The 144,179-nt window shown below is 38.4% G+C and overlaps 3 protein-coding genes, 1 long non-coding RNA gene, 1 other non-coding gene and 1 pseudogene across 9 annotated transcripts in view; 2 read left to right on the forward strand and 4 right to left on the reverse strand.

Annotated features, from left to right (window-relative positions):
- Nucleotides 1-27,706: 27,706 nt before the first annotated feature.
- Nucleotides 27,707-30,736, reverse strand: Sat1 (spermidine/spermine N1-acetyltransferase 1). The gene is made up of 6 exons (XM_046425286.2): nt 30,451-30,736; nt 30,183-30,234; nt 30,011-30,094; nt 28,488-28,589; nt 28,355-28,395; nt 27,707-28,228 (listed from the first exon to the last, which is right to left on the reverse strand). Exons 1-6 carry the CDS (start codon nt 30,514-30,516, stop codon nt 28,058-28,060), a joined length of 516 nt encoding a protein of 171 aa, XP_046281242.1. The 5' UTR covers nt 30,517-30,736; the 3' UTR covers nt 27,707-28,057.
- Nucleotides 30,737-30,913: 177 nt separating this feature from the next.
- On the forward strand, nt 30,914-117,385 carry Acot9 (acyl-CoA thioesterase 9). Of its 5 annotated transcripts, none has more exons than XM_046425285.2 (16): nt 30,914-31,046; nt 85,924-86,021; nt 87,054-87,080; nt 87,745-87,790; nt 89,398-89,568; nt 89,785-89,822; nt 102,044-102,127; nt 102,503-102,606; nt 107,741-107,814; nt 112,696-112,763; nt 113,401-113,512; nt 113,670-113,760; nt 113,938-114,023; nt 116,189-116,276; nt 116,420-116,570; nt 117,082-117,385. In XM_046425285.2, the coding sequence occupies exons 5-16, from the start codon at nt 89,414-89,416 to the stop codon at nt 117,168-117,170; spliced, it is 1,140 nt and encodes a 379-aa protein (XP_046281241.1). In that variant the 5' UTR covers nt 30,914-31,046; nt 85,924-86,021; nt 87,054-87,080; nt 87,745-87,790; nt 89,398-89,413; the 3' UTR covers nt 117,171-117,385. The 5 variants fall into 5 exon arrangements, with proteins under 5 accessions (XP_046281241.1, XP_058428899.1, XP_046281240.1 ...); XM_046425282.2 differs by lacking the exon at nt 30,914-31,046 and adding an exon at nt 77,077-77,284; XM_058572916.1 differs by lacking the exon at nt 87,054-87,080.
- On the forward strand, nt 57,629-57,700 carry Trnat-ugu (transfer RNA threonine (anticodon UGU)). The gene has a single exon. It is a non-coding gene; the product is annotated as a tRNA-Thr (tRNA).
- LOC124079642 (protein phosphatase 1B-like) lies at nt 91,171-91,732 on the reverse strand (annotated as a pseudogene).
- A 4,033-nt stretch (nt 117,386-121,418) lies between the features above and the next one.
- On the reverse strand, nt 121,419-122,867 carry LOC124079658 (E3 ubiquitin-protein ligase RNF168-like). The gene has a single exon (XM_046425333.1). The coding sequence runs from the start codon at nt 122,865-122,867 to the stop codon at nt 121,419-121,421; it is 1,449 nt and encodes a 482-aa protein (XP_046281289.1).
- A 19,332-nt stretch (nt 122,868-142,199) lies between these two features.
- LOC124079631 (uncharacterized) overlaps nt 142,200-144,179 on the reverse strand; it is a 3,046-nt gene continuing 1,066 nt past the window's right edge. Inside the window, exon 2 of the long non-coding RNA XR_006847418.2 lies at nt 142,200-142,312. This is a non-coding gene — a long non-coding RNA (uncharacterized LOC124079631). The remainder of the gene's footprint in view (nt 142,313-144,179) is intronic.

A 144,179-nucleotide genomic window follows, 5' to 3' on the forward strand; every position in this document is an offset into this window, starting at 1 on the left:
TAAAGGTATAAAAATGTTGTATCTGTTTAAAAAAAAAGAAATTATTTTGTGTGAATCTAGATGATGCTCAATAGATGTTAGCTCCTTTCTTTCCTACTCAGAATTTTGAATTCCCAGGCACACAGGCATTCTCCTCACCCCACCCTTCTCCATTTATCTGTTTTATTTCCCAGGAGTTCTTCTTCTTCTCAGATTGTAATACTCCAGAAACTTCTCTTGGTCTTGAATGTCCATTTGTACTTGTCTCAACTTGGGAGAGGGTGCTACTGCTACTGGTATCTTGTGGGTAGAAGCCAGGGATGCTGCCAAACATCCTACAATGCTCAGGACACACCCATAACAAAGAATTATCCATCTTGAAATGTCAATGGGGGTGTGGGGAGGAGTGAGCCCTGGACCTTTGCAAGGCTAGTTCCTTGTCATCTAGGTCTTGACCTAAACTGACCTTTTGCTGGGTGGGTTCTGAACAGCATAAAATACTTTTATTTTTCTGGTAGTGCTTTCACTATATATTTTATTTATTTGTCTATTTTTAAAAAATGTTTCTGTTAGTACATTATGTTGCACACAATGGAGGGATTCATTTTTACATATTTGTACATACATATAATATAATTTGCTGCATTTTAATCCACAGTATTTCCACTTTCTCTTTCCTACTACCTCCCCCTGTTCTCTTTCCTCTAATTGGTCTTCCTTCTATTTATTGTTTTTGTTCTTTGTTTTTTTTATTTTTTTAAATTTAATTTTATTTTTTTTTTCATTTTTTTATTAGTTGTTCAAAACATTACAAAGCTCTTGACATATCATATTTCATACATTTGATTCAAGCAGATTATGAACTCCCATTTTTACCCTGTATACATATTGCATTGAACCCAGGAACTTAACCACTGAGCCACATCCCCAGCCCTTTTTAAGTTTTATTTAGAGTCAGGGTCTTGCTAAGTTGCTTAGGGCCTCATTAAGTTGCTGAGGCTGGCTTTGAACTCATGATCCTCCTGCCTCAGCTTCTCAAGTCACTGGGATCACAGGTGTGTGCCACCACACCCCGCTTATTTATTGTTTTTTAATTGTCACTTTATAGATACTCATAAAGGTGAAATTCACTGTGGTATATTCATATATGTACATAGCATAATTTGGTCAATTTCTGTGCACAGTTCATCCCTTTCCCTGCCCCTCCTCCTTCCTCCTTAATCCCTTTTCTCTACTCCACTGCTCTTCTATTTTCATGGGATTCCCCTTTTTTTAATTTTCTTATTTCTCTCTAGTTCCACATATGAGAAAATATTTGACCTTTGACTTTCTGAGTCTAGCTTATTTCACTCAGCATGTGTTCTCCCATTTCCATCTATTTACCAGCAAATGTCTTAATTTCATTCTTCTTTATGGTTGAGTAACCCTGTTGTATATATTACCACATATTCTTTATCCATTCACCTATTGACAGGCTCCTAGGCTGGTTCCATTACTTTGCTGTTGTGAATTGTGCTGCTATGAACATTGACATGCCTGTATGTCTATAGTATTCTATCTTTTATGTATACCAACTCCCCCTACACTGTGTACAATACACTATTGAGTAATAAAAATTCCCAAAGTTAGGGCTGGGGTTGTGGCTCAGTGGTAAGAGTGCTTGCCTAGCATGTGTGAGGCCCTGGGTTCGGTCCTCAGCACCACATAAAAATAAGTAAATAAAATAAAGGTGTTGTGTTCATCTACAACTAAAAAATATTTAAAAGAAAAAAAATCCCCAAAGTCTGCAAAGATTAGAGACCTTGTTCCTCATTGCCACATCCCCAGGTTCTTGAATAGAGCTTGGGACCTAGTGAGATGACATAAAGATCTGATGGATCAATGAATGAAAAGGAGTTAACTTCCTGTAGCAATTCAGCCTCCTACCTGCCCCCAGGCTATGCCAGCTTCTCATTTCCCTCTCAGTCCCAGAAGCCTCTGGCTCTTCCCTGCCTCCCCAGCTCCTCCAGAGAGAGGAGTAGAATGAATCCTTTGGGGGATCCATTGAGGGAAGCAGACCTGCAGGACTGAGATAAGACTTGGAAGTGAAGGAGAGGAAGAAATCTTGGGAAATAAAAAAAGCTAAATAGAGAATGGTGGGCTGGGAAAAGTCCACGTTCCTGGGAATCCAATATTTTGAGTGGGAAAGAAAAGAACTAACATCTATTAAGAATCATCTAGAGGGGCTGGGGTTATGGCTACAGTGGTAGAGTGCTCATCTAGCACCTGTGAGGCCCTGGGTTCAATCCTCAGCACCACATAAAAATAAATAAAATAAAGGTACTGTGTCCAACTACTTCTAAAACATAAATATTAAAAAATAGAATCATCTAGAGGGCTCAGCGGTAGAGCGCTTGCTTAGCACATGTGAGGTGCTGGGTTCGATCCTCAGCACCACATAAAAATAATAAAATAAAGGCATTGTGTCCAACTACAACTAAAATAAAAGAATCATCTGGACGTGGGGCAAAGTAATTTCATTTAATCCTATTAATAACTCTGAGGTGAAGATACTAAAGTCTGGCAAGATTTAGTGCCTTATCTAAGGCCACACAACTGGGAAGTGCCAGAGTTGAGATTAAATGTGTGATTCCAAAGCCCAAGCTTTTCCCAGTGAGCCAACTGGCTTGTTTTTCCCATGTTGCTAAATCTTTTGGAGAAGACTGAATAAGGTAGTCCCTGTCCTCAAAACAGTATCTAATCTGGTGTGAGGGGAGGCGGGGAGGCAGACAAGCACACAAATTAACACATTAAAGTTGTAGTTTGTGTGACCCCTTTACCAGATTGGAGGTACAAGTATCAGTTTCCTGTAATCAAACTAATTGCTCAATATGCACATACTCAAATTAGTAGGCAGTCTAGTATTATGCTTGCTTTCTCTCTCAGCTCCCCAACCCAATTGTATTTAAAAACCCTTGTGGTTTACTAGGTCTGAATCAGTTCTAAATGAAAGATAGCCACATAACCATTACCACCTGGCACTACTGAACATTAATCATTGCAAGGGCTGGAGTAGTGGCCCAAGGTTACCATTTTTATACTCCTATAGCTGTATTCTCATGGACTCAGCCATTATCCTAAAGGGGATCCCAATGCACACTCAGATGGTTCCAGTCACAGGCACATGTTACCAAATGTGCTGGGACCTAAAATGGCCACAGCAACATTTCTGGTTCCATTGTTCTTACAGAACCTTCCTACCAAAAAGTGGGGTCTAATTCCACTCCCTTTATATACAGGCAGACCTTGGTGACTTCCTTTGAATTGATTATATGGAGCAAAAGTGACATTGCGAGTTGGGGATATAGCTCAGTTGGTAGAGTGTTTGCCTCACATGCACAAGGCCCTGGGTTCAATCCCTAGCACCACACACACACACACACACACACACACAAAGTGACATTGCCTGCTTTTTGAGGTAAAGTCATAATCTTTCACCTGTTTGTGTGTGTGGTGCCTGCCCCTCTCCCCCCTCTTAATATACTCATGCTCAAAACCCAGCCTCCATGTGGTGAGGAAAGCCAGGCCACACAGGAGGCTATATGCAGACATTCCACCCGCAGCTGGAATTGCCCATTGGACATGTGACTGAGCCTTCCAGCAATTGTAGCCCCCAGCCTTCAGGTCTTCTAGCTGAGGCATTGTGAGAATTGAGAACTGTCCCTGCCACACCATAATGAAATTGATGGCTCACAGAATCCTTGAGCATAATAAGTGGTTGTTTGTATGCCTCCAGGTTTGGGGATAATTTGTTGTTATCCTTTCAGCTGTGAGAGTTTGGGCTCCGCTATCGAGATTACAAGCTCAGGTACCCCTAGCTTCATTGTTTTTCAAGACCTGATCAAAGATCAACCTTTGTACATCATTCTGATGATTCCTAGGGAGACTTTATCTGCTTCTCTGTTTTATTATAGCATTTGTCACCTTGTATTAAAATTACTTTTATCTGCCTCCCAGATCAGCTATGAACTCTTAGAGGACAGCACACATTATATTACCTCATTACCTCTCTTGATGTGTGACAAGACTAATAGCTCCTTAGGTACAAACCACAGAATCAAAATTCAACACCCCCTACAGTATACTTTCAGTAGCTTCATTTATGTGTGTGTCTGTATGTATACAGACACACACACACATATTTAGAATACTCAAATTCAGAGACAGAAAGTGAAATGGTGATTTTCAGGGGTTGAGAGTAAAGGGGGATGGAGAATTGTTGAATGGGTTCAGAATTTTGGTTTGGGAAGATGAAAAGTTTCTGGAGGTGAATGGTGGTGATGTGAATATACTTAGTATCATAGAACTGTACTCTTAAAAGTGGTTAATATAGTAAATTTTATGTGAATTTTATCATGTTAAAAAAACCAAACCAGGGGCTGGGATTGTGGCTCAGCAGTAGCGTGCTCGCCTAGCACGTGCGGGTCGCTGGGTTCAATCCTTGGCACCACATAAAAATAAAATAAAGGTATTGTATCCAACTATAACTAAAACATAATATTTTTTAAAAACAAACCAAATGTATAATGAAAGAGAAAATAAAATATGTGTTATAGAGTTAAAATGAAAAAAAAAGCCTCGCTAGTCACAGTGGTGCACACCTGTAATCCCAGTGACTCAGGAGGCTGAGACAGGAGGATCACAGGTTCGAGGTCAACCTCAGCAATTTAGTGACACCCTAAGCAACCTGGGGATAACCTGTCTCAAAATAAAGGGCTCAGGGTATAGCTCAGTTGTAAAATAATACCCTTGGGTTCAATCCCCAGTGTCAAAAAAAAAAAAAAGTTTCTCTTTTACTTTTGCCTTTGTGTTTTCTGGTGCTAGGGAATTAATCCAGGGCCTTGCCTATGCTAGGCATACCCTCTAACACTGAGCTATATCTTTAGCCCCTCAATTCATTTTTTTTTTTGGTACTGGGGATCAAACTGAGGGGTGCCTTGCCACATAGCCACATTCCCAACCCTTTGAATTTCTATTTTGAGACAGGGTCTCACTAAGTTGCCCAAGCTGCCCTTGAATTTGCAATCCTCCTACCTCATCCTCCCAAGTTACTGAGATTATAGGCATGTGCCACCATACTTAATATCCCAATTCTTATATTGTCATTTCTGAAATCACCAAGAAGTTGTGAGAATGTTGGGGGATCTCATGAAAATTTGAAGAGAATTAATCAGAGTAGCAGAAAGGGACTAAGGGAACGGAGGAGGAGAGGAAAAGGGAGGTAGTGGGGAATGAAATTGACCAAATTATATTGTTATATGCATGTACAAATATGTGAGAACAAATTCCACTACTATGTATAATTAAAATGCACTAACAAAAAACAGGGGAAAAAAGAAGCTATAAGACCCATAACAAACTCAGTCCTGGAACAAAGTATAAAGATGCCTTCTAGGTGCTAGGGTTGTGGCTCAGCGATAGATCACTAGCCTAGCACATGAAAGTTGCTGGGTTCAAGCCTCAGCACTACATAAAAATATAAGATATTTTTAAAAAAGATGCCTTCTAGATGGTTTCATTTCTTCCTTGGGAGACTTCTGTGAAAATAAGAGAAGACACATGCACAGGACGTGAACCAACATCATGTGCTGCTGCTCACAGCCTTCATGTTGAAAGTTCAGCCCATGATCCTCCCCCCATGCCCCTCTCTGTGGCTTCCTGAAGCCTTGGCTCTGCCAGCACATTCCAACTCAGCAGAACTCATGAGACACAAGTCTCACTCTCAACATGCTTTTCATGATAATCCTGGATTTAGTAACACCTGTTCTGAAATGCAATGCCAAAGGTGCCTGACCATCTGGTTTGAAGGAAAGAATGCTGAAGCAGAGCTGGAAGACCTGGATTCATGTCCCAGGTCTGCACTTCACTGACTCTGTGGCCTTGACAAATTATTTTACTTCTATGTTCCATTGTCACACACACCCAAAATACCCCCATGTATTCCATCTCTTACAAATGCATTCTGAATTGTACACTTGGAGAATGCCTGCATGCCTACCTTTCCACCCAGGTTAAGACTATTATTCATTCTCTTACTATTAATTAATTCAATTGGATTACAAGGGAGTGTTGGACAATTTTGCCATATGGAAAATTCAGGCTTAGATGAGTTTGAAAGTGAGAAGTAGACAGGGCAAGAGTAATCTTTGGCAAGCACCATAGCACTACACTGGCTTCTAGAATCAGAGGAGAAGAGTCAGGAGCCAGGAGACTGCCAGTTGGGTTAAACTCCCTAAACAATTATCCAGGAAAATATCAAGAAAGCAGCCCAAGCTGGAATGCCTGGTAGATAGAGGACTGGTTTACCCTTTATACAGTTTAGGCTGGTTTGAATTATTTTCTATCACTTGGCACCACTGGTCCTGATTAGGTATTTCCCACAAGATGGAAGTTACTGCTCATAGGAATATAGGGTGTTTTCTTTGCCTTCCATTGTCACCAGTTCCCATTTTAATCTGCAAGTGAATTAAAACAGCAAGACAATTTTTGCAGATTTTAACTGCAAAATTTACCAAATTTGGGCCTTCCTTCACTTGTTCAGTACTGCTTCTGATGTAAGGCATATTTGTAACACTTATCCTATCTGCTGATGTCCTTAAAAGAGCTGTGACCCCCTCACAGAGGGGAAATCTCGGTCATATCTTATGGGGAAAGAAAGGAGGTCATGACATTTTAGGCAACACTGAGAATCCAGAAAAATGGAATGCAGTATGAGTATCTATTGTTTCAAACTGAAGGGAGCTGTTTCCCTGAAAGGGAAAAAGTTTGCTTTACTACTAAGAATAGCATAAAAGAAACATCAGCCCAGTGCCTTTAGCTGAGAAATGAATTTTCATTAGAGTCACAGTTATTGTCTATTGTTCCCATTGGTTGTTCTAGTTGGGCTGAGATCTGATTTTCACTTCAATTCTCACAGTTGTCATTATTACTTCCCTTTGTGTAACTTTTGGGAAAAAGTTCAATGTGAATCAGATTTTGTTTTTAGCTCCCACCAAAGAGAGACTTTTTTTTTAATACAATGAAAGCAAATACAATTAGATCAAAATACTTACGTCACAATGGAGTAACTTTTAGGAGTGTTGGTGAGTCCTCTGCCTTTCATTGTTTCATAATTTGCAATTACATGACTCTTCCCGTCCCTAACTTAGATGGGGTGCACCTGCTGCCCAAACCCTTTGACTTCCTTTAATGCAGGCTTCCTCTTTTTTCCATGATATTTGCAAACCTGAAATTTATTACTGGATGTTTCCCAGTAAAGGGAGCGTGCAAACCTCTCAAACATCAAAGGAACACCACTTCACCACTCCCAGTTTTTTGTTTTGTCCTTAGAGGCTAAGTTTGGAACTTCAACTTTTCTCAGAGATTCCAAGTGACCAAATAGCCTTCCCAAATTTTCACTCTTAAATTCCCCAGATTCTATTTCTGATGTTTAAAACCAATATATATATTACTGTGGTTAATCACATAACAAAAAATTTACCTTTTTTGGTACTGGAGATTTATTTTTAATTTTTTTTTTTTTTAGTTTTCAATGGACCTTTATTTGAGTTATTTATATGCAGTGCTGAGAATCGAACCCAGTGCCTCACATGCTAGGTAAGCACTCTACCACTGAGCTACACCCTCAGCCATTTTTATTTTTTGTTTTGAGTCAGGTCTCACTTAGGGCCTAGTTGCTGAGGCTGACTTTGAACTTGAGATCCTCCTTCCTCAGCCTCCCAAGTGGCAGGGATTACAGGCATTTGCCACTGTACCTGGCCCATCTATACACTTTTTTTGGAGGGGGGGTACCAGCAATTGAACCCAGGGGTGCTTAACCACTAAGCTACATCCCCAGCCCTTTTAAAAAATATTATTTAGAGACAGTATCTCGCTGAGTTGCTTAGGGCCTTGCTAAATTCCTGAGGCTGGGTTTGAACTCATGATCCTCCTGCCTGAGCCTCCCCAGCAGCTGAGATTACAGGTGTACACCACTATGCCCAGCTCTATCTATACATTTTTTAAGTGTATAGTTCAGTATTGTTCAGGCAGTATTTGTCTTTTTCATCTGGCATATTTTATTTAACATCATATTCTCAAGGTTCACTCATGTTGTAGCATGGGTTAGGAATTCCTTCCTTTTTAAAGCAGCATAACATTCATAGTACAGATATACCACATTGTGTTTATCCATTCATACAGCAATGGACATTTGGGGTTGTTTCCTCCTCTTGGCTTGTAAATTGTGCCACTATGAACATTGCTGTGCAGATGTCTCTTTGAGACTCTGCTTTCAACTCTTCTGGCTACATACCTAGAAGTGGAATTTCTAGATAATATGGTAGTTGTATTTTTATTTTTTTTGAGGAACCCCTATGCTATTTTCTTCTTTCAGTTTTAACCTAGATATGTAAATTATAATATTTACAGATTAAGAAGCGTATGTCAAGGAACCAGTAATGTTTTGGGCAGACAAGTAGAAACCAAGTGTGGAGCAGAATCTAAATTTAAAAATGAAGTTAGAGCAATGTTACAGCAGTGAGGCTTTTATTTTGAGATTTGGGCTCTTCAAAATTTAACTTCATTTTCAATCTGTGATTCTCACTTCCTTATAGTGTGTTTGGCCTCTTCTCATTAAGCTTCATTTCCTCCACTAGAATGAATTTTCAGAGATAATGAGGAGTCAGAGATCCACTTTTTCCTTTCTCCAAGCTTTCTTTACTTATTAGGCAGGTAAAATAAAACTAGATAGAAATCAAAGTCCTGAATGCTCACCTTACATTGTTTTTTGTTTTTTGGTGGTGGTTGTTGTTTTGAGGGGTTGCTGAGGATTGAATCTAGTGTCTCTTGCATGCTAAGCACTTTACCCCTGAGCTACACCCCAGTCAACATCATTTTCTGGGAGGGATTCTTGAGCTGAAACCTAGAGCCTCATGCATACTAGACAAGTGCTTTACTCACTCAGCTACATCTTCATCCTAACATATTTTTATGGCTGAAATTATGTGCAATTTTTTCCAGATCTTGCTATCAAAAAGTTTCACATCAAGCAGCGTTATGCTACATCATTTTTTAAAATTTTGTAGTTGTAGATGGACAGAATGCCTTTATTTTATTTATTTTTTTGTAGTGCTAAGGATCAAATCCAGTGCCTCACACATGCTAGACAAGCTACAGCCCCAGCCCACTGTGCTACATCTTCACACCAAAATACTCTGATTATTTGTCAGAACACACAAAGGGGGTCCAATTTCTTAAAGTATATTTTTGAACATTTTCTTTGTCCAAATGCTTAGCCTAAATGATGGAGGTGAGCAAACCCAGCACGTCGGATATCAGCCATGGACATTTCCTATGTACCACTTTTCCCAAACATCTGAAAGAATGGGAAGATTAAACAGTGTTATTTGATACCCACATTTCTGGAATTTCTGAGGATACATCTGTGGTAGAGGAAAGGTACTAGACTAAAGAGGATAGAATAAGGGCTGTGAACACTGCCTACCTCAAGAAATTCCTGGTCAACATGGTGGCACACACCTGTAATCCCAGCTACTTTGGAGACTGAGGCAGGAAGATGGAAACTTTGAGGCCAGACTCAGTAACTTAACGAGACTGTCTCAAAATAAAAAAATATAAGGGGCTGGGGATGTTGCTCAGTGGTAAAGCACTCCTGGGTTCCACGAAAAGGTGGATGGGGGTGGTAGGGATGTAGCTCTCAGTGATAGAGTGCTTGACTAGCGAGTGTGAAGCCCTGGGTTCAATCTCCAGCACTGCCCCCCCCCCCCAAAAAAAATCCTTTTTCCAAGCACTTGCTTTTCTTTTGTAGCAATCCAGAATACAATGGTTCTTAGCATAACTGCACAAGCAAATCACTTGGGGTGATATTTTTTTCTAATTCCTGTATCCAGGTAGCACCCCAAAAGCAATGACATGAGCATTGTTAGGAAGTGGGACCCAGGCATCAGTATATTTGGAAAGTACCCCAAGGTTAAGAATAGCTATGCCTCAGATTAAAAGATTGCTACTGATTTCTGTACCCTATCATAACGATTTTAAATTTACCATTTTTATTAAAGAACAATACATAAACTTTGATTTCAAAGGTGAAGTGTCACATAATCCATGTCATTTATGCTCCAATAAGCATAAGAGAAAAGATTCCTCAAGTATCATTCTCTCTACAAGAAATAAACAAATAGATAAAAATATGCACTACAGGGCTGGGGCTGTAGTTCAGTGGTAGAGTGTTCACCTCATATGTGGAAGGCACTGGGTTTGATCCTCAGCACCACATAAAAATAAAAATAAAAGTATTGTGTCCATCTACAACTAAATATACACACACACACACACACACACACACACACTACAGGGCTGGGGCTGTGGCTCAGTGGTAGAGCGCTTGCCTTGCACGCATGAGGCACTGAATTCGATCCTCAGCATCACATAAAAAATTAATAAAAATAAAGATATTGTGTCCATCTATAACTAAGAAGATATTTTAAAAATATGCACTACAAATCAGTGTGTCCCCAAATTAATTTCCATGAACAAAATCATTTTTCCATTTTATGACTGTTTGATACCACTGTGGCTTATGTATTTTTTACTATTTTATAGAACTCTATACTTTTCAAAGAGCTGCAGGTTTGCTCTTCCTTGGGGTATCTGTTTATTGGTTCCCACGCAGTTTTGTTTCTAGTGGTTCTACTGAGTATTGAATGCTTGTGACTCATTGGAATGTTTACCTTTTAATTCTTTTTAACAGTCTACCTCCTGGTCTCCTTCTACCTTTGATGTTAACTGGCTAATGTTGTAGTTCATTTCCTGTTGTTTGCAACTTTGGAATTAAATGCACACATGAAGTCAAAGCAAATGAAAGGCCCAGGTCAGTTGTCCTGTTTAGGGCTGCAGCTGTGGTTTTGGAAGGTCCCAGTTCAACAACTGGCTTGTCCTCTCTCCTCTTACCTCCCCCATCCTCCCCACCTCCACCCTGCAATAGAGGCGTATCCTTCGAAGTCAGGGTTATTAAGGTTGGCCTAGTGTTGTCTGTGCCAGTAGTTAGCTTTTCCTGGGCTGAATCATGTATTTTGCTTGGAAAATGTATTTGACAAAATTCAAGTGGAGAATTTGTCTCCATTTATGTAGCATGTAAGGTCCTATCCTTGAATGTCCTTTAACTCCTGAGATTTCAGATATAATAATATGGTACAAGTTTGCTTGTTGATTGCTGGGGGTGGAATGAACAGGAGGTATTATGGGCAATTGTTTTCTTATGTGGCATTTGGAGTCAGAGATACTTGGTTTCAATTTATAACTTAGTTCAAACATCCAAGATCATAAAGTTGAACCTTACAAGTTGGTTGTACAGATTGAATAAGATAAAGTTAAGTTATGCAAGTAAATATTTGTTCCTTAATTAGCCACCTATGTAATCACAAATTAGAAAAACATTCTGGTTTTATTAGACTTTTCAGCATTATAAAATAATAGAATTGACCAAGTTTCACCTGATACCCTACTACGTGCCAGGCTTGTGCTATACAAGTTATGAGAAAGGAAAAAAAAAAAAAAACATCTGCTAGCAAGCTGTTTAGGACTCAGACAGGAAGAAAGTTACACCCATGTGATCTATTGAGTAATATGAGGCAATCTATAAGCAGGGGCTACATTCTGAACTGGAATGTTCCCTTTGCCTGGGGTGGAGCCTTGAGTTGATGGTTAAAGGACTGAGAACACAGTAGGAATTTGTGGAGTGAGAAATATCACAAACTGCTCAGTGCTTGTCTCTGATTCTCACAGGTCTTGGCTGTGCAGGGAAATCACAACTCTCTTTCCCTTTTTTAGGGTTCCAGCTTGGTCTGAGAATTGAGTTGACATAAAATAGATTAACAGGAGAAGAGTATAGAAGACACAAGGTTTTTTTTTTTTTTTTAATCTACAAATTCAATAGAAGTTTTACTTGACACAGAAGCCCTCATAAGGAAACAAAGCCCCAAAGAAATTGCAAAAATGTATGTATTTTTGTATTAGGTTGAACAAAGGCAATTGTAGAAAAGTAATTAAATTATGTGGGAATGCTAAAGAAAGGTAATTATTTTAACAAAGTCTGTTTGTACAGATTTTTCCCAGCTTTGACTCCCAGAGGAAGAATGTTTTTTTTCTCCTGATACAGAGGGTGTTTTCATGTGGGTGGTCTATCTCCTGTGTTCAAAAAGAAAAAGGGAGGTTAGAATGTTCTTCTTTCATCTGCTGTTTTTCAGGTGCCTTTAGCTCAAAGTAATCCTTATATCAAAATGGCATATAAAGGGGTGTTATATTCTTCCAAGCATTTTACATCAGGGGTACCCTCCAGGCAAGGAAGATGGCAGCCAATGGCCCCAGGCTATAGCTTCTAGCTGAGCTGTGGTGGTCCAGTGCACCCATCCCTGACCCAAGTCTGCGGGTTGTGGGGGTCACTGAGTGACAGAGAACATTATTATTGCTCATCTTATTAGAACACCAGGCTGATGGTACAGGAGTTCTACAAATCAACAAAAGAAAGGAAAAGGAAGAGTGGGCTAGGCAAAGGTTCTAGCCACTACATGTCATGATACTTGGAATTTTATTTGCTTTCCAGGCAGGAAACTAGAAATCCAAAATGTCCCAGAAAAACAAAACAAAATACAGGAACCAAGCAACCCATAATATAGTCCCCCTGTATTACCTACAGGATTCTGCATTAATGTTACTGTCACACCAACCCCTATATAGATACTTCAAAAAAATGTTCATTATGTTGCTCATCTTTTTCCCCTTGTGCTCAGGGCATTTTCTCTATAATTTCTTATGACACATTTTGTTTTTTTCCTGCTTTTTCTCCTTGCCTTGTCTGTAAGTCATGCGATTCTATTTTGAAATATTCTCTTTTTCTCCTCATCTTCCTTATCTGTTAGACTTTTTACAATGTCTTGTTTTGGACTTTTCTTTTTTGCAGTACTGAGAAGTGAACCCAGGGACACTGAGATACATCCACAGTCCCTTTTTATTTTATTTTATTTTATTTTTATTTTGAGAAAGGGTCTTGCTAAGTTGCTGAGGCTGGCCTTGAACTTGTAATCCTTGTCTCAGCCTTCCCAATAGCTGGAATTACAGATGTGTGTCACTGTGCCTAGCTTGTTTTGGACTTTTTCTAAAAGAAGTCACTAATAATGAATAACTCTTCTGAAAGTTGTTAGGATGTTGTATGCAATGTATGCTGAGAAAAATAGGGCCATCACCCTGATAGTTACACCAGACTTCACTGTTGGAGTACAGTGGGGAGTGCAATAATGATATGATTCCATTTTACAAATAGGAAAAAGTTAGGTATGAATCCAATAGCATCACCAGAACAGCTTTAAAAAGAAGACTTCTATATAAACTTATTAAAAGATAAGTTTTTAGTCAGAAGAAATAATCCCATTCTCAACATTTAAATGATCCTGAAAAATATACAATTCCTTGAATATACATGTGTATATTTTATATTCTGTTTATTTTCAGTATCAAACAGTAAAGGCAAAGGTTTATCTAAGTTCTGACAATACTTCCTTAACAGGAAATGAAACTGCCGATGTTTCATAAAGCAGACAAAGTACCTAATTTGATGAAGACATCATGCTGATTCACCATACAAAAACTGTCTTAAATGTCATCAACTGAATATTTATGTATACTTTTAAAATTAAATTACTTTCAAAAATCAAATTGCTTTATAGACAAAGTAATGTAATGGTGTAATCCACATTCAAAATGTATTTTAAGAATTTCTGACTTACATCCTGATTATAAAATATGCAAGTAACAATCATTTGATATTTTTGAGCTGGGGCAGTTGGAGTGGGAAGTGGAAAGAGAAGCACTGGAAAATTTTGACAACAAAGTAATGTCTGGCTATATGTACTACTTTTTACTTTTTGAGAGTTGGCATTTTTAACTGTTTTTTTTTCTTTAATTCAAATAGAAAGTTGCATGCTTTACCCAGTGTCAACGGTTTGGGTGGTATTTGTTTTGTTTTTAAAATAAGTACTTGGTGGGGGCTGGGGTTGTGACTCAGTGGTAGAGTGCTTGCCTAGCATGTATGAGGCACTGGGTTCCATGCTCAGCACCACATAAAAAGATTTAAAAAATATTGTGTCCATCTATGACTGAAAATAAATAAATAGGTACTTGGTTAGCTGATTATTTGGTTTACCTCATAGTCTTAAATTGTAGTTTATAATTCTTGCAATGTATGCTTTATCACTTTGCTCACTTTATACTGCTGACTCTCTCTATTAGAGAAACTGGAAAATATTAGAATACCCAGACTCCCTCATAATCAAATTATGTCTCCTGATGCATTTCAGCTAACCATCAATGTAGGTGGAAATGCTTGGAGATTACTTTCTTCAGAATTTTTTTTTTTTTAAAAAAGGTCAAACTATTTGAGGAAAAGCTTTTTATTTTATTTTATTTATTTTTTTAAACTCTGTGCTTTCCACTTTTCCCCATGTAGAAAATTGACACAATGGGGCTGAGGGTGTGGCTAAGTTGTAGAACACTTGCCTGGCGCATCCAAGTCCCCTTGATTCAATGTCCACCAAAAAGCAAGAAGAGATGAAGGAATGAAGAAATGAAGGAAGGAAGGAAGGAAGGAAGGATAGAAGAAAGGAAGGAAGGAAGAAAGGAACAAAGAAAGAAAGGAAGGAAGGAAGGAAGGGAAAGGAAAGAGAAGGAAGGGAGGGAGGGAGGGAGGGAGGGGGAAAGAAAAGAAAATGGATGCATTGCTTGTAGGTGCAGGAAGTGACATTAAGCTCAGAGTTGAGGAAGAGTAGGAGTTAATTAAGTGCAGAGAATTGAGATCTTCAAAGAGGAGTGTTGCTGTCCCAAGAAATTATACCTAATAAAGAATGATTGAAGGGCTAGATATCTGATGTGTTTTATCTTTGAGTCATCAAAAGCTGTTCCGTGGATGAGGGGGTATTCCATCTCCAGCAGGCAGAATTAAGGACACAATTGTGTGAATGGAAACAACAGGGACAGCTTTCAACTCTAAGCTTGCTGAACTTTTTAACAAATACAGCTTTCAAACAATGCTTTGAGCTACTGTGTAGATAGTAATTTCCCCACCACTGAATGTGTCCAAGCAGATTCAGACTGATGCCTGCCTGCCCAGGAACAATAGAAATTGGAATCTTATGTTAATGTAGTAATCGTTCTATTTCAGTTTCACTCAACTAGTTTTGCTCACGTATGCCATAAAAGAATTTTGAGCAACTTTGTACCCTCTCATATATTTTGTCTACTTAAAAGTTCATTTTGAGCCGAGTATAGTGGCACATACCTCTAATCCCAGAGGCTCAGGAGGCCGAGACAGGAGAATCTCTAGTTCAAAGCCAGCCTCAGCAACAGGTGAGGCACTAAGCAACTCAGTGAGATCCTGTCTCTAAATAAAATACAAAATAGGGCTGGGGATGTTGCTCAGTGGTTGAGTACCCCTGAGCTCAATCCTCAGTACCAAACAACAACAAAAAAGTTAATTTTGGAGTTTGGGGTATAGCTCAGTGGTAGGGTACATGTTTAGTATGCATGTGAGGCCCTGGGTTTAATCCTTAGCACAAAAACAAGCAAACAAATAAAAACATCTCATTTTAAAGTTTTTCCCTCGCATATTTCAAATTGACATTTATAAAATTATAGGTTAAATGGGTGCAAAGAATATAATTTCTGGAGTACTGTATATTATACAGATATTTTGGGACACTTAGGGATTGAACCCAGGACCTTGCACATGCCTAGGCAAGAGCTACACCCTCGCTCCATTAAAATGTTTTTTAAGGTTTTTGAGACAGGGTCTCAGTAAATTTCCCAGGCAGGCCTTGAACTTATGATCCTACTGCCTCATCCTTTTGAGTAGCTGGGGTTACAGGCCACCACACTAGCTAAATATATTCATTTTTTAAAAAATATTTTAAATTATACATGGGCACAAAATCTTTATTTTGTTTATTTAATTATTTATTTTTTTAGAGAGAGTGAGAGACAGAGAGAGAACTTTTTTTTTAATATTTATTTTTTAGTTTTCGGCGGACACAACATCTTTGTTTGTATGTGGTGCTGAGGATCGAACCCGAGACGCACGCATGCCAGGCGACTGCGCTACCGCTTGAGCCACATCCCCAGCCCCAATGTTTATTTATTTTTATGTGGTGCTGAGGATTAAACCCAGGGTCTCACATGTGCGAGGTGAGCACTCTACCGTTTTTCCACAACCCCAGTCCCTAAATATATTCTTATTGCTTCAAAATCTTGGCCCAGCTTATTTATCTCATTCTGTTCCTGGAAAATGCCTACTGTATAACCTAATGAGAAACCCAGTTTCCACTATCAGACCAATCAACCAGGAGCTGCTGGGCATAGTGATAGAATTCCTGCTTAGCATACATGGCCCCGGGTTTGATCACCAGCAAAACACACACACACACACACACAAAAGGGTTGGGGACATAGCTCAGTGGTAGGATGGTTACCTGGCATGCATGAGGCCCTAGGTTCAATCCCTAACACACCCTTCCAAATAAACAACAACAAAAATAAACCAAACCAATCAACCAAATCAAACTAACTTTAAAAAAGAAATTGTGCAAAATATTAGCCCTCTTCCTACTCGTCAAAGAATGGTGAGCCTAAAAGTAACATGATTCCTGCCTTCCTGGATCTTGTGCTCTAGTGGGAAAGATTGATCTTAATCAAATAATTTTACAAGTAAACAGGAAGCCACAACTGGGAAAAGTGCAATGAAGGAGGTATTAGTAGAAGGTACAATAGGAAAAGGTGGATGGGTGGTCTGGGATGTCTCCCTGAGAAAGTAGTGTTTAAGCAGAGAGCCATGAGGAGGGTTGAGGAAGAGTAAGCATTATTTAGGTGAAGGGGAATGAAAATATTCAAAGAAAATCAGACTTTGTTTTTCAATTCAAATAAATCTCACTCCTAGATAAAGCAGTTTGTCACTTGGATAAAATAAGTTGCTATTCCCTTCAAAAAAAATTTTTTTTTAACCAGAGCTCTCTTTTCAGATCTTGAGAAAGAAGTGTCCCAAATCTAGGCCAGGATAGAACTTCTGTATCTAATGTAATTTGTAGTCTCTCTAGGGAGGTAATCAACAAATCCTGATAAAACACTTGAGTAACATTTTTCTGCAAAGTTATGGTTACCTCCCAGCTGACTGACTGCTGACATCCTGTACCAATAGTTCACTTATTGTAATCCTTGTATCTCCAGCAGGACAGAGATCTTTGAATTGGCCTGTTCAGGAGCCACTTTGTGGAGTTTGAAAAAAAACCTTGAACCCTGTGTGGTAGCATACCTGTAATCCCAGCTACTCAGGAGATTGAGACAGGAGAATTGCTTAAGCCTAGGAGTTAGAGACCAGCCTGGAGAATATCAGGAGACCCTGTCTCGAAACATAAACAAACCCTGGTTCATGCTCCTGTGCAATCTCGTTAAAGTCTAGGAGAACTCTTCCCTAGGAACTGTACACTCCTGACATATTCTTAGGTTTAGTTCCTGTGGATTTTTACACCTTGAGGTAGCACACTATGCTAAGATTCAGGGTGGGCAAGAGGTCCACTTTTCTTTAGTCAAGTGACAGAAGGTGAGAAGACAAGAGGAATTGAGCATGACTTCTTCACCTCAGGAGCATTTTCAGGCAAATTGTTCCCAAAAAGAATAGATATGGAAGGAAGTTGAGGTTTAGAACCCGAGTCCCTTAGAACTTAATTCTAAGTTGAAAATTTTGTATACCTCAAGTGGCAAATATTTCCCAGTTTGACTTTGCTGAACTAGATGGCTTCTACATACTGGGGCAGAGACTTATATAAATGACTCTAAAGTGATTTAGAAATCATGTCAAATGATTACTCTGAGGGCTATTGGATTCTACATTCCCTGGGGGCAGCCTCCTACCTCTTTTTGTGTTTCCCTTGTTGGGGCTCAGAAAACAATTCGCCAAAGTAAGGCACTTTGGCATGCTGAGTTGTTTGAACTGAAGGACCTTAGAAGGGCTTCAAGCAAAAATCTCTTTCTGCGCCCTTCTTGCCCTTCTTTCTCACGCTGCTCCCCTTTCTCCCTTAAGACAGGCCACAGAAGCTAGAAATCCCCCTCCCCAGGGTGGGTCATAGAAACCAGAACCTCCATCCCCCAAATCTAGCCAGAAACCTAGAAATATTGCTCTAAATTTTTCCCACCTTTCTGTGTTAGAGCTGGCCATGAAAACATTCTCTGACCTATGTTGTCTGCTGGTAAATCACAAGACTCATTCCAGAAGGGATCTTGCTCTATACTCAGGAGGAAAGAATGCTACAAGGAAAGGTCGAGAAACAATAAGAACAAACAGGGCTTGCTGGGTTCCCGGTCTCACTCTATTACCATTATTTCATTCTCTTTTTGTCCATTCACTGTTCTACGTGGCTATTCTTGCTTCATCAAATCTAAGCCTAAAAATAGGCAGTTTTCCCTGGGTCTTTAGGTCTTTAGTTTTTCAAGGCTCATGTACATGTAAAACTGATTAAATAAATTGGTTATGCTTTTCTCTTGTTAACCTGTCTCCTATTATAGGGGTATCAGCTGTGATCCTAATGATGGATGAGGAAAGGTGAAACCCCAAGACCACTCTTCTCAATGGCTCCTTTGAGGAAGATAGGGTAATTATTATTCAGTGGTTATTGTTCCAGAAAGATCATATGGTGCTCATTAAAAATAGAATCTTAAAAGGCAGGTCTTGATGCAGTAGATCAGAAAGAAACAAACTGTTCTGAATTTGCCCCTCCCCCAAGGGTTTGTTTTAAAAGGAAAATCTCAAATAATTATTGCCTAAACCAAAAGATTATATATATATATTTCATTGGAAGGAAGGCATATTCTTTAAAACAATACTTTTTATTTTGTCTTTTTATCACTTGCAAATGTCAACTTCATATTTTCACTTCCTCTCTTGGACCAAATCTTAGGAAGATATCATTCTTTCCTACAAGTAATTGGCAGGAAATACCTAGGGTTTAAAAGGTACACTCTGCTTTTTCCCACCGAGTTGCAGTTGGAAAGAATAATAAACTGCATGAAATTCAAACCTAGGACAATACACCCAGAAAAATACTAACACAATAACCTGGGTTGCAAAACTTGTTTAGCAAGTTTCAGCTGGGGGTTAATTAAAACCTGCTTAGAAACCTCTTAAAAGACAGCCTGGAATGTAAACCACATATATGCCACCTAGATTCTTCCTTCAGGAGCTTTCTTCTCCCCACTTTCCTGGATTTTGGTGGGAACTTTCCCCCAGAATTCCATGTGGTCTGACTGAGACCATAGTGTCTGTGACTGTGACACAACCCTTTGCCTCCCATCTCAGGAAAGAAAGGAGCAAGAGTACAGTGGGTAGAGCCTCTCAGTACTTGAAAACAACTGCGTTCCTTTTACCTCCTTAAGTGATTTGGCCCCCCTGGGAGGTGGGGTGGGTTTGGGGTGAGAATAGGGGAGTGAAGAGTTGTAAAAAGTTTCCCCAGTAGTTCAAGTTTTAAGTCTCTATGTTTTTTTTTTTAAAGTTTTTTTAGTTGTAGATGGACACAATACCTTTATTTTTAAGTGATGCCAAGAATCGAACTCAGCGCCTCACATGTGCTAAGCAGGCACTCTACCACTGAGCTATAGCCCCAGCCCCTCTATGTTCTTTTTTGTTTGTTTGTTTTAGTTTGCTGCTGAGGATTGAACCCAAGATCTTGTACATAGTCCACCACTGAGCTACACCCCAGTATCTAACTTTCCATGTTTTAAGATAAAGAGGAGTTAAGTGACATTGTTTTGCACAGGACAAGAGACCAAAGTGAGATCAAAGGCAAAACAGGAAAAGGTAGAAATGCAGCCTGACATTTGACATGCCTGTAAAAGAATATTGAACTGGTGAAATATTCTCTAACCTTAGCTGTACATTCCCTCAGAAGTTCCTCAGGTTACCGCTATTATTTCTTTTGTCCAGGCTTGTTCAGAGTGATTGTCAGTTAACACCCCGTTGGTGGATAAGAATCTGCGAGATGTGCAGGAAACAAGGCCTGGTATAATTATAACATAATGCCATAACAACATTGCTCAAGACTACCTCAGTACAACATGCCAGAGTACATAATGACCATCACGCTGACAGGCATTTGGATGACGATTAGTGCTGGATCTCATCTGGGAATCAGGCTGCAAGCCAGAGAAACTGGAAAATGATTTTTGTTTTTTAACTCCTTGGAGGCTCATGTGGAAAATTTAGGAGAGCAAAATTTTTGTTTCTAGTAAGTGAACTCAGGTATAGTTAAAGGAAGAGAAAATGAAATGGGATAGTTCCTGAGCCATTTGCCTTGCCTTGAAGCTGGTCTTTCATGGAAAAGCTGAATTTTTCCTGCAGAGCTGGCTGAGAAGTGTTGTGGTAGGGAGCTAACACTAGGAAGCCCACATTCCTCCTTGGTTCCTCTAAGTTCATCTAAGTGCAGGCAAAACCTTTTCAGGTTTCAAAGAAATAGTCTCAGTCCTAAAGTGTCAGTATTTTTTAATGACAAAAGGCCACTAAGTAAGGGCTGGGGTTGTGGCTCAGTGGTAGAGCTCTCACCTAGCATGTGCAAGGTGCTGGGTTCGATCCTCAGCACCACATAAATAAATAAAATAAAGCTATTGTGTCTAACTACAACTTAAAAAACATATATATATTTAATATATAATATATATTATATATACTATATATTACATAAAATATATAATATATAATATTTCTAATAAGTAAATAAAATAAAGCTATTGTGTCTAACTACAACTTAAAACACACACACACACACACACATATATATATATATATATATATATATATATATATATTTTTTTTTTAAAAGGCCACTAAGTATGGTTAAACTAGACAGTGAAATGTGGTTTGTGAGGTGTATGTGGAGCCCCACTGTCCCATTCATAAAATTAATTGCCTCACTCCCTACATGCTACTTTCCCTATATACAACAGAAAGGCTTTATTTTAAGGATTAAATGACATAATCCATGTATACCACGTGGGAAGTAGAAAGTGCCCTATAATTATTAGATTTTGTTTTCCAATTAAATTGTGGCTTTCAAAATGGGTGTCTATTACAAATAAACAATGCTATTGGAGTTGATTTCTAGTTTTCAGTTCTCCCCCTAAAACTGGGGCTGCTTTATTCCATTTATTTAATGAATGTTTATTAAGAAGCCACTGTGTGTCATACAAAGAACAAGGCCCTGAGGATACCAAGTTTATGGGATATAGTCCTTGCTCCTGGGATGTTTATAGTCAGGGGAGGTAAATATTTTTGCTTACACTTTTGCCAAAAGCATTATTAAATAATTCAGTCTGAGATCAAATATAGATCAACCATTTAGAGAAGTGGCAGTAGGGTGATAGAAAAGCACACTTTGTTGAGACCACACCTGGTTGATAGCCCAGACTTATACCCCCTGCAGTGGATCCAGGTTGATTAGTTTCCAAGCTTCTACTTACTTATCTTCAAAATGGGCCAGATTCAGTGGTGCTCTGAAGCTAGTTCCTATTAGCTTGAGACAGTCTTCAGGAATTTTGCAATGATTATTAAAACCATTGGTACAGCTGGGGATGTGGCTCAGTGGCTCAGTGGCAGAGCACTTGCCTAGCATGTGTGAGGCTCTGGGTTCAATCCCCAGCACCACACAAAAAACTAAACAAATAAAGGCATGCTGTCCATCTACAACTATAAAAAATTTAAAAAAAAACTATTGGTACAAACTTGGTAGAAGTATTTAGGCTGTAAAAATCAGCAAATTCTACAAATCGAGGCTATTCCCATCCCTAACTGGTTTGCCAGCACACCACTGGAACATCCTACATATCATTATGGGCATTAATGAAATAAAATCAGTGTCTGACACACAGTAGATGTTCAATCTAGTGTTACCATAAATATGTCATAAAATATATTTATAATGTACATTTTGCAATTCATATTCATAATCTCAGTCATCACAGCTCTGAAGTAGTTTATTTTTAGTCCCAAAAATGAAGTTTATTTTTATTTTCATCAACAAAAGAGAGCCAGGATCTAATTCAAGTTTCCTTTGACTTCAAGTCAAATGTTCACTAGATCCAAACTGCCTCTAGACCATGTCTCTCTACTGACAAAGCATTGTTGTTATTGATTTAGCTGTTTTGAAACTACTTTTTTGTTGTTATTGATTTTCTGGATGAAAGAAAGCAGTTAAAAAACGAGGTGGAAGAGAGCTCTGACCCACAGCTGGTGGAACCCTCCCTCAGCAAAGCCTGAAGTGAGCACTACCACTCGGGCCCCATTTAAAAGGATCTCCCTGCTGTGCCCATGTCATTATCAAAACAGAGAGCTGTGAACACCACCTGCTCTCAATAAATGTTGTTTCCCTTGGGAACCTCTGAGGCTCAGAATTACCTAGTCATTGATGTCAGGTCTGAGGAAGGAAATGTACAAGATGAATCTGGAACAATTTAACAGCAGGAAGCTAACAAAGGCTTCTGGGGTCGCATCCAAAGGACTCTGAAGCCAACTTGAAGAAGTTCTCACTGGACCATTAGGGAAATCTGAGCTTCAATAAGAAAAATAATGGCAATGAATTAAGACACAAGAAATGTTAAAAGTCCGTATGTTAATAATGATACTTGAAAGGGGAAAAAAAGCCTCATTGGAAGATGCTGAGGAACCCAATTCATTTTTTGAAAACTAGTAAATAAAAGGGAAGAATAAATCATGTCTTTTCTGGGTGAGCTGTACCTCAGGGTAAAAAAATATAAGATGAGGGAAAGTTCTCTTTATACAAGTATCCTAGATCATTAATGACAAAGGCTAGAAACAGAATATCACCATTTTGCAACTTCTAATGAATAAATGGACCTAGAAAGAGATGCCAGCCATCATCTCTTGGTGGAAAAAAATCACCTTTCAAATATTTTTTTTTGCCAAAAAATCAAATCTGAATCTGATCAAGTCTTACTTCTGATAAACTTAGGCACTTTTTTTCAGTGCTAGAAATCAAACATAGGGTGTTGTTCATTCTAAGCATTCACTCTATTATTGAGGTACATCTGCATCCCCTGGCACTTTTTAAAAAATTCAATATTTTTTAGTTGTAGATGGACATAATACCTTTATTTTATTCATTTATTTTTATGTGGTACTGAGGATTGAACTCAGCACTCTACCTGAGCTACAACCCCAGCCCATACCTTTTTAAAAACAAATAAACAAACAGAAGCAGGCAGTATTGCAAAATGGTTATGACAATGTTTCTCAAACTTGAGTAACTTGAATTAAAATAATTAGAATTCCCAGAGACCCCAGTAGTGATTGAAATTATATTACTATAAACATATAACTAAGCTGGGTGTGGTGACACACCTGTAATCCCAGCCACTTGGGAGGCTGAGGCAGGAGAATCACAATTTCTAAGCCAGTCTCAGCAACTCAGTAAGACCATAAGCAACTGAATTCGACCCTGTCTCAAAATAAAAAGGGCTGGGGATGTAGCTCAGTGGCTAAAGTGCACCCTGGGTTAAATCCCCAGTACTCTGTTCCCTAAGAAAAGCATCCAAGTAGATAAGAATATATTACGCTTACTGCTGATATAATATAAAGCCAATATTTATTTACAAATCAAATACAAACAAAATTACCAAACTAATAAAATTCAAATGAACAACAATGATTTGATGGGAAGGGAATGGTTTTATTAAAATGAACTTGCTGGTTACCAAGAAACGTGGTACTGAAAGCTGGGGTCAATGTTTTTGGTTTTAGCATGGTATGGTGTGGAATAACACAATTCTCCCAGACATTTTTCTCCAAAAACTCTTCAGAAGGCTCTCCTTCATGAAGTGTGCTGGGACTCACTTGGTCTTTGCTTAGCAAGAGTTCACCGTTAACTGCGGGTTGCCAAGGTGATCAGTTTGAACACAAACTGAAATGGTTATATTTCATTTGTGACTAGGGTTCAGTTACAAGCTAATTGTCCAGATCAGTGAGTCTCAATCCCGGATTCAATTTGGTATGTACAGGAAACTATAAGTAAATTTGAAGTCTCTCAGGGTGGGGCATTGGCATTTTTTTAAAGCTTTTTAATGTTCAGCCAATGCTGAGAACCACTGACTTTGATGATCCAGAAAATAATTATACTGATTATTGTTCAGTTTGTAATCCAAAAGAAACACCAAATTCAATCATTCTTGTAGAGACTGTGAAGGCCTCAGAGAATATGGCAGGAACCCCCAGAGGATTGAGAAATTGGTTTGGAGCCTGGTTCCCTGGCCTAGTTGTGTGGCTTTGGACAACTTAAATTCCCTGAGGTTTAGTTTCTCAATATAAAAAGAAACTAATAAACTGGGTGTGGTGGTACATGCCTCTAGGCCCAGCTACTTGGGAAGCTGAGGCAAGAACATTGCTTGAGCCCAGGAGTTTGAGATTAGTCAGGTCAATGTAGTGAGACCCTATCTCAAAAAAAAAAAAAAAAGAAAAGAAAGAAAAAATGATAATAGTTATAGCAGTATCTACCTCATAGGGTGGTTGTAAGACTTAGATGAGATAATAATGTATATAAAGAGTTGAACTTAATGCCTGGTTCCTGGTAAGTACTTAATAAACATTAGCTATCATCGTTAGCTATTATGTTGATAACCATCTGGAAACTACTGAAACATTTTTTCTGGGCAGATGTGAACCACAAAAAAGAAAGAGCTGATGGGGAAATAGGGTGCTGGGAGAATATTATGAGGAAGGGCATTTGATGGCCTTTGATAGGTGGGACAACAACGGCAATGAAGATGGGAATGGGTTCCATAACAGTGTGGGCTGTCTGTCAGTCTGAACTGTGGGTAACAGCTGACTGGCTTGAAGCCCAGGCTGGAAACACAAAGGAAAGGGGTGGGAATGAAGCACAAGGTCACCTGAGGTGACAACTCACAGAAAGAGACATGAAAGCAAGAAAACAAACATGGCCCCAGTCAAGCAAACAGGATTCTAGGAGCAGACAAAGCCATCTGCAGATTCTGATAGAGAAGCCATGCCTATCCTAGTCAGGGAGGAAGCTGCTTCATTTCTAGCAGGAGGTGGTGGTTGGTTTCCCAGGGTACCATCAGCGCTATTAGTAGATGCTGAGCAGCCACTTGCCTCAAGGAGCAGTGATAAGTGTCATCTGTTCTAAGCCCTGCTGGGTACCCAGTGAAAAGGAGACTCCTAAGAAAAGGTAGCATGGGTCTAAGGTGTGAATAAATCATTAGGTTGATCAGGATTGTTTCTTCTATATTTCTGTGAAAAGGACTCTACTTTCTTTCTCTAGAAAAGATTACCTCATGGAATCTATGCAATTGATAATTGATGGTCCTGGACTCTAGTTGGACAATGACAGGCCATGGCTGTACTTTCAACCCTGTAATCAGATAAGTAGCAGATGTCTTAAGTCTGTGTGGACAAACTCAGCTATTTCTTGCTTTTATAGCATCAGAACTTGACTTTTTAAGTCTTTTAGGGGCATCATAAACTTAGCAAATAACAGTTGTTTTAAAAAACAAACCCAGAAATATCCTGATGTTAATAATTGACAAGTCCTTAGGCCTGAAATACTATTCCTCCCAAATGATGGTCAGGTATAATGTTTTAGTAAATTACTAATTTTTAAGTTACTTTTACAGGGGCGTTGCTTACATGGACTTTTTTTTTTTTTAATTTTCCAGGTCTATCGTTGTTTGTTATTTTATTTTCAATAATTTCCCCATGTTTTCTTACTTGTCTGGTGATTTCAAGTTGTACACTTTTGCTTTATAGTTCAGTTTTTAAAGAGGCGTCTTTGTAAATGAGTTGAACCTTCTTTGGACTGATGTGGGGTTTCAGCATTTAAATTTTTTTTTTCAAAATATTTATTGTTTAGTTATTGGCAGACACAACATCTTTGTTTGTATGTGGTGCTGAGGATCGAACCCGGGCCGCACACATGCCAGTCGAGCGCGCTACCGCTTGAGCCACAACCCCAGCCCTCAGCATTTAAATTTTACACTCAGGGGATTTCTCTGAAATGGATACAAAAGCCTCATAAAAGCTTTCCTCCTGATAACACTGGGCCTTAAAGGTTAAGCTCTAAGATGGATGAGAAAACAAAGAATTATATTGTAAATAGCTTGGTTAACTTATTCATATAGTTAACCAAAGTCAGCATGTAGTTGTTTTCCTCTGAGAGTCCCAGTTTCCAAAACAAAATCTTCAAAATATCTTACAAGGCTCTTTATGTTAGTTACCTTTTTATTTTTGCCAGCATTTCCCTCATAGTTACTTGCTATCTTAGCAGGCTCCTGGTAGAGAATTGACTTTGTAACCCTATTTTCATGGCATGGTTTTTGAGCCACCAACAAATCCCAAAGCTGTATTAAATGCCACCCAGGGTTACCCTTTTACATATGACTGCCTTCTAATTTAGGAAGCCATAAGAGATACTGATATAAAGGAATGCAAGACAAAATCCCTTTCCACTGGAGAGCCCAGGATTTATTTCAAAGAGAACACAGAAATAGAGTATTGTTTTTCAGGTTTCCTACAACTTCTTTTGGAAAACTATAATCTTGAGTATTATTCTACAGTGGTTCTTATCAACTATCATTTTCATTATTGTGGGGTTTCATTATAGTGGGTTTGGGAATGTATGTCAATGTAATGACTAATAAAAGGAGTCCACATGTCTAAGGAGAAAACTTTTTGCCTTTTATTTCATTTTCAGTTCTTGAGAAAGCATTTGTTTACTTCATTTTCCTGGTAACTTGAAAGGCTCCTATTGTTTCTCTAGTATAGAAGCCCATTATGTTAACACAGTACCACAAACTTACCCTCCAAATAAGATGCTAATTTATCTGATTTGTCCAAGTCCAGCTTTGCAAATTTTCATTCGCAAACTTCCTGTAGAAATGTTAAAATTTTTGCTCATAACAAAGTGACCTAGTTGCTTTACCTTCACAAGTTATCTTTTTTTTTAAAAAAATTAATACCTTTATTTTATTTATTTATGTGGTGCTGAGGATCAAACCTAGTGACCCATGCATGCAAGGCAAGCACTCTACCACTAAGCCACAACCCCAGCCCACAAAGTGTTTTGTTAGGAGTTGGGGCTATAGCTAGGTGGTAGAGTCCTTCCCTAGCACACAGAACCCTGGGTTTAATCCCAGCGTCTTATTGGTAGGTAGGGAATGGTGTTGGTATTTTTTCTTATTTTCAGTGTTTCATAATATCAAATCCATGTTTTCCTTGTGTAACAGTGGCCTGACTGATTATGGGCTTCAGTTTTTAACCTGGTTTCTCAGCTCTTAAAAATTTTGTCAGATGAAGTATATGGTGTCATCAACATAGTAAAATATTGTTACATGCTTTGGAATTCAACTAGCTTCATTCCAGACTTTGATGTTGGTCATTTAAAAAAATTATAGTTGTAGATGGACAGAATGCCTATGTTTGTTTATTTTTATGTGGTGCTAAGGATTGAACCCAGTGCCCCCCACATGCTAGGCTAGTGTTCTTCCACTGAGCCACAACCCCAGTCCCGGCCATTTTTATTTCACACTTTATAGCAACAAAAAATGTATAAGGATTAGTAAAAGTGCTTACACCAAGCAATTAAATCAAAGAGTAGTTTATTAAAAAAGAATCAAAACAGAAACTCTAAGTACCAGTGTGTACATTGTACACATTTAAATGACTCACAAGAATGAAGTTTTTTTCATATATATTAAGATCACACCACCTCACTGTTTATCAAAAGATGTTCAAGGAGAAATCTGACTCCGAACTGCAGATGATTGCCATTTTAAACAGACCACATTTCAAACATGCAACAACGCCACTGGTAATAAAGCTTTGGAATGGTGCTCATTCTATTATTTTACTACAAATAGGATAGAAAGCAAGATAAGTTGAGAATTTATTCTAAAATAGAATGGAGGTTGTCATCATCTACACCAGCACTCCTCACTCCTCTGCTGCCATTTTTATCAAGTACTCCTTGTCAATCTTAAAGAGTCTCCATCCTTCTTCACTGGACAGATCAGAAGCACCTCTTCTTTTGTAGAAGTTGATAGATGGTTCATTCCATTCTGCTACCAAGAAGTGCATGCTGCTGCAGCGACGCTTCATGGCAACCTATTATAAGGGAGAGAAAACACAAACTCCGTGACATCTCACCTGCTATCCAAAACTTGATTTTGATTCAGTCACTACAACAATCTTGTAACCCTTACAAATTGGAAACCCCAAACTAGGACATACCTGGCTTAGATTCTTCAAAATTTCTGATCCTATACCAAAGCCTAAAAGAAAGAGAAGAATAATTTTAAAAGTCATTGTAAGGACTTACTGCCCTAATTTCTCCTTAGACACTTTCCCCTAAATTCAACCTTACCTCTATAATCACTCATCACGAAGAAGTCTTCAAGATACAGTAATTTTCCAATCCATGGGTCATAGGTAAAATAGTACATGGCAAAACCAACGATGCTGTGTCCTGTAATAAGAATATCACATGAGATGTGGAGAAGAAAAATAATCCATTAAAGCTGTAGTGGCAGAATCAGAAGCCTATCATAGGTTTCAAAGAAATATACATGCATGTACTATGGAAACAAGTAGCCACTGAACTGGACTGTCTCCTGACTTTTATGCTAGCGCAGTCCAGGCCACTGTTGGATGATCTCACTGTTCTCAGACATGTATTTGCAAAAAGCACACATTATGAAAGCTAGTTGAAGCCAGTCTACAACCAGATTGGCTACTCTGCAGTCTGATGCACCTCACTCAGGAAGTGAGAATGCTTTCATTACTTGCCAGAGCAAAAGTGCTATGGTCTTAAACTAAACACACACATTATTCACATCCTAATGATATACTGGTATGTGACTTGGGAATAAGTTGGGTTTACACGGCAGTTCAGAATAGTAAATATTTGTAGTTTACCAACTCTTGCTTCCTTGTCAGAACATCAGGCCAAAAGTATGATGTTTAATTTCAGAACTTGCCTTCCAATTTATATATTTTCAATTTGCTCTCCCCAGTTTTTAAGCCAGAAGAAGCAGCAGTGCCCAGAAACAGGTATTATGTAATATTCCTATGCCTCTTAAAAAAAACAAAACCAAAACCAAAAAATACCTTGTCCCTTATGTTTTCTGCTCATTTCTTCTGGCTTGGGGAACGGATGCCAGGAAAAAAAAAAAAAACAACTTGAGAAAGCACCCACCCACCCAACTTCCCCTTTCAGCTGTCTTCTGACCAGTCAACAGGGGCCAGCAAAAAAAAAAAAAAAGCTTGTGACTCCCTCATAAGGGGTGTCTATAATTCCAAATGGAGGCAAAGGTTTCAAATTAAACTTTCTAGCCATTTTATATTTCTTTGCAAACAGACAGGAAGCGAGTAAAGAGCTTCTGATCTACCGTGTTTTAAGTGTGTGATAATAGGACCTTACCTCATTTATCATGATCATCTAGTTTATTGTGTAAAGGATCTTTTAGTTACCTCCCCGCCCATCCATGTACACGGAAGGGCCATGTACATGGCGAAGCTAGAGACTGTAACCTGAAGATTGGGACAAATTAAAGAAAAAAATGTGATTTAACACAATTATAAAAAAGGTTATATTAGGGTCAAACAAGAACCATTTTATGAAACTGAATTACAACAAATGACATTATACCTAACTCTTCCGGGTCTCCACAGCACTTTGATACTTACTTAAACAGCTCCTTTAACCTGCCCTATTATAAAGTACAGCACATCAATTTTCTTTCCTCAGTAATTTGAATACTGGCTGGCTATTATTTCCGGTCAACTTCTCAGTACTTTCAGCCTGTGTAGTCAAGGGTTCTACACAACAGACACTACATTTCATGCAACACTTGGTCTCTCTGGCTTCTGGATTGGGTGAGGGGTTACCTTCCGGAGTCCAGTGTTCCTTGGGCACTTCTGCAACCAGGCAGTGGTAGAAGGGGTGCTCTCCGAAACCATCCTCTAGCAGATCTGCAAGAAGGGTCAGCAGAGACAGTGTGGGCCTCTGGAGGTGACAGGTACCGAACGCTTGTCCCATCCCCCGCCACTGTTGCATTACCTTTTTCAGTTAATATTACTTGGTCTTCCATGTATTCATATTTAGCCAGTTCCTGGGGTGATGTACATAGAAGAAAGAGAAACAGAAAGGAAAATAAGGCCCCAGTACCACCAGCTCAGAGGGAAGGAACGGGCAGGCACAGCTAAGTGGTTGCGGGAATCCTGCCCCGCTCAAGAAGCCGAAGGGGAAAGGGGAACCGGCGCCGACTTCCCCAGAAACGGAGCTGTTCCAACCCACTGCCCCAGGACGAACTCAGGCCTCCCACTACCTTGATCAGCCGCAGGATGTCACTACAGTCGGCAGCGGTGGCAGGGCGGATCACGAATTTAGCCATTTTCGTCTTTTGCTTTTCTTCCCTTTGCGGACTAGGCCCCTGTACTTGAACAGCAGGAGGAGGTGGTTCCTCATTCGTCTCCCGGGAGCGTCCTCTTTTCAGTCAGGCTGGCACCATGACCCGACGAACCTCGACAAGTGATAAAAATCCTTCAGCACAGTTGCAACTGCAAGCAGCGCAACGGAGCAGTGGTGAGACCCTACTTTTTAGAGCGAAGAAGCCCCGCCCCGGTCTGTGAGACAGAGGCAGCTCATCCAATGAAGTCGCGACCCCTCGGCGCACCGCCCTCATATCCGGACACCGCCCTTTTCCGGCGCCCGTGAGAATCGGAAGCGCGAGCACGGGTGGGGGTGGTGAGGTCCGCGCTGGGATTCTCTAGTAGCGCCTTCTAGTGGCGCTTCTCGGAGCCTTCCCGGAAACCCAAGCTGGTTGTTCGGGAGACCCCGAGTGACCATTGTAAAATGTAAAGGAGAATTCCCTTTGTGGCATGCCCTGGCCTCTTTGTTGGTGGGAGAAGAATCCGAGCAGCTGTGAGTCCCGAAGTCACTTGTTTTTTTCCACTTTTTCTGGAATTTTCCAGAGGTAACCTAAAGTGTGATGATGTCATCTCGCTGGTGACTAAAGGAATGTGTGCTTGTGTATGGTGTTTTCTAAAATTACATAAGGTAATCTCTTTGGCTTTCTCAATAATTTCTTTCCCTTATACTTGTAATTTTTAGAGTTGAAATGTTTTCTTTGGGGCTGGGGCTGTAGCTCAGTGGTAGAGTGCTCGCTTAGCATGTGCGAGGCACTGGGTTCGACCCTCAGCACCACATAAAAATAAATAAATAAAGGTATTGGGTCCATCTACAACTAAATTTAAAAAATAAACAAATTAAAGGTATTGTGTCCATCTACAACTAAAAAAGAAATCTTTAAAAAATATTTTCTTTATCTTTTTTCCTTCTTATTTCCTTAAATTTCTCATCCTCCTGTGGCAACACTGCCCTCTGGCTCAGGTACATTCTCCATAATTTTCTTTAGAGATGGTCTGCTTTTTTTGTTTTGTTTTGTTTTTCTCCTAGGGACTGAACCCAGAGGCACTCAACTACTTAGCTACATCTCAGCCCTTTTTTAATTTTTATTTTGAGACAGGGTCTTGATAAGTTGCTTAGGGCCTTGCTAAATTGCTAAGGCTGGCCTTGAACTTTCCATCCTCCTGTTTCAGCCTCCCAAGCTGCTGGGATTATAGGGGTGTACCACTGTGCCAGGTCCAAAGGTTTGCTTTGTTAAACTGTTTCAGTTTGCTTATCTAAGTGAGTTTTTAATTCATCTTAAAATTTTTTGAAGGATTTATTTTATTGCTTATAGGTCTTTGGGGTTTGGAAGGTTTTTTTTCTTCATAATATGTGACCATCTCCTGGCTTCCATTGCCAGTTATAGTCCCATCCTCCGTGTTTCTCTTATTTCCTTTAACCTTCTGCTTTTGAAATAATGATATATTTACAGGATGTGTGATGATGTTATCACTCTGATGACTAAAAGAATACATGCTTGTGTATTATATTTCCTAGGATTTTTGAAGGTAAGCTCTTTGAATTCCTCAATATTTTTTAAATGCCCTGAGATAGAAATATTTGGCAACAGTTGGATTAGAGTATAGTCTGGATTATACATGCTGGAACAAGTATTCAAGCCTATGAGGAATGACATTTATTTTACACCCACTTTTCCATACAGATCCTGCTGAGGGCCTGCTTTGATGTCCTACCTGGGTTCCTTGATAGATCAAATGATGATTTTTGCTGTGAGAGAAAACATAACAGGGGCCTGGAGCATTTGCATTCTGTAGAAGGAAGGGTTGAACTATCACCAAATGACCACCCCTAATATTGAATGAGTGACTCTGCCTTTGCTCGCAATATCTTGCATGTAGAAAAGAAAGTAGAAGTATATTCTTTGTTACCCTCCCTACCCTCCTGGGATTCCATGCACAGTGGGTCAACATGGAAGTTTATGAAATATCTTTTTCAAATATCTTTAAAAATAGCATTGGTTCTCATCTACCTGTGTTACTCCTGACACCATGGGCTACATACACCTCAGACTATACCTCGTGTGTGACTATAAGCCCTTTCCTCCTCTGCTTCTGTCTAAAATGCCAGAGCACTTAAGAGAGTTTGTTGTATTTACTGATAGCAGTAAATCAGACCTCCATGAATAAGCACTAACTAATGATAGCTGCCTAGTTGAAGCAAAAACAGAAGCATTTTTAATTTGAGTTGCTTAATTTTTTAGAATAGTGATTATAGCTAGCATTTGAAAAACTTTTATTTGATTAAAGGGTCAACAGATCAACAAGTATTTGTTGAGTCTTGTGTGAGGTACTTGGGTGTTATAAAGGATTACCAAGCTTTGCCACCAGCCCTCAAGGTATAAAGTTTACTTTTAGAGATGTGTTTATAGTTTACTACAACAGAATTTAATCTTTGTGAGAAAGAGAACAGAATAGGGGGAGAATAGGAGTAAGAAAAATTGCTGAGGCAGTGTGGCCTATGTGTTTTGCATTAATTGTCTCATTTGATCCTTACAACTGTCTTCTTGTGGGTAATGGTAGTTCTGTCTTTACAGTTGGGAAAAACTGAGACCCACAGGGGTTACAAAATTGTCAAAGCTAGGAAGTGATAGAATGATAAATATTGATGACTTAAGACTGGTTTTATTGGCCAATGCTCAGAGAGCCATTGCTCTCTATTATGAACACTTTTTATTTCAAGGTTCCACAAAGGTCAAGGCCCAAAAGGTTCTTCTCACTAAGACTATGCCATTAGAAGTCAGTTATTTGAAAACAGATTGGTTTATACAATCTCTTTTATATTGATTATTTACTGCCACATTACATATTATCATGAATTCAGTGGCTTAAAATAACACACCCTTATCTTAGTCTTTGTGGGTCAGGAGTCCAGTCATGACTGAGTGGCTCTTCTACTCAATGTGTCAGCTCTTCTATGTTATTATGAGGAGAACTCTTACTTCCAAATTCACTCAAGTTGTTGATATTGACAGAATTCACTTTTTTTCCAGTACTGGGGATTTAATCCAGAGTTTGGTACATGCTAGGCAAGAACTCTATCACTGAGATACATGCCCTGCACTTTATATTTTTTTATTTTGAGACAGGGTCTTGCTAAGTTACCCAGGCTAGCCTCAAATCTGCTATCCTTCTGCCTCAGCCTCCCTACTCACTGGGGTTACAAACATGAGCCAACACACCAGGTGACAGAATTCATTTCTTGACTGAGGACCTTGGCTTCTTTGTTGAGACCACTTGTAGTTTATAGAGGCTGCCTGTATTTCCTTGCCACATAGCCTTACCCAGAAATGCCATTTATAAGCTAGCAAGATATAATCTAATTTTTTATTGTGGTAGAAAATACATAACAAAGTTATCTTCTTAACCTATTTTCCCCAGTAGCGGGGATTGAACCTTGGAATATTCTACTTCTGAGCTACATCCCCAACTCTTCATGTGGCTCCGCCCACATGACCCAGCCAGTCCGCCTCAAGAGCAGGAGGATTGTGGGAGGTGGAGAGAGGCTTGTGTGGGAGAGAGAGGCTTGTAGGAAGCCGGTGGTGGCAGTTGGGGCTCTGAGGGTTTTTCCTGAGAGGCTGTTTTGTTTGGCGTGTGTGGTTCTAAAAATAAAGTTAGTTTCTTTTGACAAGTGGCTCCTGATTGTGCCCAGCCAGACTGTGATTACAGGAATGAGCCACTGTGTCCAGCTCATTTTAACCATTTTAAAGTATATAGTATAGTAGTGTTAACTATTGTTTTAATCATATTTTTTATTGCTGTGACCAAAAGACCTGACAAGAACAATGTAGAGGAGGAACAGAGTTTATTTTGGCTCCAAGGTTTCAGATGTTCAGTCAATGGTCAACCAACTCCATAACTCTGGGCCCAACGTGAGGTAGAACTTCATGGTGGAAGGGCAAGAAGGAGGAAAGCAGCTCAGACCATAGCAACAGGAAGCAGAGAAATAATTCCATTCATAGGAACAAATATAAACCCCAAAGGCATGCCCCCAGTGACTTACCTCCTCCAGCCATACCCTATCTGCCTACTGTTACCCTCCAGTTAATCCATACCAGTGGATTAATCCACTGATTTAGGCTATAACTCTCCTAATCTAAACATTTCACCTCTAAACTTTCTTGCATTGTCTCACACATGAACTTTTGGAGAACACCTCATATCTAAACCATAACAACTATATATACATTGTTGTGTAACAGCTCTCCGGAACATTCTTATCTTGCAGAACTGAAACTATATCCAGGAACAATGGCACCCATTTTTCCTCCCTCCAGCTTTTGGTAGCTACATTCTACTTTCTATTACAACTGAACCTCTGTATCTAGGAACAATGGCTCCCCATTTTCCCTTCTTCCAACTTCTGGTAGCTACATTCTACTTTCTGTTTCTAGGAGTTTGAACTACTTTCCTCCTGTAAACGGAATCATGCAGAATTTCTTTTGGAAATTGATTTATTTCATGTCCTTCTTTAAGGTTTGTGCATGTTGTAGCATGGGACAAATTTTCCTTCCTTTTTAAGGTTTAATAATATTCTATTGTGTATATGTGCCACATTTTCTTTATCCACTGGACCATCAACGGACATTTGACTATGTGATGTTGCTGTGAACATGGGAATGCAATTATTCTCAAGATCCTGTTTTCAATTTTTTTTACGGGGGGTGGTGGTGGTGGTGGTAGTGGTGTTACTGGAGATTGAACCCAAGGCACTTAAACAGTGGGCCATACCAGCAGCCCTTTTTATTTTTTATTTTGAGAAGGATCTTGCTAAGTTTCTGAGGCTGTCCTCAAACTTAAAATCCTTCTGCTTTAGCCTCTTGGGTTGAGTTGCTGGTGTACTACCCTGCCCTACTCAATTGTTGTTGTTTTGTTTTTGTGGTACAAGAGATTCAACCCAGGGTCTCATGCATGCTAGGCAAGCACTCTACCACTGAGTCAGTTCTCTTTGATGTTTACCTAGAAATGTCATTGCGGGATCACATGGTAGTTCAATTTTTATTTTATTTTATTTTATTTTTTTGCAGATTCTCCATACTGTTTTCTATAATGGCTGCACCATTTTATATTCCCATGAAGAGTACACAAAGATTTCAATTTCTCCCCATTCTCACCAGCACTTGTCATTTTGTTTTTATTTTCTTTTTGCCTACAGCTATATGGTATGCAAATATTTTCTTTTATTCCATAAGTTGCCTTTTCACTCTGTTGATTGTTTCTTTTGATATGCAGAAGTCTTTAAGTTTGATGTAGTCCAGTTTGTCTACTTTTATTGCTTTTATCTGCCAAATAGAGTCTTACATAATGTACCATAATTCTGAGAATGACATCCTATCACCTAACACCATATTCTATTAGAAGCAAGTCACACATCTCACCCACACTGAATGGGAGAGGACCACACAAAGACATGAGCACCAGGAGGCAGCACCATGGAGGCTACCATGGAGGCCACCATGGAGTCTGTCTGCCATACTTTTAAAGGGTAATAAAAGCCAACTTATAATTCAGCATTTAACAAATACTTATTAAAGTCTATCAGAAATTGGCTGAAGAATACTGAAATAAATATGGTATATGCTATGGCTTGAATATGATTTGCCCCCCCCCAAACTCATGCAGGAGTTGAATTGCCAAAATCTTATGTTAATGCCATTAAGAAGATGGAAACTTAATCTGATGGTGGTGTTTACAAGTGGGGCCTTTAGAAAATTATCAGATTATATTAGGTCATTAGAGTGGAGCCTCCATGATTGAATCCTGGTGAACTGCATAAGAAGAGGGAGAGAAACTGCACAAACTCATAGATACATATGCATTCCTGCCACAGTGTAATGTAGCCAAGGGGGATCCTTGCTAGAACCTGGTGTTTGGACTTTCAGTCTCTACAACTGTGAGCTAAATAAATATTTTTTATAAATAAAGTAGCCTTTCTTAGGTATTTCATTATAGTGATTAAAAAATGGACTCATACAGGGGCTGGGGTTGTGGCTCAGTGGTAGAGCACTTGCATAACATGTGTGAGGCACTGGGTTTGATCCTCAGTACCACATACAAAAATAAATAAACAAAATAAAGGTATTGTGTCCATCTACAACTAAAAAAAATAGACTCATACAACATTATACCAGTTGTCTGGGGATGTACGTTTAATATTACAAGCCCATAAGTTTCTAGTTATGGCTAGAAGGTATTCAGCCTCCTGGAGCAAAAGAACAGGTGCAGTCAGAACTGAGATACAGTTTGTAACCCATTCAATGTGACCTACCTCCTCTAAGCTGTCCTTCCCCCCTCTCTTTCTGTGTAGTGTCCTAAGGGAAGACTACTGCTCATCAATCAGTTCAGGAATCAAGGCTCTAACTCCTCATAAGTGCTTAAGAATGCAGTCAACCATCCTTAGGCCTCCTAAAAGGACCAGTTCTTTGAATCTGGTTATGGAGGCTACTCAGTAAGAAGATCATAGAAAATAATTGCCTGTGAATCTCTGAATATAAGACACCCCCACTTTTCCCTATGGCCTCTGGGTACATGCAATAGATTTTAAAGTTCAAAATCCAGCTTACCAATCTTTGTACCATTTGCAAACTGGCAATTAAGTACTAACAGAGAATACAGGAAAATAGAGGATACTTCAAAGAAGGAAATGCTAGAGAGTAAACTCCACCCAGCCCCTTGTTCTGGCTCTGATGTGAGTGATGTTTGGCAGAGTTGGCTGACTACCCTGGAGGCTACTGCCTGAGAATTCCTCCTGGAGGTGGAGAATGTGCAGGTGAGTCACTCTGCTTGGAAAGATGATAGAAGGGTGCAGGAAGATCAAAAAGGGACACAGGACCCTAAGATTGAGAGATTTGTAATACATTTTAAGATCTCTCAAAGATTAATTATAGATGAGTGCTATAACAGAGGAAGAAAGATGTACAACTAGCATTTCTTTTATTTTTTAGTTTTTGCTGTGGGTGCTAGGGATCAAATTCAGGATCTCATGCCTGCTAGATAATACTCTACCACTGAGCCACAACCCCCAGACTCTAGCAACTAGCATTTCTTATCATGAATCATATTATAGTTTGTATTTGGAATATCCCCCCAAAGCTCATGTGCTGGGCAATGCAGCAGTGTTCAAAGGCGAAAAGATTGGATCATGAGGGTTCTGACCTCATCAGTGGATTAATCCATTGATGAATTAATAATTTGAATGGATTTACTTGGAGGTGGTGAAAACTATAGGCAGATGGGACATGGTTGGAGGAAGTAGGTAATTGGGAGCATGGCCTTAGAGACTATCTGTCCCTGGTCCTTTCCTCTCTCTTTCTGTCTTTCCTGGCTGCCATGAGTTGAGAACTTACCCCCACCATACCCTTCCACCCTGATGTTTCTGCCTTGGAGCCAGTTAATCATAGACTGAATCCCCTGGAACCATGAGCCAAAACAAATCTTTGCTTCTCTAAGTTGTTCTTGTCAGGTATTTTGATTACAGTGATGAAAAGCTAACACAGTGGTATGCTTTTCTTGGCACTTTACAGATGAAATTTCATTTAGTTTTAATTTCCATATATTATTACTTACTTTTAAATATATATCCAATTTTCTCATCTAGATTGTATTAAACTAAAATATGTGTTGCTCTATTCCAAAAAATTAATTGTACATTTAATACTATAGTCAGGAAAAATTAGGAGTAAAATCAGCCATTTAAATAAAGCTGATCTGGATGAATATAATCTGGAAGCATAAAGGATTTTTTCCTTCCAATGCGCTCAACCTCTACTGTTGAGATTTCTATCATCCTAGCATAGAAAGTTGGTGATTCTCTAATCCACAATCGTTATTGACTACTTAAAACTGAAACCTAGAGTGGATAAAGTACTAGTCCAAGATTACTCAGCTGACAGGGGCAGAATCGCAAATATGACTGAGGTCTCCTAACTTAGTCAAGACATCTTTTACTATATCACTGTGCAATTACAGCCTGCATAGATATTCTGGCAAAAAATGATAAATGTAAAAATAGACATTGTATTAAATACCATCCTAAGACTGGAGCTCATGCAAAAAATTGTAAATAATCAAAACATTTGGTCTACTTTTCACAAATTAAATTTTATGAGTACATGCCTTATTTACTGTTATTATTATTCATGATGCTGAGGATTGAACCTAAGGTCTTGTGTGTACCATTGAGCTATGCCCCTCGCCCCACACATGCCTTGTTTTAATTACAATAGGGAATACTTTTGACAGTTCCAGTCTTTCCAGCTTCTTCCTGTCTTATGTCCCCAACTGCAACCCAAGAATTAAACTGATAAGTAGGCAACATTGATCAGAAATGCCTGCAGATCAAGATAAGCAGACAATCAGCTTACTAGGAGATGCCTGCCACCTAGTGAGGCTGCAGGAAGCTGCGTGTGTCCACACTCTTTCACAGAAGGAGAATAGAGCCCCTAGGGCTTTCTGCTTAAGGGAAATTATTCTCTGAACATCTAGTTGGTGAATCTGGTTACCACAATACTATTATTCTTTTTGAGATGAGAGCCACCTCCATACTTTGAAAACGGTCCACAGTTCTTCATTTATGTTCTTTCCTCATAGATAGAATACACACTCATCATCTCACTGGGAGTATGGATTTTTCAATCAAAGCAAGTGACAAGAGCATGCCAATTTTCTGTCATGAGGCAAAAGAGTAGTGGACTCAGTAAGTACTTTTAGAAGGTGAGATGAGTATATTTATGTGGCAGAAAAAGCAAGGATTTTTTTTTCCAGCAATAGCACCCCCAATTGAACTTGGGGGTGCTATACCACTGAGCTACACCCCTAGCTCTTTTTATTTTTTTATTTTGAGATAGGGTCTTGCTAAGTTGCTCCAGCTGGCCTTGAACTTGCTATCCTCCTGCCTCAGTCTCCCAAGTAACTGGGATTATAGGCATGTGCCACGACATGTGGTTTATTCGTCTTTTTTTTTAAATACATAACATTAGGATTAGGATTCATTTTTATATAATTATAAAAGCATGGAATATAATCTGCTCAAATTCAGTTCCCAGTACTTCCCCTTTCCCTCTCCTCCTCCCTTGCCCCTGTTCCCTTCCCTCTACTCACTCTATTGATCTTTCTGTTATTTACTTTTAGTTGTTTATTTATTTATTTATTTATCAGGCATTATGTGAACAAGATCCAATCCAGACCATATTTACTTGGGCTGGGGTTGTAGCCTAGAGGTAGAGTGCTTGCTTTATATCCTGTAAGCCCTGAGTTTAATCCCCAGTGCTGCAAAAAAAGAAAAAAAAGTCTCAGAACACATGACCTAGGGCAAATTGTTTACAGCCATGTCTCACTTGAAAAGTGGGCTTCATCCATAATCTGATTAATATCCACCACAAACCACAGTTGCAGATTTTTTTGGTTCCAGGGATTGAACCCAGGGGTGCTTAACCACAGATCCATGTCCCCAGCCCTTTTTAAAATTTTTGAGACAAGTTTCACTGAGTTGCTTAGTGCCTCACTAATTTGCCAAGGCTGCGTTGGACTTGCAGTCCTCCTGCTTCAGCCTCTGGAGCTACTGGGATTACGGGCATGTGCTACCATACCTGGCTACAGTTGCAGATTTTTTTTAAAGAAAAAGGTTTAAGGAAAGATGAAGTAGGAGGAAATGTCAAAAAGACTATGGTGTTGAACCTATTAGTTAACATAACTTTTATCCTTTTTACAGATTTTTTTTTGTTGTACCAGATAGGGAGAAATTGTGCAGTTATTATGGTGCAGCACAGTAGATAGCACAATTTCTCAAATTTTCTTTCATTATCTAGTCTCTTAAGTCATGGTTAAAAACAAAAAGTAATTTAAGAGCTGTGCTATTGGTTAAGCATGCTTCATTTACCTTCAGTAATATATATTAATGAAATACAATTCTCAAAATGTTCCACATTCAGTGAAAACTGTAAACCAATAATGACCAAGAAGCTCAGTGAACCCAAAGCAGCATAAGAAAACACAAAGAACACCACACCAAAGCTGGGCATGATGGTGCATGCCTGTAATCTCAGTGATTTCGGAGACTGATGCAGGAGCATTGTAAGTTTCAGGCCAGCCTCAGCAGCTTAGCAAGACCCTGTTACATGGTAAAATTTTTAAAAAAAGGCTGGGGGTATAGCTCAGTGGTTGAATGCCACTGGGTTAAACCACAAAACAAACAAAACAACAGGTGGGACAAAAAACACTACTCTTATTACTGCTATCTTACAACCTATCAGGTTAAAAATCACCAAAGGAAAAACCTAAAATATCATGTAATTACCAGTTAATTGAAATGAGATAAACTAAAACATGATAATCAGACTCCCACAAATGAAATTCTCTAGCTTTTGTTGATGATAAAATCAGCCACTTCTAACTAATCCAGCAAATGTAATCAGTTCTTTTTATCATGATAACAGATGAAATGTGGAAAGATCTGAAAGAGGTAACAGATCAAGCAAAGGAGGAGCACTGGGAAAGGACCTGAAGTACTGTGCTATCACAGTTGGGGCAGTTGCATGATTTGGGAAGAGAAACTGGAAATGAGTATAATTAGGACACTCTCTGAAAATGAAACTTAAAATCAACAGATAATGTATCAAACAAGGATATTCAAAATGTATTCCAAGCCAGTTAATATTTGACTTTAAACAGTATTAACGTACCTAAAAAGAGAAGGTATAAACTGGGTATGGTTGCTCATGTCTCTAATCCCAGTGATTTGGGAGGCTGAGGCAGGAAGATGGCAACTTGGAGGCCAGCCTCAGCAACTTAGTGAGGCCATAAGCAATTTGGCAAGACCTGTCTCAGAATAAAAAATAAAAAGCACTGAGGTTATCGTTCAGTTGTAAAGTGTCCCTGGGTTCAATCCTCAGGAGAGAGAGAGAGAGAGACAGAGACAGAGACAGAGAGAGATACACACACACACACACACACACACATTGGGGAGGGGAGAGAAGGTATACTCTCTTACAATGAACTTGTCAAGTTAGAAAGGCTTTTGTTTGCTTTTTTTTTAAATATTTTTCTTTAGTTGTAGATGGCCACAATGACTTTATTTTATTTATTTATTTTTATGTGGTGCTGAAAATCAAACCCAGTGCCTCATATATGCTAGGCAAGCGCTCTATCACTGAGCCACAACCTCAGACCAGCTTTTGTCTTTTTTAAAAATTAAAAAAAAAGTTTTAAATTTGTTCTTTTTATTTATGTATAGTAGAATGTATTTTGATGTATACATACATTGAATTTAACTTTCCACTTTTGTGGTTGTACATGAAGTGGAGTTACACTGGTCGTGTATTCATATATGAAAGTTATGTTGTCTGATTCATTCTACTGTCTTCCCCCACCCATTGTGAGTCAGCATCTGTGTATCAGAGAGAACAGTTGGCCTTTGTTTTTTGGGATTGGTTTATTTCACTTAGCAGGAATGCTTTTGATTATAGCTAACAGAATACCCTACTTACAGTGAGAAGCCCGGAGGTAGCCAGTTCCAGGGCTTGTTTAGTGATTAATTGTGTTCTTAAGGATTTGGGCTTTTTAAACCCTTCAACTCTGCTAGCCATCCTCAACTCATCTCATGATCATAGGAGAGCTGGGATAACTCCAAGCATCAGGTCCTCACACCAGCACATTACAGGAAGGTATGATCAAGAGCAAAAATCTTTCTCCTAATGAGGCTGTGTCCCCACACCACCCTCCACAGTGTTGCAGATCAAATTCAGGGCCTCATGCTTGCTAGGCAAGTGCTTGAGCACTGAACTACATCCCCAATTCAGTGCTCTGTCTTTATTTGGGAAGCAATTTCCTGGAATGCCTTGGAAGTCTTCTCTCATCTCATTAGATAGTTGTAGGTAGTATGACTATGCATGGCTGCAAAGAAGATTTGGAAAATGACTATCCGATAATGGTGAAGGGAGATGCTATGTTTGGTCAAGAGTGATTATGATACTTTTAAGTTGGGCACATTACTACCCAGAACACAATTGGGTTTCTGTTAGGAAGGAATTAGAAGGAAGTGGTTCTAGGGCAGGCAACTAAAGATGTCTCCTAGGTCCGACCTGGAAAACATAGAATAAAAGAACCCCAGTGACCAAAATTGGCACCACTCAATCCAGCACTGTCTTGGAGAAATTCTCTGATGCAAGAACTCTAGTAGTTTATTTTTTTCCTCTTCCTCCTCCTCCTCCTCCTCTTTTTGTGCTGGGAATTGAACCCATGGCTTCATGCATGCTAAATAAGTATTCTAACTCTGAGTTATATTCCCAACCCTCAGTAGTTCAACCTTAAAATGAGTATATGTATATTATGGAGATGAACGTCATTATCTTTTATTTATTCATTCATTTAACAGATTATTATTGTGTCAGGTGTTATAGTCTCTGCAATTACAGCAGTTGAAAAATCAGACAAACATCTTTGCCATTGTGGTCCTTAAATTCTTGTGAATATATCTCAGCTAAATGTAATGAATTCCATGCTCAATAGTAAATTTCTGGGTTATAATTGTGCTCCTCAGGGCTGGGGATGTGGCTCAAGCGGTAGCGCGCTCACCTGGCATGTGTGCGGCCCGGGTTCGATCCTCAGCACCACATACAAAAAAAACAAAAGATGTTGTGTCCGCCGATAACTAAAAAATAAATATTAAATAAAAATAATTGTGCTGTTCATAGTCCCCCCTTGTTTCAAAATAAGAAATAAATAGGGTTGGTATTTGGTCCAGTGGTAAAGTACTCCTGGGTTCAATCCCCATTACCACATGCATGTGCACTTGTGTTGTGCATGCATGTCCACATACAAAAAAGGAAAATAAATTGATATTCTGATATCACATATCAGTCTTTTGGCTGATATGAACCCTCCTAGGGATACAGATTCTCCTTGAGTGAAGAGACAAATCAGGTTTCTGACTGGCATTTCTGAAAGCCATTGCTGAACCATAGTAAACTAAATAAGGCATTTCACAATTCAGCGAAGCCATTGTGGGAGACAAAAAGTCACACAACTTTCTGAAATTAACAAACCAATTGTGTGAATGAGTCTTTCCCCTATTTGGAGTGTTTGTACTTTTTCATAGTTGTGAAAAGGCTACAAGATGGAGATATTAAATGATAATATTTGAAATCTATCCAAGAAAGGAGTACTGACTTTGAAACTGATTTGTGCATTGCATTATGAACTAATTTGATTAAAAAATCATTGCGGGGGGGGGGGGTGGGCTCGGGTTGTGGTTCAGCGGTAGAACGCTTACCTAGCACATGCAAGCTGCTGGGTTCAATCCTCAGCATCACATAAAAATAAATAAATAAAATAAAGATATTGTGTCCAACTACAACTAAAAAATAAATATTAAAAAAAAATCAGTGATCCAACATGGCGGCGAGAGGGGAGGCAGCGCTTTCAGTACCTCCTCAACAACAGGGTCACAGAGACGCATGGATACGCTTAGATTTGACCTGCTGAGAAACTCCTAGCAAAATTCCACTAAAGAGAGATCGGCCCGGAATCGGTAGGATTTTTGGAGGTGACAGTCTGCGCTAGACGAGTGAATCTCCGCCACGCAGCGCAGAGGTCCAGACCCGCCAGCCGCTGCCCGCGCGACTCGGCGACTGTCGGCTGCCTGCACACGGCCCCCGCGTCAGGGCGGATAGCCTCCGAGGCGCAGCGCAGCAGGAGCGGTGCAGGGACTCTAGGAAGAGGTCTCTCGCCAAGCCTTCATGAAATAGAGAACCGGGGAGCTGAAACCAACCAGAGACAGACCAGTCCCACCCCTCCCTTCGGACACTCCAGCAAGGAGCCTGGGGCCCGCCATAGCAGAGTGGTGACATCACCAGAGTTCCGCCGACAGAATTCCTTCCCAGCGGAATCCACATTAGCAGGTGTGTGACTCCCACCCCCTCCAGATACAAGCAGCCAGGAAACCACCGGGGGCGTGTCTGTAGGGAAGCAGAGGGGATTCCAGATTCCCACCTCCCCTTAACACCAGCAGCGACACCCAAGATCTTAGCCGCCAGTTTCTGGGGGCGTGCCCACCAAGGGGGTCCGGAAAAATTAAACTGTTGGTTCCCAGATCACCCCACCACAGCACTGGGGCTTAGATGAATGACAGAGAGGGTGTTCATCGTTCGGGATATAGGACACGCGGTGGGGCTGCAAGTGTAATCAGATCCTTGGGGAACTGCCTCTGGTGAACAGGACCTGGCTGGCTGGCTGGGAGGAGGAACAGGGGGAGGGGCCGGATAAGTGAAAGGGCTCTGGACTAACAGGATTGAGAGACTCCCAGGAGCCACCGTACAGGGATTTCTGTCAGCACATAGAGGACAGAAGCTTGGCTCAGAGGGCACAGCTCCGCCTATTGGAAGAGAAGAAAATGGGATTCAGCCATAGAACAGGGGATGCCAGCATGGCAGAGATCTGATGTCATCGGAGAGCGGCCGAGGAGAGAACTTCATCGGTGCCAGCGGTGACGGAAACAGTTGGTCCCCTGGTAGGGAGGGTGAGTCACAGATACCCGAGTCTCTCTCGCTTTGTCGTCGAGCCAGAGGGGAGGAGCGGGGCCGCCGCCCGCGCCCGCAAGGTAGGCAGACCTGCGACCAACCTGCAGATCAGGCCCAGCGGTCTGCAGGCGTGGTAGGAGGGGCAGGGCAGAGCCGCCGCCCACGCCGGCAAGGTAAGCAGACCTGCGACAGACCGGCGGATCAGGCCCAGCGGCCTGCCAGCGTGGTACACACTTCACCCCAACTGGAGTAGGGGCAGAGCAGAGCCTTCGCCCGCGCCCAGATCAGGCCCAGCGGCCCGCCTGTGTGGTGGTCAAGTGACCCCAATTGGAGTGGGGGCGGAGCGGAACTGACACCCATGCCCGCAAGGTGGGCAGACCTGCGACCAACCTGCAGATCAGGCCTAGCGGTCCCCGGGCGTGGTAGGAGGGGAAGGGCAGAGCCTTCGTCCCCACCTGCAAGGTAGGCAGACCTGCGACAGAACAGCGGATCAGGCCCAGGGGTCCGCGGGCGTGGTAGACACCTCACACCAATTGGAGGAGGGGCAGAGCAGAGCCCCTGCCCGCACCTGCAAGGGAGACTTTTCAACTATACAAGAGCAATATAAATATATAGGGGGGGAAAATTTCAAAAACACAACAGTTTCACCAAGAAGAAAGAAACGCAAGCAGTATGAAAAGACAAGGAAAGAAAGGACTACAAGCAATGCAGGTCAGCTCAACTTTAGAAGAGGTAACAGCTGCAGCAGATGGAATGTCAGATAAAGAATTCAGGATATATATGCTTCAGATGATCTGGAGTATCAAGGAAGAAATTAGACAGCAAAATCAGACAATGAAAGATCACTTCGACAAGGAATTACACAAACAAATCCAGGAAGCAAAGGATCAACTATACAGGGAGATAGAGGTTATAAAAAACAAACAAACAGAAATCCTAGAAATGCAGGAAGCAATAAACCAACTTAAAAACTCAATTGAGAGTACTACCAGCAGAGTAGAACACTTAGAAGATAGAACATCAGACAATGAAGACAAAGTATTTCAACTTGAAAAGAACATAGACAGCTCAGCAAGACTGTTAAGAAACCATGAGCAGAACATCCAAGAAATATGGGATAACATTAAGAGACCAAACTTAAGAGTCATTGGGATACAGGAAGGTATAGAACTCCATACCAAAGGAATGAGCAATTTATTCAATGAAATAATACAAGAAAACTTCCCAGACTTGAAGAATGAGACAGAATCCCAAATTCTAGAAGCCTACAGGACGCCGAATGTGCAAAATTATAAGAGATCCACACCTAGACACATTATAATGAAGATGCCCAACATACAGAATAAGGAGAGAATTTTAAAAGCTACAAGAGAAAGGAAGCAGATTACATTTAGGGGCAAGCCAATCAGGATAACAGCTGATCTTTCAACACAGACTCTGAAAGCTAGAAGATCCTGGAATAACATATTTCAAACACTGAAAGAAAATGGGTTCCAACCAAGAATTGTGTATCCAGCGAAATTAAGCTTCAGGATGGAAGATGAAATTAAAACCTTCCACGACAAACAAAAGTTAAAAGAATATGCAGCTAGAAAACCATCTCTTCAAAACATCCTCGGCAAAACATTACAGGAAGAGGAAATGGAAAATAACAATGAAAACCAACAGTGGGAGGTAGGACAGTAAGGGGGGGGGGATAATCAAAGAGGAAAACAAACCATGTTTAGTAACATAAATAAACAAATATGGCTGGAACAACAACCCATATCTCAATAATAACCCTAAATGTTAATGGCTTAAACGCACCAATTAAGAGACACAGGCTAGTAGAATGGATCTCAAAACAAGACCCAACAATATGCTGCCTACAGGAGACGCATTTGATAGGAAAAGACATACATAGGCTGAAGGTGAAAGGTTGGGAAAAATCATATCACTCATATGGACTTCGGAAACAAGCAGGAATGTCCATACTCATATCAAATAAAATAGATTTCAAGCCAAAGTTAATCAAAAGGGATAAAGAGGGACACTACATACTGCTTAAGGGAACCATACACCAACAAGACATAACAATCATAAATATATATGCCCCAAACAATGGTGCAGCTATGTTCATCAAACAAACTCTTCTCAAGTTCAAGAGTCTAATAGACCACCATACAATAATCATGGGAGACTTCAACACACCTCTCTCGCCACTGGACAGATCTTCCAAACAAAAGTTGAATAAGGAAACCATAGAACTCAATAACACAATTAATAACCTAGACTTAATTGACATATATAGAATATACCACCCAACATCAAGCAGTTACACTTTTTTCTCAGCAGCACATGGATCCTTCTCAAAAATAGATCATATATTATGTCACAGGGCAACTCTTAGACAATATAAAGGAGTAGAGATAATACCATGCATCCTATCTGATCATAATGGAATGAAACTGAAAATCAATGATAAAAGAAGGAAGGAAAAAGCATACATCACTTGGAGAATGAACAATAGGTTACTGAATGATCAATGGGTTATAGAAGACATCAAGGAGGAAATTAAAAAATTCTTAGAGATTAATTAAAACACAGACACAACATATCGGAATCTATGGGACACATTGAAAGCAGTTCTAAGAGGAAAATTCATTGCTTGGAGTTCATTCCTTAAAAAAGAAAAAAACAACAAATAAATGATCTCATACTTCATCTCAAAATCCTAGAAAAAGAAGAGCAAAACAACAGCAAAAGAAGTAGAAGGCAAGAAATAATTAAAATCAGAGCTGAAATTAATGAAATCGAAACAAAAGAAACAATTGAAAAAATTGACAAAACTAAAAGTTGGTTCTTTGAAAAAATAAACAAAATTGACAGACCCTTAGCCATGCTAGCGAAGAGAAGAAGAGAGAGAACTCAGATTACTAGCATACGGGATGAAAAAGGCAATATCACAATAGACACTTCAGAAATACAGAAGATAATCAAAAATTATTTTGAATCCTTATACTCCAATAAATTAGAAGATAGTGAAGGCATCAATAAATTTATTAAGTCATATGATCTGCCCAGATTGAGTCAGGAGGATATAGACAACCTAAACAGACCAATATCAATTGAGGAAATAGAAGAAACCATCAAAAGACTACCAACTAAGAAAAGCCCAGGACCGGATGGGTATACAGCAGAATTTTACAAAACCTTTAAAGAGGAACTAATACCAATAATTTTCAAGCTACTTCAGGAAATAGAAAAAGAGGGAGAACTTCCAAATTCATTCTACGAGGCCAACATCACCCTGATACCTAAACCAGACAAAGACACTTCAAAGAAAGAAAACTACAGACCAATATCTCTAATGAACCTAGATGCAAAAATCCTCAATAAAATTCTGGCGAATCGGATACAAAAACATATCCAAAAAATTGTGCACCATGATCAAGTAGGATTCATCCCTGGGATGCAAGGCTGGTTCAATATACGGAAATCAATAAATGTTATTCACCACATCAATAGACTTAAAAATAAGAACCATATGATCATCTCGATAGATGCAGAAAAAGCACTCGACAAAGTACAGCATCCCTTTATGTTCAAAACTCTAGAAAAACTAGGGATAACAGGAACATACCTCAATATTGTAAAAGCAATCTATGCTAAGCCTCAGGCTAGCATCATTCTGAATGGAGAAAAATTGAAGGCATTCCCTCTAAAATCTGGAACAAGACAGGGATGCCCTCTCTCACCACTTCTGTTCAACATAGTTCTCGAAACACTGGCCAGAGCAATTAGACAGACGAAAGAAATTAAAGGCATAAAAATAGGAAAAGAAGAACTTAAATTATCACTATTTGCAGATGATATGATTCTATACCTAGCAGACCCAAAAGGCTCTACAAAGAAACTATTAGAGCTAATAAATGAATTCAGCAAAGTGGCAGGATATAAAATCAACATGCATAAATCAAAGGCATTCCTGTATATCAGCGACAAATCCTCTGAAATGGAAATGAGGACAACCACTCCATTCACAATATCTTCAAAAAAAAAAATAAAATACTTGGGAATCAACCTAACAAAAGAGGTGAAAGACTTATACAATGAAAACTACAGAACCCTAAAGAGAGAAATAGAAGAAGATCTTAGAAGATGGAAAAATATACCCTGTTCCTGGATAGGCAGAATTAACATCATCAAAATGGCGATATTACCAAAAGTTCTCTATAGGTTTAATGCAATGCCAATCAAAATCCCAACGGCATTTCTTGTAGAAATAGAGAAAGCAATCATGAAATTCATATGGAAAAATAAAAGACCCAGAATAGCAAAAACAATGCTAAGCAGGAAGTGTGAATCAGGCGGTATAGTGATACCAGACTTCAAACTATACTACAGAGCAATAGTAACAAAAACAGCATGGTACTGGTACCAAAACAGGCGGGTGGACCAATGGTACAGAATAGAGGACACAGAAACCAATCCACAAAATTACAACTATCTTATATTTGATAAAGGGGCTAAAAGCATGCAATGGAGGAAGGATAGCATCTTCAACAAATGGTGCTGGGAAAACTGGAAATCCATATGCAACAAAATGAAACTGAATCCCTTTCTCTCGCCATGCACAAAAGTGAATTCAAAATGGATCAAGGAGCTTGATATCAAATCAGAGACACACCGTCTGATAGAAGAAAAAGTTGGCTACAATCTACATACTGTGGGGTCGGGCTCCAAATTCCTCAATAGGACACCCATAGCACAAAAGTTAATAACTAGAATCAACAAATGGGACTTACTCAAACTAAAAAGTTTTTTCTCAGCTAAAGAAACAATAAGAGAGGTAAATAGAGAGCCTACATCCTGGGAACAAATCTTTACTCCTCACACTTCAGACAGAGCTCTAATATCCAGAGTATACAAAGAACTCCAAAAATTAGACAATAAGATAACAAACAACCCAATCAACAAATGGGCCAAGGACCTGAACAGACACTTCTCAGAGGAGGACATACAATCAATCAACAAGTACATGAAAAAATGCTCACCATCTCTAGCAGTCAGAGAAATGCAAATCAAAACCACCCTAAGATACCATCTCACTCCAGTAAGATTGGCAGCCATTATGAAGTCAAACAACAACAAGTGCTGGCGAGGATGTGGGGAAAAGGGTACACTTGTACATTGCTGGTGGGACTGCAAGTTGGTGCAGCCAATTTGGAAAGCAGTATGGAGATTTCTTGGAAAGCTGGGAATGGAGCCACCATTTGACCCAGCTATTCCCCTTCTTGGTCTATTCCCTAAAGACCTAAAAAGAGCATGCTACAGGTTCACTGCTACATCGATGTTCATAGCAGCTCAATTCACAATAGCAAGACTGTGGAACCAACCTAGATGCCCTTCAATAGACAAATGGATAAAAAAAATGTGGCATTTATACACAATGGAGTATTACTCTGCATTAAAAAATGACAAAATCATAGAATTTGCAGGGAAATGGATGGCATTAGAGCAGATTATGCTAAGTGAAGCTAGCCAATCCCTAAAAAACAAATGCCAAATGTCTTCTTTGATATAAGGAGAGTAACTAAGAACAGAGTAGGGACGAATAGCATGAGAAGAAGATTAACATTGAACAGAGATGAGAGGTGGGAGGGAAAGGGAGAGAAAAGGGAAATTGCATGGAAATGGAAGGAGACCTTCAGGGTTATACAAAAGAACATACAAGAGGAAATGAGGGGAAAGGGAAAAATAATACAAGGGGGAGAAATGAAGGTCAGTAGAGGGGGTAGAGAGAGAAGAGGGGTGGGGAGGGGAGGGGAGGGGGGATAGTAGAGGATAGGAAAGGTAGCAGAACACGACAGTCACTAGTATGGCAATATGTAAATCAATGGATGTGTAATTGATGTGATTCTGCAATCTGTATATGAGCTAAAAATGGGAGTTCATAACCCACTTGAAGCAAAGTGTGAAAGATGATATATCAAGAACTATGTAATGTTTTGAACAACCAACAATAAAAAAAAAATCATTCCCAGGGCTGAGCATGTTGCTTAGTAGTAAAGCACTTGCTTAGAATGTGTTAGGAGGCCCTGGGTTCATCCTCAGCACTGCAAAATAGCAACAACAATAATAATAACAATACATAAAAATAAAATAATTTTTCAGAGAATTCAGGGTTAAAAAGATTCCTATTGATGGATGATTAGATTGACTTTTTTTTTTTTTGCTATTTCAGAGAACACCGTATGAACTTTCTTGCAAAAACAGAATAGTTCCTTATTTACTAATTTGAGATAGAAAAGAGACCTATATTAGGAAAATTAAAATGCAGACACAGTTTTTTGTTTGTTTTCAGTGCTGTGAAATCTAACCCAGGGTCTCCTATGGGCTAGGCAAGGGCTCTACCACTGAGCTACAACCCCAGCCTCAGACATAGGGTTTTAAAATGACAATTTTCAAGATATTTTGTTTGTAATATGTTGGGGAGCTATTTGATGATAACCCATCAATTAAATGAGCACCATAGGTTATTCATTACTTTATAATTTACCAAAGTAAAATAAATGTAGAATGCATTTGTTCATATATAGAGACAAGTCAAAAGGGAGATATATTGACTGAAGGCTTGCAAAGAGCTAAATATATACATGAGAGGGGAACTTAAGGATTTAAGTTTGAGGTCCCATGATCATTTAGTTTTCTAGATGATGTCTCATTTCTCAGTTTGGTACCCCTACTTTACAGAATCCTCTTGTTCCAGCAGTTATTGTTATTATTATTATTTTTTCACAGTTCTGTGCATTATAATTTTTATTATACATATGAGCACAGTTTTTCATATCTCTGTATATAAAGTATGTTCATGCCAATTTATGCCTTTATACATGCACTTCTTTTTTTGCATTACAATTCTTAATACACATATATACCACAATTTTTCATATCTCTGCCATTTTTTATTTTGTGACAAGGTCTTTCTAAGTGCTGAGGCTAGCCTGGAAGTTATTGTTATTATACATGGCTAGGGTCATGAGCCAACTTCCCCAGATCTACCCTTATCATACTTTTCTTCACAGCAAGTCTGGGGTACAAAACTGTACCTGATGGTGGGGAAGGACACAACTAACTGCAGTCTGATAATAGCTATTTGGGAAATGCTTGCTAGCCATCACTTGCTGGCCATATTGACTTGGAAAAGTTACTCAATGTCTCTAAATCATGATTTCCTTATCTACAAAATGGAAATAATAGGAATACTGATCTCCTATGGTTTTTGTAAGGATTAAATAAATTAATTCATCAATAAGTGCTCAGTAAACAATACTTTCTCTACTACTATTTCCTCATTTGTTCAACATATCTTTATTATGTATTTGCAACACATTAAGCAATGAGCTAAGCACTGAACATATGGTAGTTATCACTGTTGCTATTTAGTTATTTGGTCAATTCATATTGTGTAATTATGGTGTATTAGATACTGTGCCAGGAATCATGGTAGACCTTTAGAGACTGGGTAAACTCTTTGGTTCTACCAGCAGGATTCTCTTCTCCCTCCTGAGTTCTTCTAACCTCTTTAGTGAAACCTTTCTTTGGGCTGGAGGTATAACTCAGTAATAAAGTGCTTGCCTAGTATGTGGGAGGTCATGGGTTCAATCCCTAGCACCAACCAACCAACCAACAAACAAAACCCCAGAACCCGACAACAACAACAACAACAACAACAACAAAATCGTCTTCAATGAAAGAGATCACTGTTGGATGCCTTCCTACACCATGCCAAATTCTGGCTGACTAAAAGCTAGAAGGGAGGTTTTCAAAATTTGAGAATACTTTGCCCCCACATAGGTAAGTTGGAGATAAGCTGCTCATGATGGGGGCTTATTAATTTTTCTTCCTTTCAAAAAAACCTTTTCTAATATGAATGAAAGTTTTGTAGAAGTACTAGGGGAAAATTCTGCTGTATGGAAAAATATAGATGCAATATAGATCAAATGGTCCATTGCAAACTTACCATCAGAAAGGAGAAAAGGCTAGGGGACTTGTCTTTTTCCAGTGCATAGGGGTAAACCCAGATCTTGGGCTTCTTCTATCCTTGGCCTTCAACAAGGCATCAGTCATCCAGTTCTTTCTTGATGAGAGTCTAGGAAGTAGGAAAAGGGTGAGGATTTCCTTGGGCTTTAATCCTGCAAGTAAGTTGAAGAGAGAAGGAAATAAAGAGGCTTTTTATAGTCTTCCTTCAGAGAGGGTAAGCTTCAAAAACTCAGGTCTTTCCCACTACCAGTACTCATGCTGTCTCATGCATTATAATGCTACAGAGTTACTGTCTCTTTCTCTACTAAATGCCCTCTTCTGTTAACAACTGAACAGTAGGAGGCAGCAGAAAACATCCTCCGGGTTTGTTTATTTGTTTGTTTGTTTTGGTACTGCGGATTGAAACCAGAGGTGTTTTACCACTTAACTACCCTGAGCTGCAACCCTAACCCTTTTTATTTTTTATTTTGAGGCAGGGTCTCTCTAAGTTGCCCAGGTGGGCCAGAAACTTGTGATCCTCCCTCTTGCCTCAGTCTCCAGAGTAGCTGGAATTAGGAGTGTGTACTCCTGTGCCTGGATGAAAACAACGCTTTATAGCAGTAAGAAAAATAAGTTACTTTAAAAATTTGTTTTTAGTTGTTTGTAGAACTTTAATTTATTTATTTATATGTGCAGAGAATCAAACCCAGTGCCTCAAACATGCTAGGCATAATCCCAGCCTGTGAAGTTACTTTTAATTTTAAAACATCTTGAAGAGTTTAGATTAATGCCCAGATAATAGATCAATACATTAAATTTAGAATTCTCTGGAAGGTGGCTTTTGAGGTTGACATAACAGATGATGTTTTCCCATATAATAAATCATCCTTGTGTCACTGTGATGGAGCCAATTTTCAATTGGATGGACCATGGATATGATTTATAACGTGGATCCTTTTGTTTCCATATCATTCTCTTATGGAATGTTCTTTAAGCCCAGGTCAGCTGGAATTTGAATGCTATATTTAAACCAAACTAGCCCTTGAAGATGGAACCATTGCTTACCATTCTTCTCTCCATTATTAGTCTGCTCAAAATCTTGTTTCTATCACCCAACAAAATAAATAAATATTGAGAACTAACTATGTGCCCAGAAGTAAAGTTTAGAAAATAATTCCTATCTTCAAGAAGCTTATAATATCAGTGGAGTACTAAAATAGACACAATTATTGAAGAGGGCTGGGGCTGTAGCTCAGTGGCAGAATTCTTGCCTAGCATGTGTGAGGCACTGGGTTCGATTCTTAGCACTACATAAAAAAAATAAATAAAATAAAGGCATGCTGTCCATTTACAACTATAAAGAATTTTTAAAAATTACTGAAGAAATAACACAAAGTAAAGAATAATTAAATGAATTTTCAGGTACAGACTTTGTGAAATAGAAATTTAGAGAAAATATAAGCTAATTATAAGCTAATAATGATTATAGGAATCAGGAAATCCTCTTAGAGGTAGAGTTTTAGTTGGGCCCTGAAAATCCATGAAGTGAGGAAGGTAATCAATAAAGGGAGCACAGCATGACCAGATTAGAGAGAAAAAAACAGGATGTTCAGAGCCTTGGTTTCCTCATCTGTGAAATGATTCAGGAAGCCAGATATGAGCCCTTCTGTGGCAGGGAGTGTTGTTTTGTATTTATTTATTTACTTTTTGTGGTGTTGGGGATTGAAATAAGGGGGGCTGTACCGCTGAGCTATATTCCTAGCCCTTTTTATTCTTTATTTTGAGATAGGGTCTTGCTAAGTTGCCCATAGTGGCCTCAAACTTGCAATCCTCCTGCCTCAGCCTCCCAAATCACTGGGGTTACAGGTATGTACCACTATACCTGGCTGTTTTCACTCTTTCTTTTATGTATGTATGTATGTGTTGGGGATGGAACCCAGGGCCTTGTGCATATTAGGCAAATACTTTACTACTGAGCTGCATGCCCCATCTGCTTTTACTCTTAGAACTCCAGTGTCTAGCAGAATTTCTCACCCAAAATAGGCACTTGATATGTGTGTTTTGGCTTGTACAAACATGGTATATGGAAGAGATAGTTTGAGAACTATGTTACCCGGAGACAAAGTTCATGTCAGAAAGCAATAAATCTCCCTTTGTGAATTGGGATTCATCTCAGAACTATCCTGAGTAAGGCATGCTAAGTTCTAGAGTGTGGAACTAAGTTCTCTGAGTGAAGCAGACTTCTCTTGCTTATGGAGCTCACTTCCACTGAGAACACAAAGCTCTAGTTGCCTCCAACACAAGATCCATCTGTGTTGGCAGTGATAGTGACATTGCATAGGAGATAGACAACTGAACCATGTGTACCTTTAATGAAAGTGACAGATTTTAATTAGGCTGGTATCTAGGGGTATGATAATGTGAGATATAGAGACAAATAATTTTTTTGAAAACTTTCCTGGTTTATTTATAAAGGGTTTAGTTATGAAACTGGAAAATTCAATTTAGATAATTTGGTTTCATTTTCCCTAAGGGAAGAAATTTAGCAAATATCGTCACCTTCTCTCTATGTCTTTCCAGGCCACTATCCTGCCTCCTCACCAAGACTCCTCCCATACTTACTGGTAGAAAGAATTGTTTGCTGCTGCTTCCGAGATTGTATTGCACATGTCACTGGAACAGTTATTACAATGCATTCAGTTCCATTTCTGTTTTTTTTTCTCTCCAGATGATGAATTCCTAGAAGTTAGGAACTCTCCCTGTTTGTTTATTTATTTTTTTTTATGTTCACCTGTCTACTGGTCTTCTTAATCTTTTCTAATTGTCAAACATAAGAGAGACAGAAATGCACTAAGTATAAATAAGGAACTTATCAATGTGTTCTAAATTGAGAAGACACTTAAGAAGTAAAGTTTTTCACATAAAAACTAGATTTCTGGCTTTTCTTGAAACATTGGCAGTTCTAACTCACTGGGCACAACTTCCCACACAGCTGGGAACCAACACCTGCTACCTGCTATCCACATGGCCTAAAGCTTAGCTCACTTTCCTCATCTGTGTTATCACCACCTCCATCCTTGTCTTACCCTCATCCACACACCTACTGCCTGAGAAGTGCTCAAAGTGATGCCCTGGAGTTGGTCCAACATCCCCTCTCTCTTTGGCTAACATGCCCAGGGACCTGTTCCATGAACTGTACCTGTTTGATATGTGTAGGCTCAGCACCCAGCATAGTACCTAGCACATAGGTGCTCAATAAATGAATTCAATGGAATTGAATAATACATTGGTTTTCTTGATTATTTTTAAAGAAGTGAAGATAGAGTTCATTAGAAAAATTCTTAAATTCATTAACTTTATTTTCTGTAGCTCAGATTATAAGAGCCTCTTGGTCAAATAAAAACCATCCATAAACTGGTTTGCAGATGATTCTGAAAAGAAGCTAAGAAAAGAGGGATGAGAAAGGAAGTTGACTCCTTGTGGGAGAGGATAATAATTTGAAAGAAAATGGAGAACTAAAGACATCTGGAGCTCGAGGTGTAGCTTAGTGGTAGAGTGCTTGCCTAGCATGCACAAAGTCCTGGGTTTGATTCCCAGCCCCACAACATACAAAAAAAGACAGATTTGACTGAATTTCAATAAGACCAGGTGTTGCCAGCTGGCCCGGCTGGCAACTAAGAAACCACACAAACACAGAAATACCTTTTTCAGGGGTCAGGGACGGGGCTTGGAGACCTCAGCTCCCACGCTGGAGGGCAAGGGGAGCAAGGAAGGCAAGAGGCAAGAGAGCGAGCACACCCTAAACCCCTGTTTTTATTTAGGGGAAAGACTTTAGATAGGAAATTCCACCCAAATAAGGCAAGGGATTGTGTTACAGCAAACACAGCGGGTGTAGCCCAGTCCCATTGGGTGATATCCAACTCCAGAGCTGTACTTCCTTGCAGAAGGAAGGCGAGGCCCACCTGCCTAGCACTGCATTCGATGCCAGTTCCACACCCTCATTACTCAAGGCTAAGGGTTCATGCCCAGCTCCTGTTCAGGGTGGCCCCTGACAATCAGGCATAGAATCATAACCCTGAGGAAAACAAACTCAAGGTATGTAAACCTAAAATGTTGAGAAGTAGTATTTCTGAAGCAAAGTTCTAGGAGTCACTGGGAAGATTTTCCTGGTGCTAGAAAATACACTAGTGATTATCTAGTTGAATACTCTTATATGGATATATAAATTATAGCACAGATTCAAGTTTTAAATATAGTTTGCAATTATGGTGTTGAGGTAAAAATATAAAATAACTTCTTTCTAATATGACATATTGGTTAGGACTTGGAAACCAGGCATGGCAACATATTCAAGTTATAGATGAGAAGAATGACTCAAAATCATGTACATGAATATTCATAGCAGTGTTGATAATAGCTCAAAAGTGGAAACAACTTAAGTGTCTATTGACTAATGAATGGATAAAAATGCAATATATCCATACTATGGAATATTATTCAACTATAAAAAAATGAGGGGCTAGGGATACAGCTCAGTTGGTAGAGTGCTTGCCTTGTATGCATGAGGCCCTGGGTTCAATCCCCAGTACCACCAAAAAAAAAAAAAAATGAGGTAACAACACATGCTAAATATGGAAGACCCTTGCAAACATTATCTGAAAGAACAACCATGAAAGTTCACACATATTGTATAATTTGCCACCACACCCAGCCAATCCTGTAATATTTATTTTGGGGGCTTAACTACATTAGCCATCCATTGAAATATAAAAATTCAACAAGAACCCCCCTTTTAAAAATAAAAACTATTAAGAGTCTCTTTTGGTGGTATTTGTAAAATTTGTTTAAGTTGTCAATGGACCTTTATTTTATTTATTTATATGCAGTGCTGAGAATTGAACCCAGTGCCTCACACATGCTTGGCAAGCACTCTACCACTGGGCTACAACCCTAGCCACTAGTGGTGTTCTTTTATGAGTTTGCTGAAGCCAAATGTAACCACTCCTACCACCTTGGAAAATGCATTGCTTTTAACCAAAAGGCCTGGTACCCCTTGTGCTTTGGGACTAATACACTCCTTGGCAATGGAGGGTTCCAGCTTTGGTGCTTTCAACTGTTAGTATTTACCTTGTTTCCTGACTTCTTCTTGCCCAGTGCTTATATATCTAAGCCCTGGATTAAGACAGAAATGGACATGAAGGGCTAAGGCTAAAACTCTGGCAGGAGGTGACACATGGAGTTGCAGTCCCTTCCCTGATGAAATCCAATAAATTCTGGTGTGTGCAGGGATAGGGGTGGGGGAGTCAGATAAATCTTTTAACTGAATTGGAAGGCTATCACTCAAAATGAACTCTTGTCTCTTGACTAACTCCCATCTCTTGGGCTCCTGGCCTCACTGGTCAGCCCAACATGTGAATTAGGGCCAAGCTTAGAGTGGGTCAAGTGAGTCATTCACTTCAGTTACAAAATGTAAGGGGGGTATGCACACAATAAAATGGTAAGATAAATAATATTTCAGTGCAATTTTTTAAATCATATTTTGTATTCAAGGCATATATGTTGCTCACCTTACCCTATTTCCAGCCCTACTTGACCAACTGCCTCTTTGTGAGGTCAGCTATAGCCTGGGCTTCAGATATCAGAACAATCAGGGTTGGGTCTCTCAAGTGACAAGGAAGGTGAGGAGTTAAGCATGAAATAGAGGATTGGCATGGGAGGGTATAGAACAATCTGCCCTGTTCTGTACTTGTGTTGAAACATTTACCCAATGTTTGTTATTGTTCTCATTACAACGGCAGTCATATCTTCCCCCCAGACACATGGAATAGAGTCAGCCAGTATCTTATACTTGTGTGTGTGGAATAAATGTCGATAACAGCCTTTGTGGACTGTTACCTGGGTTTAGGGATGAAAACCACACTGTAATTGAAGAAATTAGCAATATTTAGCCTGAAGTCAAGAAGATGGAGGGGAAGCCCAGTACTGTGGCACATGACATAATCCCAGGACTCGAGAGGCTGAGGCCAGAGGATTGCAAATTCAAGGCCAACCTCAGCAATTTAGTGAGATCTTTTCTCAAAATGAAAAATTAAAAAAAAGGACAGGAAATTTAGTTTAGTGGTAAAGTACCCCTGGGTTCAATCTCCAGGACAAAAAGAAGAAGGAAAAGTAACAAGGCAAGGATTAAAAAACAAACAAACCATAAAGAGCTGTACAATAGAGTGGAATTAGACTTGTTCTGTGTCATGTCAAGGGCAGCTACCAGGAAGCAAATATAAAAAATATTTTTTGGTACTAGGGATTGAACCCTGGGGTGCTTAACCACTGAGCCACATCCCCAGCCCTTTTTTAAAATTTTGAGACAGGGTCTCATTATTGCTGAGGCTGGCTTTGAACTCATGATCCTCCTGTCTCAGCCTCCCAAGTTGCTGGGATTATAGGCATGTGCCACCATGCCTGGCCCAGGAAAATATATTAACTCTATATTAAGAGAATGCCCTTAAAGAAAGGGGAACATCTGGGGAAAGGTTGCAAAAGGATACTTCTACTTCATGGGACAGGCTTGAGGAAACTGATTTTTAAGAGTCCTTGCCAATTCCAAGATTCTATTTTTTTTTTCTTCCTAGAATGGCTGCCAGGAAGCATTTGACTCTTACTATCTTACCACAAGTATTTACGTTACTTCCATAAAAATTAGCACTCTTGAGTCAGAAGGGAGACCAGGATGAAATTGTCCTGTCTGTCTGTGCCCTAAACCACAAACAAAATTTACCTAACTGATTAATGTAAGAAGTTTGATTACCTTGTATATCTTCTTGTACTATGTCTTTCTTTTCTGAAAGACCACAGCTTGATTTACTAATCACAAAACAGATCCTGTTGTCTCATAACGTGTGCTCAGTCATACAAATTGCTGTTTTGTACATTCACAGTCTTTTTGAGACAGCAAATGGGGCTGAAAAAATGTCTTGGCTGGGTTTTCGGCGCCTTGGATTTTATTTCTGGCTCTGCCACTATAGCCCAAGGCAAGTCTTTTGACTTCCTTAAGTCAGAGTTTCTTTGTAAAAATTTTGTTAAAAAAAATATATGACATGAGGCCCTGGGTTCAGTCCCCAACACCACCACCAAAACAAAACAAAAAAACTCCAAAAAACCCCAAACCAAACCAAGACCAAAGCAAACAATTACATTGCACATATAAGAAGAGGAGAGAAAGGAATAAGATAGTTTTCTAAATCCCTTACTGCTCTGAAATTTACTGTGTATATCATTGTTGAGCTGAGTCAAACAGTGAGGTTTCATTTCATGTCTTTTTTTTTTTTTTTTGGTACCAGGGATTGAACTCAGGGGTATTCAGCTACTGAGCCACATCATCCCAAGCCCTCTTTTATATTTTGAGACAGGGTCTCACTGAGTTGCTTAGCACCTCACTGTTGCTGAGGGTGACTTTGAACTTGCAATCCTCCTGCCTCAGTCTCCAAAGCTGCTGGGATTACAGGCATGTGCCACCACGCTTGGCTGAGTTTTCATGTCTTGATCCCTCTTCTCTCCCACTTTTACCCCCAAACAAATAATGATGGACAGTGTGGGTCAGATGAGCAGGAAGCACAGCATGGAGCCTCAGCAAACCACATTTAAATGAACTGAACCATAGTCTCCTACATTGTTGGATAAAACTGCTTATGGGACAATATTTCAGTCATGGTTGTTTATACATAAATTGCTTACTGTAACTCTGTCCTTTTTCTCAACTGGCAATTTGCATGTTGTCTCAGAGACTGGCCCCCAAGCATGGGGCTTCAATGTATTATACATGTTACAATTGCAGTTAGAGTTTAGGGATGCTCATAGCTCCAAACTTTGACAATAAACTTTTTTAAAAAATTGTTTATTTGTTTTAATTAGTTATACATGATAGTAGAATGCATTTATGCACTTTGATATATCATACATAGATGGGACATAATTTCTCATTTTTCTGAGTGTACATATTGGTCATGCAGTCACATATATACATACAGTTATAATGTCTGTTTCATTCTACTATCTTTCCTATCCCCACATCCCCTCTCCTTCTCTCCCATCACTTCCCTCTACCTAATCTAAGGTAACAGTATTCTTCCCTAGTGCCCCCCACCCCCCACCTTATTGTGAATTAGCATCCACATATTAGAGAAAACATTCGGCCTTTGGTTTTGTGGGATTGGCTTATTTCGCTTAGCATGATATTCTCCAATTCCAACCATTTACTGGCAGATGCCATAATTTTACTCTTCTTAAAGCTGAGTAATATTCCATTGACTATATATACCACATTTTCTTTATCCATTCATCTATTGAGGGACACCTAGGTTGGTTCCATAGTCTAGCTATTGTGAATTGAGCTGCTATAAACATTGATGTGGCTGCATCATAAGACTTATTTATACGTGTTTGAGAATGCTGACTTGAATGTGGGTCAACCTGAATTGACTGCATGGCTTTCCTTTAGGCTAAGTTTAGTGGATAGAGGATATTTTGGGGCAACTTATGGCCTACTGTATTAGTCAGGATTCTGCAGTGAAACATAATCAATAAGATATCTGTATCTATGATTTTGTTCTTTTAATCATGGTTCATGATACTAAATGGGGACAATCATGTTAGTTTAGCTGCTTTTAAAAGAACAGAAATGGTGACAATACATTTTAGAAGGACTTTGAGACCAACTTCCAAGATATTTCATTCACATAGCTGTTGGCAGGAGGCCTCAATTGCTTGTCACATGGGCCTCTCCATAGAGCTACTTGAATATACAAATGGAATGGCAACTGTCTTGCCTCCTAGTGAGCAGTCCAAGAGAGCAAGGAGGAAACTGCAATATATTTTATGATTTAGTAGTGTAATCCACAAGCCTTCACTTGTACCATATTCTATTTACTAGAAGTGAGTCATTAGGTCCAGCTGATATTCAGGGAGAGGGAAATTAAGCTCCACCTTTTGAAAGGAGTGTCAAAGAAATTGTGAACATATTTAAAATCCATTATAATGAGAAATGGAGGGTAGTTAACAGACATCTGAATAGTAAGTGTGCAAATCAGAGGGGTTCTTTGGTAGCTTACAGACATTCTTTCTCTCTTGCAGTAGGAGAGGAAACCCAGCTGAGCAGCAAACCCAGGAAACCAGGAATAAACCGCAGATCTGATAGTTGCATCATCAAGCTTTAACAATGATTGAATGCTCAACAGAGACTTGTCTGTAATGCTGAGGTCAGGTCTCTAGTTAGGAAAACCTGAGACCCTAAAACATGAGATGATAATATTAGGGTGGGTGCCCATGAGGACTTAATTCTGCAAACCCTCTGAATCCTTAGAGCCCACAGAGGTGGGCCACCCTACCCCATTAAGATCTAGTCCTTGCTGCTTGTGGGAACACACTGTCAGGGCCTCTTCTCCCCCTTTCAAAGCTGCCCCTACATTTCTTCCTGGCTGCTAGACTTAACACTAGAGTTAAATTCCAGTGTAACCATTTGGAGATGCGAAAGACTTGATAAAGGGAAAAACAGATTTTACAAAGAAGCTGTAAGAATTAACTAGTATGCACTAGCATAAGCTAGAGTGTACCACTGGGGTTGGATATTGAAGGTGCTTGGTGACTAGAGCATAAGACTGCATAAACAAGACTTCTCTGACTTAAGAGTATTCTTTTGGAGTATAGCATTTAACACTCTGGCAGGGACCCCATGGGATAGAACAAATACTGCTATAGGGCCCTTAAAAGCCTTGTGAGGCAGGTGGAAGCATAGTTCAGAGGTAGAGCGCTTATCTAGCATGTGCAAAGTTCTGGGTTTGATCCCCAACAACACACACACACATACACACACACACATACATACACATACATACACACATGGCTTAGAGATAATGTTGGCTCATGCCAAGCAAAGTGGAAATTCCTGAGTTGCTCCAGTGGATGGTAGAAGAAGGGATTAAAAGGCTGAGGAAATCAAGATGCTATAATGGGTACATTTTGTGAGGCCAAAAGTTCTACTAGAGGATTATAGCTCATAGGAGAACCCAGAGGACATATAATTCATTAAAGCCATAGGAATGTGCTGGCGAGAGGAACAGTAGTAGATGAGAATCAGTTTCAACCCCAAGACTGACTGCAGTGATGGGGACTGTAGTAGGTCCTACTAACCTCCTTCTTCTGAGTTTCTCTTAAGTAAGAGAGAATCATAAGAATCATAGAGGAGTTGTTCTCTGAACATGTATGCAGAATCAGATCTGCCCAGTGCAAGGGGTGATCTGCAGCAGCCATGGAGGTGTCCCATTTGGACATCCCTACAGAAGAGAACCTGCCACAAGGGGTAGAGTTAGTTGATGGCCTTCAGGATCTGCCTCAGCATTTGAGCTGAGGGCACATGTTTCTCAGACATCTCCTAAACAAAGAATGGGCATGGCAGTGGTGTAAGTGTTCATCATTTCTGGTCTTTGCAGGATTCTTCTGCATCTTAGAAAACCCATTTGGAATTTGCCAGAACTCTGAACCTTCAGAGGCTACAGAGGTAGCCCATTCCACCCTGTTAAAATTACAGGGCCACCTATGTACCAAGCTCCCTATTTGATGGGCTGAGACTTTCTTAGAGCTGCTCTGCAGTCAGAGGCTTTCCCCACGCACATATCTTTCCTAGAACATCTTCTTTCTCAGGTTTCATTCTTGTACATGAATTAAAGGATTTCATTGCTGCTCCTTCTCCCTCTCTTCTTTATGTTTCACAGGTGTCACCCCAGTAAACCTCTCACATTCCTTACTCTGTCTTCCTAGAGAACCCATCCTTGAAGTTTGGGAGTAAGTATGGAACATTGGGCAGTGAGAAAAATCTGGTCAATGTCTTGGCAGAAAACAATTCACCCCAGATGGTTCAAGTGAGGAAGTTTTAAAAATAGCACTATTTACAAAGGTATGATTAGGGTTAAGGGAACAAACAAGGGATGACAAGGCACCCGAAGACTTTAACAGCTGGAATCCACTACCCCAAAGGTTGAAGGGAAAAGAGGAGGAAGCTGTGGAAATTCTACCAGAAGTCTGAGGGACTGGAGCCATGATGGAGGGGTCAACTGCATCAGTGGAGATTGGAAAGACTGCTAATGTTTGAGTTTTATTTTTGAAATGCCAGTTGTTACCAGGGATGTGAATATATATGTGTTTTTAAAAAATATTTTATTAGTTATTGACGGACACTTATTTATTTATTTGTTTATATGTAGTGCTGAGAATCAAACCCAGAGCCTCACACATGCTAGGCAAGTGCTCTACCACTCAGCCACGACCCCAGCCCAGTGAATATATGTGTGTTTTTATATATTTATAGAATTTTTTTCTGTGGGTATGTTAGGCAGGATAATGGATCCTTAAAGACATCCCCATCCTAATCCCAGAACTCATCAATATCTTAGGTTACATGACACAGGGGGAATTAAGGTTACAGATGGTATTAAGATTGCCAATCAGTTGACCTTAAGCTAAGGAGATTATCCTGGTGGGTCCAATGTAATCACAAGACTTCTTAAAAGTTGAAGAGAGAAGTCAAAAAGTGACTTTGAAGATGGTGAAAGAGTTCATGAACCAAGGAGTGCAGGCAACCTCCAGAGATGATAAAGGACAAAGAAATGGATTATTTCCTAGAGCCTCCTGGAAGGAACAGCCCATTGACATCTTTTTTTTAAAATTTTTATTGTTGGTTGTTCAAAACTTTACATAGTTCTTGATATATCATATTTCACACTTTGATTCAAGTGGGTTATGAACTCCCATTTTTACCCCGTATACAGATTGCAGAATCACATCAGTTACACATCCATTGATTTACATATTGCCATACTAGTGTCTGTTGTGTTCTGCTGCCTTTCCTATCCTCTACTATCCCCCCTCCCCTCCCCTCCCCTCCCCTCCCCTCCCCTCTCCTCCTCTCTCTCTACCCCTTCTACTTTCATTCATTTCTCCCCCTTGTATTATTTTTCCCTTTCCCCTCACTTCCTCTTGTATGTACTTTTGTATAACCCTGAGGGTCTCCTTCCATTTCCATGCAATTTCCCTTCTCTCTCCCTTTCCCTCCCACCTCTCATCCCTGTTTAATGTTAATCTTCTTCTCATGCTCTTTGTCCCTACTCTGTTCTTAGTTACTCTCCTTATATCAAAGAAGACATTTGGCATTTGTTTTTTAGGGATTGGCTAGCTTCACTTAGCATAATCTGCTCTAATGCCATCCATTTCCCTGCAAATTCTATGATTTTGTCATTTTTTAATGCAGAGTAATACTCCATTGTGTATAAATGCCACATTTTTTTTATCCATTTGTCTATTGAAGGGCATCTCGGTTGGTTCCACAGTCTTGCTATTGTGAATTGTGCTGCTATGAACATCGATGTAGCAGTGTCCCTGTAGCATGCTCTTTTTAGGTCTTTAGGGAATAGACCAAGAAGGGGAATAGCTGGGTCAAATGGTGGCTCCATTCCCAGCTTTCCAAGAAATCTCCATACTGCTTTCCAAATTGGCTGCACCAACTTGCAGTCCCACCAGCAATGTACAAGTATACCCTTTTCCCCACATCCTCGCCAGCACTTGTTGTTGTTTGACTTCATAATGGCTGCCAATCTTACTGGAGTGAGATGGTATCTTAGGGTGGTTTTGATTTGCATTTCTCTGACTGCTAGAGATGGTGAGCATTTTTTCATGTACTTGTTGATTGATTGTGTGTCCTCCTCTGAGAAGTGTCTGTTCAGGTCCTTGGCCCATTTGTTGATTGGGTTATTTGTTATCTTATTGTCTAATTTTTTGAGTTCTTCGTATACTCTGGATATTAGGGCTCTATCTGAAGTGTGAGGAGTAAAGATTTGTTCCCAGGGTGTAGGCTCCCTGTTTACCTCTCTTATTGTTTCTTTTGCTGAGAAAAAACTTTTTAGTTTGAGTAAGTCCCATTTGTTGATTCTAGTTATTAACTTTTGTGCTATGGGTGTCCTATTGAGGAATTTGGAGCCCGACCCCACAGTATGTAGATTGTAGCCAACTTTTTCTTCTATCAGACGGTGTGTCTCTGATTTGATATCAAGCTCCTTGATCCATTTTGAATTCACTTTTGTGCATGGCGAGAGAAAGGGATTCAGTTTCATTTTGTTGCATATGGATTTCCAGTTTTCCCAGCACCATTTGTTGAAGATGCTATCCTTCCTCCATTGCATGCTTTTAGCCCCTTTATCAAATATAAGATAGTTGTAATTTTGTGGATTGGTTTCTGTGTCCTCTATTCTGTACCATTGGTCCACCCGCCTGTTTTGGTACCAGTACCATGCTGTTTTTGTTACTATTGCTCTGTAGTATAGTTTGAAGTCTGGTATCACTATACCGCCTGATTCACACTTCCTGCTTAGCATTGTTTTTGCTATTCTGGGTCTTTTATTTTTGCATATGAATTTCATGATTGCTTTCTCTATTTCTACAAGAAATGCTTTTGGGATTTTGATTGGCATTGCATTAAACCTATAGAGAACTTTTGGTAATATCGCCATTTTGATGTTGTTAGTTCTGCCTATCCATGAACAGGGTATATTTTTCCATCTTCTAAGATCTTCTTCTATTTCTCTCTTTAGGGTTCTGTAGTTTTCATTGTATAAGTTTTTCACCTCTTTTGTTAGGTTGATTCCCAAGTATTTTATTTTTTTTTTTTGAGGATATTGTGAATGGAGTGGTTGTCCTCATTTCCATTTCAGAGGATTTGTCGCTGATATACAGGAATGCCTTTGACATCTTGATTTTAGCCTGGTAAGACTTGCGTTAGGCTCCTGAACTATAGAACAGTAAGATAATCAGTTTGTGTTGGTTTAAGCCACTATATTTGTGATAATTTGTTACAGCAACAATAGAAAACTAGCACTTATTATGCATGAGAAAAACATTGTCTATGTCATACTGTTTAGAGTCAGCTCTTGCTGTATTACAAGTGCTTTGCATATTTCTCTATTAGAGTGTTATGGTTTAGATATGAAGTGTCCCCTAAAAGCTCATGTGTAAGAAAATCCATGAGCATTCAGAGGTGAAATGATTAGATATATACAGCTATAATTTTAGCTGAAATCTAATCAGTGGACTAATTCCCTGATATAGATGAACTGGGTAGTAAATGTAGGGTGTGGCTGGAGGATATAGGCCACTGGTACATGCCTTTGGGTTTTATATTTTGTCCCTGGTGAGTGGAGTTCTCTCTCTGCTTCCTGGTTGCCATGTCCTGCTTTCCTCTATCACATCCTTCTGCCATGATGTTCTGCCTCATCTCAGGCCCAGAGCTATGGAGTTGGCTGTCTATGGACTGAGACCTTTGAAACCTTGAGCCAAAATAAACTTTTTTTTTAAAATATTTTTTTGTTGTTGTTGTAGATGGACACAATTTGTCTTTATTTTTAATGTGGTGCCAGGAATTGAACCCAGTGCCTCACAAATGCCAGGCAAGTGCCCTACCCCTGAGCCACAACTCCAGCCCTGCCAAAATAAACTTTTCCTCCTTTACAGTATTCTTGTCTTGTCTTTTGGTTATAGCTATGAAAAACCTGACTAAAACATAGAGTTAATGTCATTACATTATATTGATTTGTTTCTACATTCCTCCTTCATTCAGGCTTTATGATTTTCCTGGTCTAGCACTCTACCTTATCCATTCTTGTATTCTTAGTCTGTCAAATGTTACTGAATCTTTGTGTGGTTTTTGTAGTGAAGGTGTCAGTGGGATGCATATGGGTAGGACACACAATGGTATTGGCATCAGCATTCAGGAAAGAAAGCTCAAGGAACTAGTAGAGATTGAATCTGGCTGAATTTAGTTCTCTGTAACATGAGCTAGGTGAACTGGATTTGGAATACAGAGAATCAGCAGATCACCTTTGGGCATGGAGAGGTAATACCACAAGTACCTTGGTCTTGGTGGTACTTTTGGTGCAGAAATGATTCAAGAGAATTCTTAGCCTCACAGATAAGCTCCATCTACAGTGAATCTCCTTCTAATTCCCTCCTATCCACTCCCTCACTTATCACCCTTAATATTTCTTGGCACTTACAGTCCCAGAATGGAACCCATGTATATCTGTTAGAAGTGGAGGAGCTCCAACCATAACACATTAATTTGGGCTATCTATGAATGACACTCTCTAGTTTCCCAACACTAGATACCATGTGCCCAGACTCAAGCTCTGGCAGGCTTTGTCTGAGACGTTTATTCTAGTACAGTACAAAAGATTGAGTTCTCTCTACTCCCCTCAGTACTGGGATTAAACCCAGGGGTGCTTTACCACTGAACTGTATACCCTTAGCACTTTTTATTTTGAGACAGAAACTCACTATGTTGCCAACACTGTCCTCAAATTTATGATCCTTCTGTTTCAACCTCCCAAGTTGCTGGGATTACCTGCATGTGCTGCCATGCCCGGCTCAGTATATATCCCTTGTGATAATTTTTTGTAGCAGTGATAGAAACTAATTTCTATCTCTATGCCTGTTATCTATGCCTAATCTGTATCTACCTTCTCAGAGAAGTCTTGCAAGAACTTCCAGAGACATATGAGGGAGAAAGAGGAACCAAACAATATACAGGGAGTCAGGAATTGTGGATAATTGCAAGAACAGGAGTCAAGGAAGAAATGTCACATTGAAGAGACGTTTGAATTGTAAAATAAGGATCTTTTCTCCCTCCAGGCTTGCTTTCTGTATCTCCCAGATAAGGCCAAGCAGAAGCGGTGTAGTGACTTATATAAGGTATTAGTAAATTACCTATATAAACAGAACAAAGCAGCCTAACAATCCCATGAATATTAAATATAAAGATTATCCAGATAGACTGAGGTCAAAGTTACCACCCTGATTTCATGCAGCCCCATCTCCAAACAGCATAAAATTCATCTTTACTCCAAAGAGCATGTTAAATTCAAACTGTCAGCATTATTTTAGCATCTGTAAAGTATACAAGTCTTCACTGTAAAGTAAGTTTCAAAAGTTCTCTGGAAATAAATCCACACAGCTATAGCAACTGATATTCCACAAAGAAGCAAAAAACCTCAATGGGGCAAGGATAATCTCTTCAATAATGGTGTTGGAAAGACTACATATCTACATAAGAAGAATAAAATTGGGGCTGCGGCTGTGGCTTAGTGGTAGAACACTTGCCTCTTACGCATGAGGCACTGGGTTCGGTCCTCAGCACCATATAAAAATTAAAAAAAATAAAATAAAGATATTGTGTCCATCTACAACTAAAGAATATTTAAAAAATAAGAATAAAATTATACCCTGAACTCAAAATGATTAAAAACTTAAGATCCAAAACTGTGAAGCTACTAGAAGAAAACACAAGGGAAAAGCTCTATGACAATGATTTGTCTACTGACTTTTCATATATGAATAAAAAAAGCAAAAATAGATAAATAAGATTATGTGAGGCTAAAAAGCTTCTTCACAACAAAGGAAACAACAGAATGAAGAGTCAACCTACAGAGTGGGAAAAAAGTATTTGTAAACTACATATCTGATAAGGGTATAATATCCAAAATATATCGGGACCTCAAACAACACAATAGCAAGAAGACAAGTAACCTGATTTAAAAATGGGAAAAGTACCTATGTTGACATTTCTCAAAAGAAGATATACAAATAGCCAACACGTTCATGAAAAAAATCCTCAATGTTGGCTGAGTGTGGTGGCACACACCTGTAACCCCAGCTATTCAGTAGACTGAGGCAGAAGGATTACAAGTTTGAAGCCAGCCCTGGAAACTTACACCCTTCTTGAAATAAAATAAAAAAAATAAGAAATAACCAGTCATGTAGCTCAGTGGTACAGTGTTTGCCTAGTATGTATGAGGCCCTTGGGTTTAATTCCCAGTACTGCAAAATCAAAAACAAAACAAAACCAAAAACCCCTCAAGATCAGTAATATCATATAATGCAAAATAAAACCACAATAAGATATCATCTCACACCTGTTAAAATGGCTATTGTGAAAAAAGACATGTTCCAGTCCCAAGGGACAAGTGGCAGCTGGGACAGCAGCAAGCAGCCTATGGCATTCTCCCATAGTCACTATGAGGTTTACTGTCTTCAATCCCAAATCTTTTCTCATTAGATTAACAGGAAAACTAGTGATGATGATACCTATATCTGTAGATGGCTACGTAAACGTATGTGTATATGCAGCTTGCAAATACAGAATATGTAGATGGGATGTTGTTTGGATATCTGAGTAAATTTTAATAACATGTAATGATGCTCTTGATATCAGAAGTGTTGAAGAAGTTGAGGAAATAAGAGAATAACATCTTTTGTGGGGGATTTTTAAAGAGTATATTTCTAGATTATAAAGATTTGCTTTTCAACTTAAAAGAAGACAAGGGGTAACAAGTGTTATACACTGCTGATGAGAATGGAAATTAGTACAATCATTGTGGAAAACAGTATGGAGTTTTCTCAAAAAAATTAAAAATAGAACTTCCATATGACCCAGAAATCCCACTCTTTGGTATATATTCAGAGCAATGAAATCAGTGTGTTGAAGAGACATCTGTACTCCTATGTTTATTGTAGTATCATTTACAATAACAAAGATGTGGAATAAACTTAACTGGCCATCAATGGATGAATGGAAAAAGAAAATGCCATTCCATTAAAAAAAAAAAAAAAACTCCAAACATTTGCAATAAATGAAGAAGCTGGAGGACATTATGTTAAATGAAATAAGTCAGACAAAGCAAGACAAATACTGTATAATCTTATCTTTTTTTTTTTTTTTGGTACTGGGAATTGAACTCAGGGGGTTCTTAACCACTAAGCCACAACCCCAGCCCTTTTTATTTTTTATTTTGAGACAGGGTTTCACTAAGTTGCTTAGAGCCTTGCTAAGTTGCTGAGGCTGGCTTTGAACTTGGATCCTCCTGCCTCAGCCTCCCAAGCTGCTGGGATTACAAGTGTGAACCACCATGCTTTTTTTTTAGTTGTTGATAGACCTTTATTTTATTTATTTATATGTGGTGCTGAGAATCAAACCCAGTGCCTCACATATGCCAGGCAAGTGCGCTACTGCTGAGCCCCAGCTCCAGCTCCCTGGCTATAATCTTTTAGAGAAATTGGATTAAGTAAGAGGGAGGTTGGGCGTGATTAGGAAAAGACTGATTGGAAGGTTAAGCATGAGTAGAGGAGCATGAAATTTTACTGTTTAAACCCTATATTATTGAAACATCTTTATTGCAGTTGATACCCTGAAATGAAGATGTCCTATCCTAAAGAGATCTCTGATCTCCATGTCACTCATAATATTACATTTTAAATGATTGCCATTTAAAAAAAAAACATTTTTAGTTGTAGATGGACACAATACCTTTACTTTATTTATTTTTATGTGGTGCTGAGGATTGAACCCAGAGCCTCATGCACGCAAGGCAAGTGCTCTACCATTGAGCTACAACCCCAGCCCAAATGTTTGCCATTTTTAAGCATGAGAAAATTGTTAGAGGAAAAAGAGAGCATTCCTAAAGGCAAGAACCTTTCTATGCTTGTATTTGATGAGCAATCATAAAAATGGGACTCGGGAAAGGTAGAAATGAAAATCACCCATGTTTATAAATTTCCTAGTGTTACAGATTTTTTTAGTTGTGGATGGACACAATGCCTTTTTAAAAATTTATTTAATATATTTTTAGTTATACATGAACACAATACCTTTATTTTATGTGGTGCTGAGGATCAAACCCAGTGCTTCACAGGTGCTAGGCAAGTGCTCTACCACTGAGTCACAACCCCAGTCCCTATGATTTGGGTCTTAAAAAACCCTCCAAAACTCCTGCATTGAAGGTTTGGTCCTCAGTTGATGGGACTATTGGAAGGTGGTGGAAAATTTAGAGGTGGGGCCTAGTTGGAGGAAGTAGGTCATTGGGGATGAGACTTGAAAAATATTTTGGGACCCTAGACCTTCCCCTCTCTCACTTCCCTGCTGCCATGAGGTGAGCAGGTTTGCTCCACCATGCACTCACTGTCATAATATTCAACCTCACCACAGGCCCAAAGCATTAGGACCAAAGGCTTCAGCCTCTGCAACTGTGAGCCAAAATAAATCTTTTCTCCTTTTAAGTTGTTTATCTTAGCTATTTTATCAACAGCAGCAGAAAGCTGACTAACACATCTGAGCTGGATTTTGCTTCTGTTAGAGTGAGAGGGTATATAAGACTAAGCACTTTCACGTGTCTATTGGTCTTTCCATTTTTTTCTTTAATGTTTGTGGGGAAAATACTTTTCAACTGTTTCCTCCTTTCCCTCCTACTTTATTATGGAACTCTTTCTGGATCTATATGAAGGGTTATGGAAAATAATATTCCTACAAGACAGCTCCCCGGGAAAAACAGAGGGACAGTATGACTCAGGAGGCGGGAGGGGAAATTAACCAAACATTAAACATCTCCCTGTACATCATTTCCCAGTAATAATGGGCCCCGAGGGAAAAAGCCAACTTTAAAGCAACTTTCATCCCTCCCCGGGTTTATCCCTTCCTGGGTTCATCACCAGTATCTCCACCGAAAGCAAACATTCACCCTTCCCAAGCACATTGGGTCCTGAAGGGAGGAGGCAAATACTGAAACACTGGGCCCTGGACTTCTACCCTTTCCCATTGCCAATGAGTCCTGGAAGGAGAAAAGCAAATGGTGAAGCTCTAGGTAACAATGGGTCTCAGAGGACGGAAGATAAGCAGTGAACACTGAGTTGTGAACTTTTCCCAGTGACAATGAGTTTCAAACTTTTTTACAACTGCCTTCCTGAGTTAAAATTTTAACCTGCACAACTAGGTCCCTGACTGTCCGAATGGCATGTCCACAGTCTACAATGATTAATTCATCCTCACTGTAAACTATAAAACCCAGACACTTTATATAACCTGCAGGCCATTTCCATACCCAGAAAATGAGTCCTCCTGTGCCTAATTGGTTGACTTCACTGCAGAATAAAGAAAAACTTGCTGATCTGAGTCTGCTTCCTGCCTCCGTCATTTGTGCATCGTGCTTACACTATGTAATTCAGGAAATAAGCTAATATTTTTTTAAGAGAGAGGGAGGGAGAGAGAGAGAGAGAATTTTTAATATTTATTTTTTAGTTATCGGCGGACACAACATCTTTGTTTGTATGTGGTGCTGAGGATCGAACCCGGGCCGCACGCATGCCAGGTGAGCACGCTACCACTTGAGCCACATTCCCATCCCATAAGCTAATATTTAAAAAGTAGTTTCCCTATCTTATGAAATTATAATATAAATCAGTTTGCCTGAAAATTGGTGACATAGTTTTTCAAGAACATTCTCTACCTAAAATCAGATATTCAGAATTACATATGGTTCAGCAGCCCAAAGAGAGATGGTTATTGATATTTTTCACTCATAATATTACTTGGTAAGAACCTAAATAAACCCTCTTCCTTTACTTGCTCTTAGCTGACTTAAAAAAAATTACTCATTTTGGAAATCACACAGCTGGGCAATGCTCTGATGTGTGGGTTATGATGCTAAAAGTTGCCTAGGTTACCCTTCAGGGAACTAACTGAAGGCTGCTTTTGCTGAAAACATTGACTCATCACTTAGGCCTATAGATGTCTGATGGGTGATTGGAATGAGATGAAATCACTTGGGGTCTCTCTCTCTCTCTGTCTCTCTCTCTGCCCATATTATGCCTGTCTCCTTTTTTCCTTTGGGTCAGATAATATTTCAAATCTAAAGACCCCACCCACTATGGTAAGAAACACCAAACCATGAAGGGAGTGAAAGGAGGTGGCACCTGAGTTCCTGAAAGATCCCTGCTTATTCTCCTCCCTCAAACCATGGATATTCCTCCCTTCTGTTAGCCTCTCTCCCCCACTATTCCTATCCTATATCTGTAACCCCCCGACTCCCTGGAGTAGAGAAGCTGATTTTTGAGCTAAGTTACCACTTCTCCATTATTTGGCCACTGAATAAAGCCTTCCTTTCTCCCCCACACTTGTCTCTCAGACTTTTATTTTTTTCCTGTGGGATGAACTTCTGGACCTGGGTTCAGTAATGACAATACATCAGTGAACTGATAATGTATTATTAGGTTTTGTTCTACTTGTAATAATGACACTAATAATATCTTATATATCTGTCAGTGTATGATTAGATGCTTTTAATTTTAATTATGCAGTATGCAGTTGATACCATCTATTTCCCTGAGACCACAAAAAATAGAACTAATGGGACATAACAGGAAAACAAAAAGGTGGGTTGGAAAATCTGTTACATAAGGATGGTGACTAGTCTTACCATTACATGATTACATGTTTTCTGGTCTGATTTTGTGTCCACTTTGCTTTCCATCCTTGCTATCCAAAATGTGATGCGGCATATATGCTTAACAACAACAACACACAAAAATTAGGTTTGCTAAGCCATTTAAAGAATTAAAAAAAAATATTTTTAGTTGTAGATGGCCACAATACCTTTATTTTATTTATTTGTACATGGTGCTGAGGATCGAACCCAGGGCCTCACACATGATAGGCGAGTGCTCTACCACTGAGCCTCAATCCCAGCCCCCATTTAAAGAATTTTATGCATGCTGCAAATTGAGATACAGATGCATGGATGAATGCTGAGCTGACTGGGTTTAGTGGGGGCATCTGTGAGGTTAAAACTATGGTGGTATAAGTGATAAGATAATTTCCCCCCTCCAAATAACATCTGACTCCTATGGGGTTGGTTGCTCAGAACTCCTTTTCTAAGAAAGTGCTCCATATCTCCATCTCTATGGTTACTTATGGAAATAGCCACATTAGTAGATTGTGATCCAGTACTTGGCCATGGGACTGGGAGAGAGGGTTCCTGGTAAATCAACAAGACCTTGCCCTGCTGCCACAATTGACAATCTAGGAGTGGGTGCCTGATCCCAATAAATATCTTCTTAGAAGTTTTTGTACTTGGGATGCAGAAATTTGGGTCAAGTTCTATGCATGTGGCTGTGTTTTGAGATGTTAAATTTGGAAGCCTCTTCTACCATGTGGAGAAAGCCATTATACAGGGAGAAAAAGGAATGAAGCCAGTATGCAAAGGAAAGCAAAGATAAACAAAGGAGAGAAGGCATTTTCATGGCATCAAGTCCTGGTTCCAATGGTCCCAGATGAAATCAATGCTGTTTATATACTGGTGAGAATGTGTCTGGCTATATATTGGAAGTTGATGGAAGGTGACTTAATTTCTCAAAAATCATGAGCTGTCCTTACCTATTATGCCATATATGTAACCTAAAAAAATCTCTTAAATTTAATTTTCTCCCTGAGCTTTCTATTTGTTCAACCAAAAATTCAAGTTAAAAAAGAACAAAAGAGTATGATTCAATATAGTATTATTGCCCTGTGTGCTAAATGTGGCAGATTAAATGTGGAACCAACCGAGATGCCCTACAATAGATGAATGGATAAAGAAACTGTGGTATGTATACACAATGGAATATTACTCAGCATTAAAAGAAAATAAAATTATGGCATTTGCAGGTAAATGGATGGAGTTGGAGAATAAAGTAAGCCGATCCCCAAAAAGCAAAGGCCAAATATTCTCTCTGATAAGTGCATGGTGATCCATAATGGAGGGGCTGGGGAGAATGGAGGAACTTGGATTGGGTCAAGGGGAGGGAGGGAAAGGGAGGGAAAATGGGGTTAGGAAAGATGGTAGAATGAGACAAATGTCATTACCCTAGGTACATGTATGCCTACACATGTGGTTCGACTCTACATTGTGTACGACCAGAGAAATGAAAAGTTGTGCTCCATTTGTGTACAATGAATGGAAAAGCTTTCAGCTGTCATGCATAACTGATTAGAACTAATAAAAAATAAATTAAAAAAAGAAATATAGATGACACAAAGCAAAACAAAACAATCACCGAAACGGTATAGAGAATATGAACAGAAATGAGGGGAGATTTCTGAAGGTCCAAAGGTGAATGTTCTGGATGACACTGATAAAAAAGCAGGGAAGCTTAGGAAAAGAGGAAAGTGAACACCAAAGACTATAGTCCATTTATAAGTCATAAAATAATAAAAAACAGCTAGGTTAATTCAAATAATATTTTTATTAATATGGGATATTCTGAAGAATCATATATGACTCCTACCTCCTAGGAAATTAGTATCTTTAAAAGCAAAGCAATACTTAACATATATTCTCATTAGTTATTATATTTCCTTTTTAGATGCTTTACCACATTTGAAATTGTTATTGCTGACTTGTTTGCTGATTTTTCTTTCCTGAAACATAAGCCCCCTAATGGCAGTGATTATTTTCATTTTTTTGCATCCCTAATATCTACAACAGTGTCTGGCACTAGGCAAACAGCTAAATAAAAATTCATTGAATGAAATGTAAATTCAGGTCCTAGGGTAAAATCATCTGAACTCACTGGCCTTGTAATTCTGGATTAGCCAAGATATCCAACATTCATACACTAAGGGGCAAACCGAGAAGAAAAAATTTCCCTCATTAGATCACTTTTGGTTATGTTAGCATCAACTGCGGCACTTTCAGACATCTCAAAGCCCAGGCTGCATCCATGACCAAATCAGAATCTCCAGAGGGTGGGTCTCAGCCATCAGTACATCGTCGGAAAGCTGCTCAGGAGATTCCAACGTGCGGCCAAGGGCAAGAACCTCAGACTAGGAGTAGAGGCACCAGGGCCAGGGATAGGGAGAATTTTGCAGGTCAGGCCTCTCCCCGCCTTGCCTCCGTGTCACGCTTCGGCAGTACTTCGTGGTTCATTCACTCAACAAGGGCGGGAAGAGGCCTGTCCTTGGGTTAGCAATACGCCCCGCGCAGCTGATTGCGTGGAAGCTCTGTAGAGGCGGGCTCCAGCTTTCCACCAATGAATGGACAGAGGGGCTGCCAGGCACAGCGTGGTGGTCCCGCCCCCACGCCGCGCGGCCCCGCCCCCGGCCTGTCAACGCTGCCCCGCGCAGCCTAGAGTACCGAGATTCCAACTGCCGTTTTCACTCGTGCTCGCGCCCAGACTCTCGCACTTCTGTTACTTCAGTAGTCAGTCCTCTGCCGATCAGTACGCGGGGCTTGGTTCTCCAACTGAGTGCCAAGCAGCCAAGCATGATGAGGCGGGCAGCATTGCGGTAGGTAGCAGGACGTGGGAGAGCTGTCAGGGCGCTGGCTGAGAGTGCCCACGCCCTTTCTTGGAGCTCTGAGAGGACCTGGGCGGAAGAAGCGGGTCGGGGCGGGTGGAACCTATGTTGTGGCATTTGGGCCTGGAGGGAAAGGGTGCCTGTTCACCGCGACTCCGCCCAGAAACAGACCTATTGGCCTGGGGTTGGGGCACACCCGCCCAACTTTAGTGATATCTGGTGTGGAATTTTGATATTAAAAGCCAAGCCATACTTTTAAGGGAGGAAGTTGGGAGTTCCCTGAAATTCCTTTCTGATTGCTCATCAGGGGTGTGGTTGGAAACTGTTTTGGGGTAGCCCCTTGTCAGAAAACCAGTATCTGGAGTTCCACCTTACCTTGCCAGCCCTTTACTCATCTTTGTTTTTAGGCTTAAGCGCTTGGCACACTTAGAATCCGAGTGTATCGTAACGTAAGCCAAGATTGTAGGACACATTTTGGCTCTCAGGACATTAGACTGTGTGACTAGAGCCCCAATGCGGGTTGGAACTACACCTTTAATCAGCAGAAGGGCCCTCATAAGGGTGGTGCTTTGACTGGACCACTTGGGCAAGGAAAATGAATGCCTTTTAGTATATGTCATTTTCCCAGCTGGCACAGTTAAGGACTGAGGGCTTTAGACTCTGGGGACATTTCTGGCTCTCTCCATCCAACCCACCTTTCCAGGTTCTTTCTGCTTGACTGAGTTCCAGGGGACTTACACCTGCTCTAGTTTCTGAAGTCATTCTGGGACAATGATCCACAGTAGTTCTGACTGACAATGATCTCATCAGTTCTTGTGTGTGTGTGTGTGTGGGGGGGCGGGGGGGGTCCTGGATCTCTCTCACTGTTCTTGGGAACCTTGCTGTTAGTTTAAAGGGATGGATGGTATATCTTTCTACCTCTCTCTTTCTCTCATAACACTTAGAAAAAATAAAAGCCTTTTCTATACCATTTGAAGACAGGTTGAAAATTATTACAACAAGGGCCACAGCTGACTTAACATTTGCATTAGATACGATATGAAAGACTTCTGCAAACTCCACAATTTTGTCCATGTGTCTTCCCTTGAATTCCTCTCCTCCAGTTTGGAAGTCTTTCCGTGCACTGAACTTCCATAACCCTGAATTCCTTTCTTGTGAGTTCTGTTGAAATGTAAGCAGGTACTTTGTCAGAGTCTAGTGAGAGAAAGAGCTCATAAATGAATACAAACTGAATGGTTAGGTTGTGTGCAACCTGTGTAGTTTCTATTTTTTTTAGATTCATAGAAGAGTCACTTGACTTTGTTTAGTCTCTAAATTGATGTATTTCCTTAGAGTAGAGGGCCTTTTAATGGCATTGCTTATATTGCACTGAAAATTCTTGCCAGCCACTCTGAACTTGGGACCCAAGATGGAGCTAAGCTGTGACTTCTTAGGCAAGTCAAGGAGAGGTTGAGATTCTTGGTCTTCTTTCTTTGGAAAGGTTCCATCATGGGTTTCTGGTGCCCAAGTGTTTCAAAGGTCTCATGACATTTTCTTCTAAAAGCTTAGGAGTTTTGTTGTGAGACTCCTGTGGGATTTTCAGGGGATAAGCCAGTGACCCTGAGGAATTGAGATGTGGGGTATTAAACCATTCTCCCACCTCTACCTCAGTGCTGGCTTATACAATCATGCATTGCTTAACAGTGGGGATATGTTCTGGGAATTGTGTTATTGTCATTGTCATTGTCATTGTGCAAACATGATAGAGTTTATTTATATAAACCTAGATAGTATAGCCTACTACATATCTAGACTGTATAATATACAAACCTGTACAATATGGTACAGTACTAAATACTGTAGGCAATTTAATGAAATGTAAATATTATGTGTCTAAATGTAGAAAGGACACAGTAAAAATATGATAGAAAAGATTAAAAAACGGTACATTTGCATAGGGCACTTACCACGAATGGAGCTTGTAGGACTGGAAGTTGCTTTGGATGAGTCAGTCAGCTTAAAACACAAACATGTTGTACAGCTGTGAAAAAATACTTTCATTTTTTGTATCCTTATTCTGTAAACTTTAAAAAAATTAAAATATGTGTCCCATTGTTTGCCTCACGTGGTGCATGACTATATATAAGGGAAATAACCTGAAATTGTGAAAAGTGCAATGTGTATGTGTTGGGTGGGGGGGTATGAAGTGAGTTCTATATGGACTCTGCCAGTGTGCTAATTGACCGTCACTGGGGAATATCATCTGAAAATTAAGCCTCAGTTTCCTCATGTTGGTTTTAATTAGACTTTTTTAATATAGAGGCCCATGGGGTGTTAAAAGGAAGTGGTGTATGGATCTCTTGAAGTAGTGTATACCATTTTGTGTAGGGAAAAAATGTATTCCTACAACCCCTGGCACAGAGGTCCCCATTTTTATCAGCAGATGGATTACCAAATTGTAGTGCAAATTACCATTACTTGAATGCTATGTTTATAGTATGATAATTTGTTATATTGATTTATAGTTGATATAAGCAGCAATTTTTTAAAAATTTAGATGTTGATGAACCTTTATTTTATTCATTTATTTATATGTGGTGCTGAGACTTGAACCCAGTGCCTCACACATGCTAGGCAAGTACTCTACCACTGAGCCACAACTCTAGCCCATAAGCAGCAATTTTTAAAAAGGGTTCAATTTTTAAAAATGCCTTTGTTGTGCTGCAGGAATATATTTTTCAGTTTCTTAAGGCTGCATGCAAAGGGTTATAGGACCATCTTTTTCCGAATAAATTGACCCAAGTGTTTCTCTATTCATCAATTCCTTCCTTCATTTCTTCCTTTTTCTTTTTATTTCTTTATTTTTAAAATATTTTTTTAGTTATAGATGATCAAAATACCTTTATTTATTTTTTATGTGGTGCTGAGGATTGAACCCACAGCCTCACATGTGCTAGGCAAGTGCTCCACCACTGAGCTACACTTAAGCTCTATTTAAAATTTTTTTTATTTGTTCTTTTTACTTATACATGACAGTAGAATGTACTTTGACATACATACATGGAGTATAACTTCCCATTCTTGTGGTTGTACGTGATGTGAAGTTACAGATGTCAGAGTCTCCCTCCCTTCCCTTCATTCCCTTTGCCTAATCCAAAGTACTTCTGTCCCCCCATCCCCCTTATTGTTTTTCACATCCACATATTGGAGAGAACATTTGGCCTTTGGTTTTTTTGGGGATTGGCTTATGTCACTTAGCATGATAGTCTCTAGTTCCATCCATTTACTGGCAGATACCATAATTTCATTCTTCTTTATTGTTGAGTAATATTCCATTGTGTATATATACCACAGTTTCTTTATCCATATCTGTTAAAGGGCACCTACGTTGGTTCATAATTTAGCTATTGTGAATTGAGCTGCTATAAACATTGAAGTGGCTGTGTCATTATAGTATGCTGATTTTAAGTCCTTTGGATATAGACCAAGGAGCGGGATAGCTGGGTCAAATGGTGGTTCCATTCCAAGTTTTCTGAGGATTTTCATCCTGCTTTCCAGAGTGGTTGTACCAATTTGCAGTCCACTAGCAATGTATGAATGTACCTTTTTCTCCATATTTTTCACCAACATTTATTGGTACTTGCATTCTTTTTTTTTTCTTCTTTTTTTATTATTAGTTGTTCAAAACATTACAACGCTCTTGAAATACTTGCATTCTTGATAATTGCCATTCTGATTGGAGTGAGATGGAATCCCAGTTTAGTTTTAATTTGCATTTCTCTAATTACTAGAGATGTCAAACATTTTTCCATTTTGGGGGAGGGTACAGGGGATTGAACGCAGGGGCACTTGACCCCTGAGCCACATCCCCAGTCCTATTTTGTATTTTATTTAGAGACAGGGTCTCACTGAGTTGCTTAGCACCTCACTGTTGCTGAGGCTGACTTTGAACTCGTGATCCTCCTGTTTCAGCTTCCTGAGCTGTTGGGATTATAAGCGTGCACCACTGCACCTGGCTTCATATATTTTTTGACCATTCATATTTCTTCTTCTGTGAAGTGTCTGTTCAGTTCCTTTGCCCATTTACTAACTGGGATTTTTTGGTGTTAAAAGTGTTTTGAATTTTTTATATATCATGGAGATTAATGCTCTATCTGAGGTGCAGGTGGCACAGATTTTCTCCCACTCTGTAGGCTCTTTCTTCATGCTTTTGATTGTTTCCTTTGTTGTGAAGAAGCTTTTTATTTTGATACCATCCCATTTATTGATTCTTGATTTTACTTCTTGCACTGTAGGAGTGTTGTTGAGGAAGTCAGTTCCTAGGCTGACATGATGGAGTGCTGGGCATACATTTTCTTCTAGTAGATGTAGAGTCTCTGGTCTAATTCCTAGGTCTTTGATACACTTTGAGTTCAGTTTGGTGCGGGGTGAGAGATAGGGGTCTAATCTCATTCTGCTACATATGGATTTCCAGTTTTCCTCACACCATTTGTTGAAGAGGCTATCTTTTCTCCAATGTATACTTATTGTGGTTTTGTCATCAACTTTTCTTTACTATCACCATTGATTCTGCACTCAGAGATGGTGAATGATAGTGTCTGGCTTACTTTCTAAATTTCTGGGTCTTTCTCTTTGACCTATAGGGGAGACTTTGGAGAAACCTGGCTTCCTGGAATAATAATATCTAAAGTTTCTGAGGACTTCTTAGTATACTAAGAATGTCCCGAAAGGTTTAATATGTGGTTACCTTCTTTTTCCCTATGACAGTTCTAGGGGATAGATACTATTATTATCCTCATTTTACAAAGGAGGAAACTGAGGCTTTAGGAGGTTAGATAACTTACCCAAAGTCACTAAGCTAATAAGCAGCATGGTCAGGCTGTTAGCTTCTTTACCTCTGTGGCCACTGATATGGATTAGCTGGGTGGTAATTGTAGGCAGGTAGCTGAATGGGTGGGCTATCAGGAGATAACTATATGCAGGGGAGGTGTGGCTGGAGGAGGGGACAGCCTGTGAGAAGATCTACTGCCTAAAGAGCTAACATGGACTAGCTCCTGGGCACCAGGCAGGAGGCTGTGGATTCTAAAGCAGTTCTCTGCTTAGAAGCCCATCCCATGTTCTATTTTGCTGCAATTCATGCCTGTTCAGATGAAGCACCATTCAGCAGCTACTGAGCATTTTTGTATGGAGAGAAAAGTAGAAAAAATGGTTTACTCATAAAGAAAAGGTAAATGAATGACCAGCTCTAGCTCTGGAGCACATCAGGCATGACAAGAATCCCTACACTAAATGTCCCTGGCTCTCCACCCTGCCAATTTGGTAGTACCTTGCTTCCCTGACCCTATTCTCCTGATACCATGGCTAAGAGTTGACAGAGGCTTGTCTGATAGCAGAAAGCTGAAGGAAACTGGAGGTGTTGCTCAGCATTTACATTCTGCCCACAGGGACAGACATACAAGGTAAGACTCATTAAAATTGTCAGCCTTCCTGATTTTGGCTCTACAGGCTGTTTAAGAACACTTTTTACTGAGAGTGCTCTGCTGGTCTTGGAGTAGCATAGAATGATAAGGCTGACTTTAGTGGTGACAAGAATGACCCTCTTATACCACAGCTGCCCATCTCAAATCTATGGGGATCAGATGAACTGTGGTTTTTGTTCTGGTTGGAACATGTATTACATACCACCTACTTTAATAAAATTGCTTTTCTTAAGTTACACTGCTTTGTAAATTCACACTCCATGTATGCTCATTAGAATTCATAAACTGCCAGCCCCAAATGCAGATGGCTCCAACACTGAAAAAGCAAGTAGTTGTGGATTCTAAGGTAAACTTTAGGATGGATCAGTCCTGCCATCATTCACTGTGAAATATAAGCACAAAACTCTTTCTAGTTCTGAGAGAATAGGGCTTCACCCATGAATATCATTACTTTATCACCGAATAGGGAACAAAGGCCTCTTTTGACTTTGGCACTCTCTGTTCCTGGAAGGACTTCTGACAGGTGAGGCAGAGAGGACAATGGGTGGTCCAAAGTCGATCAGCAGCCCTGGATCTGGGCCAAAAGAACATCCCATAATTCAACCCAGAGATGGAATTAGGTTAAGAGCTGCTGTCAGATATCATCAAATAGCACAGCATAGCCCATTTCCTGGCCCTTTCCTCAATCTACGACCCAGAACAGGGGAGACTGTTTGGGAAAGGAGAAAAAGGGAAGTTGGTGAAGGCCACCGCTGCTTCCCAAAGGCCTCATCTTTTAGGCTATACCAAACATAGTCAAGTGTGGAATGTGAGCCCACCTAGAAAATGAATGGCACTATTTTAAGAGTAAAGCTTCTTGGGAAAATCCCAGATGCCTACTCTGAAGCTTGATCAAGAATGTTGAAGCCACACCAGTATGCAGGTATATTCTACTAAAATCTAGATGGATATTTTAGTTTTCAGGTCCCATGTGAAAACTTTAACCTCTCAGGTTTAGTGGACTTTGGAGACACATCTAGAATGGTTTAAGCAATCATTTTTAACCATTTAGTGAAAAATGGTAACCTCTGGGTTTTTTGATATTTGAGATTAAACATGAAACCAAATTATGTTTCCCCCAACATATAACTATCCAAGAAGCATGTATACAGACAAATTTATGCAGAAATAATGCCCTGATGAAACTATATTCAGCCTTTCAAGTTAGATGCACAGGGCCATCAGCCACCCTGCATATACTATCAACGGTAAGAGCAATACAATGTGGGCAGAAATTATATGATGTAAAATAGAGGTCCTTCCATAAAGTTTAAGACTTAGGGTAGGAGAAGGGAAGACAAAGACAAAATTCCCAAGAGTTCAAAATAAGTCCATATTCTTCTTATACTCTGTGAAACCCTGAGATGAACAGTAGTCCTCAAATGCCTGTGCCTGGATCCAGGCCCACCAGGACACTTCAATATGCTTCCAGCTGGATCATCATCAACTTCTTGCTGTATTCATAGGCCAAGAATAGTGGCCCATTGGCAGGGAACACACGAATCATAGTAGGTTTCAGTCCAGAATATAAGGCCGTTATTCCTTCATTTTTCATAACACCTAGAAAGGTTTTGATAAATCCCTCCTGTTTTCCAGACATGGAAAGAACTTGAATTCTGGATTTGATACATTCACTGGGTACACAGCAAGGCACAGGCAAATTCCACCAATTCCACCACTTAACATCAAAGACACAGGGCCTAGTTCATCTTTTGCTCTCCATCACTGATGCAAAAAATGACCGGCTCAATTAATAGCCACCAAAGATGAAGAAATATCCCAGTACTTCTCCAAGTAAAGTGCTTGAGGGTCTATTGCCATCTATCCTAGCTGGTGACCTATGCTGGGTTCACAAATCTGACTTTCCAATAACTTAAGAAAATGGCACACAGAACATACAAACACCCAGAAGTACCTTTTCAAAATCTGGGAAGGCTCTCCAACCTTAGAGGTCCATGGAAAAAGAGAGAGCCACTGGAATTCTTTATTATATAGGAGACACACAAGGAGAGGTTCCATGGAACATTCTATCCCAAAAAGGGCACAGGGGGAGGAATACAAAGGAACAGATGAGTGTAACTCAACTCCACTGGGTGACGCCTACACCTGGAGCCATGCCTCATTATCCTAGTGGAGGTAAAGCCCAAGTTATTGTGGGGCACAATAATTGTTCAGTATCTCTTCCTTAGGATATAAGGGCATATATTTCCAGAGCGGCTTCCGACAAGAATCCATGGTAGAAGCCCAAGGGGCCATCCTTTCTAAGTGTAGTCTTCACAACAGATCAAACTGTATTCTGGTTCTTGGCTATCCTCCCTGACGTCACCATTTCATACATGGTCTGTAGCCAGCACTTGATGAGCTCAGTGGGGCAGAGCACCAGTGCAGTGAAGGGAGAGGTGAAGGACCCCAGCAGCTGCATTCTTCAGATCACTGCAGCCCCTGCCTTGAGGTCACGCGCAGCTTGGATGGCAGGATTGAATTTCATGGTGCTGCTGGGCTATGTGGAATGCAACTCTTAGGAATTTATGATGGGCACCACATATCCTGCCACACTGGCCTCCCATGTCCTGCTCTGGCTCCGCTGCTCTCTTTGCTCCTCCAGTGCAGCCAAAGCAGCCGCTTAATACTCCTCAAAATTAATTTACTCATTTTTTTTGCCACATCAATTCTGGGCTTCTGAAGCCAATAAAATTGAAAGAGCAAGATTATATCCTTAAAACTGGTTCATATCTGTTATTTATTTTTTGTATATAATTAGATAATTTTCTCTGCTCTCAAGAAACATTTGTTCTAGTGGGCTGGGGGTATAGCTAAATGGTAGAGTGCTTGCCTAGCATGTGTGAGGCACTGAGTTTTATTCCCAGCAACACATATGAATAAATAAATAAAGGTCCATGGACAACTAAAATGAATTTAAAAAGAAATATTTATTCTAGTTGGAGACATGATTTATAGACTACCCTTAAATGCAAATATGTATATACTTGTGAAACAACTACAGATTCCTCTAAGATAGTATATACTAAGGATGTGGTATAGCCAGATACTCTGGAGGAGGTGTAGGTCTTTGAGATTGCCAGGGGAGAAGCCCTGGAACTAACTTTAACTATGTTTTATTTTGTTTTACAGGCTTTGTGCCTTGAGCAAAGAGCTGCTTACTCCTGGCAGAGGACTGACTCAAGGATCCCAGGATCCTGGGAAACAGGGAATCTTCCACGTTCAAGAAGGCAAGCATGGGTGTTGACCTTTTATGCTTACGCAGTAGAAAACCCTGTTTTACTTTTATTTGAATGGGGTAAAGGATGCTAGTTTAGGGCTAATGAGACACACATATTAAAGGTAGATGTTTCATAAACATCTCGTTTATAAAATGACTACAATAGCTGCAAAATAACTTTAGGTAGAAATCACATTTAGAATTTGAGTTGTTGTTTCTGGGAGCCTTGAGGAATGAATTATTTTACTTAAATGATTTCTATTTACTGTGTGTAAGTCCTGAAGTCATGGAAGAGACATGGGAGAGATCTAATGCTTGAATAAGAGGTGGATTCATTAGCTGTACCAACTAATGATTTGTAGTCCATAGTTTTCTTAGAGGAACCCTATTAATCTATGCTTAATAGAGTTAACTTCACTTACTAATATGATATGCCAACTATGGGTTACCTTTAGAGTATTCATTATAGTTAAAATTGTGGCTTCATTAAAGGGTCCAAGTAAATATGTGTGTATACACATATTTACTAAATATGTTAATAAAATTTTAAAATTCTACTTTTCTTATTGACCCCTCAGTACCTGCCTCTCTTCTTACTGACTAAACTAGTAAGAATCATTTCATGTCAGTGAGCATAATTTTTCTGTACATTGGGATATTATATCTCCATTATTTTATTTAGGAACTCAAGAGGAAAAAAATAGAAATGACTTATTTACTGATGATCATTTTTTGCAGTTCTTTATGATTTAACTGTGATTTAAGTGTGTACCAAATTTGTGGTGCTTATACAATTGTTTCATAGAAAACAGTACATTTTTTTCATGAAAGTTAAAGTCCGTGTTAATCTAACCATATTTGGTTTTGATCATTTAGTTATTGAAGGACCAAGGATAATTTTAAGTTAATATCCCATAACTGGAATATATATTTTGAAATGCTAGAAAAAACTCCTGAACTTAATATATGAAATATGATAGACTTATTTTTTAGTTTTGAGTTACTGCTGATTATCTAATTGATTTTCCCTTTATCCATATAGCATGTTCACCAGTACATGTGAATCATGGTGTGTGTGGTAATTAGTGTCAATTTTTCTGTTATGATCTTACATTTTGTTTTAAGCTAATTCACTCTTGCATAGTGGGCATTAACTAAAATTAAATTGCATTTTTAACTTTACCTTGATTTACATCTTTGCTTAATTTTTCTGGCTTAACTGTTCTAACAATTAGTATGTATATACATAGTAATAAATGTATATTAGTATACATGTATATATACTTATATATAATAACAATTAGCATATATGTGCATATATGCTATGTATAGCTATATATATCAGATATGAATATTACTATTGGCTCCTGAACCATGCCTATATGAGGATGAGTGGGAATCCTGTTCAAAATATTTCCATCTTAAAGGGACTTGACTCCTGACAGTGATAAAACCCCATTGGATGAATAATTAACATTTTTTGTTTGTTTATATAAATGCCAATCATTAGCACAAAGATATTTTTATTTGAAATAAGAAGATAGTATAATTATTTCACATTTTCAGGGAGCAGAGGCCTGATTCCTTCTCTGAGCTGTTAAGGTATTAAATGGGAATTTGAGTCTTAAAGTCTTGAGTGCATGAATTGCTTTTCATAGTTCTTAAGCTCATTGTCATAATCTACTTCTCATATTTCTTTGTTTCATAGACTAACCTCTTCATTTTTGTTTTAGTTCGAGATAAGTTGCGGGAGATAGTAGGAGCATCTACAAACTGGAAGTATGTACTCTTGTGTTCGTTCATTCTTTCATCCAAAGGTTACACTATATTTGGACTCAATTGATAGTCCTATTGTAGGGATGGGAAACCCTGCATTTGGAGATAGGTTGAGATAGGTTGAGAGGCTTTTTAATTGGGGAAAAGATTAACATTTTAGTACAATGATAAGTTGATGCAACATTGTCATAAAATAATATTATTTGCATGTATTCATTTTTCAAAGTGCATTCAGGTACATTACCTCACTGATTCTCATAACAACATTTTTGACATGCTTATGGAATATGTACCACTGAGCTACATCCCCAGCCCTTTTTATTTTTTTATTTTGAGACAAGGTCTCACTAAGTTGCTTAGGGCCTCAATAAGTTGCTGAGGCTGGCCTTAAACTAGTGATCCTCCTGCCTCAGCCTCCCCAGTTGCTGGGGTTATAGGTAACACACTGCAGTTGGCTGAATGACACATTTTAAAAATTTCAATATGAAAAATTTCAATTTACTTAAAAGTAGAAGGAATGAATACTCACTATCTGGATTCAATACAAATTTACCAATATACATGTATTGGCTGACAAGATCAGCCTTTATGTATCTCCAACAAATAAGACATTCTCTTATGTAATGAAATAGACAGCAATTCTCCAGTAATGTAATAGTCATCCACATTCAGATTTCCTCAACTTTATTCTCCCCTAATCTTGAACAAATGACAGTTATCCTCCCCTTTTCCCCCCATTTGTTTGACTTTAAAGAGACCAAGCCATTTGTTTTGAGAATGTTCCCTATTCTGGGTTTCCTTAGTATCATTTAACTTGTTTCTATATCTATATTTTTTGCAGGTTAAACATTCTGGCAATAATACTTCATAAGTGAAGCTTAGAAAGACATCTTAGTTAGTTAATAATATTGTGAATATTTCAGTTCTTTATCCCTGTGTTTCTCCTTTCTTTTTTTTTTTCAGTTAAACTTCATTTTATTTTTTTTGTTTCTCCTTTCTTTTCCTCCTAAATATTTTCTTCTTGTTCCTCTCCTTTGTCTCTTTTTCATGTTATTTTCCTCTTTACCTTTTGTTCTGTCTTTCATACTTCATTTGGATATAGTCCATTTTCCCTCCTTAGTCTCTCATTCATAAAATTGAAGGGGAGAGAGAAGGAGAGAGGGGGAGAGAGAAAGAGAGCCAGCCAGCCAGCCAGCCAGCCTGGGCACAGAGAATCTGAGAATTTTCAAAGTGAGAAATAGCAACCTGGAGTTCAGGGAACAGGCTATTCTTTATCTCACATATAGACTATTCTGTCCATCTCTGTGTATTTTTAGTTTGATTTAAATATTATATTCTTTTAATAAACTCTTTGATCAAGGCGAATATATGATCCATTTGGATATATCTGAATAACTTCTAAGTATGTTTTTCTTATCTATAAACCTAAGAAAAGTTACCAGAAAATTTCAGTTTCACCAAGTAGTGGGAGGGAAAGAAGGGAAGGAAGAGATGAAGTAGGTCTAGACTCCTTCTTTCCTCCTTTGATGGTATCTGACTGGCCTGGATATCACTGGAATTGTGGGATACTGCTGCTCTTGTTTGTAAAAAGTTTCATCTTTTCTTCTCAGAGACCATGTGAAAGCAATGGAGGAAAGGAAGTTACTTCACAGTTTTTTGGCTAAGTCACAGAAGGAACTGCCACCTAGGAGAATGAAGGACAGTTATATTGAAGTTCTCTTGCCTTTGGGTAGTGAGCCTGAATTACGAGAGAAATATTTAACTGTTCAAAATACTGTAAGGTAACATGGTGTATTTTTTATTTATTTTTATTTTTATAATTGTTTTAAGAAAATTCACAAGCATACAATTCACCTATATAAACTATGTAATTATGTGGTTTTTGGTATATTGAGAGAGTTGTGTAACTATGACCACAAATGATTTTAGAATCGATTTTTATTGCCCTAAAGTGCCTCATGATTTTCATTTAATTCATAGTTTGCTTTATTTCACAGATTTGGCAGGATTCTTGAGGATCTTGACAGCTTAGGAGGTACTGGTACTGTTTTAGTATTTCTTTCTCTATTTTTTTCTGTTTTCTATTTCTTCTCTCTCTCTCTCTCTCTCTCTCTCTCTCTCTCTCTCTCTCTCTCTTTTCTTTTTTTTTTTTTTGCAGTACTGTGGGATTGAACCCAGGGCCTCATGCATGCTAAACAAGCAGTCTTCCACTGAGCTATATCCCAAGTTCTTAAAAATTTTTTTTGAGACAGAGTTTAGTTAAGTGGCTGACCTTGAACTTGGGGTACTCCTGCCTCAGCCTCCTGAATAGCTGGTATTATAGGTGTGTGTTACCACTCTTGGTTTATTTAGTATTTCTAATGCATACTTATACATTGGATCCTATGACTACAAAGGGCCTTTTAAATTTTTATTTTATTTTTATGTGTGTGTATGTTTGGTTCTAGAGATTGAACTTAGATACTTTACCACTGAGTTACATCCCTAGACCTTTAAAAAATTGTTTTTTAAATTTGAAACAGGGTTTCACTAAATTGCCCAGGCTGGCCTCGAACTGGCAATCTTCCTACCTCAGCCTCCTGAGTTGCTGGGATTATATATATGTGCCACTCTGCCCAGCTATTTTATTCTTTCTTTTAGATTATTCCACATCACATGCTTTATTTGGGCTTAAACACTTATAATTTTATTCTAAACACTTGGTTGACATACATTTTGGTGTGTGTAGTTAGGCAATACAGACTATACAAACAAAAGCTGTTTGAATAATACATAGGTTTCAAAACTTATGTTTCAAAAAAAATAAAAAGAAAGAAAAAATAACCACATATCCAGTATCTCACAACTTCTAAAGCTAAAACTACAGAGATGTTAAATATAAACAAATCAAACAAAACACAAATCATCAACCTTGAAAGAAAAATTCCAGGCCAGCATCAGCCATTTTTTTAAGAACTAAAATTATTAAAGAAAACACAAATTTATTACAAAGCTGTGAATGTACTAATATGCAAAATAATCAGTATAATTCTACATTAACAAGTTTTTCCACAACATACAGTAATCTCTCTAATCAGTCATTTCTAATCCTTTCAAATATAAATTTTACTACTGGCATTAATAAATGGTAGCCTACATACAAGGTGAGATGACATATAATTTAATTAAATTCAAAATACTATAAAAGTCAATTGTAAACTATCTTATAAAGATATATGCAAAGGCCTTTTTAAAAAACAAGGCTATTTGAATATAATAAAACTAATTTTCCAAGATTCAAATAACAAAATGGTTATATAAATGTACACATTATACTTCCTAAGTAAAAATCACCAAATCAAAGATCACAAAAATATTACCAAAAAAGTAATATTTTCCACCACTCATCTTTGTTCTGTGTCTTCATTACAGCAGTCTAATTCAGCAAGACCACTTTCTGATTCAGTATCGCTTTCCTGCATTGTCACTGGGTTTCTTGCATCAATATTTGAGGAAGTAGCTACAGCAACTGGTTCAGCAGGGCTTTCTTTTCCCTCTACTTTAGCTAGCCTTTAACTAGTCAACATCTCCTCCAGAAGTTGTTGGTAGTTTCCAACTATGATTAAGTCTCATTTGCCTGAGAGCTTCCACCAATTTTCCCTGTGATCCACTTTCCTCTGCTTCATCAGAGGCCCCATCACTTTCTCTATGTGGATTCAGTCTACTATAAACAGCTTCAATAATATTGCACTTGCCAGCAAGACCACCTTCAGGAGGTAAATTTGAGGTATTTTCTGCAGACAAAATGTACATGATATAGGCAAGATCAGGCATTCCTTCCTCATCAGACTTCTCCATAATTTCTTCAACCTTTGATTCCAAGTGCTTATCCAACTCTGAATCCTTTTCCGACTCTTTGTCTGAGACCTTAGGGGGATTTGAAAAGCAAACTAATACAATATTCATGTTATCTGGACTTCCCTACGACAGCTGTGTGTGCATCTTCCATTTCTACTCTCTGTCCTTGCATGCTGCTCTGGTCATAATGTTAACCATTCCCAGTACCATGAGCATTATGTTTTTCAGTTTTGGGTTTATCCAAAAATGCACCCATGTTTAGTAATGAAATCAGCTACTTGGGTGGCTGAGGCAAAAGAATCCCAAGTTTGAAGATAGCCTGAGCAATTCAGTGAGACCCTGAGGTGAGGGAGGCAAGGTCTAGGGTGTTAGCACAAAAGGACCAGACTAGGCCCAATGCAAAGTCCATGGATCATCTCAGCCTTTTATTCAGGAATGGGATTAAACCCATGGGAATGGACCCACTCTCCTGGTGGAAAATGAGCCCCCAAACAAAGGAGGGGACTGGGCTTATGTAGGTTATACTGAGAAGTGACTTAATTAATAAGCATGTCAGTTTGGGCACTCAGGAATTTGGGGTCTGTTTTACTGAGTAAATGGGAGGGAATGTGGGATCACTGGTCAGTCTCTGGGATTTATCTTACTGGACCAGATTGAGGGCCTGGGGTCAGTGGTTGGTATGTGGAAAGGATTTGTTTAGGGAAGGATTAATGCTTTGGCCTTTTCCCAGAGACTACCTTTCTAGGTTTGATGGACACCTCCTCCCCAGGGTTTGTTTTATCAGTGGGAAAGAATGTATTGGGAATGCTCTCAATGTATGGCTTTCTTTCTCACTCTCCTTTACCCAGGTCTCACTATTTGGGGTTTGTCATTTTCCATATCTAATATTCTAGACTCTGAAAGGAAGGAGGAAATTGGGTGTCGAGGTCTCTAACTGCTTCATGCTGGGAGGGGGTGATGTAAGGAAGAGGGGCTTCCTTTCAGAGTCCTGGAAGTGAATATGAGGGTCATGCAGAGGGGGATATGTGGGGGAAGTTCTGAAGCCATTGAGAGCGATGTCAGTTCTCTCTATGTTGCTCCAGAAGATCAGGCAGTGAGTGGTGGGAGGAGAGATGCCCTGAGATATTTCCCAGCTGTTATGGCTGAGCTGATCACTTTATTAAGAAATTGTAAAACTAAAAATGGGGAAAAGAAAAACATTATAACAATGTGTGAAGATGAACTAGTTTGTTAGCTTAGGGGAAACAATTTTAGCATCTAAAATGAAGACTAGCTTACTAGTGGTAGGAGAATAATTCTAGCATGAAAGGTGAAGATTAACTAATTTGTTAGTGCTAGGAAAATGGTTTTGGCATGTAATATATCTGAGGACTCTGTTATTCTTAATTAAGGCCCAATCAGATTTGAGATGTTATACTCATGACTTCAGGGATCCAGTTCCTTTGGAGCATAGCAAGCATGATTTACCTTGGAACCATATTTTCCTGGTGGTTTAGTTATTTCCAACCTGCTCGACAAATTATGCAAAACAAGAACAGGGATACAATTAACAGTATAGTTAGGGCTAATAATCCAGCTATATGTGTAGAAAAGTACCTGAAAGGGTAAGGGAAGAAATTTAAGCCAAACTGCACCAAATTTCTTCATTATCAAAATTAGATGTTTTGTCATTAACCATGGCCAGGACCTGAGATTGTGATTTTAATACATCTAAATAAACATTGTGAAATGATTTAAGTCCCATTATATGATTGTGTACACTTTGCCATCGAACCTCAGTTTCATTGTATGGAACTCTAGTAACACAAAAGTGAGTAATATTATAATGGCATTGAAGTCCCTGGGTCTACCATAAATTTTGTATTTGTTCCCCCAGTCATATAACAGAATCTTTTATTTTCTGATCAAAATCTTTTATTTTCTGATCAGTATGTACTTGAGTTTGCCAGGTTTCAGTATAATTTTTATGGAATTGCTGAAGGTAATGTGTTGTTTGGGCCTCTTGGGTAAGGCCACTGCTGCCATGAAGGCAGAGGCAATGATGCTAGTCAGACCAATAATACCAGCTGTTAACAACCCAATAAATCATTTAGCCTGGTGCTTTACATGTCTTAGCAACTCTTGCATGAATACTACTGAAAGTGTTTCCTGCCACGGTTCTTTTAATTTTACAGGGAGATAGATAGCTATTGGCATTTTAAGAATAGCAGTTTGTTCTGGGTTCTTCCATATGGTTTGATTAATACAGTGCTGCAACATATGGTCTTCACATTTAACATAATATATATTTTGTGAAGCATTATACTGTATTTGAATGGGCCAAGATAATACAACATAGGGATTTAATACACATGCAGTGGGGTGGAATTTTTTATGAAGGGAAGAGTTAAGATGGATGATGATTTTTGATTTCTCATATTGAGACTCACCATTCACTTCCAATTGGTTTATATAGAAATAGCATTCTTTCCTGAGTGGTTTTATAGGATGACAGATGCCAGGGAGTCCAATTGATTTTGTAAATTGGTACCCAATCAGTGATCTGTTGAATATCTGCAATAACCTGTGAATTTTATTCACTACTTTTGCAGTGAATAGAGGTTCCTAATCCCACTGTTCCTGTGTTAATCCTGGTGGATGTTTCTAGCCCTATGAGTATGAGAATAATTTGGGGACTCTCCTATTCTAGTGTGTGCCATTATTGGAATGGGTAGGCTTTGGTTGTGGGGTTAAATGTCAGTTTGAGGAGTAAAAAAAAATTAAGGTACAGAGGTCAGTTTAATTTTGGTAGGCAGGGGCAAATATGAGCCTTGCAAAGCATAAATCTCAGAAGTTTGGGGGCACCAGGGCTGTGAGACTTACACAAGTGTACAACTTAAGTTCTATTTAAAATAATTATTGTTTTTCTTTTAAAGTGTCCAGGTATGGCTGTATTTTTGTTATAACTGTTTTTGCTAGGTGTTCAAAACCAAGCTGCTCAAATTAACCTTGTTCCTATCTGCTGTTAAGAGTCAGCTGAGTTTCCACAGGGGTCAGTCTCAGGGAACTTAAGAGAGCTTCTTAGCTCTTTTAGTGCCATCTCCTTGATGAGGTGGCTTCCCTTGGAAGAATCATGGATATCTCCCTTCTCCAATGACCCTCCTCTTTTCAGCAGGTGCACTGATTGGCTTTCCATTCTCTAGTGGTCTCATTAATCTCCTTGATCAGGAGGTCATGTGGCCCAGAGTTGCAAAGCTCCTTAGGGAAGTTCTCTCATTCTCTGGGTTCAGGCTAACTCAGAGGGCAGGAGCCAAATATTGTTTTTCTTGGCCTTTTTTTTTTCCTAACCTTAATCTTTGAGCCTTGGTGTTAAACATCTAGCAAGGCAGTTTCACCAGTCTTAAAGTAACAGTAGTGTACTTTAACTTCAGTGTCTATAACTTTACAGTCATTTACTCCTATTATTTAATTGGGATCCAATGTTAGCATTGGAAATTAGCTTTATATCCTATCTGTCCTGTAGGTGATTGCTTATTATCTCAAATTAACCCAGACTGTTTGTTCTTTAAGCAGTGTCTCTGAAAAACATTAACAAGTAACAGTTATAGAGTTTACAAGGAAAATACATAATGAATTAACAAGAATGAAAACATTCAGTTTGTGTAATAGCTATCTTGAATTTTGGCTGAGGTATAAATTATATCCCCTGTTTGAGATCACAGTAATCTTTACAACAAACATCAATCTTCTGAACACAACTTTAAATGAGCTCAAGTCTGGCCTATTTTGGAGCCATTCTAACATGCAGTAAGGTGGGAGGCAGAGCTTTATCTCAAGTAAGGTAGGGTTTTTCACAAATCTTAGGTAAAGTGTTCTAGTTCTGAAGTTGATCTTTGCTTCTTTCTTAAATGTCATTTTACAAAGTTTACACATATTATTTCCTCAGTCTATATGTACATTAGCTAACACAATATAACATCACATTTAAAACATGAATCAAAGGGAGGCTGAGAGAGCTTTTAACTTTCATTTTGTGAGGAAAAGTTGCAAAATGCTTTCATAATATTAATCTTTAAACAGATTAGGCTCTCATTATCTTTTAGAAATATATTACATTTTGCCCCAGTATAAAAAGTAATATAAGATTTAGGTTCAGTTACACAACATGAAATGATATACATAAATCCCCAATTAAATTTGTTTTTGGGGGGAGGTGGATACCAGGGTTGAATTCAGGGGACACTCAACCACTGAGCCACATCCTCAGCCCTATTTTGTATTTTATTTAGAGACAGGGTTTCACTGAGTTGCTTAGTGCCTCGCTAAATTGCTGAGGCTGGCTTTGAACTTGTGATCCTCCTGCCTCAGCCTCCCAAGCTACTGGGATTACAGGCATGTGTGACTGTGTCCAGCCAAATTTCTTATTCTTATAAGTCTAAAATTACCATTACTGACAACTTTAGTTTGGAGAACCTCAGTTTATAAAATGTTTTTTATTTTAGACCTCCTGTTTTAAAGACTGGTATACCTGGAAAACATGAACATATTTAGTATGCTATACTGATGTTTTTTATATTAACCAAGTTTAGCTTTTAAAGAAAAATTTAGACTCTGTAATGTAGTATAATACCTAAAATAACAGTTGTTTAACCAGAGTTGGATAAACTCTAATTTCTTTAAGACCAGTTGCTCTAGAGAATAAAACTTGATAGATGCAATGTTTATAGTAAATTAATGTTTTAAGAAATCCTTGTCAGGTTAACATATAGATTAAACCTTGGTTTTATATTAGTCCATTAGTATTTGACCTTAGGGAAAAACCTTAAATAGCTTTAACTGATTGTTCCACATACGTAATAACCAACTTAGTTACACATAAACTTGTTGAAATTGCCCTTTACTTACACAAACTTTCTTATCATTTATTTAGATCCTCATGTTGTTTATTTCACCACACAAAGACTTTGTTACCCAGAAACATTTTCTTCCTTCTACTATATATATATTTTCTTTCATATCTAGAACCTTTTAATTTTCTTTAGCTGTTGACCCCCCTTTTTAAATTCACACTCTGAAACAACCCTTGTAAATTTCTGAATTTAGATAAATTACCTTTTTTTATACCTTTATCTTATTTATTTATTTTTATGTGGTGCTGAGGATCGAACCCAGGGCCTTGCACATGCTAGTCAAGCACTCTACCACTGAGCCACAACCCCAGCCCTAGATAAATTACTTTTAATAAGATGAAATACTTTATGTTATTTACAGTACTCTAATTGAAAACACAGTTGAAACTTTTGAACCCTTTATACATAAAATTACATCAGTTTGTTTACCAGTTCCTGAAAACATAAACAACGTTTTAGTATATCATTCCATGGAATTCAAGAAATTAAGTGTGATTGATATTATATTTTACAGTTAGCATTTTGACTGTGCAAATTAATCAGATGTGTCTAACAAATACATTTATATACATTTATGAAGATTAATCCCATATATCTGAAGTCTAATTTACTTTCTGACTATAAGAATCAAGATGTCAGATGAATGTATTGAGCAGTATTCACTTAGTAACTTTAAAGACACCCTTTACTCTCATTTGTTTACCCAGTTCAAATTGAACCTTTTAAATCATGTGAGTCAAAAGTATTTGGATCCATATTTTTGAATTTTATTTTATGAGTGCTCTATATGTTGGTTTTGATACACAAACATATGTAGACAAGACAATACACTGAACAAGCCAGCAAAGGCCTTATAGCTTTTTAAAACCTGTTAGATTAAGAGTCAACCTTTGTATATTGGCTTCTGAACAAAACAGAGTGTAAAAAAACCTTTATAGCTGCATAAAATACATCTTATTAGAAATTTTATCTTAGGCATGCAGAATCCAAATTATGAGCTCCAAAAATATAGAATTTATATAGTCCTAGAAAAAATAATATGGCCATTAATTTATTTCAGTAAAGTAATATGAGAGCAAGAAAGAGAGAGAGGAGTGGGGAGGGCTGAAATAATTTTTCTGTCTCACATCCAGGGAAAAGTTAAATGGACACTTTTTTTCTTTAGTTTCAGGCCTCATATTGAGCTCTCCTTGTGCATTCCAATGCAAACTTCAGTTCAGTCTGGCCTGGGAGATGGCTGATTAGGGCTTTTTAACCCTTTATTTCCCTGGTTGATAATCAGGCCAAGTTTGGAAGCAGAAAATTATGAAACATTATCTCCCATTACTTTTGAGGAGTGAAGCTATTATGTCATGCTCCTTACTGAGACATGCCACAAGCTGTTGGGCTGGTCAGGGTTAAGGGAGGACATTTACCAGCTAGTTATGCCCTTAAAATCTCTTCAGAAGGGGAATATTTGCCTGCTGCTTGGGCATTCACCATCCCTGTAACATGGGGCTCCTAGGATGTGTTAGGAGACTTGGGAAGCTGACTGCACTCTCTCCAGGTACGTAATGCATTCCTGCACAGAGGTTTAAAGACCTTCATGGGTGTTGCTCATCAGGCAGAGGGCCTGTGGGGAGTAGGGGAAGGGCCCGCAGATCTTGACTCCCCCAGATTCTGCACCCACCTTGGGGCTCCTACTGTGTCTCAAAAGTTGGTGGCTACTAGGAGGGGTTTTCCCTGGGAACAATCTACTTTCCATTGTCCCTGCTACCCATAGTTGAGACAGGGCTTGGTACATTTGGTAACTGACCACCTTGCCATTCTGTAAATTTTAGACAATTTTGCCAATTGATAATAGGTAATTTTTAAATTTTGGAGATCAAATTTCTTGATCAAAGGTTTCATACTTGAGCTGTTATTGCTGATTATCTAATTTGTATTGTGGCCAAATTTGAGTGTTGTCCTTAATAAGGCATTTAATTTTGAGGTCAGTTTGGGAGTAGAGGGTCTTAAAATCGGTAGAAAGACAGACTGGGTAGTTCCCATATTTCGAGAGATTTGACGGAGGTGACAGTTTAGGGCAGAGCATCTTCTGCACTATTTTGTCACTAGTGTGCCAGTCCTGGACTGGACTTTTCCCACTGGGGATTGGGGAAACGTTTTTACCCCAATCTCAGTGGTGGGGGAACCTCAGGGTTCCCGTTAGCCAAAAGGCTGGCCAAAAGGTGGAGTCTCAGAGCAGGATACTTATCTGCTAGAGACAGGATGGAGTCTAATCCTCTCTGGCGAATGTAAAGGCTGGTGTTGAATGTAGGAACAAAATGGAAAGGAGGTCTCTGATCCGTGAGATTTGCTGGGTGTGTAAGGGAAGGAAAGATTGGGGAGGCAAAGAAGGGTGTGGGAAGGGGGTCAGAAAGTGGATGCCCTCAGCATCAATAAAGGATTCAGTACAAATCCTTGCTCTGACCACGTAGAATAGGCCGCTGAAACCTAGCCCAGGGTTGCTTATGGGCAGGAGCCTTTCAGTCAAAGTGGACTCAGAGGTGTGGAGGGTCTTTTTCTGTAGGGTGGGGAGGGCGGTGAGGGGGGCAGTCAGTCTGAGGATGCAGCTATAGCTGCATGAGCCATGGCCGGGGGTTCCCCCAACCTTAGAGATCCTTGGGTGTGCCAGATGCTTCAATGGTTATTTAACTGCAGGGAAAGGGGAAGGGTGAGGGAGGATGGGGAAGGGTTAATTTCACTTTACTCCTGTTCTGGTCCAGGAACCAAATATTAGCACAAGAGGAACTGGTCAGACGCAAACTCCACAGTTCATCTCAGCCTTTTATTCAGGAACAGGAATAGGCCCACTCCGGAAAATGAGCCCCTAAACAAAGGAAGGGACTGGCTTATATAGGTTATACTGAGAAGTGACTTAATTAATGAGCATGTCAGCTTGGGCACTCAGGAATTTGAGGTCTGTTTTACCGGGCAAAATGGGAGGGAGTGTGGGTGGGGTCACTGGTCAGTCTCTGGATTTATCTTCCTGGACCAGATGGAGGGCCTGGGGTCAGGGGTTGGTATGTGGAAAGGATTTGTTTAGGGAAGGATTACCTTCCTAGGTTTGATGGACACTCCTCCCCAAGGTTTGTTTTTATCACTGGGAAAGAATGTATTAGGAAAGGATGGATGCTGTCAGTGTATGGCTTTCTTTCTCACTCACCTTTTTCCAGGTCTCACTATTTTAGGGGTTTGTCATTTTCCATATGTAATATAGAGCATCTTGCTGGCACCCACCCACTTTGCTCAGCCCAGACTTCCACCAGAGGCGCGCAACCCTGCCTCAGCCTCAGATTTGCGCTCAGGACTCCGCCACTGCCTCTGCAGCTTCCGGGTCTGGCCCCTCATGCTGCCGTCACACTTTATCTCCACCCCACTGCTGCTGCCACCTTCTACGCAGCCTCTTCTCTCTGGGCAATCTTGCAGCCACCAAACACTGAGAAGCAGAGACTCCAGCCACTTGGGCAGGGAACTCCCCTGCTAGGGGAACAAGGTGGTCAGAACACAGGCAGCTTTTCAGCTGTTGAGTGGGAGCACATTATTTTATTCGCTAATCTGCAGAGATTAGGGCATTCTAAAAGAACAGAAAAAGAAGAGCATCTACTGCCTTTGAATTGTCATAATTTCCCCCTGTTAATAGATTCCTAGTTAATGGAATTGTAATCTGAATAACCATTTCTAATAATTTTTCTTTCTTTTATCTATCTATCTTTCTATCTAGCTATGTGTGGAGAACACTGGGGATTGAACCCAGGGCTTCACACATGCTAAGCATGCACCCCACCACTGAGCTGTAACCCCAGCTCTCTGATAATTTTTTTTAAAAAGTCTTGAACTTGAAAAAAAGTTGCGAATACAGTATAAAGAATTGTTCTTCCTTGAGTCATATTTAGTAGGTTTCTGACATGATACCACATCACCCTGAAATATTTTAATGTATAGTTCCTACAAAGAAGGACATTCTCCTATATAATCACAATACAACCATCAAAATCAAGAAATTATTACTGATATGTTATACTGTCTAATCCTCAGAACCCATTCAACTTTGGCCAATAATTCTTTATGGCAGAAAAGATCCAATTCTGAATCACATGTTATATTTAATTGTTGTGTCAGGAATAATTCCTCAATCTTTCCTTGACCTTAATAACCTTGACATTTTAAAGGTATAGGCCAGTTTTTTTGTAGATTGTCCCCCTATTTGTGTTTGTCTGATGCTTTCTCATGATTAGCTTCAGGATATGCATCTTTACAGGAATGTTACAGAAGGTATGCTCTTATTGCAAGTGGTACATGATTTTGATTTATTCCATTACTGATAACGTAAGCTTTGATTACTTGATGAAGGTGATGTTTGCCAGACTTCCGTACTGTTACTACTTTTGCCTTTGTAGTAGATAAGTACCTTATAGAGAGGCACTTTAAGACCTTGTAAATATCCCATTCTTCATCAAACTTTCAATTCATTATTTTTAAATCACTGAGGACTCAGATTCTTATTTTATTGAGGGATTTATTTCACTATCATTTATTTTGATGCTCAAATCATTCCAGTCTTTAATTCCTTCAAGCTAATCCACACTTTGGAAATAGCCCATTCTGTTTGTTTGTATTCTTTTTTTTTTCACTTATCCAAGTGAGAAACCTGGGTTTATTCATGTCTTGTCAAGTTTACCTTATTAGCTCTTGAATCTTTTCTCATTTCTACTACTATTGTCATAGTAGGACACTGTCATAGGTCAGACCCACATGATTTCTGGGAACCAGAAAGGCTCTCAAATGGAGTTTCTTGCTTTTAGTCTCTCTTGCTTCCAGTGTGACCTTTAGCAGATGCATGGATGGAAGGATTTAATATTACTCAAGAAATATTTATTGAGCCTATGCCCTCTTCTGAGGGTAGGTGATAGACATTTGAATGGATCATGGGGGGGGGGACCAAGTAAGCCAATTAACAAGTAATTACAATACAACTTTAAATGAGTTAACATTTGTAAGGTGCATATAATCATGATTGGCCTATATAAATGCTTATTAACATAATAAAGGATCATAGGACAGTATGTGAGCCAAGGGTATTGGGAAGGGGGGATAACTAAGTGAAATGATTGCTTCATGATTAGAAGTCAAGAGGAAAATTGGTAGCTGAGTGCTTGTGATTTGCTTCTCTCTTTTGAAGATGTTTGCTTGATACTCAGACTCCTGTTGGGTTCTTATTCTAATTTAGGTACTGTTTCTCTATGGAGTGGTGCAGGACACTTGGTGGGCCTGGGCTTTGAACTTTGGTTTCTTCATTAAATCTAAAACTGAGGGTGCAGTCAGATTATAGGACCTCCAAGTATCTTCAGTCCAAATTCTTTGGACCTAGGTTAACATCAGTAGTGGAATATTGAATTTGGTCTTCAAAACAAGATAAGATTTTTTAAATGAATTTCCGGAGAAATTTGTAAATGATGAGAAATAATTTTGCTCTTCCTTTATTTGATGTTTTCCTGGTTTCCTACAGTTCTTGTTTGCTACATGCACACCAAAAATGATTCATTGAAGATGTCTCCTTTATCTATAGTTACAGCCTTGGTGGACAAGATTGGTAAGCAATATCAATATCTATAAATACTTAGAATTTTTAGTAATTATATTATTGATATTAGATGAAACAATCTCCTTTATGTGTAGTTTTAATGTATGTATGCATATTAAAATATCTAGAATGCAATATACCAAGATATTTATTATAATTAGGTAGGATTTTGCATGATTCCAGTTTTAATTTTTATATTTTTTGCATTGTCTACATTTCTCAAAATGACATAAAAATTTCTTTTGTATGTCAAAAAAGTTATTTTAGTTTTTAAGATAAGAAGAAATGTAGTAGAGTTTACCAAATCTTCAAATGATATTGTCCATTTACAGTACAGAAATTTCTTGGATATGGTTTGGACATGGATTGATTTCTGTTTTGCAGATATGTGTAAGAAAAGCTTAAGCCCAGAACAGGACATTAAATTCAGTGGCCATGTTAGCTGGGTTGGAAAGTCATCCATGGAAGTGAAGATGCAAATGTTCCAGGTACATATGTACGTGAAGATTGTCCACTGTTCAAATATAACCCTCTGTCTCAGCATAAGGAAAACTTGTTTACCTATCTGTATTAGTCAGCTTTGCATCACTGTGACAGAAAGACCTGACAAGAATGACTTAGAGAAGGAATAGTTTATTTTTGCTCATGGTTTCAGAGGTTCAGTTCCATAGCAGGTATGTAGCTCACTACTTCTAGATAAACAATTGAAAGTTCATGTTGGGCTGGGTATATAGTTCAGTGATAGAGCACTTGCTTAGCATGTGTGAGGCCCTGGGTTTAATTACCCGCACCACCGGGAAAAAAAAAAAAAGAATGAAACATCATGGTACTTTAACAATAATATTCAACTCCATGTTAAGATGCTTGTTTCTCATTTTACCCAGGAAGCTTCATGAAAGTCTGAATTATGTTAGGGCTTCATCAATCCATGAATGGGATTGATTACTGTATTAATTTTCTAGGGCTGCTGTACTGCAAAGTACCACAAACTGTGGCTTAAAAACAATGGAAATTTATTATCTCATAGTTTGGAGGCTGTAAGTCCAAAATCAAGATGTCAGCAGGGCCATGTCCCCTCTGAAACTTGTAGGAGAGTATCCTTCCTTGTCTATTCTTTTTTTCTTGTGCTTTGCTTGCAATCCTTGGTGATTCTTGGCTTGTAGCTTTAGTACTTTATTCATGATGATGCCTCCATCATCACATGGCTTAGTTCTCATGTCTGTGTCTCTGTGTCTTTTTTTTTTTTCTTGTTAGGACATCGATCATTGGATTAAGGGACCACCCTATTCCAGACCTCATCTTAACTGATTATGTCTGCAATGATCCTATTTTCAAATAAAATCACATTCATGGATATGGGATTTAGGACTTCCACATACCTTTTTCAGGGACACAATTCAACCCTTAATAGTAATTTGGATAGCAGTGAGAGCTTCTCTGATGAGCAAAACTCAGAAGAGCTTTTTTTTAATATTTATTTTTTAGTTGTAATTGGACACAATACCTTTATTTTATTTATTCATTTTTATGTGGTGCTGAGGATCGAACCCAGGGCCTTGCATGTGCTAGGCAAGTGCTTTACTGCTGAGCCACAACCTCAGCCCCCAGAATAGCTTTTATAAACAAATGAAGAAAATTGACAAGAAAAAAGTATCTCAAAGAGGATAATAGCACAGAAATCAAAGAATTCAGAGTATGTCCAAGATTTCATTGTGAAAAATTTAAGAGTGACTTATTCAGTTATGCCAGGATATTCAATAGTTGTATTATCCAGATGCATTTTTTTCTGCTATGGAATTATGAAGAATTTCATGTTTTAGTGGTTAAAAACTTCAGCTTTCAGGAAAAGCTGAAACTTGCTATTTAGTAGTTATTTGTCAAAATAGGTAAGTAATTTTTTAATTTGATATGGAATCCTTAAACTACCATGATGTAATTAACAGTAATATTGTGTGTGTGTGTGTGTGAGTACTGGGGATTGAACCCAGGACCTCATACTTGCTAGGCAAGTGTTCTACCACTGAGTTATATATCCTCAGCCCTAGTAATACTGTTTTTTTTTTAATTTGTCCTTTCTTTTAGTAATACTATTTTTGAGACAAAACATAATAAAATTGCTAGGGATGTGTCTATAATTCGTCCACACTTTTAATTGCTAGCCTGTTCCCTGCCGTGGACAGCACAATCTTGGCATAAGACCTACCTTCTAGGGAATCTTGACAATTTAACTCTTGGACAAATAGTTTGGAAAAAGATATACAGGAATTTTTTAGAGCATATCAATGAAAATCAGAGCTAGACAAGTAAAGGCCTTTGTTTTAAACTTGCATTTATCATTGGCCATTTGATAATAATTCATTACTTGAGTGATCTTTTTTATTCCTGAGAGGTGGCAGGGGTGATAAGCATTTTGCCTCTGGTTGGGTAGACCTGAGATATAATCCCAACTCTGCTGCTTATTTTTGGGTTAACAACTTATCTTCTCTAAGCCTCTATTTTCTCAAGTGTAGTCACAATACCATGTTATATGTTGTAGTATGGGTGAAATGAAGGAAAACCCCCCATTTATACGAAGTGCTTAATGCTATGCCTGTCACACAGTAACCACTGTTGGCAGTAATGTTAATTTATTAGTAGTATTATTGAGGTATTCCCAAATCTTTATTCTAGACTTGACCTTCACAGCCACCTTTCTGAGTGTCCATTCTGTCTCTCCACCTTGATGTGCTATTGCTACCTCAAGTTCAGTGCCTTTCAGACTAAAGGCATCATCAGATCCTGATCCTCCTCCAGTCTCCCCTTTGCCAGCCTCCTATTTCCCCAACCTCCAAAGCTTTGCTGTGGCTTTAATTTTTCCCTTGCCTATGCAGTCTTTTGCCAAGTCTTGCCAGTTCGTCTCCTACAGACAGTCACCAGAATCCTTTCTTTCCTATCTTCTTGGCGCCTGTGTTTGAATTAAATCCTTATGGCCTCTTGTGCAAGTGACTCCTTCTAGTCTGTCCTCTTTCTGAATTTTATCCATTTAAAAATATTTTTAGTTGTAGACAGACACAATACCTTTATTTTATTTATTTATTCTTATGTTGTGCTGAGGATCAAACCCAGTGCCTAACACATGCTAGGCAAGTGCTCTATCATTGAGCTACAGCCCCAGTCCGTGAATTTTACCTATTTTTATCAGATAAATCTTCCAATGCTGATCCTGAATCACATCACTCCCCTTCTCAAAAATGGATTTGTCATGCATAACTAAAAACAACTAATAAAAAAACCTTCAATGACTGTTACATGTGGATTAAAATCTAAACTCCTTTGACTAGGTAGGTCCCAAGATGCTTCCTAAACTAGCCTCAACCTACCTTTCCAAGTATATTCCCTCTGACTCACCATTTACTTACCTTCTTAGTTCTCATGGTGGACACTAAGCAGCCTAAGAATAGGGAGTTACACATCTTTGCATTCCCAGTGCTTGGCATTAATAAGTTCACTATAATGAACTATAATGTAAATAGTGAGTCTCATTGCTTATGCTTTTTCCTTTGCCTGAAATTTCTTGTGCTCTGGCACCTCTGTGTATTCACATTCCCTTTGTGCTGCTGGGTCACTTCATGTTCAACCCTTTCCCTGATCCTCCCAGCTTAAAGCATTTGTTCCTTCACTAGGACTCTTCCTCAGGACCTGCTTTCTGACCCTCTTTCCTAACATCTGCTACTCTCTGTTCTACAGAGCTGTACTCAAACATGTCATTTCTCTTCCTCTAGACTATATGTTCCTCAACAGCAGGACTTGGGTTTGAGTCTCCCTGCCTACTTCCTGATATCCACTCATTCAACTTTCATTTAGCAATTACTTATTGAGCACATGTTCTGTGCTGAGCGTACAGCAGTGAGCAAAATAAACAAAGTTCCTTTCCCTTGGAGTTTACATTCTAGTAGTGCCCATTAATGACATGCTTCAATCATTGATTGGCAAACATTGATTATTTTTGCTCTCTGGCAGTTTTAGTTCTGAGTGCTAGAGATGCATATGTGAAGAAAAATAGTCTTTGTCTATGAAGAGTTTGCTATACAGTAGGGAGACAGCCACACAAATAAATGAATATGATATATTATTATACAATATTTCTTAGCAGAAACACCATTAGCATTTTGAACAGGAAAGTTGTTTGTGCTGAGGGCCTATCCCCTGCATTGTGAAGTGTTTATCTCCCTGATTACCATCCCTGTAGATTCCCCCTCAGAATGCCTCTACACATTTCAGAATGCCTCTACACATTTCAGAATGCCTCCCATAGAGATGGCATCTACTTCTCTTACATTGAGAAGTCCCATCAAGGGAGCACTTTATGAATTCAGCCTGGGAAATAGGCATGGGGCAGGGAGGAACAGAGTGTTTTGAAGCATTAGACCTATGATATGAAGAAGGCATCAGGTAAAGGCAGGCATGACTTGGAGATGATCCACAGCCATCTGCATCCCAGCACCTCTCACTTGTGAGCTGTGACTGGGGTAAAAGGTACAGGTATAAGGGCAGTGTTAGTGAACAAGTAGAGAGGAATCCCAGGCTGTGTTGCCCTGGGCTTTTTATGTTGTGCTAACAGGATTAGCATTAGTGCTGGAAGAAAAGGAGAAATAATTGGAAGGTTTGAACAGGGCAGAGGCATAATGAGATCAGTGAGATTGTTTCCACAGTTGAGGGGAAGGTGGTAAGAACTTGAACTGGCAGTAGTGATAAGTCCTCTATCATCTGTTGAGGAAGAAAGTGAATATACCCTCAGGTTATAAATAGCTTCTGTCACTACTTTATTATAGGACTTTCCTGGAAATACAAACTTTTAGGGGATAAAGAAACACCTGAAAAACTCAAAGGCCTGTACATTGTAAAGATTTAATCTACAGAATCATCACTGCTATTTCCCTCCCCGCCTTTTTTTTTTTTTTCTGGTACCAGGGATTGAACTCAGGGGTGCTTAACCACTGAGCCACATACCCAGCCCTTTTTTGTATTTGTATTTAGAAATAGGGTCTCGCCAAATTGCTTAGGGCCTTGCTAAATTGCTAAGGCTGGCTTTTGAATTTGTGATCCCAGCCTCCCAAGCCACTGGGATTATAAGTCTTCACCACCACACCTGGCTATTTACCCCTTCTTGAGAGGTCCTGTGCTTGGCTAAGGAGGCATCACCATGCTGGCAATTGGCACACTACATTCCCTGACAATGCTAGTGTCTGTGAATGTGGTCACAGGTCCACATAGATAGATACCATCAGGAGGAAGGGGAAGCCCAGAAAGAAGCCCAGATTCTGTGTGTTGCAGTCAAGTTTAGTGCTGATGATGCAGAAGGTCCCTCCATGACCTTTGCCATTGAATCCTAGTCCTGCACAACCCCAAAGCCCATCCCAGAACTTTTCTCACAGTGTACTGTTTGGGCTTTGAACTATCTTTCTCCTCTGCTAGACCATTGGCTCCTTGGATAGCCCCTTAGCAGATGGTGGTTAATGAGTGCATTTTTTTCTCTTTTATTTACTTTCAAACTTTGTCAAAACATGTATGCTTTCAGAGTTGTGGTAGGTTTTCCTAATTAATGCATTTTTTTACATCTGCATTCTTTCCTTTGTTTTTTAGTTGCATGGTAATGAATTTTGTCCTGTTTTGGATGCAACATTCGTAATGGTGGCTCGTGATGCTGAAAATAAAGGGTAACTGCTATTTTTCCATAATTTTTTATTTTGAACAATTTGAAAGATACATAAAACTAGAAATAAACTATAATGAACTTCCATACATTCATCATCTGGACTTAGCAGCTGTAATTGTAACATTTTTTGCCAAATTTACTCCATTTATTTTTTTCTTTAAAGAAAATTATAATGTTTTAAAGCAAATCTCAGACATAATGACATTTCACCTCCAAATACTTCAGTGTAGGCATCTTTATAAAAATGGGGATATTTTATTTATTAACATGTATTCATGTATTAATTACACATCTTAATGGGGTTCAGTATGATATTTTCATATATGCATACAGCATGCACTGATCAAATCCAACCATCCTTTTGCCAACAATCTCTAGTAATCACTAATCTATTTTCAGGTAATCTCGTTTAGCTTTCACCCATTTCACTACAAATGACTATGTGGCTGAATAATACTCCATATACTGAATAATATGTCATGTTCTTTATCCATTGATCAGTTTCTGTGTATCTTGGCTGATTCTGTATTTTAGCTATTGCGAATAGTGCTATAATAAACATGGGTGTTCAGATATCTCCTTTGTATGCTGATTTTATTTCCTTTTTGAATATATACACAGAAGTGGGAGAGAGATATAGTAGATTCCTTCTTTCCCTTTCTACTTTCCTTCTTTCTTCACCCCACCCCCCCTTTTTTATACTGTAGATTGAACCTAGGGAAGCTCTGTCACTGAGCTACATACCCAATTTCCCCTTTTTTGAGACAGTGTCTTGCTAAGTTGCCCAAGTTGGCCTCAAACCTGTGATTCTCCTGCCTCAGCCTCCCAAATACCTGGTATTGCAGGTATCCAGCTTGCTGTGTCCAGCTTGATAAATCTATTTCTAAAAATATGTTATGTATTATGTTCTGAATAATGGCTGTTCTAATTAAAATTTCCAACAAGAGTTCACTGTCCTCCATAACATCACCAGCATTTTTTGTTTTGCAATGCTGGGAATTGAACCTAGGGTCTCACACATACTAGGGAAGCAATCTACCACTGAACCACACCCATAGCCCTACTTTTTGATAATAGCCATTCTAATTGGGGTGACATGGTATCTCATAGTTTTGATTTGCATTTTTCTGGTGGCTAATGATATTAAACGTTTTTTTCATATATTTGTTAGCCATTTGTATCTCTTCTTTTGAGAAGTGTTTATTCAGATTTTTTGTGTTTTTTTAGTTGGATTACTTATTTCTTTTAATTGTTTGAGTTCCTTGCATTTTGTGAATATCAACCACTTGTCAGATGCACAGTTCTTGTCAGATGTACAGTTTGCAAGTATTTTCTCCCATTCTTTTTTGTAATATATTTATTTTTTTTAAATTTTTTTTAGGTGGACACAATATCTTTATTTTACATTTATGTGGTGCTGAGGATCAAACCCAGTGCCTCGTGCATGTTAGGCGAGCATTCTACCACTGAGCCACAACCCCAGCCCTCTCCTATTCTTTATGTTATGTCCATATTGTTGATAATTTCCTTTGCTGTGCAGAAACTTTTTAGTTTAGTGTACTCCTATTTGTTTATTTTTGCTTTTGTTTCCTGTTCTTTGGGATGTTTTAAAAAAATCTTTGCCCATTCCAGTGTCCTGAAGTGTTTTACCTGTTTTCCTATGCCAGTTTCATGTCTTATACTTAAGTTTTTAATATATTTTCAGTTGATTTTTCTAACTGGTGAGAGATAAGGGTCTAGTTTCCTTCTTTTGAATGTGGATATCTAATTTTTCCAGATCCATTTATTGAAAAGATTGTTCTTTCTGTGGTGCATGTTCTTAGCACCTTTTTTGAGAATCAGTTGGCCATAGATAGGTGGGTTTGTGTCTAGGCCTTCTATTCTGTGTCTATTCTGTGTGTCTGTTTTGATGCCAGTACATGGTGTTTTGTTTACTGAAGCTCTATGTGTATTGAAATCAGGTATTATGATGCCAAAAATGAGGATATTTTCTTAAATAATTACATTACTGGGCTGGAGATGTATCTCAGTGGTAGAGCACTTGCCTAACATGCATGAGATCCTAGGATTGATTCCCACTACTGAAAACAAAACAAAAAAACCCTCAAGATTACATTATCATTGTCATGCCTAACAAATAGCAAGTCCTTAATATAATCTAACATTACGTTCATATTTAATTTTTCCCAAATCTATTTTAATGATATTAGTTCATTAGTTAGTGACATGGTTTTCCCACCTTTTTGCTTTTGAAAAAAGGTTATTTGTGAGCCGGGCATGGCTGTTCATACCTGTAATCCCAACAACTCAGGAGGCTGAGGCAGGAAGATTATAAGTTCAAAGCCAGCCTCAGCAACTTAGTGAGGCCCTAAGGACTTAGTAAGACCCTGTCTCAAAATAAAACACAAAAAAGGGCTGGGAATGTGGCTCAGTTAAGCAACCCTGAGTTCAATTTCTGGTACCAAAAAAAAAAAAAAAAGTATTTGTGAACCTATGGTTTTATTAGGTGTATTTAAATACATTAATGTCATTGTTCTCTTTTTTTTAGTTGTAGATGGGCATAATACCTTTATTTTTTATTTTTATGTGGTTCCGGGGACCGAACCCAGTGCCTCACGCATGCTAGGCAAGCACTGTACCACTGAGCCACAACCCCGGCCGATAGTCATTGTTCTTGATGCTCAAGTGTTTTAGTCAGCTTTTTCGCTGCTGTGACTAAAGGATCTGACTGAACAACTATAGGGGAGGAAAATTTTATTTGAGGGCTCACAGTTTCAGAGGTCTTAGTTCATAGAAGGTTGGCTCCATTTCATGAGGGGCTCGAGATGAGACTGAACATCATGGTGGAATGTGTGGCAGAGGGAAATAGCTCACATCATGGCGATCAAGAAGCAGAAAGAGACTCCACTCTCCAGATACAAACATATACACCAAAGCCACACCCTAATTCCTACCTCTTCCAGCCACACCCTACCACTTCAGATATTAGGCTAAGGCTATAACCCAATCATTCTCCTCCAAACCTTCTTGCATTGTCTCACAGGTGAGATTTGGGGGACATCACATCTAATCCATAACACTCAGTGTGTGCTATCTTTTGTCAGTAGGGGCTCCCATGTCCTTTCCACCTTTTTCCACTAAGTCTTTGATACCTTCTTGCTCTCTGGTGTGACAAGAAGTCTTGGGCAAATTTTACACTTCCTGCCCAGGCCTGGAGTCAGCCATTTTTCCAAGGAATCCTGAAGTACTTTTTAGAAGGATCTAGTATTCAGAGATCAAAATCTGGGCACTGGAACTATATATTGCTATGATTTTGTCACTGTTTCTAGGGCTTTTCAGGATACAGAGCTAGGATATACATCAAACAACAACAACAGCAAGAAGTTCCTACAAAATCTCATGAGCAGATTCAGTCATTTTCAAGTCAAATTTAACTGTACAGACATTTACTTATCTTTTTTCTCTTAAATTGAATTTTTGGCTCCCAACAACAGTTTTATCCAAGGCATCCAAACAGAAAACTGTCTAATTGTGGGCTGAGAGGGAATGTTATCAGATTTCTCCTTGTGCAAGACAGAATCCAGCAGCCTATGAGAGATCTCATTTGTACTAGAAACTTGATTAAGCAGCAAGAAATGAGAACTCTTTCCTACTGTATAGCAAACTTGCTTGGAAAACCAAGTCAAGAATGGAATATACCAAGAATATATACCAATATATATACTAATGAAATATAGCTAAGGATAGCTCCCATCTATACCTATCCCTCCCTCTATCCCTTAGCTGACCTACTGTGGACAGTGGCTGGCCCGATTCCTTTTCTTTTTTTTAATATTTATTTTTTAGTTTTAGCTGGACACAATATCTTTATTCTATTTTTATGTGGTGCTATTTTATTTTTATGTCGTGCTGAGAATTGAACCCAGTACCTCACGCATACTAGGCGAGTAGTGCTACCACTTGAGCCGCATCCCCAGCCCCAGGCCTGACTCCTTTTCAAACAGCCTGGGCATTGGTCCAAATTTCTCTTCTAGCCGATGCATTACAGTTTTCAAAGCTGCTATTTCAATTCTTTATTTCCACTATTGTTTCATAAAACCTTTGGATTCTACTACAGAACAGGGCTCTTTTCCCTTTTTTATTTTGAAAGATTTGATGCTTACAGAAAAGTAGGGAGAATAATGCAATGAACCCCCATTGTGCTTGTCACCTGAATTCACCAGTTAACATTGTACCTCATTTGCCTTACTTCCTTGCTCTCTATAAATACACATATACACACATTTTTCCTGAATTATTTGAAAGTAAGTTTGAGACTGCTTCACCCCTTAGTAGTTAAGCATGTATCTAACAGAAACAAAAAAATTCTGCTATACAACCTCAGTGCCTTTGTTATAGCCAAGAAACTTAACGGTGATGCAGTTATATTATTTAATATGATTCACATTCACATTTCACCAGTTGTCCCTAAAATATCTTTATAGCTCCCCCCCCCCATTCAAGATCTGATCAAGGATTTTGTGCTGTAGTTGGTTATGGTTCTTTAGAAGAGTGCCCCTACCAATTTTCTGTTTTCTAAGACACTGACATTTTTGAAGAGTCTAAATTAATTGTCTTATAGAATGTTATACCATCTGTATTTGACTTTTTTCTTGTGATCAGAATTACACTTTTTCAAAAGCATCAGTATTCATTTTATGTGAACTTTCCATTGTACTGATGAGTATGTAATCAGAAGTCTTCCTTAATTTTTCCAATATTCTTGTGTAAGCAATATTCAAAATGAATGGCAGAAGTCTTTAAAACTAGTAATTGTTCACCTTCAATTTTTATTAGATAAAGGCACATCTTAAATTGGATTCTTTTCTTTTCTTCTCTTTAGGCCAGCATTTGTAAATCCACTCATCCCTGGAAATGTGGAGGAAGAAGAGCTCTTTAGACAAGGAGAATGTACATGAACTTGTTTATAATAAAATAAGTTTAAGAAGTACATTAATTATACTGCAGAAGAAATTATTTAAGATCATTTTTGGAATCTCATACCAATCAAATGTCTTACTCATACCAAGAATTTATTGAAAATACCTTTTTTTTGTTCTTTGGACTCCATGATTTGAGCAATTTTTTTGACCAGATGAAGTTAAGTGAAGCCATTTGTTTTCTCATTTTTAATGCTGGTCAGGGCTCTAGACCAGGATAATAACAAGTTTTCTCTCATAGAACTGATAACTGGTATAATTTCCATCTGAAAGCAAAGACTCACTGAAGAAATTTGGGGAGGGGATATGTTGGGGATTGAACCATGGCATTGTGCATGCAGTGCAAACACTCTGCCATTGAACTATGTCCTGAGCCCCTCACTAGAAATTTTATGTGGCCTCTGTAGCCTTCTCTTGGATATAAGTATTCTGGTAGAATTTTTTTTAATTTTTATTTTTTAATTTGTTCTAATTAGTTATACATGACAGTAGAATGCATCTTGAAACCTCAAAATACTGCATTTTAGGCCCCAAGGCACCCAGGTCAGGACCCCATGTGCCTTAGTGTGACCCTCCTAATCATAGCTTTTTATTCTCCTATGTTCTAGTGAATAAGGGGAAAAGAATTGCTTTCAGTTCTACTTCATTACTCAAAATGGCTCCCAGTGCCAAGGAGAGGAATACCATACATGAGATGTTTCTTAGCACACTGGATCCAAAGTAAGTTAGGATGACGAGAATCCAAGAAAGCACTTAAGCTTTGGCCTTTTCCAGAGCCAAACCTCCCTGAGTGTATTGGGAGTTATTTGTGAATGTTTTCCTTCTCAACAGTGAAAACATATTGTTAACAGGGTTTAATCAATCTCTGTTTGTATAGGACTATAAGTTTTCAGAGTCGAGTTTTGCCTCCTAATGCAGTGTGGATGGAGAGTACAAAACTGAAGAGTTTGGAAGTTTGCCACCCTCAGGTATTTAGAAATTTGTGAGAAATCTTCTGAATAGACTAGCTTTGCAGTCATGATATTTGTCTGAGATTTGATGGACCTTTTAAACTGACTATATTTTGTGGTGTAGTTAATTCCTTTGTTCTGTATATGAAGGTGAACATAAACTTCTTTTTATCAATCTTTACTTATGTCCTATAGGAACGGAACATTTTCAATCGTATCTTTGGTGGTTTCCTTATGAGGAAGGCATATGAACTTGCATGGGCTACTGCTTGCAACTTGGGGTAAGTTAAATTTAAATGGTCTTAATTTTTTAAAATATTTATTTATTTTTTAAATACATGACAACAGTGGAATGCATTACAATCCTTATTACACATATAGAGCACAATTTTTCATACCTCTGTATATAAAGTATGTTCATGCTAACTTATGCCATTATACATGTACTCTTTTTTTGCATTGCAATTCTTAATAACCCTTATGCCACAATTTTTCATATCTCTGTTTGTATATAAGTATGTTGGCCCCAAATTCAAATCTTCATACATGTATTTTGTATAATGATGTCCATCACATTCCACCATCCTTGCTAATCCCCTTCCTCCTCCCTTTCCCTTCCACCCCTCTTCCCTATCTAGAATTAATGTAATCTTCCCATGCTCTCCCTCCCTACCCCACTATGAGTCACGCCCCTTGTATCAGAGAAAACATTCAGCATTTGTTTTTGTTTTTTGTTTTTTTTTTTTGGATTGGCTAACTTCACTTAGCATTATCTTCTCCAATGCCATCCATTTACCTGCAAATGCCATGATTTTGTTCTTTTTTAGTGCTGAGTAATATTCCATTGTGTATAAATGGTCTTAATTCTGAGAAGCAATTTATACTACTTTTGTTAGTCAGCTTTGTGTCACTGTGACCAAAATACCTGATAAGAACAACATGCAGTGGCGCATGCCTGTGATCCCAGCAACTTGGGAGGCTGAGACAGGAGGATCGTGAGTTCAAAGACAGCCTCAGCAAAAATGAGGCACTAAACAACTCAATGAGACCCTGTCTCTAAATAAAATACAAAATAGGGCTGGGGACATGGCTCAGTGGTTGAATGCCCTGAGTTCAGTCCCTGGTACCACCCCCCGCCAACAAAAAGAACAACTTACAGGAGGAACAGTTTATTTTAGCTCATTTTCAGAAATTTATTCCATGGTTGGCTGACTTCATAGCTCTGGGCTCGAGGTGAGGCAGAACATTATGGCAGAAGGGTATGAGAAAGGAAAGCACTTTAGGACATAGCAAGCAGGAAGCAGTGAGAGAAAACTTTGCTCACCAGGGATAAAATATAAACCCTAAAGGCATGCCCCTGTGACCTACCTCCTCCAGCCACACCTCCCCTGCCTATAGTTATTTCCTGATAGCCCATTCAGCTACCTGCCTACAGTTACCACCCAGCTAATCCATATCAGTGGATAAATCCATTGATTAGGTTACAATTCTCAAAATCTAATCATTTCACCTCTGAACATTATTGCTTTTTCTCTCATGAGATTTTGGGGGACAACTCATATCTAAACCACAGCAGGTAACATTTCATAGCAGGGTAACATTTCAGATCTAAACCATAACACCATCCCACTGAAAAGAAACATTTTGAACCAGTCTGGATATATTTAGGAATACGTTATATTTTTTCATTTCCTTATTTGTGGTGCTAGGCATTGAACCCAAGGATTTGCACGTGTTAGGCAAGCACTCAACCATTAAGCTACATTTCCAGCCCAGAAATGTTTCTTTTAACATTAAAACTTTTTAAATTTGTTCTTTTTAGTTAACATGGTAGTAGAATCTATTTTGTTGTTTTCAAATGAATATCACACTGATACCAGCTGAGTTTGATCTTAATTTTTTTAAAAATATTTTTTAGTTGTAAAGGGACACAATACCTTTATTTATTTATATGTGGTGCTGAGGATCAAACCCAGTGCCTCACACATGCTAGGCAAGTGCTCTACCACTGAGCCACAACCCCAGCCCATGACCTTCATTTTAAGAAGGCTGTTGCCCTGAATTAGTAAATTAGTGCATTAAAGACCTGAGAAAATATGGGAATAACATGTAAAAGGGTAAAGATAGTGATTTTGGCCCTATGTGGTTGAATTGGCATCTCTTACCATTCATCACTGGTGTGATGATTTCCCTCTTCCCTAAATTTATTCTATGTTCATTTTTTAAAAATATTTTTTTAGATGTTGACAGACCTTTATTTTATTCATTTATTTATATACGGTGCTGAGAAATGAACCCAGTGCCTCATACATGCTAGGCAAGTGCTCTACCACTGAGCCAGAACTGTAGCTCCTCTTTGTTCATTTTTGTTTTGCTTCTGTTGGTTGGGAAAATTCAAGATCATCTGAATTTTGTAACTCACCCAAATTCTACTTTTCTCCAATAGTGGTTCCCGATCATTTGTGGTAGCAGTGGATGATATCATGTTTCAAAAACCTGTTGAAATTGGCTCATTGCTCTTTCTTTCTTCACAGGTAGGTGAGAGGTGAAAAGCTTTTTTTAATGTCAGTTGGGCTTAAGAGAGGTTTCTATATTCTGAAGCCATTGATTCTTTTATGACTGCCTTTCTTCCCCTTCTTAATGCAGTTGACTAACTATAGCATTTCTAATCTGTTAGGTATGCTTTACTCAGAACAATTACATTCAAGTCAGAGTACACAGTGAAGTGGCCTCTCTTCAGAATAAAGAGCATATGACCACCAATGTCTTTCATTTTACATTCATGTCAGAAAAAGAAGTGCCCTTGGTTTACCCTAAAACATATGGAGGTAAGCAGTGATTATTGCTTTTCCCTAATGAAAGGAAGAAATTTTAAAGAAAAAAAAATTTCAATTCTTGGGATTGAACCCAGGGCCTCACACATGCTAGGCAAGAGCTCTCCTGCTGAGCTACATCCCCAGCCTTCTTTTAAATTGTAACAGGAAGTGCAACAATGCTTGTCAGTCCAAGAGCATGTCCTTAAGAAATTTTGCTTTTGAGGTTCTATAGCCATGAAGGCCAAAGACGCCTCCATAGTCCTCAGGTGGCTGTTGCTGTTCTTCCCACCGGTTATCTGCAGACAAGCAACCACTGGTAGTGAAAGCCTAGTCCTCCCAAAGGAAAGGGACGGGAGTTATGACCTGTTTTCTTAGGAATGCTGCACACGTCCAGCCCAGTAGTGCATCCCTATTGCTGGTTTTGCATGCTTACTGCTGCCTGAGTGTTCCCAAATAGTGTCTTGTTTGTATGCTTTTATAGTATGTTTCAAATTTCTCCAGGGTTATCTTTCTTGTGTTTCAGAATCCATGTTGTATTTAGATGGGCAGCGGCATTTCAGCTCCATGAGTGTCCCTGTGAGCTTGAGAAAAGACTACCGTGTGGAGCCCTAGGAAAACCTCACTTGTTGCAAACCAGCACTCCACCTGCAGTGACATAGTGCCTAATGAAAGCCAATCAAGTGTATTTGGTTTTAGTATTGCTTCTTATCCTTAATATACAAGGAGAATGTATTCAGCTTTTAGGATATTCAGAAAAGCAGAACGAGAGCAGCTGGGTGAGGCTGAGACGATAAAGTTATTAAACAATAAATACTTTAAAAACTGTATTAATTGTGAACCTACATGTTGGCCCTCCATCCCTATCTACTAAAGGAATTAGGGCAGAATGCCTTTATATACAGTTGGACACATTCTTTTCTTACTCATACTGCAGCAATCAATATATAGTTTCCTGCCAGGGTAATTGGATGACATTCTCTAAACCTGACCAATTCCCCTATGTCATCTAAAACCCCATCAAACTTACATGATTGTATTTGCTTCCATTTACTTCTCAGCTTTTTTTAGCAGAGGGTGTATGAAAAATTAGAGTGAAAGGATCCAACAAAGGATATGGCATCTGCAAAGACTTGTGGGAAGATTTAGTTTTAAAATTCCATTAGGAGGTATTTAGAGATGGCATAGATGAAGAAACACAGGAGCATCTGTTCATTCTTTCATTCATTAGACAGTTATTCAGCACACTGTGCTAGGGGTTGGGCAGGATACATCTGATTTTAAAATAATAGCTGAATGAGCTTATAGAGTACTTACCATATGCTAGGTAGACACCATCCTCCGTACTTGACATGTATTAGCTTATTTATTTCTTCCAATCAGCATTGTGAGGCAGGTTCTGTAACTTTTGTAGGATTAGTCCACTCAGAAAACTGAAGCACATATAGGTTAAGTAACTTGCTCAAACCCAATATTACAATATCACCTAGGAATGGAAAGGAAGGCATTCCAAACTTTTTGTGTGTGTGTGCTAGGGATCAAAACCAGGGCCTTGCATGTGCTCTATGTTGAGTTACAACCCCAGCCAGCATTCCTATTAATCTGCAGCCAAGACAAGACAGTTTATTACCTGAAGGGAGGAAAACATGATCAAATTTGGAAGAGACCAAAAAAAAAAAAAAAACCCAAATCAAAACAACAACAAAACACTACATAGAAGGAAAAAGAAATCTTTGAAAATGCTGTTCCTGAGATGAAAATAGTCTCCTTTGGTATGGGTTCCAGGTCACAAATGTGCCTCTGACTTGGAATTAGCTAGAGTGTTTTAAAATTTTTTATATTAATTTATGTAATTTTATTAAAATCACAATATCATTCACCTCTGGCATAAAAAGTCCTGGGAACAAACAGCTTTCTCTCAGAGGCATGCAATTTAACTCAATGGGATCAAGCCAGTGCTATACTATAGTAGCCTGTTTCTGCACATTGTAATATCATCCAAAGATATACCTGGTCCTTCAGTATATTTTTCATAACTACCTATAATATGGTGGGAACTGGTGAGTCTAGGTGGCTAATGGGGGCTCTGGGAACTTTTGTGGGTATGTTAAGTGGAGCTCAGTTAAGAGATCTAATACATACTATTGTATATATTATGCATTATATAATTAGCCATTTGTTGCTGTGCAATGAAGCTTTTTCTAGAACCTTTTTTTTGCTATTATAAACAGTGCTGCAGGAACTATCCTAAATATCTAAAACATTTGACTCCTAAATTATTTCCTTAGGCAAAGTGTAAAGAAGTGAACTATTTAGGTTAAATAATATGTATACAATAGTATGAAGGCTTTGAATATGTATTTTATTTTTATTTACTTATTTGCTTTTTCTGTGGTACTGGGATTGAATACAGGGGCACTGAACCACTAAACCACATCAGCCCTTTTTATTTTTTATTTTGAGACAGGGTCTCACTAAATTACTTAGGGCCTCTCTAAGTTGCTAAGGCTGACTTATAACTTGTGATTCTCTTGCCTCAGCCTCCCTAATGGCTGGGAATACAAGCAAGTACCACTACGTCTGGCTCTATATGTATTTTACATAAGCCTCTAGAACAGTTACACAAACTCACCTATCAGCAATTTTTCTGAACTTTGCTATTTTGTCTTTCCTTGTAAAAACACCTTTGCTGTTTTTTTTATTCATCTTTGCTGTTTTGAGAGGTGAAAAATGACATTTGTTAATTTCCTTTCTTTGAATTCTCCTGAGATTGAAATGAAATTGCTTTTGTCTTTTTAATTAATTTGTTCAAGCCATTCTGGAGGTCAGAATCTTAACCCAAAATTGTTACCATCTACCAATACAGGAGTAAGAACTATGGGTTTTAATTTTTAATACAGGACTTTAAGTAATGAGATGCAGCAAATTATAAAGGATATAACAATTGGTTCTGGATTATTAGTGTTTTTTCACTCTCAAGGAACACATAAGAAGTTTTTATTTTTTAATAATTCTTTTAATTTTCAGATTCACAACATTTGCATAACTATGAGAAAACATTTTCATGCCCTTCCAACAAAATAAGAAAACATAGCAGTACCTTCTAATAATCAAAACAAAATTTCATTATTAACAAAAAGTCATATATACTAATTGGGAAATTAAAGTTTATCTTAGAATCGACTTCAGTCAGGAAAGCTTCTTTTGGACAAATGAAGAGTTAATGTACATATCCTAGTTAAATAAAAAATGTACATATCCTAGTTAAATAAAAAAATACATAACACAATGGGCTATTCTAAGATTTATAACCCTTTTAATTTGAGGAGTTCCAACAATGTCTATTCTAAAACATATAGTAAAATAGCTCTTAGAAAAAAATTGATGAGCAGACTTTAGTTTGTTTTAGACAAACTTGCCTACTTTCTGATTATATCACATCACCACAATCAATGCAATGCATTTTTTTCTGAGAAAAAGCAAAACTAAAATTTAAATTAATACAGAGTTCTTCACATATTCACCCAGTCTATCAAATATAACTCATATAATAAAACCTACAGTACATATAATTATGCACCAAAAAATGTAGATCTGTCAAGTATACAAAAATTAACAATTTCATTTACCCAAGTCAAAGAAAAAACTTTAATAACATAAAAACACAAATGTAAGCTAGATCTACTTTGAGGACATTTTATCATATTTTTACATCAAAAGGATGTATGCTTGGACAACAGCAGAAATGCTGTTAAAGCTGTTTGCTATAAATTAAAATTAATTAAACAAAAGATCAAAAAGTCTCCAAGTTAAACTTCACAAAACAAAAACACTGTCTTCTGATTTAATTTTCAGGATAAGACAGGGCAAAATGCAAGTATCTTGCTTTCTATTTCTGTCTATAAACAAAAGTTCAATATCAACATAAATGATACTATAAGGAAATAAATACATAGTTGTGTTTCAAGTTTCACAACATAAAAAATACTGTGATATAATGCTCTCACAGTAAATTTTCATTTTTCTATTGTGTTATTTTTTGTTTGTTCGTATTGATGGTTGTGCTGGGGGAAGAAACCCAGGGCACCTCACAAGAAGTGCTCCAGCACTATTACACTCACAAACTCTTAAAAAAAAATTTTTTAACAAGTAACAATTAGTGAATGAATTGGGAATAGAGAACAAAAGTGAAAGATATTTTTATATCCATAAGAATCAAACTTAGTTAATCACAGCTGTTAGCAATACTATAGAATAGCTGTGTGTGTGTGTGTGTGTGTGTGTGTGTGTTTTGCTGGGGCTTGAACCCAGGGCCAACTGAGCCATCTCTCCGGCCCCAGAGTGGCTGTTTTAAAAGACAGCAACATAGCTCTGGCATTTACTCTGTTGCTATGTTTTTGCCCTGGATTGAACCTAGGACCTCACATATACTGGACAAGCACCTTGCCACTAAGTTACACCTAAAACAGCTATTAATAACAGAAATGATATGGATCCTTATTACTCCCTTTTACAGAAACATATTTGTACATTCTCTGTAATCGCATGGTCCTTTAAAGACTGCGTTTGCTTACAGAACAGATGACAATTTCATAAAGCTTTAAACCATAAATTTTTAAGGATTCTGACAGAACAGACAGCTTCATAATACAGCTTCAGTACATCAGAAAATACTCCCTTTACCCATGTATTACTTTGTATATTTCTCACACTTTTGAGAAACATTTTTTCTGTAAGAAATGAGCACTTTTAGATAGATTATAATTACCTCTAGTAGAATTTGTCATTGTCCCTATCTTTTTGATCCGATTCACCTGGATCTTAAAAGAAGGGTGCTCATTTTAATCTGTTGAATACCTTATGTCAGTTTATCTTCTGGACTTTTTTTTTGTACTTCCCTTCTCTTACCAAGTTGGATGGAGATGAGGATGCAGCTCGCAAAGGATACCCATCTGGGGATCCTTTTTGCCGATTTGGATACATTTCTTGTTTATCCACAGACTTCTGAAGTTGTATCGCCAACAACCTATCCTCTTCTTCTTGTTTATGTCTCTCAAAAAGTTGGTGCTCCAAAGTCATCATTTTTTGGGTGAAGCTTACTTCTGATTCCTCTTCATCCGAGGGAGATTTCTGGAACAGTTCTCTTTTTGCAGAACAGCGTGGATTGTTGACTGCTTCAGATGAAGATTCCTCATTTTTTCTTTTGGCAATACTTTTGCTGATCAGTAGGTGAGACCCTTTTTGTTTCTCAAAGGTGTTGTTTCCAGTTTTCGGTGTAGTGCTCTTACTCTGAGCTTTGCCATAAGGCTTGACTGCAGCTTGTATAGAGTGGTGAGCTCCAGGTTTAAGTCTTTCAAGCACGACAAACAACTCTTTATGACAACAGCTTGGGCTGGTTTGGGCTTTACCTTCAAGGTGTTTTTCCATACCAGAGACATACAACCGTGGCACAGGTGTCTCCATGGAAGACTTTGCACCTTGTTTTTTAATTTCAAGGCCTATTCGTGAAGAAACTGTTGGCATGTTTTCTTCAATTTCTTGCTGCATTGGGCTTTTACCATCACTGTCCATGTTTTCGGATACGTAGATTTTTCTGACTTCTCGTACAACCTCAGACTGTGATGCTGGCTCAAATTGATGCAGAGGTGACAAATACCTGTCTTCAATATGTCTTTGTTTGTTCTTTCTTTTCTTTTGTGACTTTGTTGCAACTGGTTCAGATTCTGCAGAATTCAGAGGAGAAGCCAAGATACTTCCGTCAGAGGAACTGTTGGCGCTTAGGTTTCTTGCCTGTTCCTCCTTTTTCAAGTCCAGGTCACTCTGCCTCCGTCTTGTCTTTTTCTCTAGCTCCTCCTCCTCTGCCAACAATTTCTGTATGTATTCTTCACTAGCTTTGCATTGCTCTTCTTCCCGGGCCCGGCGCTCTGCCTCCATCTTGCTCATTTCCTCTTCATATTCTTTTCTCAGTTCCCCGGGAGTACTTAACACGCGAACTGGTTGGTAGTCTTCAACTTCTTTCTCTGATTCTTGCCCAGAAATTCTGAGCTGGCATTCCTTTGGGTAGTGTTTTTGAATCATCTCCCACAGTTCCATATTGACAAGAGAATTTCTTCGAGTATGGTACCGAGTCCATGAAGATACCCAGAGGCGACAGAAAGGACAGCATAAATTCGCCTTTTCCATGGTCGTCAGGAAGCACGGCTTACACAGCGTGTGGTTACAAGGCAGAGTCACAGGTTCTATTAGAATTTCCAGACATATCTGGCACTGGTATTCGGACAATGAAGGAATGGCGTGTTTGGATAGCGCCATTTCAATCTGTTGACAAGGTCTACTTATCAGTAGCCGAAGACGAAGAAGCTCTCGTCAAATAACTGCTTTGCCACTAGGCCGCGGCTCAGAAAAAATGCTGTTTCCGCTGAGAAGCCGGAACTTCCGTTTGACACCTATTGTGGGGTGTGCTGGAGTTTTGTAGTGCCCCATCCCACCGATCCCCACCCCAGTCTGTCAATCCTCAGCATGCCGGCTTCCTTTCTGTCAGCCACATTTGAGAACTTACAAACCAGTGAGTGTACCGCATAGTGTCTAGCATGGTTCCACCTGTTGAGGGTTGGAAATTGTTCTGTATTGGTGTGCGGAAATCACAATTTCTCTTTAGGCATTTATTACCAAATAATAATTAATTTGGGCCAACATATTTCTTCAATGTATGGTCTTTGAGGATAGTAGGTTGCTGCTGTTGTTTACTTTGCAGCATTGGGGATTCGACACAGGGGTACCATTGGGCTACATCCCCAGCCCTTGAGCCCTTTTTATTTTTTAGATAGGGTTTTGCCAAGTTGCCAAAGCTGGGCTTGAATTATAGATGCTTGCCACCACAGCTGGTATGTTGTTTATGTATCTAAAGATATTTGCATGCTATGGCACACACGTTTTTCCAGCATCTTAGGAGGCGGTGACAGGAGAATTGCAAGTTCAAGGTCTTTCAGCAACTTGGTGAGAACCTGTCTCAAAATAAAAAGTTAAAAAGGGAGGTTGGGGGGCTGGGGATGTGGCTCAAGCGATATTGCGCTCGCCTGGCATGCGTGCAGCCCGGGTTCAATCCTCAGCACCACATACAAACAAAGATGTTGTGTCCGCTGAAAACTAAAAAAATAAATATTAAAATTCTCTCTCTCTCTCTCTCTCTCTTTAAAAAAAAAGGGGGAGGTTGGGGATCTAGCTCAGTGGCAGAGCACTTGCCTAGCATGCACAAGGCCCTGAAAAAAATTAAAAAGGGCTGGGGATATCACTCAGTGGCAAAATGTCCCTGGGGTCAATTCCCAGTACCCCCCACAACAAATAAATAATTATAAAAAGTACTGAGGATGTAGATAGTGGTGTTTTTGCCCCAGGATTCAATGCCCAGTACTGCAAGCCAGTAAACTCAAAAGCCATATTTGATTTTGTGGGATGGCTGGGCTTACCTAGGAGATTATTCTGCTTTATATGGTAGTCCTTGGTAGTCAACTGTGTTCAGCTGGGAGCTCATCTGGGACTGGACCATCTGGCTCCTCAGCTGGGGTGTATTCAATGGGTGATGCTCTCTAGTAGACTGGTTGGATACCTTCAATGGCAGCTGGAGGGGACTAGAAGCAGCCAAAGATTTTCAGTTCTTAACCACATCATTGCTCTGCTTTTCATGGAGGGAATGATCAATGGTATCGCTGAAATTGACAAAGGTGGGTAGGGGAAAATGGCATTGATTGGATAACTGAGAAATTGCTGGTGGAAAAAAAACTTTGAAAAAGTGGTAGTATCTTGGGTTACACAGTGAAGGGCCAAGTCATTTCAAGCTTTGTTGGTTTTTCTTCAGTGAATTCCTCACTGGTGTTAGACAGATATTCTTTTACAAAAGCTTTATTGTCAGGTAACATTAGGAAATACTGCATGCCTTTAATACTTCACGGGTATTTTATAATGCATATCAGTTTACAAAAGATTGAAAATAGGGCCATAAGAAAACCTGCTTCAGCTGACCTGGTGGCACATATCTTTAATCCCAGTTACTCATAAGGCTGAGGCAGGAGGATGACAAGTTCCAACCCAGCCTGGGCAATTTTAGTGAGACTAGCTCAAAGTAAATCAAGTCTGGAATAGTGGTGCACTCCTATAATCCCAGCAAGTTGGGGGGTTGAAAGCAGGAGGATCACAAGTTTGAGGCCAACCTCAGCATCTTAAAAGATCCTCAGCAACTTAGCAAAACCTACTCTCAAAATAATAAAAAGGACTAGGATGGGGGCTGGGGATATAGCTCAGTTGGTAGAGTGCTTACCTTCCATGCACAAGGCTCTGGGTTCAATCCTCAGCAACACACACACACTCTCTCTCTCTCTCACACACACACACACACCAAAAAAAAAAAAAAAAAAAAAAAAAAAGGACTGGGATGTAGCTCAGTGGCAAAGCACCTGTGGTTCAATCCCCAGTACCAAAAAAACAAAAACACACACACACACACACAAAACTAAACAAAACTGTCTGGAGCTGCTCTGGAAATACATGCCCTTAAGCAAGAGAACAATTATTGCACCCTGCAAATTTATCTCTGCTTGGATAATGAGGCATGGCTCCAGGAGTAGGCGTTCCTTGATGCGTTTGAGTTACACTCACCTGTCCCTTTGTAATCCTCCCCCTTTAACCTTTTTGGGATAGAATGTACCATGGAACCTGCCCTTGTGTGTTCCCTATATAAGAATAAAGAATTCCAGTGGCTTTCCCTCTTTTTATACGGGCCCCTAAGGTCGGAGAGCTGTCCCAGATTTTGAAAAGGCACTTCTTTGTGTTTGTGTTTTTTTTTTTTTTTTTTGCCGTTTTCTTAAGTTAATGCAATAGTCGGATTTGTGAACCCAGCATAGGTCGCCAGCTAGGAAAGATGGCGATAAATGGAGTTGCCGCTGGGATGTTTTAAGGTAGCTGATAAAATGTATATGGCTAAAGTGTAGCCCTCTCTCATAAGTACGCTTTTTATGACTTATTGTGAAACTAATGTGGGTTTTTTTTGTGTTTTGAAATGTTTTAGATTAGAATTTTTGAATTTATGTGCTGTAAATTAATGTTTAGAGAACGAAGAGAGATTGGTTTATTTGTGGGATGTAAAATTCCAGAAGTTTTCTGCTTCTAAAAAAGTAAAGTATTTTTCAAATTTTTATTTGATTCTTACTTTCTAGAATTATTTAGACAACTTGAATTGGGCAAATAAATCTGCTGAGCCTCTCACTGCATCCCTATCAAAATGTAAAATCGAGTGAACTATAACTCAGCTGCTGTCACACAGATGCAGGGCTCCAACCTGCCACTGGCAATACTTTTAACCTTTAGATATCCTGGCCTGGGTGCCAAACGCCTGCCCGCTAGCACCAGCATCTGCCACTGGAACCCGCTGTTGAGTTGGGGGAATTTTGGGGTGCCCACATGCTGCGAAGGGAGAGTGCAAAAGACGGAAGCACAACTGCTCTGCAAGCGGGCTAACCTCTGAGGACAGGTCACATAGATAAGGCAGGGTCCCATCCATGGGGTCCTACTCAGGTGGGGGCAATACAGTGACTCCAGGGGAGGTTAAAACTCTTGGGGACGCTAACCCGCCCATGGCGCCCGCCCAAAGGGACTGAAGCGCTGCTGCGGCTTCCTGAGTCCTCATGGTCCCGGAAGTAGCAGAGTCGGGGGAGCAACGGGGTACTGGATGGTAACCTGCGGGCACAGAGTGTCTCTGGAGGCTTATTTTCAGGGCCTGCCATTCAGACCCTTTTTCATGGGCACAGGCCCCATCCCAGCGGGAGGGACCCAGCGCCCAGCGGCAACCTGGCTTCCCCATCCCAACTTAACGCCAGCTGGCCCATCAGCCAGGGGATCACAGGGCCATTACTCAAACCTCTGTGACGCCAGGGGAATGGCGAAACGCCCATGTGATGCAGTCGCAGAGGGACTGCAGGCAGGGGAAGGCAGTCAAATTGAACTGAGTCAAACCCATTGGGGAAGCTCCCGGGGCTGGCGGGACCCTGCCTTGGGCAACAAGCCCTGCCCCTGCGGGGCAAACTCAGATGTAAAGTACATTGCAATGGATCCAAATATTTTAAGAGCCATGTGGTTTCATAAGCTTTACATAATTATAAGCAATACCTTTATTCTTAATGCATATTTTTCCAGGTAGTTGGATAATCTATAGTCCTTAATTTATAGAATAATTAACACATGTATCTATTTGTTTAATTAATATGTATCTATTTGCTTCTAACTGCCTTCCCGCAACAGGAAGCATGTAATTTATACCTTTATACATGCATTTATGTGGTGCTCTGCTTTTTATAGTTAAAAATATTTAAGATAGGGGCTGGGATTGTGGCTCAGAAGTAGAGTGCTCAACTAACACGTGCAAGGCCCTGGGTTCGATTTTCAGCACCACATAAAAAAATAAAGATACGTGTCAACCTATAGGTAAAAAATAAAAAATATATAAAAATATTTAAGATAAATGTATTTTACTATAAAAATTTTCTTTCAAGAGATAATACAACCATCAAGTAATCTCTAATTCTCAAATTATTGTACAAACTTTTATAAGATGATAAACAGATATGATTCTGTCAACAAATGTCTAAAGGCTTTAACTACAGTTTCATTGAGATATTTCTTCTTATCAAGGTACAATAATTTGTTTAGATTCTCAGATTTACAGAAATTGTTCCAAAGTATAATCAAAAGAAATAATTCTAAAAAAAGGAAAAGAAGATGCTTCTACAGAGAGGAAATATACATTGCAGGTCCTAAGGAGAAGAAAGAAATCATCTTTGGGTAAAAGAAAAGGTCTTTATATTCTAAATTATAATGATGAAAGGATTTTTGTAAATAGGGAAATCTTTATATACTTATCTAGACAGATGACATAAAAAGTTCAAACAATTGAAAAATAGATTTATGTATAACTGGACTGACTATAAATATTTGGACTGATCAGTTCTAGGATATTTCAGGCTATTTCCCTGATTTTATTATGCTGATGTAAGCTTTCTGTCCACGTTCTGACATGACAGAGCTTATTAAAATATTAAGCTTATACCTAATAATTCTTGCTGTTTGAACAAGGACCAGTTTTTAATGAATCAAATTCATACATCATTTATCAGACCATAAATATTTTAAAATGCTTACTTAAATTCCAATTTTGACACTTCTCCTTGGAGACTAAATTTGATTGATTCAAAGACATCAGTAATGATTACTGCTGCTTCTTGCATATTTCTTCCGTTTGTTGAATATTTGTGGGATTTGGGAGAACATTTTATTACAACTCAAGCTCTCCAAATTAAAGTCATACATTAGTTTTGAGCAATAAAAGTTACAAACTTTGTGGGTAATTCATTTGCATTATATAAATTCTCTGACTGGAACTATAATCCATGAAATATTGTAAGACTTGTATATATTCCCTACACTTGGGAAGTAACCTTAATCATATTTTCTAAAAGGCAATTACAGACACCTATTTAAAGGATAATATTCTGAGATATAGAGATATTTTGAGACCTTCTTTCAGCAAGAGGTTGAGGGTTCTTTTTAAATTGTCCATTTGCATGTAACATCAAAATGGATCAGCTAGTGTATATAGTGGAAAATTACAATGATCAATAAAAAGTATCTCATGTTCATATCTAGCCCCAATTACTATTAACAGAGAAGACCTTAAAATTATCTACTAGAAAGAAAGATCAAAGGAGACCTCTCAAACTTAATATAGACCAGAACAAATTCAGGGAGATTTTCGAGAGATCCAAATTCATGTATTGTAATATTTCAAAATTATGCCAGATGTCTAACCTTATCTAGAGAGATATTATGCTGTTACTCAGGTAAACTTTAAAATAGAGGGCCATCTTAAAAAAACAATTTTAAAGGAAATTTATCTTAACCATGTGTCAATAACACAGAATAGGAACAAACCTAATTGTCTGGAGCACAGACAACTCCCCCAAATTGATTAATATCCAACAGATAAACAGAATGCCAAAAATAATTTTAGTAAGACTTTAGAAAAATCCTATTATTTTCCTAGAGATACTTAAAGATACAATACAGCACCTTAAACTTATAGGGTGCCACCCATTTTCAAAAGATGAATTTATCATCCAGTTAGCCTAGACATCCCAAGGGATTTACAGAAGTTAACATAGTCTTAGCCAAGTTTGGATATTACACCACAGTTTAAATGAAGATCAAATGGGAGACAGAAAAACATAGAGACAGAAAAAGAAGTAAAATGCTAGTCTTGGCCCCAGGAGAAATACATTTCCTGGGTAAAAATTTTACTCCTCTTCTAAGTTAAAAACAGACTTTGAAAGCCTCTAAAAATTAAAACAGGGCAATACTTTGAGCCCCTGTCAATAGTTTGTCACTGAGGAAAATAACCCTAAAAATACCCTAAAATATTAGACACACAGCCATAAATAAATCAGCTTAACAGCTCATACCTTATTTCAATAAGAAATTTAACATGATAGATCTTTTCTCAACATTAATAATATGAGGTAATGCCCTCCATACATTAGTATTTTTAAAATTGGTAAAGCCAAAAATTATATATAATTATTAGTTATTTTTACTACATTAAATAAAGTTGTTAAGGATGCTCATACAACTATTTCTTTATACACAAAGATTGTTTTGACAAAATATCCCTAAAATGTTATTGCTAGCTCAATATCATATAAAATTCTAAATTAGATCACTGTCTTAAACAATACTGTTGACTTGTTTTTACCCATTAATATTTGAGATACTAACTCCTCATACTTAGGTCAACATTAGGTTTGATAACAATAATGACAGCTTTTCATAAATTGGTAAATAAAAGGCTATTTTTAAATTCATTTTTTATTGGTTAAAAAATAACTTCTCTAGGCTTATTTAACATGTGTACTTCCTATTTTGGATAGATGTCTATATTTTTCTCATGCCCCTAGTAAAGACCACCACTCTGTCTCTAGCCTCATTACAAATTAAGATAGTCATCTGAAGTTAATCTAGAGCTAATTTCAAAATATAAATTTTATTATATTCTTCATTTTTAGTAATTCCATTAAAGTAAAAAATTAAGTCATACATTAGTAAAAATGAAGTTTCTATTTGCCATAGTCCTTTTAAATAACCTTTGTCAAGATTCAAGACCAACTAAAGATGTTAAATTTTTTCTTATTATTTAAATATTTGTACTATTGTCTATAACTTAAACTAATGATATTATGACTTATGCCAGCCTTTTTTTCAGTTTTAATAAGTATATTTAAAAGGGGGGAAACAGGACCTCATAGCACACACTAGATCTTATAAAATATTTAACATTTTTTTCTTAAATTGTAATATTGAGAGTCTTACTGTTGCTGAACATGATTCGGTAAATTAAATCAGATGCAAAAGGAGAGTTTAAACCTGTCATCATGAAAATTACTGAAAAACTTGGCACAGGAAGTTAAATTTCCAGCTGCAGAATTTACAGCCATGTAAACAGTGAGTACTTTAAATATTATTATATTATTATAAGTTTCATGAGCTTATCAGATAAGTAAAAATTATGAAGAGACTCTTGAGACACCTCTCAGGTCCACCTTTAATGTGCCTTGCAGTGTGGACTGGAAAATCCACCCATGAAACTGGATTAATTGTACTGACTGTAATGGTCAGTTATATCTATATGTTGATCCTATGGTAAACAGGCTGTCTGGGAGTATCTTTTGAGAAAAAGATAGCATATGAGAAACCCAAACCAGTCAATCATGCTGGTTCTTAGAAATTAAGACTGTATATCTGGACAATTGTCAAAATAGAAAGATTGTTGAAATAGATTTTTCCTATAAATGCCAGTTATTTACAGAAAATATCCACCAATGTATTATTGCTCTAATCATTCTCCAGTAGAAATTGGCAACTTTCCTAAGTGGATAGATTGTGCAAATGCCTTGCCAGTATAACATAAGGTGTCTAGAAATAGTGGATATATTTTAGGCTGGTCTCCTAGAATTACATGAGGATGCCATAACTCCTAGAAACTTTAGTGCTCTGCAAGATGGCATCCAAAAGGATGTTTGATGTTTGACTTCTGCCTCCAGAATTTTTACATTACTGACAGACCTAAAAGACTCCTTATATGTGAGAATTGAGAGAAAGAATGATTAAATATCCTGTAACCTATAAAAATGCAATTTTCCTAACTTTATCTCTAGTTATAATAAAGGAGAAGACACTGATCCTTCATCAATGTTCCTTTGTCCTATTGCCAGCTAGCATGCTGAAATTAACATTCAGGATTTGAAACAGGTGCATGCCATTAACCAGACCTATGCAAGCTCTTGATCTCATGATCCTTGAAGTGACTACTTTAAATATTATTCATTGTTTCTACAATTACAGCTTTTATGGCTATGTCTTAAAACTTACAACATGTGAATTTTCTTAATAATTTGACTTAAATTACTTCCAAGATCCTTCATAGTCAGATAAGTGCTGATGGAAGGATTGAGACTAAGTTAAATGCTTTAGAAGCCAATATAATGAATAATGCAAATGAGCCCTCTGCTTTATGGTTTGAGGAAAGGCTTAAATGCCATGCAAATTAAATATGTCTGTTACTATGGCCAAACACAATGCTTCCCAATAAAATTGGGAAAAATATTAAGAATCTTCTGATGAGTTTTTAGCAGAGTAATAATAATAACCTGGATTTTTCAAAGTTAATTAAATGACTTTAATCCTAAAATATGTTAAAACATTCTATATGATATGTTATTGGAATAATATGTTTTCTACTAATTCCTTTTGTGTCTCAATAGTAGGTCATTACAACCTCGGACCAAGAATCCAGTGACAGGAAGATATAATTCCCCAGTTTCTTTTTTTATATTAAGAAAGGGAGAATATGTCAGGAGCTGCTTTGGAAATACACGCCCTTAAGTCCTGAGCAAGAGATACTGAACAATTATTGTGCCCCACAATAACATGGGCTTTACTTCGGCTCAGATAATGAGGCATGGCTCCAGGAGTAGGCGTTACCTGGTGGGGTTGAGTTATACTCACCTGTCCCTTTGTAATCCTCCCCCTTTGCCCTTTTTGGAATAGAATGTTCTATGGAACCTCCCCTTTGTGTCCCTTATATAAGAATAAAGAATTCCAGTGGCTCTCTCTTTTTCCATGGATCCCTAAGGTTGGAGAGCTGTCCCAGAATTTAAAAAGGCACTTCTGTGTGTTTGTGTGTATTCTTCACCATTTTCTTAAGTTATTGGAATAGTCAGATTTGTGAACATAGCATAGATCACCAGCTAGGACAGATGGTGATATAAAACAATAGTAGCAGCAGCAACAATAAAGACAAATTAATTTTAAAAAGAGCTAGGGATGTAGCTCAGTGGGAGACCATTTCTGGGTCTAATCCCACTACCACAAAAAGGTGGGGTAGGGGAGGGGGAGAGGGGAATGGAGTTAGGAGGAGAGAGGGAGAGAGCGGAGTCAGGGGAGATAGGAGACCTTCATTTTAAAACATCACCTTATATGAAATCTGTTTGACCACAGACCTATATTTTAATACTTACGAACGAACTGATCACACTAGGGACTTTTATAACTTTTACAAAGCTGGGATCATACTCTATTTTGTATTTTGTAGCATGAAAAGGCAATCTTGTATGTTGTCCAAAGAGTAAATTGGGGCTGGGGTTGTGGCTGAGTGGTAGAGCACTTGCCTAGCATGTGTGAGGCACTGGGTTTGAGTCTCAGCACTACATATAAATAAATAAATAAATAAATAAAATAAAGGTCCATCAACATCTAAAAAATGTTTAAAAAGGAATAAATTATACACTTTTTTCTGAAGAAACAAATATTAGTGTTTCTTATTTAAAATATTTTTTAGTTGTAGATGGATACAATATCTTTTTTAAAAATATTTATTTATTTATTTTTTTAGTTTTCGGTGGACACAACATCATTGTTTGTATGTGGTGCTGAGCATCGAACCTGGGCCGCACGCATGCCAGGGGAGCGCGCTACTGCTTGAGCCACATCCCCAGCCCCCAATATCTTTATTTTTATTATTTATTTTTATGTGGTGCTGAGGATTGAACCCAGGGCCACACTCATGCAAGGAAAGTGCTCTACCACTGAGCTACAGCCCCAGCCCATATTAGTGTGTTTTAATAAATAGATTTTCTTATTTTTAATTGACACATATTTATGGTACGTATAAATATAGTATATATTTATGGGTATAATGTGGCATTTTAGTATATATATGTGTACACACATACTATGTAATGATCAGATGAAGGCAATTGCCAAATGTACCACTATAAACTTTTATCTTTTTCTGCTACTAATTCTAACTTGTTTCTCCCCTTCTCTCCTTCCCTTTTCCTTTCTTCTTCCTCCTTTTCTTTCTGTAGTGCTGGGATGGAACCCAGACCTTCATGCATGGTAGCCAAATACTTCTCCACCAAACTTCACTGCCAACCCTCTACTAGTTATTTTGAAATATGTGATTAAAATTGTTGTCATCAACAGTTGTCCCGCTGTGCTATAGAACATTAAAATTTATTCTTCCTACCCAATTGCACTCTTGTATACATTAACCATCCTTTCTCTGTCTTCCCTCCCTCACAACCTTCTTTGACTCTGGTAACCCCTATTCTACTGTCTCTTTAATGATAACAACGTTTTTATTTTTTGGGTGCTGGGGATCAAATCCAGGGGCACTTAACTATTGAGCCACATTCCCAGCCAATATTAACTAAATTTCCACATGTAAGAACTGTGGTATTTGTCTATAACTAACTTATTTTGCTTAACACAATGCCCTCTATTTGCATACATATGCAAATGACAGAATTTCATTCTTTTTATGGCTAAATAACATTGCTATTGTGAATAATGTTATAGTAAACATGTATGTGCAGATGTCTCTTTGATGTACTTATTGCATTCCTTTGGATATATACCTAATAGTGGAATTGCTGGATCATATGGACATTCTATTTCTGTTTTTTTTTTTTTGATGACCCTCCATACTCTTTCCCAGAATGACTGTACTAATTTATATTCTCACTAGTGTTATGTTTCTTTTTAAGATATTTTTTTGTTAACTGACCTTTATTTTATTTTATTTACTTATTTATATGCAATGCTGAGAATTGACCCTAGCACCTCACACGTACTAGGCAAGTGCTCTATCACTGTGAGCTACAACCTCAGCCCCAGTGTTCTATTTCTTAAAACCAAATTTAGGATGCCTCTTTAGATCTGACTGACCTTTCTAGTTTTTAAGGGTTAGCAGTAGTTGCTTTTAAATAAGAATATAACTGCTTGCTGTCATTGCTGATGTTTTATAAAATGTTAACTTATAACAATGTATTTAATTTTATAACATTCTGAGTAATTATATTTTAGCATTATAACCCAATTCACAGATGAGAAGAATGGAAATACATTAGGAGGATGGTAAAGGTTAGTTTAAAATTTATTTGTCTCCATTTTGATAAAGAGAATACAAGTTTGTGTTACTGATTTGTTTTTGAAAGGTCTTCAGACTAAAATTTAATAATGCTTTGTGTTTTAGCATGAAAACATCTGGAAGAAATTCAAGTTTTTTTAATATTTATTTTTTAGGTGTATACAATACCTTTATTTATTTATTTATTTATTTTTATGTGGCGCTGAGGATTGAACCCAGGGCCTCGCACGTGCTAGGCAAGCAAGTGCTCTACCGCTGAGCCACAACCCCAGCCCCAGAATTCAAGTTTTTAAATTTAGTTTATAGAGCATTGTGGCAACTCGTATGTTAATGAAGTATGGCACGAACTTGGCAAAAAAAAGTTATAAGATATAATCACCATAAAATAACAATGTTCATATATGGCTAACACATATTTGATTCTTACTATGTGTCAGGAAATGTATTAATGACATTAGAGTGTATTCTCTTGTTTAATCCTTATAGTAACTCTTTGAGGTCAATGTCATTACCCATATTTTGCCAATAAGGAAACTGAGGTCAAGAAAAGGAAAGTAACTTCCCAAATCCCACCCTATAACTTTATCTAAGTGGGATAGGCCCAGAATAGGTGTAGAATCTTGGTCCTTTGCCACATTTCTTATATATTTTTCAGCTTTTATGATAAAGGGTTATTTAATACCATCTATATCTTTATCATAATGCAGTTGGGTCTCAACCATATGAGAGAAAGATGGCTGACATATTTTTGACTTTTGTTTTAATCTTTAAAAAATCTTTTTTGTTGTAGATGGACACAGTACCTTTATTTTATTTTTATGTGGTGCTGAGGATCGAACCCAGTGCCTCACACATGCTAGGTGAGCACTCTACCACTGAGCCACAAACCTAGCCCCTGTTTTAATCTTCTTTTAGAATAAAACTTTTGCTACAGTTGTGATAGACTCTAGATATTGTCTAACTTGTGAATGTTTTCTTTCCTCTTCCTTGGCATTAATGAATTTACTGTAAAATAGGTGACAAGAAAGAAATTACAAGTAGGGATTTGCTAAGTTCAAGAATGGGTTTAAGGGTCTTTGACTAGTCACATTGCTTCTAGATGAAACTATTATGTTGAAATTATTTGATCTAAGGGGATCAATATAAGGTACGTTTGGGGGTCCTTTGGTCCAGCATGTTGGTTTCTGGGCAGGTAGTGTGATATTTGAGTAGTAGTTCTGGCCTGAATGTCTAAATCTGTGAGGTCTTACCTGTCTCTGCAACTAACTAGTTTGGGGAGTGGGGTGGAGGACTAATCTCTTCAGGTCTTATTTCATCTCTATAAAGGAGGGCACCTTTATTATTTCAGGGTTCTCTGATTTATTGCCTATGTACTTTTTTCACTTGATTCAGTTGTTTGGTTGGTGAAATATTTTTATGAATATATTACATATCATCTAAAAAATCCCATTTAAAATTGGATGCTAAAAAGTTAGAGCCTTAGAACAAAACAAGTCCTACTGAAAACCACTTAGTGTACTAGAGGCATTGAGGAATTAATACACTGAGAGAAAGGATTATAGTAACCAAAGAAAGGATGGGTATATTTTGTTTCTTTTTTATGTTACAGAAATTGTGTACCTTTTTTTTTATATTAGTGGGTTTTGAACCTAGGAACATTTTACCATTAAGCTACTTCCCCAGCCCTTTTTATTTTATTTTTTATTTGGAGACAGGGTCTCTAAATTTCTTAGGGCCTCACTAAATTGCTGAGGCTGATCTTGAATTTATAATCCTCTTGCCTAAGTTTCCTGAGTTGCTGTGATCACAGGCACTTGCCACTGTGCCCAACAAAATTGTAAACTGTTGACAGAGGGAATAGTATGGCTAAAAGCATAATGGAAATAGAATAAAAATTACTCATGCCAAGATATTGACATGCCAGGCATTGCTGATCCTGATTTTACATGTTTAATATAAATGTAATATAATGTAAATTGAAGACTCTCCCTCTATATATTTTCAAGTGATGGGTTTGAAATTAACAGATCAAAATTTAGTGGGGTGTGAACATTAAAAATGTATAGTACTTAATGATAGTTAAGAGTTGTGTACGTGCATGATACAAGATGTAAAGTGTACTTTTAACAGTGTCATGGTCAAGAAGTTTGACTTTCTGTAATGTATGGAAGGAATATAGCAAAAACAAATGAACAAAACCGTAATGGAAATATGAAAAATTCACACTTCAAGATAGGATGGAATGAGTATATTGATTCTTACTTAATTTTGTAGTTTTAAACTGTCCTGAATTTCTAAGTTCTTTCTTTCCTATTCTCTTCCCTTTTCTTCTTTCCCTCCTACCCTTTCTTCCTCCCTTTCATTAGAGTTATAAAGAAAAGCATTTGAGAATTGTTTTAGTTTAGGCTGAAGAAGCTGCAGGACTTTGCAAATTATTGATTTCCTTGTACTGGGTGCCATCTTGTGGCCTTGCGGTTACAGTGCAATGTAATTCCTTTAATAGAAAACTTGCAAATCCCATTTCTAATGTCTTGACTGAATGGTACAAATGGCCAGAGCTTGAAGTTAATGAAATCAAGACCACAGAGTATATTCTTTTTAAAAAATATTTTTAGTTGTAGATTGATACAATACCTTTATTTTATTTATTTATTTTTATGTGGTGCTGAGGATTGAACCCATATGTGCAAGGCAAGTGCTCTGTCACTGAGTTACAGCCCCAGCCCTACAAAGTTGATTCTTAACTTCTGTCTAGCCTTGGTCACACACTGGACCCCTAAGCCTAGCCAATCAACTTCAAAGTATGTGACATTTTGTAGTGGATAATTACAGAAGAGGAAGACGAGCCGGTTCTCTCTTTTTTCTGCATGCCTCCTTCCTTCCTTCTCCCTCTCTCAATACTGGAGATTGAGCCCAGTGGTGCTCTACCACTGAGCTACATCCCTATACCTTTTTTTTATAGTTGCATAATTATTATATATAATAGTAGATTTCATCATGACATATTTGTATATGCACATGACATAATTTGACCAGTTTCAATCCCCAGTACCCCTTGTTCTCCTTCCCCCAGATCCCCTTCCTCTACCCCATTGGTATCCCTTCTTATTTTCATGATCTCCCTTTTTTTCCTTCTTTAGCTTCAGCACATGAAAGAAAATTTACAATCCTTGACTTTCTGAGTCTGGATTATTTTAGTTAGCATTGATGTTCTCAAGTTCCATACATTTTTCGGCAAATGACAAGTTCCATTCTTTATGGCTGAATAAAATTCTGTTGTGTGTGTATTTTCTTTATTCATTCATCTGTTGAAGGATACCTAGATTGATTCCATACCTTGGCTGATGTGAATTGTGCTGCAATAAATATTGTGTGCATGTATTTCTGTAGTATGCTGATCTTAATTCTTAATTCTACCAAAAAGCAGTATAACCCATTCCTTGTCTTTTAAGGAACCACCATACTGATTTCCACAGTGGTTGTATTAATTTACATTCCCACCAACAGTGTATGAAAAAATTTTCCCCCTGCATCCTTATATTTTTAATTAATTTATTTGTTCTTATTTGTTATACATGACAAGCAGAATGCATTTCAATTCATAGTACATATATGGAGCACAATTTTTCATTTCTCTGGTTGTACACAAAGTAGAGTCACACCATTTGTGTCTTCATACGAGTATCTAGGGTAAAGATGTCCATCTCATTCCACCATCTTTCCTACCCCCATGCCCCCTCCATTCCCCTTTCTCCTCTTTGCCCTATCTAAAGTTCCTCCATTCCTCCCATGCTCCCCCACCCATTATGGATCAGCATCCACTTATCAGAGAAAACATTTGGCCTTTGTTTTTTGTGATTGGCTTACTTCACTTAGCATGATATTCTCTAACTCCATCCATTTACCTGCACATGCCGTGATTTTCTCTTTTAATACTGTGTAATATTCTATTGTGTATGTATAATACAGTTTCTTTATCCATTCATCTATTGAAGGCCATCTAGGTTGTTTCCACAATTTAGCTATTGTGAATTGTGCTGCTATAAACATTGATGTGGCTGTGTCCCTGTAGTATGCTGATTTTAAGTCCTTTGGGTATAAACTGAGGAGTGGGATAGCTGGGTCAAATGGTGGTTCCATTCCAGATTTTCTAAGGAATCTCCACACTGCTTTCCAGATTTTTGACTTTCTAACAAGAATGAGATGAAGTCTTGGTGTAATTTTGATTTTCATTTACCTAATGGCTAGGATGTTGAACTTCTTTTAGTTTACTTTTCTTTTCTTTTTTCTTTTTTTTTTTTGAGACAGGTCTCACTAAGTGATCTCAAACTGGCTATCCACGTGCCTCTGCCTCTCAAGTAGCTGGGATTATAGGTGTGTGTCACTGTGCCAGGTTGGTGCTTTGTCTCTTGAGGCTGTGTCACAAGCACTGTAGTCCCTCCTTATCTGAGGGGGATATATTCTAAGACCTCCAGTGGATGTCTGAAACTGCCAGTGGTACTGAAAACTACATATACTGTTTTTTTTTTATATGTACACACCTATGATAAAGTTTATCATTTAGGCACAGTAAGATATTAACAACAAGGGCTGGGGTTGTGTCTCAGTGGTAGAGTGCTTGCCTAGTATGCATGAGGCACTGTGTTCAATCCTCAGCATCACATAAAAATAAATAAATAAAATAAAGGGATTGTGACATCTACAACTAAAATATTTTAAAAAGACATTAACAATAATAATGTACAGCAATTATAACAATATAGTGTAATAAAAGTTATGTAAATATAGTCTCTCTCAAAATATCTTATAATGTATTAACCCTTCTTTGTCCTGTAGTGATGTGACACGTTACAATGCCTATGTGATGAGATGAAGGAAGTAAATGAGGTAGGCATTGTGATATAGTGTTAGGCTACTTCATAAGGGTTATTTAAATACAAGCACTGACATACTGATACCTCAATAGTCAATCTGATAACTCATATTGGCTACTAAGTTATACAGTATGGATGTTGGGCAAAGGGATGATTCACGTCCTGAGTGGGATGGAGTGGGAAGCACAAGATTTCATATCACTACTCAAAATGGTGCTAAACTTTAAACTTATGAATTGTTTATTTTGGAATTTTCTATTTAATGGTTTTGGACTGGTTGACTGAGAGTAACTGAAACTTGGTTAACTGAAACCTTGGAAAGCAAAAATATGGCCTTCAGAGAAATAGGGCACCTGACACTTTCCCTCATCCCTGTATTTCTTTGTACTCACTCATGCTTATCTTGCAGTCTCCACAGGTGTTGGTGTATTTAGTACTTATTACACTGTATTACAATTCCTTTTTTTGTTTGTTTTTGGGTACTGATGATTGAACCTAGGTGCACTTGACCATTGAGCCACATCCCCAGCCCTTTTTGATTTTTTTTTTTAAATTTTGAGACAGGGTCTCCCTAAGTTGCTAAGGGCCTCCCTAAGTTGCTGAGGCTGGCTTTGAACTCAAGATCCTCCTGCCTCAGCATCCTGAGTTGTTGGGATTACAGGCATGTACCACCACATCTGGCTTCAATTATTTTTTTTATGTGCTGCTTTCATTTAGGAGCCTGTGGGATTCTTGAGGGAAGAGTTTGTATCATTTTTAAAATCTCTATTGCCTAGCAAAGTACCTTGTATATGTGCGGGTGATAGTTTTGGTATGAACAGATGCATGATTCAGGTGAATTTTGGTGTCTGAATTGACACTTGAATTTGATTTAAAAAATTTTAAGCCAGGCTGGGGTTGTAGCTCAGTGTTAAGAGTGCTTGTCTCGCACATGTGAGGCACTGGGTTTGATCCTCAGCACTACATAAAACTAAATAAAATAGATATTGTGTTCATCTACAACTAAAAAGAATTTTAAAAATTCTAAGCCTACATTTCAGGAAGGTGGATCTTTTAAATATACGTTTTCAGTTCTTATATTATGCCAAAATATACATTATATTGGTAATGATATTGGTAAAAGTCGTTTTTGCTATCTAAAACTAAATGCATAGTTAACTGTGATAAACATTTTCTTTCCTTTTCAAAAGCTAGGTAAAAATATAATGAGTTTATATCAATGTCTGAGTGTATATATATACATGTGTGTATAAATTTACAAATGTATATACATTCTCTCTCTCTCTCTCTCTCTCTCTCTCTCTCTCTCTATATATATATATATATATATATATATATATATATATATATTTCCCTTGACAGACACACATCTATGGAGCTATTTACCTGAAACATATATTTCATTACATTTTATATATCAAAAGGCTGTATTCAAAGATATTTCAGAGGGTTGGGGGTATAGTTTAATGGTAAACAATTGCCTAGCATGTGAGAGGCCATGGGTTTGATCTCTAACACTGCAAAAAAAAAAAAAGATATTTTAGACATAGTATTTTCAAAGTTCACAGGTAACAAAATAATGTTAGGATGGCTTTCAGGTATCAGATGGGGGGTAGGACACAAAAGTTTCATTAATAAAATACCAGTTAATGTGTTCAAGAACAAAAATATACAACCTGGAGTCTGTTGATAGATGGGTGGTTTAAAATATGTTAGATGTGCTCTTGGACAGAGATTATGGTGATGGTGATGATGGTTGGGAGACAGGATGAGTAATGATCCCTGTGTGAGATTCTGGAGACTAAGAAATCCCTAAAAGAGCAGAACACCATTATCTCTGGAAAGCTTGAAACATTAGTAGTGTATCCCTCTGCATATTTCATTCAATAGAAGACTAGGAATTTGAGGGAGAAGCAAGGAAGTATAGATGTTATATAACTAGTACAATGAAAAGACAATGTGTTCTACAGAAACTTCAGGTTGTTTATTATTTTGGAATAAGCTCCTGTATTTGTCATGGCATAATTTTGAGCAGCTGCACAGGCAACAGATACGTTTCCTACTTTCTTCAGCTGGTTGACAACTGTCTCCAGAGCCGGGTTTCTCACTCATCACTATTGATATCTTGGGCCATATGGCTTATTGTGGGACTATCCTGTGCATTGTAGGATGTTTAGAATTCCTAGCCCTTATCCTCTAGATGCCTGTTATGGTTTGGATCTGGAATGTTTCCTGAAGGTTGCTCTCTAGCTACTGGCACTTTTGGGAGAAGAGTGGGACCTAGTTAAGTAGGTCACTGGGAGTATGTTCCTGAAGATCAAATCTTATCTCAGGCCCCTTCCTCTTACTTTTGCTTCTTTGCCACCATGAGTGGTCACTTCTAGTGATGGCTTTCCCCAGGGAGAGGGGATTAGCATGAAGACAGGATGAGATTAATTCTCCCAGGAAAACTACAGAGTACATCTATAAATAATTACAATAAAGTTGCTGCCATATCAGGGTGGTAAACAGGGTGATGAAGTAGCACTGGAGTTCTGCTTTGTATGTGGCTATTTGTTCAGAGCTAGCTATATATATGTAGAGATTCAGCTTTCATTTTTTGAACTAAATATAAACATAACCTGCTTATAAATTTGATACAAGCTAAAAATGTGACTTTAGGAAAAATGGGGCCAGAGGGGTTTATGTTATTACAGTGCAGAGAGCTGTGGCGTCAGCCATCCCTATCAGATTGCTAGGGAAGGTTACCATACTTGAAACCTGTTCTTCACTGCTGTCCTTAAAGGTATGGACAGGTGAGCCAAAGTGGGGTAGGGGTACTAAGAGTTCAGAAACTAGAATCAGCCTGTCTGGGTTTGATGTCTGTTTTTGATAGCCAGCTATGTGACTTTGGGTAATTTATCTGAGTTTCAGTTCCCTCATCTGTACAACTACTCAAAGAATTGTGGGTATTAAATGAAAATGCATCTAACCTGCTTAACATCATACCCAGCATGTGGAATATATTTCATAAATGTTAGTTATTATTGCTGTTACTATTTGATTCAATCTCACAATTCTTACTTTGGATCTTTATTTATTTATATGCGGTGCTGAGGATTGAACCTAGGGCCTTCACAGATGCCAGGCAAGTACTCTACCACTGAGCCACAACCGTAGATCCTCACAATTCTTACTTTGGAAAGATAGAAAATAACTGCTTAGGACTTTTATATTCTCCAAGAAATTACTACTATAACACAATGATAATAAAACAGTGACCTTTATTGAGAACTTTCAAGCATTAAAACTTGATGAAGTAGTTTTCAATTTAGTTTATCAAAATACTTCAGTTTTCCAGTTGGATCTGGGATTATCTGTTAAGACAAAACAAAAAAAGCAAATTATTCCTTTTAAAAGTCATAGTCTGGCATTAGTTTCCTATCTCTTGACTGAAGATAAAAAATTACATTTGTATACCAAATTGTATCATATATACTTAAGAAAAACTAGATATGTCCTACCTACTAATCTCAGCTATCCCAAAAAGTAAAACATTTATTTTTTAAAATAAATTAACATCTGTACTCAAGCACCCCAAAATTTACTTACAGCTCTTCTCTTGGCCACCAGGCTTTCATAGCATCTTCAGGTTTGATCTAGTTAAATCAAACACATTGAGAGCATGGCTACAGATGTTAATGTATTTTTAAAACTGTTTGCTGATTAAATGATGATATGCTACGATAACTTGAAAAGGGGGTAGTGTGTTCATTATGGGTTTATCAAGAGAATTTTTGGGAGCTCCACAATGCAACTTTTTAATCTCAAGCTACAAAGTTAACAAAGATTCAAAACAATATCAATTATTACCTTCAATAACTATTTTAGTGAATGAGTACTCTGAAAGAAAAATGCTCCTTCCAAGAGCATGATAGCCATAAGAACTTATATACTTTATTTTTTCCAATATAATTTGATCTCACATTAACTATGTTACTTGTTGGTTAAAGTACATCTACCTTTGCATATAAAAATAACCTATGGTAATCACTATAATTAACAGATTTTGAATCAGTTTCTAATAGATTTGCAAAACAGTTTTGCCTTTGAGATCAAAGTTAATATTACAATACCAACTGAGTCATCTCTACATAGATCTGATGGATCTTAAAGGGGATTTGAAGTTATGCACTAAAGGTACATTGAGTACTAGGTTCTTTATAAATTAAGTCACAAGTTAGTTTATATTTATAGATTATGGAATCTTACAGATAGAAATATGAATCAGAAACTGCTATCTTAAAAACTAGCTTACAAAGCATTTGTTGGATAAGTAATTCAAGGTAGGGGATATTTCCCTCTGAAGTTATATCAAAACCAACTGTGAATGATAAATGATATCACTACCAAGCACAGGCATGTGCTAAGTATCCAACTACTGAGAGATTAGTGAGAACTGCCAAGAAGTACAAATTAACTATGAAAGGCATTACAGGATGAGTATTATACATTTCAGAAAACACACTATCTACTTGATAACTTTTAGGGGTCACAAGCCCCTTTGAGAATCAAACTATGAATTCTTCCTTCAGAAAAATACATATGTATTATCACACTTTGTTTTTATTCTTAATTGACAAATAATAATTATATATATTTATGGGTTTTGGTCATTCTTTCAACACACATATACTGAACACCTGCTATATGATAACTATTCAAACTATTACTATAGCTAGATAGTACTTATTAGTGAACCCTTGGAGTTATAGTCTAATTCTAATTTTAGATTGTGGCAAATGCTTAAAAATATGGGGTGGAGATAGTGGTGAGGAAAGAATTTCAAGATGATATTTGAACTGAAATGTGAGTGAAGAGAGGGAGCCAGTAATACAGAAAGCAATACAGAAGGAACAGCAAGGGCAAAGGCCCTGAGGCAGGAATTAGCTTAGCATGTTCAAGGAACATAAAAGGGTACACCTGAGGTTAAAGAGTAAATTACTCCTTCTGAATGTTTATGGATAATGGTACCTTTCTTTTTGGATTGCCAAGGAATTAAGTCTTAGAAATTTATATTTTCCTATTCTAAAATAATGATTTCTTCCTCTAATGCACTAGTATTTTTAAATTTCCTAACTATAGTTTGTATAAAACACTTGATTTTTAGAAGATAAAAATTCAAAGATTTTTGGTTGTTACTTAAGCAAAGTTTCAAGCAAGTTTCTAAATGTATTTTGAATA

This window comes from Marmota monax, unplaced genomic scaffold (assembly GCF_021218885.2).
Source record: "Marmota monax isolate L192 unplaced genomic scaffold, Marmota_monax_Labrador192_F-V1.1 WCK01_AAM20220418_F8-fsc00075, whole genome shotgun sequence".
Classification (NCBI taxonomy): Eukaryota; Metazoa; Chordata; class Mammalia; order Rodentia; family Sciuridae; genus Marmota; species Marmota monax.

Bases quoted from the DNA above. Each gene is read 5' to 3' on its own strand.
- Sat1 (XM_046425286.2), bottom strand. From the start codon at position 30,516: ATGGCTAAATTCGTGATCCGCCCTGCCACCGCTGCCGACTGTAGTGAC. The intron at 30,235-30,450 runs GTAGTGGGAGGC...ACATCACCCCAG, and splicing joins ACATCCTGCGGCTGATCAAG to GAACTGGCTAAATATGAATA. The intron at 30,095-30,182 runs GTAATGCAACAG...CCCTTCTTGCAG, and splicing joins AGTAATATTAACTGAAAAAG to ATCTGCTAGAGGATGGTTTC.
- Acot9 (XM_046425282.2), top strand. From the start codon at position 77,262: ATGATGAGGCGGGCAGCATTGCG. The intron at 77,285-85,923 runs GTAGGTAGCAGG...TTTGTTTTACAG, and splicing joins ATGAGGCGGGCAGCATTGCG to GCTTTGTGCCTTGAGCAAAG. The intron at 86,022-87,053 runs GCAAGCATGGGT...TTATCCATATAG, and splicing joins AATCTTCCACGTTCAAGAAG to CATGTTCACCAGTACATGTG.
- LOC124079658 (XM_046425333.1), bottom strand. From the start codon at position 122,867: ATGGCGCTATCCAAACACGCCATTCCTTCATTGTCCGAATACCAGTGC.